A 144,179-nucleotide genomic window follows, 5' to 3' on the forward strand; every position below is an offset into this window, starting at 1 on the left:
CAAAAGCGAAGCGTCCACGCTTCCACTGCGCCCCTCTGATCCTTGATACCAACTATTCTACAGGAGGAAGTCCAAAACTAGACTATTACACATCCAATCAATTCTAAACGTTCAATACAATCCCAATATGAACGATTACACAAAAGGAATTCTAAGTTCAATCCATACGTGAGATAATCCATGAATAAACACTACAAGCCCTTCCTTCGCCTTGAGCCCTGTGGAGGGGAATAAAACATTTTGGGGTGAGCTAGAAGCTCAGCGAGTAACCAGTAAAATCAGTTATCAAATCAGTTTCACAATCGTAGAAATTACAAAGGCATATGGTAGCTAGGACATCAAGTTACATTTCATCAGAAGACCTGAACACCCAAATCCAAAACAATTCCAGTCAAAACAACCCATTTCAGACGCAGTTCTTACATCCTGATGAACCCAGAACAGCAACAGTAAATTCGGCTTATCTCATTCGACACTACTCCAATTGACCTGAAATTTTACAGGCACCCTTAAAACATCAATACCTACAACTTTCATGTTTTGAGATAAGGCCAATTCGGCCTCTATCTAGGACCAAAAATTTCGGACAGAATGAAGAACCAAGAACCCTAATTTTCCAGATTTCTTCCAAAACAGAATTTACTTGCAATTAATCACTTTTTCCACCTCCTAGCTTCCTCAACTATCATTTCCAATCATCATACATAACCACATAATAACAATCATATGAGAACAGAAAAATCCTAATTAAATATAAAACTTCACTAATTTCAACCAAAATCATGAAATCATCCATAAAATCACTTATTCAACCACCACCAATCACTAATTGAACATTATCAAGATCAAAGGAAGAATTCCCTAGTTACTCACCTTGCAAGCTCAAGAAAGTAAGCAATGTAGCACCAATTTCTTCCAAACAACTCCACAACCAACCTCAATATCACCAAACTAAGAAGTTCTATGGAAAAATTTGAAGATTAAACGGTTGAATTGAAAGATTGGGCAAGATTGGAGCTTGAAAATTGAGAGAGTTTTCTTTCCTTTGTTCCTAGCAAGAAATTCGGCCAAGAGCTTCAAAATAAGAAGAATTTTGGGTCAATTTTGGTTTAAATGGTAAAGGCATGAATAGTGGTCAAAAGGTCAAAAAGGTAAGAATAAATCCTCAAGTGACACATGTCCTCTTCATTAATTGCTTGCCTAACTTTTTGTCTCTCTTACACAAATATCTTAACACATTGTAAAATAATATCACTTAATACAAAATTCCAACAAGTTGTCAAAAATATAATGCATTTACCGCACTTGCGGGTCCCACGTCCAAAATACGCTTTTAATTTCTCAAAAACTAACCGATACTAGAAAAATCATTTTAAAACTATTTTTGCTCATAAACTTTATCTGGGGAATTTTTCTAATCAAGAAAATGTAGAAAAGGCGGGCGTTTAAAAAATAAACCCTAGAAAAGTAGAAAATTTCCGGGTTCTCACACTTATACTTTTCGGGGCGTCACAATCTCCCCTCCTTAAAAGAATGTCGTCCTCGACATTCCCTCTTGTACTAATCAAGTCAAGACATCCCGCAAGAATCACTAATACTTCAAACCAAACCCACAGTCCGGCATCCTAAACTTCAAGCCTAGGATACACTATAGAGATCTGAAGCCTAAGCTCTGATACCAATTGTCACGGCCCCACCTCCCCCTAAGGCGAACCAGAGGGTTCGGCGGGCCGCCTGCCCAGCTCTCGCCGGGACTCAGTCGTTCACTACAATCCTCAATGGAATTTCAAGATATTTATATCAAATATACATCAAAGGTTCCCAAACTTTACATATCAAAAGCGAAGCGTCCACGCTTCCACTGCGCCCCTCTGATCCTTGATACCAACTATTCTACAGGAGGAAGTCCAAAACTAGACTATTACACATCCAATCAATTCTAAACGTTCAATACAATCCCAATATGAACGATTACACAAAAGGAATTCTAAGTTCAATCCATACGTGAGATAATCCATGAATAAACACTACAAGCCCTTCCTTCGCCTTGAGCCCTGTGGAGGGGAATAAAACATTTTGGGGTGAGCTAGAAGCTCAGCGAGTAACCAGTAAAATCAGTTATCAAATCAGTTTCACAATCGTTCATTTCAATAATGTCATTTCAATATGGAGTATCAATAATTCAAGAAACATTTACAATGGAAAGCGATAGTAACATTCATGAAAAGGATACGTTCGTTCTCCTGTCATTTCATTGCATTTTGGTTTCATTCGTGCATTCATTCATCCCGTCCCTGGCTTTTGGCCAGGCTCCACCAACCTACCAGGTAATACTCGAGTATACCGAAACGTTCACCCAAGTTCCTAGTCGCCCGACCGAGTCCGCTTCTGGCTCGAGACGACCGGTAACAAGGGGCAATGGCCAGTTCAGCCCAAAAGGCTTACATTCATGCGCAAGTAGCATTTAATCATTAATCATTGAAAATTTCATATTTATTTAGGTCGAGTGCGATAAAGTACACACTCGCCTAGAAAACTCGTTTTAACAATCATTGAAAGCAAAATCGATAATAACAAGAAACTGATATGCAAGCACGCATGATATGTAAGAAAACAGTTCCAAAATAAACTTTGAAAACAGTTCAAAAGTAAATAATGCGGGAAAGCGGTTCAAAAGTAAATTCGGAAACAGTTCAAAAGTAAATAATGCAAGAAACGGTTCAAAAGTAAATTCAGAAACAGTTCAAAAGTAAATAATGCAAGAAACGGTTCATAAATAATTTTAGAAATAGTTTGAGGTCACTCACCTCCATGGCTCAGAAACCATCCATCATATTGCATTACTTCACTCAAGTCCAAGCCCTAAAGCACAAACGCAAAGCAATCAAGCCCATTCAAAATTCGGACAGCATTTACCCTGAATTTGCTAACTTTTCCAGCCATCATGGCTTCATTATTTCCTCATTCCAACCCAAGGGTACACACACAACAAAAGTTCATCCAATAGCCATTCAGCAAGCTCCAAGTAGTACAAAGACAAGTCAAGCTAGGGAAAAGTCCGGAAATGAAAGTTAAGCTCAAAACCAGAAAAACAGTTTTGACGTCATTTTGCGGTAATGGTGCCAAAAGCACTACGATGGTCGGATGAAGGTGCAAGACCCACCGTTTCGAAGCTAAGAACCAGGGCTACAACAATGTAGAAGGTCACTCAGTCCAAATCCCAGCACAACTAAGTCATATATGCCAAATACCAAACCAGAACCGTAATTGCAGGTTTACAAATTACACTATGCTGTAATCAGTACAACTCAGTCTAAACAGGTCCAAATGCAGAAATTACAAAGGCATATGGTAGCTAGGACATCAAGTTACATTTCATCAGAAGACCTGAACACCCAAATCCAAAACAATTCCAGTCAAAACAACCCATTTCAGACGCAGTTCTTACATCCTGATGAACCCAGAACAGCAACAGTAAATTCGGCTTATCTCATTCGACACTACTCCAATTGACCTGAAATTTTACAGGCACCCTTAAAACATCAATACCTACAACTTTCATGTTTTGAGATAAGGCCAATTCGGCCTCTATCTAGGACCAAAAATTTCGGACAGAATGAAGAACCAAGAACCCTAATTTTCCAGATTTCTTCCAAAACAGAATTTACTTGCAATTAATCACTTTTTCCACCTCCTAGCTTCCTCAACTATCATTTCCAATCATCATACATAACCACATAATAACAATCATATGAGAACAGAAAAATCCTAATTAAATATAAAACTTCACTAATTTCAACCAAAATCATGAAATCATCCATAAAATCACTTATTCAACCACCACCAATCACTAATTGAACATTATCAAGATCAAAGGAAGAATTCCCTAGTTACTCACCTTGCAAGCTCAAGAAAGTAAGCAATGTAGCACCAATTTCTTCCAAACAACTCCACAACCAACCTCAATATCACCAAACTAAGAAGTTCTATGGAAAAATTTGAAGATTAAACGGTTGAATTGAAAGATTGGGCAAGATTGGAGCTTGAAAATTGAGAGAGTTTTCTTTCCTTTGTTCCTAGCAAGAAATTCGGCCAAGAGCTTCAAAATAAGAAGAATTTTGGGTCAATTTTGGTTTAAATGGTAAAGGCATGAATAGTGGTCAAAAGGTCAAAAAGGTAAGAATAAATCCTCAAGTGACACATGTCCTCTTCATTAATTGCTTGCCTAACTTTTTGTCTCTCTTACACAAATATCTTAACACATTGTAAAATAATATCACTTAATACAAAATTCCAACAAGTTGTCAAAAATATAATGCATTTACCGCACTTGCGGGTCCCACGTCCAAAATACGCTTTTAATTTCTCAAAAACTAACCGATACTAGAAAAATCATTTTAAAACTATTTTTGCTCATAAACTTTATCTGGGGAATTTTTCTAATCAAGAAAATGTAGAAAAGGCGGGCGTTTAAAAAATAAACCCTAGAAAAGTAGAAAATTTCCGGGTTCTCACACTTATACTTTTCGGGGCGTCACAATCTCCCCTCCTTAAAAGAATGTCGTCCTCGACATTCCCTCTTGTACTAATCAAGTCAAGACATCCCGCAAGAATCACTAATACTTCAAACCAAACCCACAGTCCGGCATCCTAAACTTCAAGCCTAGGATACACTATAGAGATCTGAAGCCTAAGCTCTGATACCAATTGTCACGGCCCCACCTCCCCCTAAGGCGAACCAGAGGGTTCGGCGGGCCGCCTGCCCAGCTCTCGCCGGGACTCAGTCGTTCACTACAATCCTCAATGGAATTTCAAGATATTTATATCAAATATACATCAAAGGTTCCCAAACTTTACATATCAAAAGCGAAGCGTCCACGCTTCCACTGCGCCCCTCTGATCCTTGATACCAACTATTCTACAGGAGGAAGTCCAAAACTAGACTATTACACATCCAATCAATTCTAAACGTTCAATACAATCCCAATATGAACGATTACACAAAAGGAATTCTAAGTTCAATCCATACGTGAGATAATCCATGAATAAACACTACAAGCCCTTCCTTCGCCTTGAGCCCTGTGGAGGGGAATAAAACATTTTGGGGTGAGCTAGAAGCTCAGCGAGTAACCAGTAAAATCAGTTATCAAATCAGTTTCACAATCGTTCATTTCAATAATGTCATTTCAATATGGAGTATCAATAATTCAAGAAACATTTACAATGGAAAGCGATAGTAACATTCATGAAAAGGATACGTTCGTTCTCCTGTCATTTCATTGCATTTTGGTTTCATTCGTGCATTCATTCATCCCGTCCCTGGCTTTTGGCCAGGCTCCACCAACCTACCAGGTAATACTCGAGTATACCGAAACGTTCACCCAAGTTCCTAGTCGCCCGACCGAGTCCGCTTCTGGCTCGAGACGACCGGTAACAAGGGGCAATGGCCAGTTCAGCCCAAAAGGCTTACATTCATGCGCAAGTAGCATTTAATCATTAATCATTGAAAATTTCATATTTATTTAGGTCGAGTGCGATAAAGTACACACTCGCCTAGAAAACTCGTTTTAACAATCATTGAAAGCAAAATCGATAATAACAAGAAACTGATATGCAAGCACGCATGATATGTAAGAAAACAGTTCCAAAATAAACTTTGAAAACAGTTCAAAAGTAAATAATGCGGGAAAGCGGTTCAAAAGTAAATTCGGAAACAGTTCAAAAGTAAATAATGCAAGAAACGGTTCAAAAGTAAATTCAGAAACAGTTCAAAAGTAAATAATGCAAGAAACGGTTCATAAATAATTTTAGAAATAGTTTGAGGTCACTCACCTCCATGGCTCAGAAACCATCCATCATATTGCATTACTTCACTCAAGTCCAAGCCCTAAAGCACAAACGCAAAGCAATCAAGCCCATTCAAAATTCGGACAGCATTTACCCTGAATTTGCTAACTTTTCCAGCCATCATGGCTTCATTATTTCCTCATTCCAACCCAAGGGTACACACACAACAAAAGTTCATCCAATAGCCATTCAGCAAGCTCCAAGTAGTACAAAGACAAGTCAAGCTAGGGAAAAGTCCGGAAATGAAAGTTAAGCTCAAAACCAGAAAAACAGTTTTGACGTCATTTTGCGGTAATGGTGCCAAAAGCACTACGATGGTCGGATGAAGGTGCAAGACCCACCGTTTCGAAGCTAAGAACCAGGGCTACAACAATGTAGAAGGTCACTCAGTCCAAATCCCAGCACAACTAAGTCATATATGCCAAATACCAAACCAGAACCGTAATTGCAGGTTTACAAATTACACTATGCTGTAATCAGTACAACTCAGTCTAAACAGGTCCAAATGCAGAAATTACAAAGGCATATGGTAGCTAGGACATCAAGTTACATTTCATCAGAAGACCTGAACACCCAAATCCAAAACAATTCCAGTCAAAACAACCCATTTCAGACGCAGTTCTTACATCCTGATGAACCCAGAACAGCAACAGTAAATTCGGCTTATCTCATTCGACACTACTCCAATTGACCTGAAATTTTACAGGCACCCTTAAAACATCAATACCTACAACTTTCATGTTTTGAGATAAGGCCAATTCGGCCTCTATCTAGGACCAAAAATTTCGGACAGAATGAAGAACCAAGAACCCTAATTTTCCAGATTTCTTCCAAAACAGAATTTACTTGCAATTAATCACTTTTTCCACCTCCTAGCTTCCTCAACTATCATTTCCAATCATCATACATAACCACATAATAACAATCATATGAGAACAGAAAAATCCTAATTAAATATAAAACTTCACTAATTTCAACCAAAATCATGAAATCATCCATAAAATCACTTATTCAACCACCACCAATCACTAATTGAACATTATCAAGATCAAAGGAAGAATTCCCTAGTTACTCACCTTGCAAGCTCAAGAAAGTAAGCAATGTAGCACCAATTTCTTCCAAACAACTCCACAACCAACCTCAATATCACCAAACTAAGAAGTTCTATGGAAAAATTTGAAGATTAAACGGTTGAATTGAAAGATTGGGCAAGATTGGAGCTTGAAAATTGAGAGAGTTTTCTTTCCTTTGTTCCTAGCAAGAAATTCGGCCAAGAGCTTCAAAATAAGAAGAATTTTGGGTCAATTTTGGTTTAAATGGTAAAGGCATGAATAGTGGTCAAAAGGTCAAAAAGGTAAGAATAAATCCTCAAGTGACACATGTCCTCTTCATTAATTGCTTGCCTAACTTTTTGTCTCTCTTACACAAATATCTTAACACATTGTAAAATAATATCACTTAATACAAAATTCCAACAAGTTGTCAAAAATATAATGCATTTACCGCACTTGCGGGTCCCACGTCCAAAATACGCTTTTAATTTCTCAAAAACTAACCGATACTAGAAAAATCATTTTAAAACTATTTTTGCTCATAAACTTTATCTGGGGAATTTTTCTAATCAAGAAAATGTAGAAAAGGCGGGCGTTTAAAAAATAAACCCTAGAAAAGTAGAAAATTTCCGGGTTCTCACACTTATACTTTTCGGGGCGTCACAATCTCCCCTCCTTAAAAGAATGTCGTCCTCGACATTCCCTCTTGTACTAATCAAGTCAAGACATCCCGCAAGAATCACTAATACTTCAAACCAAACCCACAGTCCGGCATCCTAAACTTCAAGCCTAGGATACACTATAGAGATCTGAAGCCTAAGCTCTGATACCAATTGTCACGGCCCCACCTCCCCCTAAGGCGAACCAGAGGGTTCGGCGGGCCGCCTGCCCAGCTCTCGCCGGGACTCAGTCGTTCACTACAATCCTCAATGGAATTTCAAGATATTTATATCAAATATACATCAAAGGTTCCCAAACTTTACATATCAAAAGCGAAGCGTCCACGCTTCCACTGCGCCCCTCTGATCCTTGATACCAACTATTCTACAGGAGGAAGTCCAAAACTAGACTATTACACATCCAATCAATTCTAAACGTTCAATACAATCCCAATATGAACGATTACACAAAAGGAATTCTAAGTTCAATCCATACGTGAGATAATCCATGAATAAACACTACAAGCCCTTCCTTCGCCTTGAGCCCTGTGGAGGGGAATAAAACATTTTGGGGTGAGCTAGAAGCTCAGCGAGTAACCAGTAAAATCAGTTATCAAATCAGTTTCACAATCGTTCATTTCAATAATGTCATTTCAATATGGAGTATCAATAATTCAAGAAACATTTACAATGGAAAGCGATAGTAACATTCATGAAAAGGATACGTTCGTTCTCCTGTCATTTCATTGCATTTTGGTTTCATTCGTGCATTCATTCATCCCGTCCCTGGCTTTTGGCCAGGCTCCACCAACCTACCAGGTAATACTCGAGTATACCGAAACGTTCACCCAAGTTCCTAGTCGCCCGACCGAGTCCGCTTCTGGCTCGAGACGACCGGTAACAAGGGGCAATGGCCAGTTCAGCCCAAAAGGCTTACATTCATGCGCAAGTAGCATTTAATCATTAATCATTGAAAATTTCATATTTATTTAGGTCGAGTGCGATAAAGTACACACTCGCCTAGAAAACTCGTTTTAACAATCATTGAAAGCAAAATCGATAATAACAAGAAACTGATATGCAAGCACGCATGATATGTAAGAAAACAGTTCCAAAATAAACTTTGAAAACAGTTCAAAAGTAAATAATGCGGGAAAGCGGTTCAAAAGTAAATTCGGAAACAGTTCAAAAGTAAATAATGCAAGAAACGGTTCAAAAGTAAATTCAGAAACAGTTCAAAAGTAAATAATGCAAGAAACGGTTCATAAATAATTTTAGAAATAGTTTGAGGTCACTCACCTCCATGGCTCAGAAACCATCCATCATATTGCATTACTTCACTCAAGTCCAAGCCCTAAAGCACAAACGCAAAGCAATCAAGCCCATTCAAAATTCGGACAGCATTTACCCTGAATTTGCTAACTTTTCCAGCCATCATGGCTTCATTATTTCCTCATTCCAACCCAAGGGTACACACACAACAAAAGTTCATCCAATAGCCATTCAGCAAGCTCCAAGTAGTACAAAGACAAGTCAAGCTAGGGAAAAGTCCGGAAATGAAAGTTAAGCTCAAAACCAGAAAAACAGTTTTGACGTCATTTTGCGGTAATGGTGCCAAAAGCACTACGATGGTCGGATGAAGGTGCAAGACCCACCGTTTCGAAGCTAAGAACCAGGGCTACAACAATGTAGAAGGTCACTCAGTCCAAATCCCAGCACAACTAAGTCATATATGCCAAATACCAAACCAGAACCGTAATTGCAGGTTTACAAATTACACTATGCTGTAATCAGTACAACTCAGTCTAAACAGGTCCAAATGCAGAAATTACAAAGGCATATGGTAGCTAGGACATCAAGTTACATTTCATCAGAAGACCTGAACACCCAAATCCAAAACAATTCCAGTCAAAACAACCCATTTCAGACGCAGTTCTTACATCCTGATGAACCCAGAACAGCAACAGTAAATTCGGCTTATCTCATTCGACACTACTCCAATTGACCTGAAATTTTACAGGCACCCTTAAAACATCAATACCTACAACTTTCATGTTTTGAGATAAGGCCAATTCGGCCTCTATCTAGGACCAAAAATTTCGGACAGAATGAAGAACCAAGAACCCTAATTTTCCAGATTTCTTCCAAAACAGAATTTACTTGCAATTAATCACTTTTTCCACCTCCTAGCTTCCTCAACTATCATTTCCAATCATCATACATAACCACATAATAACAATCATATGAGAACAGAAAAATCCTAATTAAATATAAAACTTCACTAATTTCAACCAAAATCATGAAATCATCCATAAAATCACTTATTCAACCACCACCAATCACTAATTGAACATTATCAAGATCAAAGGAAGAATTCCCTAGTTACTCACCTTGCAAGCTCAAGAAAGTAAGCAATGTAGCACCAATTTCTTCCAAACAACTCCACAACCAACCTCAATATCACCAAACTAAGAAGTTCTATGGAAAAATTTGAAGATTAAACGGTTGAATTGAAAGATTGGGCAAGATTGGAGCTTGAAAATTGAGAGAGTTTTCTTTCCTTTGTTCCTAGCAAGAAATTCGGCCAAGAGCTTCAAAATAAGAAGAATTTTGGGTCAATTTTGGTTTAAATGGTAAAGGCATGAATAGTGGTCAAAAGGTCAAAAAGGTAAGAATAAATCCTCAAGTGACACATGTCCTCTTCATTAATTGCTTGCCTAACTTTTTGTCTCTCTTACACAAATATCTTAACACATTGTAAAATAATATCACTTAATACAAAATTCCAACAAGTTGTCAAAAATATAATGCATTTACCGCACTTGCGGGTCCCACGTCCAAAATACGCTTTTAATTTCTCAAAAACTAACCGATACTAGAAAAATCATTTTAAAACTATTTTTGCTCATAAACTTTATCTGGGGAATTTTTCTAATCAAGAAAATGTAGAAAAGGCGGGCGTTTAAAAAATAAACCCTAGAAAAGTAGAAAATTTCCGGGTTCTCACACTTATACTTTTCGGGGCGTCACAATCTCCCCTCCTTAAAAGAATGTCGTCCTCGACATTCCCTCTTGTACTAATCAAGTCAAGACATCCCGCAAGAATCACTAATACTTCAAACCAAACCCACAGTCCGGCATCCTAAACTTCAAGCCTAGGATACACTATAGAGATCTGAAGCCTAAGCTCTGATACCAATTGTCACGGCCCCACCTCCCCCTAAGGCGAACCAGAGGGTTCGGCGGGCCGCCTGCCCAGCTCTCGCCGGGACTCAGTCGTTCACTACAATCCTCAATGGAATTTCAAGATATTTATATCAAATATACATCAAAGGTTCCCAAACTTTACATATCAAAAGCGAAGCGTCCACGCTTCCACTGCGCCCCTCTGATCCTTGATACCAACTATTCTACAGGAGGAAGTCCAAAACTAGACTATTACACATCCAATCAATTCTAAACGTTCAATACAATCCCAATATGAACGATTACACAAAAGGAATTCTAAGTTCAATCCATACGTGAGATAATCCATGAATAAACACTACAAGCCCTTCCTTCGCCTTGAGCCCTGTGGAGGGGAATAAAACATTTTGGGGTGAGCTAGAAGCTCAGCGAGTAACCAGTAAAATCAGTTATCAAATCAGTTTCACAATCGTTCATTTCAATAATGTCATTTCAATATGGAGTATCAATAATTCAAGAAACATTTACAATGGAAAGCGATAGTAACATTCATGAAAAGGATACGTTCGTTCTCCTGTCATTTCATTGCATTTTGGTTTCATTCGTGCATTCATTCATCCCGTCCCTGGCTTTTGGCCAGGCTCCACCAACCTACCAGGTAATACTCGAGTATACCGAAACGTTCACCCAAGTTCCTAGTCGCCCGACCGAGTCCGCTTCTGGCTCGAGATGACCGGTAACAAGGGGCAATGGCCAGTTCAGCCCAAAAGGCTTACATTCATGCGCAAGTAGCATTTAATCATTAATCATTGAAAATTTCATATTTATTTAGGTCGAGTGCGATAAAGTACACACTCGCCTAGAAAACTCGTTTTAACAATCATTGAAAGCAAAATCGATAATAACAAGAAACTGATATGCAAGCACGCATGATATGTAAGAAAACAGTTCCAAAATAAACTTTGAAAACAGTTCAAAAGTAAATAATGCGGGAAAGCGGTTCAAAAGTAAATTCGGAAACAGTTCAAAAGTAAATAATGCAAGAAACGGTTCAAAAGTAAATTCAGAAACAGTTCAAAAGTAAATAATGCAAGAAACGGTTCATAAATAATTTTAGAAATAGTTTGAGGTCACTCACCTCCATGGCTCAGAAACCATCCATCATATTGCATTACTTCACTCAAGTCCAAGCCCTAAAGCACAAACGCAAAGCAATCAAGCCCATTCAAAATTCGGACAGCATTTACCCTGAATTTGCTAACTTTTCCAGCCATCATGGCTTCATTATTTCCTCATTCCAACCCAAGGGTACACACACAACAAAAGTTCATCCAATAGCCATTCAGCAAGCTCCAAGTAGTACAAAGACAAGTCAAGCTAGGGAAAAGTCCGGAAATGAAAGTTAAGCTCAAAACCAGAAAAACAGTTTTGACGTCATTTTGCGGTAATGGTGCCAAAAGCACTACGATGGTCGGATGAAGGTGCAAGACCCACCGTTTCGAAGCTAAGAACCAGGGCTACAACAATGTAGAAGGTCACTCAGTCCAAATCCCAGCACAACTAAGTCATATATGCCAAATACCAAACCAGAACCGTAATTGCAGGTTTACAAATTACACTATGCTGTAATCAGTACAACTCAGTCTAAACAGGTCCAAATGCAGAAATTACAAAGGCATATGGTAGCTAGGACATCAAGTTACATTTCATCAGAAGACCTGAACACCCAAATCCAAAACAATTCCAGTCAAAACAACCCATTTCAGACGCAGTTCTTACATCCTGATGAACCCAGAACAGCAACAGTAAATTCGGCTTATCTCATTCGACACTACTCCAATTGACCTGAAATTTTACAGGCACCCTTAAAACATCAATACCTACAACTTTCATGTTTTGAGATAAGGCCAATTCGGCCTCTATCTAGGACCAAAAATTTCGGACAGAATGAAGAACCAAGAACCCTAATTTTCCAGATTTCTTCCAAAACAGAATTTACTTGCAATTAATCACTTTTTCCACCTCCTAGCTTCCTCAACTATCATTTCCAATCATCATACATAACCACATAATAACAATCATATGAGAACAGAAAAATCCTAATTAAATATAAAACTTCACTAATTTCAACCAAAATCATGAAATCATCCATAAAATCACTTATTCAACCACCACCAATCACTAATTGAACATTATCAAGATCAAAGGAAGAATTCCCTAGTTACTCACCTTGCAAGCTCAAGAAAGTAAGCAATGTAGCACCAATTTCTTCCAAACAACTCCACAACCAACCTCAATATCACCAAACTAAGAAGTTCTATGGAAAAATTTGAAGATTAAACGGTTGAATTGAAAGATTGGGCAAGATTGGAGCTTGAAAATTGAGAGAGTTTTCTTTCCTTTGTTCCTAGCAAGAAATTCGGCCAAGAGCTTCAAAATAAGAAGAATTTTGGGTCAATTTTGGTTTAAATGGTAAAGGCATGAATAGTGGTCAAAAGGTCAAAAAGGTAAGAATAAATCCTCAAGTGACACATGTCCTCTTCATTAATTGCTTGCCTAACTTTTTGTCTCTCTTACACAAATATCTTAACACATTGTAAAATAATATCACTTAATACAAAATTCCAACAAGTTGTCAAAAATATAATGCATTTACCGCACTTGCGGGTCCCACGTCCAAAATACGCTTTTAATTTCTCAAAAACTAACCGATACTAGAAAAATCATTTTAAAACTATTTTTGCTCATAAACTTTATCTGGGGAATTTTTCTAATCAAGAAAATGTAGAAAAGGCGGGCGTTTAAAAAATAAACCCTAGAAAAGTAGAAAATTTCCGGGTTCTCACACTTATACTTTTCGGGGCGTCACAATCTCCCCTCCTTAAAAGAATGTCGTCCTCGACATTCCCTCTTGTACTAATCAAGTCAAGACATCCCGCAAGAATCACTAATACTTCAAACCAAACCCACAGTCCGGCATCCTAAACTTCAAGCCTAGGATACACTATAGAGATCTGAAGCCTAAGCTCTGATACCAATTGTCACGGCCCCACCTCCCCCTAAGGCGAACCAGAGGGTTCGGCGGGCCGCCTGCCCAGCTCTCGCCGGGACTCAGTCGTTCACTACAATCCTCAATGGAATTTCAAGATATTTATATCAAATATACATCAAAGGTTCCCAAACTTTACATATCAAAAGCGAAGCGTCCACGCTTCCACTGCGCCCCTCTGATCCTTGATACCAACTATTCTACAGGAGGAAGTCCAAAACTAGACTATTACACATCCAATCAATTCTAAACGTTCAATACAATCCCAATATGAACGATTACACAAAAGGAATTCTAAGTTCAATCCATACGTGAGATAATCCATGAATAAACACTACAAGCCCTTCCTTCGCCTTGAGCCCTGTGGAGGGGAATAAAACATTTTGGGGTGAGCTAGAAGCTCAGCGAGTAACCAGTAAAATCAGTTATCAAATCAGTTTCACAATCGTTCATTTCAATAATGTCATTTCAATATGGAGTATCAATAATTCAAGAAACATTTACAATGGAAAGCGATAGTAACATTCATGAAAAGGATACGTTCGTTCTCCTGTCATTTCATTGCATTTTGGTTTCATTCGTGCATTCATTCATCCCGTCCCTGGCTTTTGGCCAGGCTCCACCAACCTACCAGGTAATACTCGAGTATACCGAAACGTTCACCCAAGTTCCTAGTCGCCCGACCGAGTCCGCTTCTGGCTCGAGACGACCGGTAACAAGGGGCAATGGCCAGTTCAGCCCAAAAGGCTTACATTCATGCGCAAGTAGCATTTAATCATTAATCATTGAAAATTTCATATTTATTTAGGTCGAGTGCGATAAAGTACACACTCGCCTAGAAAACTCGTTTTAACAATCATTGAAAGCAAAATCGATAATAACAAGAAACTGATATGCAAGCACGCATGATATGTAAGAAAACAGTTCCAAAATAAACTTTGAAAACAGTTCAAAAGTAAATAATGCGGGAAAGCGGTTCAAAAGTAAATTCGGAAACAGTTCAAAAGTAAATAATGCAAGAAACGGTTCAAAAGTAAATTCAGAAACAGTTCAAAAGTAAATAATGCAAGAAACGGTTCATAAATAATTTTAGAAATAGTTTGAGGTCACTCACCTCCATGGCTCAGAAACCATCCATCATATTGCATTACTTCACTCAAGTCCAAGCCCTAAAGCACAAACGCAAAGCAATCAAGCCCATTCAAAATTCGGACAGCATTTACCCTGAATTTGCTAACTTTTCCAGCCATCATGGCTTCATTATTTCCTCATTCCAACCCAAGGGTACACACACAACAAAAGTTCATCCAATAGCCATTCAGCAAGCTCCAAGTAGTACAAAGACAAGTCAAGCTAGGGAAAAGTCCGGAAATGAAAGTTAAGCTCAAAACCAGAAAAACAGTTTTGACGTCATTTTGCGGTAATGGTGCCAAAAGCACTACGATGGTCGGATGAAGGTGCAAGACCCACCGTTTCGAAGCTAAGAACCAGGGCTACAACAATGTAGAAGGTCACTCAGTCCAAATCCCAGCACAACTAAGTCATATATGCCAAATACCAAACCAGAACCGTAATTGCAGGTTTACAAATTACACTATGCTGTAATCAGTACAACTCAGTCTAAACAGGTCCAAATGCAGAAATTCCAAAGGCATATGGTAGCTAGGACATCAAGTTACATTTCATCAGAAGACCTGAACACCCAAATCCAAAACAATTCCAGTCAAAACAACCCATTTCAGACGCAGTTCTTACATCCTGATGAACCCAGAACAGCAACAGTAAATTCGGCTTATCTCATTCGACACTACTCCAATTGACCTGAAATTTTACAGGCACCCTTAAAACATCAATACCTACAACTTTCATGTTTTGAGCCTAGGCCAATTCGGCCTCTATCTAGGACCAAAAATTTCGGACAGAATGAAGAACCAAGAACCCTAATTTTCCAGATTTCTTCCAAAACAGAATTTACTTGCAATTAATCACTTTTTCCACCTCCTAGCTTCCTCAACTATCATTTCCAATCATCATACATAACCACATAATAACAATCATATGAGAACAGAAAAATCCTAATTAAATATAAAACTTCACTAATTTCAACCAAAATCATGAAATCATCCATAAAATCACTTATTCAACCACCACCAATCACTAATTGAACATTATCAAGATCAAAGGAAGAATTCCCTAGTTACTCACCTTGCAAGCTCAAGAAAGTAAGCAACTTAGCACCAATTTCTTCCAAACAACTCCACAACCAACCTCAATATCACCAAACTAAGAAGTTCTATGGAAAAATTTGAAGATTAAACGGTTGAATTGAAAGATTGGGCAAGATTGGAGCTTGAAAATTGAGAGAGTTTTCTTTCCTTTGTTCCTAGCAAGAAATTCGGCCAAGAGCTTCAAAATAAGAAGAATTTTGGGTCAATTTTGGTTTAAATGGTAAAGGCATGAATAGTGGTCAAAAGGTCAAAAAGGTAAGAATAAATCCTCAAGTGACACATGTCCTCTTCATTAATTGCTTGCCTAACTTTTTGTCTCTCTTACACAAATATCTTAACACATTGTAAAATAATATCACTTAATACAAAATTCCAACAAGTTGTCAAAAATATAATGCATTTACCGCACTTGCGGGTCCCACGTCCAAAATACGCTTTTAATTTCTCAAAAACTAACCGATACTAGAAAAATCATTTTAAAACTATTTTTGCTCATAAACTTTATCTGGGGAATTTTTCTAATCAAGAAAATGTAGAAAAGGCGGGCGTTTAAAAAATAAACCCTAGAAAAGTAGAAAATTTCCGGGTTCTCACACTTATACTTTTCGGGGCGTCACAATCTCCCCTCCTTAAAAGAATGTCGTCCTCGACATTCCCTCTTGTACTAATCAAGTCAAGACATCCCGCAAGAATCACTAATACTTCAAACCAAACCCACAGTCCGGCATCCTAAACTTCAAGCCTAGGATACACTATAGAGATCTGAAGCCTAAGCTCTGATACCAATTGTCACGGCCCCACCTCCCCCTAAGGCGAACCAGAGGGTTCGGCGGGCCGCCTGCCCAGCTCTCGCCGGGACTCAGTCGTTCACTACAATCCTCAATGGAATTTCAAGATATTTATATCAAATATACATCAAAGGTTCCCAAACTTTACATATCAAAAGCGAAGCGTCCACGCTTCCACTGCGCCCCTCTGATCCTTGATACCAACTATTCTACAGGAGGAAGTCCAAAACTAGACTATTACACATCCAATCAATTCTAAACGTTCAATACAATCCCAATATGAACGATTACACAAAAGGAATTCTAAGTTCAATCCATACGTGAGATAATCCATGAATAAACACTACAAGCCCTTCCTTCGCCTTGAGCCCTGTGGAGGGGAATAAAACATTTTGGGGTGAGCTAGAAGCTCAGCGAGTAACCAGTAAAATCAGTTATCAAATCAGTTTCACAATCGTTCATTTCAATAATGTCATTTCAATATGGAGTATCAATAATTCAAGAAACATTTACAATGGAAAGCGATAGTAACATTCATGAAAAGGATACGTTCGTTCTCCTGTCATTTCATTGCATTTTGGTTTCATTCGTGCATTCATTCACCCCGTCCCTGGCTTTTGGCCAGGCTCCACCAACCTACAAGGTAATACTCGAGTATACCGAAACGTTCACCCAAGTTCCTAGTCGCCCGACCGAGTCCGCTTCTGGCTCGAGACGACCGGTAACAAGGGGCAATGGCCAGTTCAGCCCAAAAGGCTTACATTCATGCGCAAGTAGCATTTAATCATTAATCATTGAAAATTTCATATTTATTTAGGTCGAGTGCGATAAAGTACACACTCGCCTAGAAAACTCGTTTTAACAATCATTGAAAGCAAAATCGATAATAACAAGACACTGATATGCAAGCACGCATGATATGTAAGAAAACAGTTCCAAAATTAACTTTGAAAACAGTTCAAAAGTAAATAATGCGGGAAAGCGGTTCAAAAGTAAATTCGGAAACAGTTCAAAAGTAAATAATGCAAGAAACGGTTCAAAAGTAAATTCGGAAACAGTTCAAAAGTAAATAATGCAAGAAACGGTTCATAAATAATTTTAGAAATAGTTTGAGGTCACTCACCTCCATGGCTCAGAAACCATCCATCATATTGCATTACTTCACTCAAGTCCAAGCCCTAAAGCACAAACGCGAAGCAATCAAGCCCATTCAAAATTCGGACAGCATTTCCCCTGAATTTGCTAACTTTTCCAGCCATCATGGCTTCATTATTTCCTCATTCCAACCCAAGGGTACACACACAACAAAAGTTCATCCAATAGCCATTCAGCAGGCTCCAAGTAGTACAAAGACAAGTCAAGCTAGGGAAAAGTCCGGAAATGAAAGTTAAGCTCAAAACCAGAAAAATAGTTTTGACGTCATTTTGCGGTAATGGTGCCAAAAGCACTACGATGGTCGGATGAAGGTGCAAGACCCACGGTTTCGAAGCTGAGAACCAGGGCTACAACAATGTAGAAGGTCACTCAGTCCAAATCCCAGCACAACTAAGTCATATATGCCAAATACCAAACCAGAACCGTAATTGCAGGTTTACAAATTACACTATGCTGTAATCAGTACAACTCAGTCTAAACAGGTCCAAATGCAGAAATTCCAAAGGCATATGGTAGCTAGGACATCAAGTTACATTTCATCAGAAGACCTGAACACCCAAATCCAAAACAATTCCAGTTAAAACAACCCATTTCAGACGCAGTTCTTACATCCTGATGAACCCAGAACAGCAACAGTAAATTCGGCTTATCTCATTCGACACTACTCCAATTGACCTGAAATTTTACAGGCACCCTTAAAACATCAATACCTACAACTTTCATGTTTTGAGCCTAGGCCAATTCGGCCTCTATCTAGGACCAGAAATTTCGGACAGAATGAAGAACCAAGAACCCTAATTTTCCAGATTTCTTCCAAAACAGAATTTACTTGCAATTAATCACTTTTTCCACCTCCTAGCTTCCTCAACTATCATTTCCAATCATCATACATAACCACATAATAACAATCATATGAGAACAGAAAAATCCTAATTAAATATAAAACTTCACTAATTTCAACCAAAATCATGAAATCATCCATAAAATCACTTATTCAACCACCACCAATCACTAATTGAACATTATCAAGATCAAAGGAAGAATTCCCTAGTTACTCACCTTGCAAGCTCAAGAAAGTAAGCAACTTAGCACCAATTTCTTCCAAACAACTCCACAACCAACCTCAATATCACCAAACTAAGAAGTTCTATGGAAAAATTTGAAGATTAAACGGTTGAATTGAAAGATTGGGCAAGATTGGAGCTTGAAAATTGAGAGAGTTTTCTTTCCTTTGTTCCTAGCAAGAAATTCGGCCAAGAGCTTCAAAATAAGAAGAATTTTGGGTCAATTTTGGTTTAAATGGTAAAGGCATGAATAGTGGTCAAAAGGTCAAAAAGGTAAGAATAAATCCTCAAGTGACACATGTCCTCTTCATTAATTGCTTGCCTAACTTTTTGTCTCTCTTACACAAATATCTTAACACATTGTAAAATAATATCACTTAATACAAAATTCCAACAAGTTGTCAAAAATATAATGCATTTACCGCACTTGCGGGTCCCACGTCCAAAATACGCTTTTAATTTCTCAAAAACTAACCGATACTAGAAAAATCATTTTAAAACTATTTTTGCTCATAAACTTTATCTGGGGAATTTTTCTAATCAAGAAAATGTAGAAAAGGCGGGCGTTTAAAAAATAAACCCTAGAAAAGTAGAAAATTTCCGGGTTCTCACACTTATACTTTTCGGGGCGTCACAATCTCCCCTCCTTAAAAGAATGTCGTCCTCGACATTCCCTCTTGTACTAATCAAGTCAAGACATCCCGCAAGAATCACTAATACTTCAAACCAAACCCACAGTCCGGCATCCTAAACTTCAAGCCTAGGATACACTATAGAGATCTGAATCCTAAGCTCTGATACCAATTGTCACGGCCCCACCTCCCCCTAAGGCGAACCAGAGGGTTCGGCGGGCCGCCTGCCCAGCTCTCGCTGGGACTCAGTCGTTCACTACAATCCTCAATGGAATTTCAAGATATTTATATCAAATATACATCAAAGGTTCCCAAACTTTACATATCAAAAGCGAAGCGTCCACGCTTCCACTGCGCCCCTCTGATCCTTGATACCAACTATTCTACAGGAGGAAGTCCAAAACTAGACTATTACACATCCAATCAATTCTAAACGTTCAATACAATCCCAATATGAACGATTACACAAAAGGAATTCTAAGTTCAATCCATACATGAGATAATCCATGAATAAACACTACAAGCCCTTCCTTCGCCTTGAGGCATGTGGAGGGGAATAAAACATTTTGGGGTGAGCTAGAAGCTAAGCGAGTAACCAGTAAAATCAGTTATCAAATCAGTTTCACAATCGTTCATTTCAATAATGTCATTTCAATATGGAGTATCAATAATTCAAGTAACATTTACAATGGAAAGCGATAGTAACATTCATGAAAAGGATACGTTCGTTCTCCTGTCATTTCATTGCATTTTGGTTTCATTCGTGCATTCATTCACCCCGTCCCTGGCTTTTGGCCAGGCTCCACCAACCTACAAGGTAATACTCGAGTATACCGAAACGTTCACCCAAGTTCCTAGTCGCCCGACCGAGTCCGCTTCTGGCTCGAGACGACCGGTAACAAGGGGCAATGGCCAGTTCAGCCCAAAAGGCTTACATTCATGCGCAAGTAGCATTTAATCATTAATCATTGAAAATTTCATATTTATTTAGGTCGAGTGCGATAAAGTACACACTCGCCTAGAAAACTCATTTTAACAATCATTGAAAGCAAAATCGATAATAACAAGACACTGATATGCAAGCACGCATGATATGTAAGAAAACAGTTCCAAAATTAACTTTGAAAACAGTTCAAAAGTAAATAATGCGGGAAAGCGGTTCAAAAGTAAATTCGGAAACAGTTCAAAAGTAAATAATGGAAGAAACGGTTCAAAAGTAAATTCGGAAACAGTTCAAAAGTAAATAATGCAAGAAACGGTTCATAAATAATTTTAGAAATAGTTTGAGGTCACTCACCTCCTTGGCTCAGAAACCATCCATCATATTGCATTGCTTCACTCAAGTCCAAGCCCTAAAGCCCAAACGCGAAGCAATCAAGCCCATTCAAAATTCGGACAGCATTTCCCCTGAATTTGCTAACTTTTCCAGCCATCATGGCTTCATTATTTCCTCATTCCAACCCAAGGGTACACACACAAAAAAAGTTCATCCAATAGCCATTCAGCAAGCTCCAAGTAGTACAAAGACAAGTCAAGCTAGGGAAAAGTCCGGAAATGAAAGTTAAGCTCAAAACCAGAAAAACAGTTTTGACGTCATTTTGCGGTAATGGTGCCAAAAGCACTACGATGGTCGGATGAAGGTGTAAGACCCACCTTAAGTGACACATGTCCTCTTCATTAATTGCTTGCCTAACTTTTTGTCTCTCTTACACAAATATCTTAACACATTGTAAAATAATATCACTTAATACAAAATTCCAACAAGTTGTCAAAAATATAATGCATTTACCGCACTTGCGGGTCCCACGTCCAAAATACGCTTTTAATTTTTCAAAAACTAACCGATACTAGAAAAATCATTTTAAAACTATTTTTGCTCATAAACTTTATCTGGGGAATTTTTCTAATCAAGAAAATGTAGAAAAGGCGGGCGTTTAAAAAATAAACCCTAGAAAAGTAGAAAATTTCCGGGTTCTCACACTTATACTTTTCGGGGCGTCACAGTTAACCACACTGAGGCTGAGTGTTGGTTAAAGCAAAGAAAGTGTCTGGGGTGCGGTAGTACCAAGCACAAGATTTCGGATTGTCCTAGAGCATTTAAAAAGAGGAAGAACTCAGCAGCTAACTAAGTCCGCTACAGAGCGACCAAGTGCCAAATAGAAGTAATTCGTGCTAATGGCCATGAACGGGGTCCTAGTAGTGAATGTTTCGCAAATTAAGAGGGTTTGACCTCACTCGAGGAATAGAGGTTATAGTTACCCTAAACTAGAATAGTACTTTTGGAGGTAGTGATCTTTCGCTATGAATTATATGTACGCTACGAATTGTATGTACGCTACGAATATCCTTTACTTTAATTGCTTTGCTATTAGAAATACTATAACAAATAAATGGTTAAAATAGGTGCCTAATTAAAATATATATATACATATATATATACCCCGACCTATCTCTTGAGAAAGTAAGAATTTTGAGGACAAAATTCATTTTAAGGAGGGGAGGATGTGAGAACCCCAAAAATATATATAAGCCTGCACATATTTCATTTGCATTTCTTTTAATTCTTTAATAAATTTTAGCATTACTTTCACTTGTTTGCAGATGAGTACGTAAAAACAATTTTATGTGAAAATAATATAATTTTACTAAACTATGAATTTTTTTTATGTTTCGATAGACTAAATCAATACTTTTAGAGTTAGAATAAATTTTAGCACCTCAACATAAAATACTAAAGTACTTAGCCTTATTTTGCTAAATTAATGTCACCTAAGTGGATTAATTTTACTATCTTAAAATAAATCACCTGAAGTCCAATAATTAATCCTAACCGGTGAATAACGTTAAATACTACCAAAAATTCTCAAGATTGGATGAGGCCGATGAATTCTAGGTAAAAACGATATAAGTATACTAAATACGTGTAGGACGTAAAAATTTCGATAATTGAACCTTGTGAGATTAGTGTATCATTAGGAGTTTAATTTGCGTTGGAATTAATTTTTGGTGTTAAGTTAAAAATCAAGGACTCAAGTAAGGATTAGTAGGGCAATGTGAAATGTCTAAACTACCCTTCACAACCTCACAAAATCACCATGCAGCCACAAAACAAAGTTCCGGACATCATAATAGCCAACCTCTTCATTCGGCCAGTGAAAATCTTCTCCAATCCAACACTCAAACCTTACCAACACTCAACCGAGCACCACCAATTCCATCTCCTCAGCACCACTTCGTCTCAGACCACAACCACAAACACTCCTTCTCCAGACTTCACCTCGTGAGTATCGACTGAGAGAAAGTGAGAGACTGAGCTGCACCATATAGCCGAGAGCAAGGAAAGAAACCGAGAGCTGCAATTCTATTACTGCTCTGTCCGCGAGCTGAGGGAAGAAATCAGGAGACCTCCGCGTGAGAACCATCGACCTACACCCTACCCTCTTCTAGCTGTGACCATTTTCAACTTCAACCAAGCTGCATCTCATCAGTTCCAGCCGCAACCTTGCAGCTACCAAACCCAGAACCAAACCTGCGCGTGAGAGCCGAGAGGAAGAAAGAAATTTCAAATTTCTTGTGCGTAGGCTTAGCTGGTTTCTGAGGTAATTTCTGGGCTAAATTTAAGTTAAGTATTAGTAGATGAAGTTATATCAGAGCATGCTGGTGTTGTTTATGTAGTCAGATGATAAAAAAATGAATAAGAAATCTGTCTTGGAAGAAAATGGTTCTGCCGAGAAGCTGAATTGGAAATGCAGCTTTAATTTTGTTTCCCTGAGGTAACCTGAGCTTATATATGCGATTACTTAACTTAAGACATGATGTTTAAGACCATGCATGTCAATTTATGCATCCGGATGATGAATTTGAAGCATGAGGAAAACCTGTCTTGGGAAGAAAATGACCTGGCCGAGAGTTGATTAAGAAATGTTGGATTAAACCTGCTTTCGTGTGATAATCCGGAACTGTTATTATGTTTAGCTAACTAAAGCTTGGATGATTAATATGGTTAGAGCTTTGCATGATAACTTTATGCATTCGGATGATGTATTAAGAAGCACAAGAAACTCTGTTTTGAGGAATTGTTCCTGCCGAGAGCTTGTCTTGAATTATGCAGCTTCATTTGGTTTAATTTTGTTGCTTTGAGCTTATAACCATAACTAACTAGTTAATAACAAGATAATGGGGCTTTGCATGAAGTTAATTAGTTGAGTTAGTACAGAAAATAAAAACAAAAATGCAATCAGTTTCATGAAGCTGAAACCGAGGCTAGCCAGAAATTTCTGGAAATTTTGGAGGACTTTTATCGTTAATCGAACTTAATTTCTGTGCTAGGTATGTTAATTAACTAGCTAAGTGATGGCAGGATGAATTTGAGCCCTTAACACTCTGCTTTAGGCAAGGAAAAAGCTGGATTAAGAACAACTTATTGCTGGAAAATTTTGTGAACTGCCGCAAGGTTTGAACCTGGAAATTTTGAGGTTTATGACTATTGTTTGAACTCGATTCTGAACTGGAAATGTTAATTGGTTAGATAAGTTGATGCATGGAAAATTTGAGAACCTAAAAACCACGTTTTAACCGAGGAAAAGTTGGATTTATAAACACCTAAGTGCTGGAAAAATTCTTGATAGCCGAGAGGCTTGAGCAGAAATTTCAGTTTGTTTTTTTTTTGGAATTTTAATCTGTTTCTGGATTTTTCCTTAGAGTGTCATGGTTTTGAAATGCATCAGAAATATGTGTTTTAAGCTGCATAAGTTGTTTAACTATGAATCATTTGATATGATGGAACTTTGAACTAAGAATGTGGAAGTGTAGACCTGGAAAATTTCCAAGTGAATGGATAGAAGTAGTAAAGGAATATTCCAGATTTCTTGTGGCGGATTTTAGTTCTAAAAATGCTGCTTTGAGCTGTAAAATATCTTATGTCCATTGATTCCACTTGAAACTATATTAAGAGGGTCTTACTGGTGCATTTTGGAGTGACAATTTGATTTTACTATGACTGTAATATTGTGATAAAGTGATCGGTATTGGAATGGAAAATTTTGGAAAATAACTTTGGTGAAATGTTTAATCTGCATTCGATTATGTGTAATGAGATTTTGTTGAGGTCTTGGATGAAAATATTGTCACCAATCCTGCCTTACGTCCACATACCGGTTAGTGATCTTAAGCGCTTGAAAGGCTAGCTTTAATTGCTGTGAGAAATAATTGTTGGATGCTAAGGGCTAATGATTGACGAAGCCCTTGGCCATTTGAATGATTTTATACAAATGATAAAGCGTGATGAAATCAATTGCTAGAATTACTTGAAGTCTTTATATTTATTTTGCTTCAACTGTGAGGTGATATGAAATTGCCAAAACCAAGAGCTAATGATTGACGAAGCCTTGGTCATTTATTCCATCTTGATCAGAAGTGAATCTATTGAAAACCCAGGGCTAATGATTGACGAAGCCCTAGGGATTTTCTATTAAAATGTGATTTTGATTTGCTGGCAAATTTGAACCAAAATGGGATTTCGAGATGGGATCGAATTTGTGAATTCGTTTCGACCCTGCGAATTCGCGAAGGCTTAAGCAATCTATTCAAAAACTTTAGCGCTTAACATTAATCGATAAAACTTAGTATTGAACGTTTAAATTAGAAATTCTGGTGTGGGGATTTTCTAAATCTTGCCGACTCGACGCTTTCTATTTGAGCTTAAATTAACCTTACTATTTTTAGGAAATGATTTCACCTGGTTCAAAAACTCAAGTCTCGCTTTAATTCCTTTTCTTTTGTTAAAAATTTGTCCTTGACTAGTTTTCTAGAGGAAATTTCTAAAATACGAGACTTTGGTGACTTTAGCTAAAAGCGTAGAAAACTTGTTCGGCAAGAAACATTATTCCACGTAAAAATTAGTGTTAGTAACACTTTTACAAGAAAAGGAATATTACAGAAACTTTACCAAGTATTTTACTAGTTCTACTACTACATGGTTTGTGACTTATTACAAACAAATAAACTAGCTATACTGCAAATAATTTTCCTACATAATCCTAAGAACTAGTATAGCCAACTTATAGTTTTAAAATTTGGTATTTTAGGGTTTAGCGAGGACGCAGACTTTGATTCCCAGCTTGATCAGTAACTTCACTCTTGGTGAGTGTTCCTGCTTGTTCTATGCTTACTTGGTTAAAGTGCTTTCTTGACTCAATATGTGATAATTTGCAAAACTAGTTTTTGATCCATCGAAGTGAGCAGTGTGTACTTTATCGCACTAGCCGTTCGAGTGGTGACTTGCGTGAATCATTTTCTCGTGAATCCATGAATCTAAATGTAGTTGCGTCGTTGGGTGAATCCCTCGACTTCTGAATCCAACTACCATGAATCTAAATGTAGTTACGTCGTTGGGTGAATCCCTCGACGCATGAATCTAACTACAATAACGTCGTTAGGTGAATCCCTCGACCAATCATCTACGGGTATATCTCGAGTATACTGCGTCCTTAGTCGGTGTTCGGGCCCGGGACAGGGGTAAGAACGGTGACGGGTTAGGATTAAAATGAGTGGATCTACATGGACTATAAGTAGTGAGAGTTGACGGAGGGTCAACTACGATGAATGGTGATCAAGCGAGGAAAATGGCTCCTGAGAGCCCCTGTATCCTACCTTGTGCCGTTATACGCTTTCCTAACTGTTCAATTTGGTTAAGTTATTTCTCGCTGTTTGATTTACGTGACTGCATGTTTTGGGGCACCACTGAGCTTTAGCTCACCCCACGTTTATTTGTTTGCCTTGACAGGTTCTGGAAATTGAAAGCTTTGAAACTTATCCATGTTTCGTTTTGGGATGTATTTGTATACTATGACTATTTGTGTGGGCTGTAGTGTGTTAAATTTGGATAATGTACTTTTATTTTGGATTGCCACTTGAAGCTGGAAAATGTGTAAAACTTAATTAGGATGCTTGGCTTGATTGTTGTATTTTGTTGTATGAATTTTTTTTCTTAGTTGGGACGGTACGATTCTATTCCGCGGTTCGCAACGCGTGAAATGTTTAGGAGCCGTCGTTTGGCTATTTTAAATCACTGCTATCTCTGAAGTTAATGTGGTTTTAGTGACGGTCTTCTTCGGAGGAATTGTTTTATAATAGATTAGGTTATTCTTTGAAAGGTTTTGGGTTAGAATGCTTGCGTGAGTCCTGGCGAGAGCTGGGCAGACGGCCCGCCAACCCTTTGGTTCGCCTTAGGGGGAAGTGGGGTCGCCACAGAATTCACATGCAAATACGCATGAGATGCCGTCGAGTAAATAATGCAAGAAACATTTCAATAATAACTTTGGAAACAGTTTAGGGTCACTCACCTCCATGGCTCAGAAACCATCCATCAAATATCATCGCCTTACTCAAATCCAAGCCTTAGATCACAAACGCAAAGCAATCAAGCCCTTTAAAAGTTCGGACAGCACTTCCCCTAAATTTGCTTACTTTTCCAGCCGTCATGGCTTCATTATATTTCTCATTCAAACCCAAAGGTACACACACAACAACAAGTTCATTCAATAGCCATTCAGCCAGCTCCCAGAAGTACAAACACATTTCAAGCTAGGGAAAAGTCCGGAAATGAAAGTTAAGCTCAAACCCAGAAAAATAGTTTTTGACATCATTTTGCGGTAATGGCACCAAAGGCACTACGATTATCGGATGAAGGTCCAAGACCCACCGTTTCGAAGCTAAGAGATCGGGCTACAATGCTGAAGAAGACAACTCTGTCCAGTATCGAGTGTAACCAGGTCAAAAATGCAAGATACTACACCAGAACCGCAAAAACAGGTTCACCAATCGCATTCTGGTACAAACATCATAAATCAACCTACCTAATTCCAAATTCAGAAATTCCAAAGCCATCCGAAAGATAAGAAACAGGGCTACATTTCATCAGAAGACCTCAACAACCAATTCGGAAGCATTCCCAACCAAAATAACCAATTACAGACGCAATTCTCACATTCGGGTAAAACCAGGGCAGCAAGGGTAATTCCGTCTTTTCACAAGATACGCTGCTCGGATTGACCTGAAAATCAGAAAATTTCCGGGTTCTCACACTCATTCTTTCGGGGCGTCACAAACTCCCCTCCTTAAAAGAATGTCGTCCTCGACATTCCATCTTATACCAATCAAGTCGAGACATCCCGCAAGAATCACTAATATTTCAGACCAAACCCACTGTCCGGCATCCTAAACTTCAAGCCTAGGATACACTACAAGAATCTGAAGCCTAAGCTCTGATACCAACTGTGACGGCCCCACCTCCCCCTAAGGCGAACCAAAGGGTTCGGCGGGCCGCCTGCCCAGCTCTCGCCGGGACTCAGTCGTTCACTACAGTCCTCAAATGAATTACAATATAAATCTCAAATATTACAACATGTTCTTCAATAATTACATGTCATAAGCGAAGCGGAAACTAAATTTTCAACTATACATCAAATGATTCCAAATCCAAACTGTACAAGATATATGCCATCCAGCCACACGAATAAGTACTACTCGTCCTTCCTTCGCCTTGAGCCCTGTGGAGGGGAATAAAATCGTTTTGGGGTGAGCTAGAAGCTCAGCGAGTAACCAGTAAAAGCAGTCATCAAATATATTTCACAATAATGCATTTCAATGATGTCACGATTCCAAGATCAAATGTACGTTTATTGCTCTCGTGAGCCAGTGAAATCATTGCACTTGAACACCCATCGCTCAAATAGATCATTTAACATTAACAGTGAGAGGGAGCCCCTTTTTGAGCTCCAGATAACATGAACATGAACCATAAACAGGGTGGAGACGTTGGTGTCCAGCACAAGACTTTCCCAGAACTCATTGAAGCCAAAATCATATCATGAATTCACATGCAAGCACGCATGAGATGCCGTCGAGTAAATAATGCAAGAAACATTTCAATAATAACTTTGGAAACAGTTTAGGGTCACTCACCTCCATGGCACAGAAACCATCCATCAAATATCATCGCCTTACTCAAATCCAAGCCTTAGATCACAAACGCAAAGCAATCAAGCCCTTTAAAAGTTCGGACAACACTTCCCCTAAATTTGCTTACTTTTCCAGCCGTCATGGCTTCATTATATTTCTCATTGAAACCCAAAGGTACACACACAACAACAAGTTCATTCAATAGCCATTCAGCCAGCTCCCAGAAGAACAAACACATTTCAAGCTACGGAAAAGTCCGGAAATGAAAGTTAAGCTCAAACCCAGAAAAATAGTTTTTGACATCATTTTGCGGTAATGGCACCAAAGGCACTACGATTATCGGATGAAGGTCAAAGACCCACCGTTTCGAAGCTAAGAGATCGGGCTACAATGCTGAAGAAGGCAACTCTGTCCAGTATCGAGTGTAACCAGGTCAAAAATACAAGATACTACACCAGAACCGCAAAAACAGGTTCACCAATCGCATTCTGGTGCAAACATCATAAATCAACCTACCTAAGTCCAAATTCAGAAATTCCAAAGCCATCCGAAAGATAAGAAACAGGGCTACATTTCATCAGAAGACCTCAACAACCAATTCGCAAGCATTCCCAACCAAAATAACCAATTACAGACGCAATTCTCACATTCGGGTAAAACCAGGGCAGCAAGGGTAATTCCGTCTTTTCACAATATACGCTGCTCGGATTGACCTGAAAATTAGAAAATTTCCGGGTTCTCACACTCATTCTTTCGGGGCGTCACAAACTCCCCTCCTTAAAAGAATGTCGTCCTCGACATTCCATCTTATACCAATCAAGTCGAGACATCCCGCAACAATCACTAATATTTCAGACCAAACCCACTGTCCGGCATCCTAAACTTCAAGCCTAGGATACACTACAAGAATCTGAAGCCTAAGCTCTGATACCAACTGTGACGGCCCCACCTCCCCCTAAGGCGGACCAAAGGGTTCGGCGGGCCGCCTGCCCAGCTCTCGCCGGGACTCAGTCGTTCACTACAGTCCTCAAATGAATTACAATATAAATCTCAAATATTACAACATGTTCTTTAATAATTACATGTCATAAGTGAAGCGGAAACTAAATTTTCAACTATACATCAAATGATTCCAAATCCAAACTGTACAAGATATATGCCATCCAGCCACATGAATAAGTACTACTCGCCCTTCCTTCACCCTGAGCCCTGTGGAGGGGAATAAAATCGTTTTGTGGTGAGCTAGAAGCACAGCGAGTAACCAGTAAAAGCAGTCATCAAATGTATTTCACAGTAATGCATTTCAATGATGTCATGATTCCAAGATCAAATATACGTTTATTGCTCTCGTGAGCCAGTGAAATCATTGCACTTGAACACCCAACGCTCAAATAGATCATTTAACATTAACAGTAAGAGGGTGCCCCTTTTTGAGCTCCAGATAACATGAACATGAACCATAAACTGGGTAGAGACGTTGGTGTCCAGCACAAGACTTTCCCAGAACTCATTGAAGCCAAAATCATATCATGAATTCACATGCAAGAACGCATGAGATGCCGTCGAGTAAATAATGCAAGAAACATTTCAATAATAACTTTGGAAACAGTTTAGGGTCACTCACCTCCATGGCTTAGAAACCATCCATCAAATATCATCGCCTTACTCAAATCCAAGCCTTAGATCACAAACGCAAAGCGATCAAGCCCTTTAAAAGTTCGGACAGCACTTCCCCTAAATTTGCTTACTTTTCCAGCCGTCATGGCTTCATTATATTTCTCATTCAAACCCAAAGGTACACACACAACAACATGTTCATTCAATAGCCTTTCAGCCAGCTCCCAAAAGTACAAACACATTTCAAGCTAGGGAAAAGTCCGGAAATGAAAGTTAAGCTCAAACCCAGAAAAATAGTTTTTGACATCATTTTGCGGTAATGGCACCAAAGGCACTACGATTATCGGATGAAGGTCCAAGACCCACCGTTTCGAAGCTAAGAGATCGAGCTACAATGCTGAAGAAGCCAACTCTGTCCAGTATCGAGTGTAACCAGGTCAAAAATGCAAGATACTACACCAGAACCGCAAAAACAGGTTCACCAATCGCATTCTGGTGCAAACATCATAAATCAACCTACCTAAGTCCAAATTTTGAAATTCCAAAGCCATCCGAAAGATAAGAAACAGGGCTACATTTGATCAGAAGACCTCAACAACCAATTCGGAAGCATTCCCAACCAAAATAACCAATTACAGACGTAATTCTCACATTCGGGTAAAACCAGGGCAGCAAGGGTAATTCCGTCTTTTCACAAGATACGCTGCTCGGATTGACCTGAAAATTAGAAAATTTCCGGGTTCTCACACTCATTCTTTCGGGGCGTCACAAACTCCCCTCCTTAAAAGAATGTCGTACTCGACATTCTATCTTATACCAATCAAGTGGAGACATCCCGCAACAATCACTAATATTTCAGACCAAACCCACTGTCCGGCATCCTAAACTTCAAGCCTAGGATACACTACAAGAATCTGAAACCTAAGCTCTGATACCAACTGTGACGGCCCCACCTCCCCCTAAGGCGAACCAAAGGGTTCGGCGGGCCGCCTGCCCAGCTCTCGCCGGGACTCAGTCGTTCACTACAGTCCTCAAATGAATTACAATATAAATCTCAAATATTACAACATGTTCTTCAATAATTACATGTCATAAGCGAAACGGAAACTAAATTTTCAACTATACATCAAATGATTCCAAATCCAAACTGTACAAGATATATGCCATCCAGCCACATGAATAAGTAGTACTCGTCCTTCCTTCGCCTTGAGCCCTGTGGAGGGGAATAAAATCATTTTGGGGTGAGCTAGAAGCTCAGCGAGTAACCGGTAAAAGCAGTCATCAAATAAATTTCACAATAATGCATTACAATGATGTCATGATTCCAAGATCAAATGTACGTTTATTGCTCTCGTGAGCCAGTGAAATCATTGCACTTGAACACCCATCGCTCAAATAGATCATTTAACATTAACAGTGAGAGGGAGCCCCTTTTTGAGCTCCAGATAACATGAACATGAACCATAAACAGGGTGGAGACGTTGGTGTCCAGCACAAGACTTTCCCAGAACTCATTGAAGCCAAAATCATATCATGAATTCACATGCAAGAACGCATGAGATGCCGTCGAGTAAATAATGCAAGAAACATTTCAATAATAACTTTGGAAACAGTTTAGGGTCACTCACCTCCATGGCTTAGAAACCATCCATCAAATATCATCGCCTTACTCAAATCCAAGCCTTAGATCACAAACGCAAAGCGATCAAGCCCTTTAAAAGTTCGGACAGCACTTCCCCTAAATTTGCTTACTTTTCCAGCCGTCATGGCTTCATTATATTTCTCATTCAAACCCAAAGGTACACACACAACAACATGTTCATTCAATAGCCTTTCAGCCAGCTCCCAAAAGTACAAACACATTTCAAGCTAGGGAAAAGTCCGGAAATGAAAGTTAAGCTCAAACCCAGAAAAATAGTTTTTGACATCATTTTGCGGTAATGGCACCAAAGGCACTACGATTATCGGATGAAGGTCCAAGACCCACCGTTTCGAAGCTAAGAGATCGAGCTACAATGCTGAAGAAGCCAACTCTGTCCAGTATCGAGTGTAACCAGGTCAAAAATGCAAGATACTACACCAGAACCGCAAAAACAGGTTCACCAATCGCATTCTGGTGCAAACATCATAAATCAACCTACCTAAGTCCAAATTTTGAAATTCCAAAGCCATCCGAAAGATAAGAAACAGGGCTACATTTGATCAGAAGACCTCAACAACCAATTCGGAAGCATTCCCAACCAAAATAACCAATTACAGACGTAATTCTCACATTCGGGTAAAACCAGGGCAGCAAGGGTAATTCCGTCTTTTCACAAGATACGCTGCTCGGATTGACCTGAAAATTAGAAAATTTCCGGGTTCTCACACTCATTCTTTCGGGGCGTCACAAACTCCCCTCCTTAAAAGAATGTCGTACTCGACATTCTATCTTATACCAATCAAGTTGAGACATCCCGCAACAATCACTAATATTTCAGACCAAACCCACTGTCCGGCATCCTAAACTTCAAGCCTAGGATACACTACAAGAATCTGAAACCTAAGCTCTGATACCAACTGTGACGGCCCCACCTCCCCCTAAGGCGAACCAAAGGGTTCGGCGGGCCGCCTGCCCAGCTCTCGCCGGGACTCAGTCGTTCACTACAGTCCTCAAATGAATTACAATATAAATCTCAAATATTACAACATGTTCTTCAATAATTACATGTCATAAGCGAAACGGAAACTAAATTTTCAACTATACATCAAATGATTCCAAATCCAAACTGTACAAGATATATGCCATCCAGCCACATGAATAAGTAGTACTCGTCCTTCCTTCGCCTTGAGCCCTGTGGAGGGGAATAAAATCATTTTGGGGTGAGCTAGAAGCTCAGCGAGTAACCGGTAAAAGCAGTCATCAAATAAATTTCACAATAATGCATTACAATGATGTCATGATTCCAAGATCAAATGTACGTTTATTGCTCTCGTGAGCCAGTGAAATCATTGCACTTGAACACCCAACGCTCAAATAGATCATTTAACATTAACAGTGAGAGGGAGCCCCTTTTTGAGCTCCAGATAACATGAACATGAACCATAAACAGGGTGGAGACGTTGGTGTCCAGCACAAGACTTTCCCAGAACTCATTGAAGCCAAAATCATATCATGAATTCACATGCAAGCACGCATGAGATGCCGTCGAGTAAATAATGCAAGAAACATTTCAATAATAACTTTGGAAACAGTTTAGGGTCACTCACCTCCATGGCTCAGAAACCATCCATCAAATATCATCGTCTTACTCAAATCCAAGCCTTAGATCACAAACGCAAAGCGATCAAGCCCTTTAAAAGTTCGGACAGCACTTCCCCTAATTTTGCTTACTTTTCCAGCCGTCATGGCTTCATTATATTTCTAATTCAAACCCAAAGGTACACACGCAACAACAAGTTCATTCAATAGCCTTTCAGCCAGCTCCCAGAAGTACAAACACATTTCAAGCTAGGGATAAGTCCGGAAATGAAAGTTAAGCTCAAACCCAGAAAAATAGTTTTTGACATCATTTTGCGGTAATGGTACCAAAGGCAGTACGATTATCGGATGAAGGTCCAAGACCCACCGTTTCGAAGCTAAGAGATCGGGCTACAATGCTGAAGAAAGCAACTCTGTCCAGTATCGAGTGTAACCAGGTCAAAAATGCAAGATACTACACCAGAACCGCAAAAACAGGTTCACCAATCGCATTCTGGTGCAAACATCATAAATCAACCTACCTAAGTCCAAATTCATAAATTCCAAAGCTATCCGAAAGATAAGAAACAGGGCTACATTTCATCAGAAGACCTCAACAACCAATTCGGAAGCATTCCCAACCAAAATAACCAATTACAGACGTAATTCTCACATTCGGGTAAAATCAGGGCAGCAAGGGTAATTCCGTCTTTTCACAAGATACGCTGCTCGGATTGACCTGAAAATTAGAAAATTTTCAGGTTCTCACACTCATTCTTTCGGGGCGTCACAAACTCCCCTCCTTAAAAGAATGTCGTCCTCGACATTCCATCTTATACCAATCAAGTCGAGACATCCCGCAAGAATCACTAATATTTCAGACCAAACCCACTGTCCGGCATCCTAAACTTCAAGCCTAGGATACACTACAAGAATCTGAAGCCCAAACTCTGATACCAACTGTGACGGCCCCACCTCCCCCTAAGGCGAACCAAAGGGTTCGGCGGGCCGCCTGCCCAGCTCTCGCCGGGACTCAGTCGTTCACTACAGTCCTCAAATAAATTACAATATAAATCTCAAATATTACAACATGTTCTTCAATAATTACATGTCATAAGCGAAGCGGAAACTAAATTTTGAACTATACATCAAATGATTCCAAATCCAAACTGTACAAGATATATGCCATCCAGCCACATGAATAAGTACTACTCGCCCTTCCTTCACCCTGAGCCCTGTGGAGGGGAATAAAATCGTTTTGGGGTGAGCTAGAAGCTCAGCGAGTAACCAGTAAAAGCAGTCATCAAATGTATTTCACAGTAATGCATTTCAATGATGTCATGATTCCAAGATCAAATATACGTTTATTGCTCTCGTGAGCCAGTGAAATCATTGCACTTGAACACCCAACGCTCAAATAGATCATTTAACATTAACAGTAAGAGGGTGCCCCTTTTTGAGCTCCAGATAACATGAACATGAACCATAAACAGGGGTAGAGACGTTGGTGTCCAGCACAAGACTTTCCCAGAACTCATTGAAGCCAAAATCATATCATGAATTCACATGCAAGCACGCATGAGATGCCGTCGAGTAAACAATGCAAGAAACATTTCAATAATAACTTTGGAAACAGTTTAGGGTCACTCACCTCCATGGCTCAGAAATCATCCATCAAATATCATCGCCTTACTCAAATCCAAGCCTTAGATCACAAACGCAAAGCAATCAAGCCCTTTAAAAGTTCGGACAGCACTTCCCCTAAATTTGCTTACTTTTCTAGACGTCATGGCTTCATTATATTTCTCATTCAAACCCAAAGGTACACACACAACAACAAGTTCATTCAATAGCCTTTCAGCTAGCTCCCAGAAGTACAAACACATTTCAAGCTAGGGAAAAGTCCGGAAATGAAAGTTAAGCTCAAACCCAGAAAAACAAATTTTGACATCATTTTACGGTAATGGCACCAAAGGCACTACGATTATCGGATGAAGATCCAAGACCCACCGTTTCGAAGCTCAGAGATCGGGCTACAATGCTGAAGAAGGCAACTCTGTCCAGTATCGAGTGTAACCAGGTGAAAAATGCAAGATACTACACCAGAACCGCAAAAACAGGTTCACCAATCGAATTCTGGTGCAAACATCATAAATCAACCTACCTAAGTCCAAATTTTGAAATTCCAAAGCCATCCGAAAGATAAGAAACAGGGCTACATTTGATCAGAAGACCTCAACAACCAATTCGGAAGCATTCCCAACCAAAATAACCAATTACAGACGCAATTCTCACATTCGGTTAAAACCAGGGCAGCAAGGGTAATTCCGTCTTTTCACAAGATACGCTGCTCGGATTGACCTGAAAATTAGAAAATTTCCGGGTTCTCACACTCATTCTTTCGGGGCGTCACAAACTCCCCTCCTTAAAAGAATGTCGTACTCGACATTCTATCTTATACCAATCAAGTTGAGACATCCCGCAACAATCACTAATATTTCAGACCAAACCCACTGTCCGGCATCCTAAACTTCAAGCCTAGGATACACTACAAGAATCTGAAACCTAAGCTCTGATACCAACTGTGACGGCCCCACCTCCCCCTAAGGCGAACCAAAGGGTTCGGCGGGCCGCCTGCCCAGCTCTCGCCGGGACTCAGTCGTTCACTACAGTCCTCAAATGAATTACAATATAAATCTCAAATATTACAACATGTTCTTCAATAATTACATGTCATAAGCGAAACGGAAACTAAATTTTCAACTATACATCAAATTATTCCAAATCCAAACTGTACAAGATATATGCCATCCAGCCACATGAATAAGTAGTACTCGTCCTTCCTTCGCCTTGAGCCCTGTGGAGGGGAATAAAATCATTTTGGGGTGAGCTAGAAGCTCAGCGAGTAACCGGTAAAAGCAGTCATCAAATAAATTTCACAATAATGCATTACAATGATGTCATGATTCCAAGATCAAATGTACGTTTATTGCTCTCGTGAGCCAGTGAAATCATTGCACTTGAACACCCAACGCTCAAATAGATCATTTAACATTAACAGTGAGAGGGAGCCCCTTTTTGAGCTCCAGATAACATGAACATGAACCATAAACAGGGTGGAGACGTTGGTGTCCAGCACAAGACTTTCCCAGAACTCATTGAAGCCAAAATCATATCATGAATTCACATGCAAGCACGCATGAGATGCCGTCGAGTAAATAATGCAAGAAACATTTCAATAATAACTTTGGAAACAGTTTAGGGTCACTCACCTCCATGGCTCAGAAACCATCCATCAAATATCATCGTCTTACTCAAATCCAAGCCTTAGATCACAAACGCAAAGCGATCAAGCCCTTTAAAAGTTCGGACAGCACTTCCCCTAAATTTGCTTACTTTTCCAGCCGTCATGGCTTCATTATATTTCTAATTCAAACCCAAAGGTACACACGCAACAACAAGTTCATTCAATAGCCTTTCAGCCAGCTCCCAGAAGTACAAACACATTTCAAGCTAGGGAAAAGTCCGGAAATGAAAGTTAAGCTCAAACCCAGAAAAATAGTTTTTGACATCATTTTGCGGTAATGGCACCAAAGGCAGTACGATTATCGGATGAAGGTCCAAGACCCACCGTTTCGAAGCTAAGAGATCGGGCTACAATGCTGAAGAAGGCAACTCTGTCCAGTATCGAGTGTAACCAGGTCAAAAATGCAAGATACTACACCAGAACCGCAAAAACAGGTTCACCAATCGCATTCTGGTGAAAACATCATAAATCAACCTACCTAAGTCCAAATTCATAAATTCCAAAGCCATCCGAAAGATAAGAAACAGGGCTACATTTCATCAGAAGACCTCAACAACCAATTCGGAAGCATTCCCAACCAAAATAACCAATTACAGACGTAATTCTCACATTCGGGTAAAACCAGGGCAGCAAGGGTAATTCCGTCTTTTCACAAGATACGCTGCTCGGATTGACCTGAAAATTAGAAAATTTTCAGGTTCTCACACTCATTCTTTCGGGGCGTCACAAACTCCCCTCCTTAAAAGAATGTCGTCCTCGACATTCCATCTTATACCAATCAAGTCGAGACATCCCGCAAGAATCACTAATATTTCAGACCAAACCCACTGTCCGGCATCCTAAACTTCAAGCCTAGGATACACTACAAGAATCTGAAGCCCAAGCTCTGATACCAACTGTGACGGCCCCACCTTCCCCTAAGGCGAACCAACGGGTTCGGCGGGCCGCCTGCCCAGCTCTCGCCGGGACTCAGTCGTTCACTACAGTCCTCAAATAAATTACAATATAAATCTCAAATATTACAACATGTTCTTCAATAATTACATGTCATAAGCGAAGCAGAAACTAAATTTTGAACTATACATCAAATGATTCCAAATCCAAACTGTACAAGATATATGCCATCCAGCCACATGAATAAGTACTACTCGCCCTTCCTTCACCCTGAGCCCTGTGGAGGGGAATAAAATCGTTTTGGGGTGAGCTAGAAGCTCAGCGAGTAACCAGTAAAAGCAGTCATCAAATGTATTTCACAGTAATGCATTTCAATGATATCATGATTCCAAGATCAAATATACGTTTATTGCTCTCGTGAGCCAGTGAAATCATTGCACTTGAACACCCAACGCTCAAATAGATCATTTAACATTAACAGTAAGAGGGTGCCCCTTTTTGAGCTCCAGATAACATGAACATGAACCATAAACTGGGTAGAGACGTTGGTGTCCAGCACAAGACTTTCCCAGAACTCATTGAAGCCAAAATCATATCATGAATTCACATGCAAGCACGCATGAGATGCCGTCGAGTAAACAATGCAAGAAACATTTCAATAATAACTTTGGAAACAGTTTAGGGTCACTCACCTCCATGGCTCAGAAATCATCCATCAAATATCATCGCCTTACTCAAATCCAAGCCTTAGATCACAAACGCAAAGCAATCAAGCCCTTTAAAAGTTCGGACAGCACTTCCCCTAAATTTGCTTACTTTTCTAGCCGTCATGGCTTCATTATATTTCTCATTTAAACCCAAAGGTACACACACAACAACAAGTTCATTCAATAGCCTTTCAGCTAGCTCCCAGAAGTACAAACACATTTCAAGTTAGGGAAAAGTCCGGAAATGAAAGTTAAGCTCAAACCCAGAAAAACAAATTTTGACATCATTTTACGGTAATGGCACCAAAGGCACTACGATTATCGGATGAAGATCCAAGACCCACCGTTTCGAAGCTCAGAGATCGGGCTACAATGCTGAAGAAGGCAACTCTGTCCAGTATCGAGTGTAACCAGGTGAAAAATGCAAGATACTACACCAGAACCGCAAAAACAGGTTCACCAATCGAATTCTGGTGCAAACATCATAAATCAACCTACCTAAGTCCAAATTTTGAAATTCCAAAGCCATCCGAAAGATAAGAAACAGGGCTACATTTGATCAGAAGACCTCAACAACCAATTCGGAAGCATTCCCAACCAAAATAACCAATTACAGACGCAATTCTCACATTCGGTTAAAACCAGGGCAGCAAGGGTAATTCCGTCTTTTCACAAGATACGCTGCTCGGATTGACCTGAAAATTAGAAAATTTCCGGGTTCTCACACTCATTCTTTCGGGGCGTCACAAACTCCCCTCCTTAAAAGAATGTCGTACTCGACATTCTATCTTATACCAATCAAGTTGAGACATCCCGCAACAATCACTAATATTTCAGACCAAACCCACTGTCCGGCATCCTAAACTTCAAGCCTAGGATACACTACAAGAATCTGAAACCTAAGATCTGATACCAACTGTGACGGCCCCACCTCCCCCTAAGGCGAACCAAAGGGTTCGGCGGGCCGCCTGCCCAGCTCTCGCCGGGACTCAGTCGTTCACTACAGTCCTCAAATGAATTACAATATAAATCTCAAATATTACAACATGTTCTTCAATAATTACATGTCATAAGCGAAACGGAAACTAAATTTTCAACTATACATCAAAAGATTCCAAATCCAAACTGTACAAGATATATGCCATCCAGCCACATGAATAAGTAGTACTCGTCCTTCCTTCGCCTTGAGCCCTGTGGAGGGGAATAAAATCATTTTGGGGTGAGCTAGAAGCTCAGCGAGTAACCGGTAAAAGCAGTCATCAAATAAATTTCACAATAATGCATTACAATGATGTCATGATTCCAAGATCAAATGTACGTTTATTGCTCTCGTGAGCCAGTGAAATCATTGCACTTGAACACCCAACGCTCAAATAGATCATTTAACATTAACAGTGAGAGGGAGCCCCTTTTTGAGCTCCAGATAACATGAACATGAACCATAAACAGGGTGGAGACGTTGGTGTCCAGCACAAGACTTTCCCAGAACTCATTGAAGCCAAAATCATATCATGAATTCACATGCAAGCACGCATGAGATGCCGTCGAGTAAATAATGCAGGAAACATTTCAATAATAACTTTGGAAACAGTTTAGGGTCACTCACCTCCATGGCTCAGAAACCATCCATCAAATATCATCGTCTTACTCAAATCCAAGCCTTAGATCACAAACGCAAAGCGATCAAGCCCTTTAAAAGTTCGGACAGCACTTCCCCTAATTTTGCTTACTTTTCCAGCCGTCATGGCTTCATTATATTTCTCATTCAAACCCAAAGGTACACACGCAACAACAAGTTCATTCAATAGCCTTTCAGCCAGCTCCCAGAAGTACAAACACATTTCAAGCTAGGGAAAAGTCCGGAAATGAAAGTTAAGCTCAAACCCAGAAAAATAGTTTTTGACATCATTTTGCGGTAATGGTACCAAAGGCACTACGATTATCGGATGAAGGTCCAAGACCCACCGTTTCGAAGCTAAGAGATCGGGCTACAATGCTGAAGAAGGCAACTCTGTCCAGTATCGAGTGTAACCAGGTCAAAAATGCAAGATACTACACCAGAACCGCAAAAACATGTTCACCAATCGCATTCTGGTGCAAACATCATAAATCAGCCTACCTAAGTCCAAATTCAGACATTCCAAAGCCATCCGAAAGATAAGAAACAGGGCTACATTTTATCAGAAGACCTCAACAACCAATTCGGAAGCATTCCCAACCAAAATAACCAATTACAGACGCAATTCTCACATTCGGGTAAAACCAGGGCAGCAAGGGTAATTCCGTCTTTTCACAAGATACGCTGCTCGGATTGACCTGAAAATTAGAAAATTTCCGGGTTCTCACACTCATTCTTTCGGGGCGTCACAAACTCCCCTCCTTAAAAGAATGTCGTACTCGACATTCTATCTTATACCAATCAAGTTGAGACATCCCGCAACAATCACTAATATTTCAGACCAAACCCACTGTCCGGCATCCTAAACTTCAAGCCTAGGATACACTACAAGAATCTGAAACCTAAGATCTGATACCAACTGTGACGGCCCCACCTCCCCCTAAGGCGAACCAAAGGGTTCGGCGGGCCGCCTGCCCAGCTCTCGCCGGGACTCAGTCGTTCACTACAGTCCTCAAATGAATTACAATATAAATCTCAAATATTACAACATGTTCTTCAATAATTACATGTCATAAGCGAAACGGAAACTAAATTTTCAACTATACATCAAAAGATTCCAAATCCAAACTGTACAAGATATATGCCATCCAGCCACATGAATAAGTAGTACTCGTCCTTCCTTCGCCTTGAGCCCTGTGGAGGGGAATAAAATCATTTTGGGGTGAGCTAGAAGCTCAGCGAGTAACCGGTAAAAGCAGTCATCAAATAAATTTCACAATAATGCATTACAATGATGTCATGATTCCAAGATCAAATGTACGTTTATTGCTCTCGTGAGCCAGTGAAATCATTGCACTTGAACACCCAACGCTCAAATAGATCATTTAACATTAACAGTAAGAGGGTGCCCCTTTTTGAGCTCCAGATAACATGAACATGAACCATAAACAGGGTAGAGACGTTGGTGTCCAGCACAAGACTTTCCCAGAACTCATTGAAGCCAAAATCATATCATGAATTCACATGCAAGCACGCATGAGATGCCGTCAAGTAAATAATGCAAGAAACATTTCAATAATAACTTTGGAAACAGTTTAGGGTCACTCACCTCCATGGCTCAGAAACCATCCATCAAATATCATCGCCTTACTCAAATCCAAGCCTTAGATCACAAACGCAAAGCGATCAAGCCCTTTAAAAGTTCGGACAGCACTTCCCCTAAATTTGCTTACTTTTCCAGCCGTCATGGCTTCATTATATTTCTCATTCAAACCCAAAGGTACACACACAACAACAAGTTCATTCAATAGCCTTTCAGCCAGCTCCCAGAAGTACAAACACATTTCAAGCTAGGGAAAAATCCGGAAATGAAAGTTCCGATCAAAGATACTGTCTTTTAAGTATGACAATTTTGTTAGTCTTGGTTCCTTGAAATGTGTTATCTAACTTTCTTCAAATATAAGTGTTGTTGCCTATCAAAGAATCAGGTACGAATATGTCGTGAGCAAAAACAGGACACTCATGTCGGACGGCCGAAAGGAATCTGTCGGACGTCCGAAGGGATGAAGAACATCAGGAAGGAGTTTCTGTCGGACGCACATCGATCGTGTCGGACGTCCTAAAAATTCCACAAAGCTTTGATGACTCTCTGCCAAGACACTGTCGGATGCTCGCAAGGAAGCATCGGACGTCCTGAAGGATCGGACGTATGCTTCGGACGAACATCAAGATCATCGGACGTCCTAAAAATTCCTCAAAGATTTGATAACTCTCTGGACGACGTTCGGACACTGAAGCTCGGACGATAAAATTCCATCGGACGTCCGAACTTCAATTTGGCTGTTTTTCGGACGATTGGTTCGGACGATAATTTGATCGTCGGACGTCCGAAAGCCCCAACGGCTAGCTGACTCTTCATCTGCCTTCTATCCGTTGGAAGCTTTAATGAAGCCCATTTTTGTTCCCCTTTAAAAACAAACTGTTCTGAACGAAATAAGGACTTTTGCACACTTGGTCTACAAGATCTCAAGAGATATTTTAGCTAGAAAATAGTCTCCAAAGTTAGATTTGTTCTCGAAGTGGTGTGAACTTCTTGTGGGCTTTTCTCTTGTGGTTGAAAGTTTCATTAGTGTAGCTTTGGTGAGGGTTATCCGAGTGTTTGTAAAACTTCTTAGCTTGACTAAGTGAGGCTTAGGGTAAGGAGGAAGTGCTCCCTCCATTGTACATCTAGTTGATCATATTTTATCAAAGAGAAGTTGCTCAACCTTGTGATTGGTCTTCAAGTTTGAGGAAAGCTTGGTAGACAATTGGTTTGATTTCCTATTATTCTTTTTGTTTAATAAAATTCTCATTGCTTATATAAACTTGTTTTTCTGATCAATATTGCTATTGTCTTCTAATCTACTTGGTTGATCTTTACTAGAAAAGAAGGTAAATTTTTATTAAAGAAAAAGTGCATAAATTTGGTTAAGATTTTAATCAACCCAATTCACCCCTCCTCTTGGTTGTCTTTGGGACTTACAATTGGTATCAGAGCTTGGTCTCTTTGAGATTAAGCTCTAACGGCTTGGAGTAAAGATGACAACCAGTCATGCTATGTTTGTTGAGGGGCAATCTGTTACTAGGCCTCCCATGTTCAGTGGCTCCAACTATGTTAGCTGGAAAGAACGGATGATTATCTTTTTGCAATCTATTGATATTGAACTATGGTTTATTGTGAGTGAAGGACCGCATGAAGCTAACTTTCTTGATGCAGATACAGGGTTGCTTCGGCCAAAAATGAGAGCTGAAATGAATGCTCAAGATAGGACTAACCTCACATTGAATGCCAAGGCCATGAATGTTCTTTATAGTGCCCTAGATTCAAATGAATCAATTAGAGTAAAAGGCTGCAAATCGGCCAAAGAAATGTGGGATAAACTAAGAGAAATCCATGAGGGTGGTGACAACGTTAAAGAACAGAAAAAGGCTATCTTGGTCACAAAATATGAATCATTTAGAATTGAACCTCTTGAGGATATTAACAAAATGTATTGCAGGTTCACTGACTTGATCAAAGATCTCGAGGTGTTGGGCAAAGAGTACACCTTGGGAGAGAAGAACAGGAAAATTCTCAATGCGTTGGGCAAAGAATGGGAAAATAAAGTGACTGCAATAGAGGAGGCTAAGGATTTAAGTTCTGTGCCTATTGAATCTATCATTAACTCACTAACCTCTTATGAGTTGAAACTGAAATCTAAAGTGCAGGAGGAAGAGGAAGCTAGAGCAAAGAGAAACATTGCTCTAAAGACTACTCAAGGTGAAGATGATACAGCTCACTTGGATGATGAAGACTCGGATGGTGATGATAATGATCTTGCTCTCATCACCAGAGGCTTCAAGAGAATCTTGAATAAAAGAAAGTTTAGAAGGGGAGGACCTAGCAATCAATTCCAGAATCAGCCATCTATCGCAAAGTACAAAGGAAAACAGGATTTCAACAAGAAACAGTTGGACAAATGCTTCGAATGTGGACAGATTGGACACTATGCAAACGAATGCCCCATGAAGAAGATGAAAGATGGAAAAGCTGATCGGAAGCCAAGATTCAACAACTTTCAGATTACTTGGAATGAATGCAACTCCGAAGGGGAAGTAGAAGAAGAAGAAGAATCAGCTCAAATGGCCTTCATGGCTATTGGAAATAATGAGGTAACTTCCACACACTCTCAATCTGAAAGTGATGATGATGAAGATGATGATCTTGAATCCTTTGTTGAAAAACTGCATAATGCCTTGAAGGAATCTTATGATAAAAACAAGCAGTTAAAACAGAAAATGGCTTTTCTCATTCAAGAAAATGCAAGTCTTTTTCAACAAAATAAACAACTAAAGACTGACAATGAAAGTCTTGTAAGAGCCGGATGTAATGTTCAAAATGAGCTTGATAGAAAGACAAATATTTGTGAAATGCTGAAGGAAAGACATTGTGATTTGAAAAAAAGGATGGACAACTTGGATGAGACTTTGAAAGCAAGAAAGCAGGAGTTTATCAAAAGGAACATGTCATCTACACATCCTACTACTTTTCAAAGAACATTTGCACACAACAAAAATGCACATGGTTTCACAACATATAGAAGAGGTGGATTGAGATATGTCAAACTAGTACATGTTAAGGACTCTTCCATTATGTGTGGTTTTTGTTCTCAAAGAGGGCATTTGAAAGGTGATTGCTATGTGAAAAGAAATCTGAACAAAGGGATGAAATGCTTGTGGTTAGTTAGATACAATGCTAACTATTGCGGACCCAAAAATTAAAATGGGTACCAAACACTTTCTCTTTTCAGGAAAAATGCTCAAACAAGTCCAAATGGTTTATTGATAGCGGTTGCTCAAGGCATATGACCGGTGATCCCTCTTTGTTCATAAAGCTGAAATCAAAGTCAAGTGGAAAAGTGACATTTGGTGATGATGTGAAAGCTAAGACAATTGGAATAGGTGATGTTGGTAAGGATGGTGATACTTTTGTCCATAATGTGCTCTTAGTTGATAACTTAAGTTATAACTTGCTTAGTGTTAGTCAATTGTGTGATAAAGACTTGAATGTGTTGTTTAAAAAACATGAATGCATTGTGCTTGATTCCAAATATAATATTGTGTTCAAAGGTAAGAGGTTCAACGACATATATATTGTGGTTCTTGATAAAATTGATTCTTCTAGCTTAAAATGTCTTAAAGCTTCAAATGAAGATCCTTGGTTGTGGCATAGAAGACTTTGTCATTTTAACATGGATTTACTAAAGGAAATTTCGAAAAAGGAGTTGGTTAGAGGCTTGCCAAAAATCAGTTTTGATAAGGACAAAGTATGTGATGCATGTCAATTTGGGAAGCAAACAAAAAATTCTTTTAAACCTAAGATGTGTGTATCTACTTCTAAACCTTTGGAACTCTTGCATCTTGATTTATTTGGTCCCACTCAAATTACTAGCTTGGGAGGTAAAAGATATTGTTTTGTAATTGTTGATGATTATTCTAGATACACTTGGGTGATATTTCTTTCTCATAAAGATGATGCCTTCAAGAATTTTACTTCATTGTTTGCTAAAGTGCAAAATCTGCTTGGGTTAAAAATTGTTAGGATTAGAAGTGATAATGGGACGGAATTCAAGTATTGTGGTTTTCCAGAATTTTGTGATCATAATGGTATAACACATGAGTTCTCTATTGCAAGGACTCCACAGCAAAATGGTGTTGTAGAAAGGAAAAACAGGACTCTTCAAGAGGCTGCTAGAACTATGTTGAATGAATGTAGGTTGCCTAAATATCTTTGGGCTGAAGCGGTAAACACTGCATGTTATGTGATGAATAGAATACTCTTGAGACCTATTTTAAAGAAAACTCCTTATGAGCTGATTTTTGATAAGAAACCTACGGTTGGTTATTTCAAAGTATTTGGTTGTAAATGCTTTATTTTGAATCTAAAAGAACATCTTGGTAAGTTTGATAAAAAATCTGATGTAGAAATATTTTTGGGGTACTGTGAGAATAAAAGAGGATATAGAGTTTTTAATAGAAGGACTCTTGTGATTGAAGAAACTATACATATAACATTTGATGAAACCAATGATGATAATTCCAAAAGTTCGTGTGAGGATGATGATGTAGGTGTTCGAGAAAGAATGGAAAAGCTATCAATTGGAAATGAAGGAAGCTCTAAACCAGCAGCAACTGAAATGGAAAATGAAGTTCATAATGATCAAGAAGAGGAAGATGAAGACAAAAATGATGATCCACTCAAAGATCTTCCCAAGGCTTGGAAATTCAGCCAAAATCATCCAAAAGAGCTTATAATTGGTGATCCATCCGAGAAGGTAAACACTCGTTCCTCATCTAGAAAATTGATTGACAATTTTGCTTTAGTTTCTCTTTTTGAACCTAAAAATATCAATGATGCTTTAAAGGATGAAAACTGGATTTTGGCAATGCAAGAGGAACTTTATCAATTTGAGAGAAATGAAGTTTGGACACTTGTTAATAGACCTCAAAATCAACCTATCATTGGCACAAAATGGATTTTTAGAAATAAGTTGGATGATAAAGGTGTTGTTGTGAGAAATAAAGCCAGATTAGTTGCTAAAGGATATGCACAAGAAGAAGGAATTGATTTTGATGAAACATTTGCTCCCGTAGCTAGATTAGAATCTATTAGAATGCTTCTTGCTTTTGCATGCTTTAAAGGCTTCAAATTGTTTCAAATGGATGTTAAAAGTGCTTTTTTAAATGGTTTCATTGATCAAGAAGTATATGTGGATCAACCCCCCGGTTTTGAAAATACAAAATTTCCAAGTCATGTGTTTAAACTATCTAAAGCTTTATATGGTCTAAAACAGGCTCCAAGAGCTTGGTATGAAAGACTAAGTGGTTTTTTGATTGAAAATGGTTTCAAAAGGGGTGTTGTGGACACCACACTTTTTACTAAGCAAGTGTTGAATGACCTTCTTATTGTGCAAATATATGTTGATGATATTATTTTTGGTGCTACTAATGAGTATCTATGTAAGGAGTTTTCCACCACTATGCAAAGTGAATTTGAAATGAGTATGATGGGAGAATTAAATTTCTTCCTTGGACTTCAAATACATCAAGCTCTTGAGGGAATTTTTATAAATCAAGCAAAATATACCAAGGAATTGCTGAAAAGGTTTGGCATGGAGGACTCAAAGCAAGTTGGAACTCCAATGTGCACTTCTACAAAGCTTAACAAAGATGAAGAAGGTAATCATGTGGATGAAAAGCATTATAGAGGTATGATCGGAAGCCTACTCTATTTAACCGCAAGTAGACCTGATATTATGTTTGCTGTTTGCTTGTGTGCTAGATTTCAATCTTGTCCAAAAGAATCACATTTGAATGCTGTAAAAAGGATTTTTAGGTATTTGAAAGGTACATTAGACTATGGTCTTTGGTATGCTAGATCTAATGAGTTTGCACTATGTGACAACCCGTATTGCCCTAATATTTTCCTAGGATTTTTCCCCTTTATTTGCATGTTTTCTGCATTTTCTGGCTTAGAAAAATTTCTTGGTGGAATTTTATGAACAATTATAGTTTTTAGACAATTTTTCTAGCATTGGTGAATGTTTAGAAAATTAAGAATATATATTGGATGTGGGACCCACTAGTGCGAAAAGTTCGGAAAAATTCGGCCAATAAGGTTAAGTTTCGGATACTGTGAAAAATTTATCGGGTGTTAAGTGATAAGTAGGGAGTGTGATATGATTGATGTGAGAGAGAAAAGAAGAGATAGGATTGCATTTAAGAAGGTGACATGTGTCATCGTCTCATTAGTTGGACTTTAAGAAACACTATTCACTTTCTTGACTTTTTTTGACCAAAGGAATAAATATCAAAAAAATTCACAAAATTCACCATTTTCTTCCTTGTGTTGGCCGGCCCTCTCTCTCTCAAAGAAGAAGAAATTTTCCCAACTTTCAAGCTTCCATATCACTCAATCTTCCACAAACAAGAGTTTAGGTTTGATTTCATTCCATAAAATCCTTTCTTTTGGTGATCGTGAGTGCTCTAGTGAAGTTTGTTTGAAACTCTAAGGTGGCCATCATCCCTCTCTCTCTTGTTACTTGGTAAGTGATGCTTGAACCCCCCTATTACACCTAATGATGGTTATATTATGCTTAGAAGTGGCTAAAGTGTTGGATTATATGATTTATTTCTTGGTTTGGCTTGATTTGGTGGAGTTTTTAATTTTATGATGAATTTTCTGGTTTCATATGATCTTGAGGGTGTGGTTGTTTTTGATGGTTTGTAATAAGGGGCTTTGACTCTAGTGGGTGTGAATTGTTGAGAAATGCAATCAATTTTGGATTTGAATGGAATTGTGAAAAGTTAGGGTTCATGAACCCCTAATCTGCCCGAAATTTTAGGTTATAGCTAGCGGCCGAATTGGACTTTGTTCAAAACATGAAAGTTGTAGGTATTGATGATTTTAGTGTGCCTGCAAAATTTCAGGGCAATTGGACTAGTGTAGAGTGAGTTATGCCGTTTTTACTGTTGCTGTTTTTGGTGCACAGAATGTCCGAACTGCGATAGTAATTGCCTGTTTTGACTGGAATTGGTTTGGATTTTGAAGTTGGTGTCTTCTGAGGAAATGTAGCTGGATGTCTTAGCTAACTTATGCCTTTGGAATTTCGGTATTTGGACCTGTGTAGGCTGCGATTGACGTATTACAGTTTTGTGTGTTTTGCAAACCTGTTTTGGTAATTCTGGTTTGGTATTTGGCACTTTTGACCTAGTTGTGTTAGGAACTGGATTGAGTGACCTTCTACATTGTTGTATCTCTGTTTCTTGGCTTCGAAATGGTAGGTCTTACACCCCCATCCGATAATCGTAGTGAATTTGACGCCATTACCGCAAAATAAGGGCAAAACAGTTTTTCTATTTGGGGCCAAGACTAATGCTATTTCTAATTTCTGGTTTGCTATCATGCTTATTTATGCATATGAGACCCTATTGGGGTTGTGTTCAGCATTGTTTTATGACTCGTCGTCGAGTCTCTCTTAGGGCTTGCTTTCATTTTGGTTGTTTCCTAGCTAACTTTTGTACTTGTACCACTTTGAGCCCTGTACGGCTTTTGGGAAATGAGATGACCTTTGGTGTGAAATGTTGGGGCTGATTTGAGGAAATAATGAAGCCTTAATGGCTGGAAAAGTAAGAAATTTAGGGGAAATGCTGTCCGATTTTCTAGGCCGTTTGATTCTTTAAGTTGGTTTTGCCTTTTGATGGAAATGAAGGGCTTTTGGGTTGTTGACCCTAGGTCTTCATGTTATCTTTTGTTTCCAAGAAAATCATGTTTTTGCACCCTTGCATTAGTATTTTTGGGCAAGGCGTACGACGTGTAGTCGAGCCTCACTTGTGCATTCCGTTTACTCGATTTTTGATATGAAACCTTCAATTGGTTTATTTTGATTATTTTAGGGTTTCTTGGCGATTAAGGCCAATCTGAAGTGAAAACTTTTGAAGTTGAGCCGGTGAGTGTACCACTCCCCTCCATTGCTATTTAACTTGATTTCTGCTCTGCAATCTGTTTATTTGTTCGAGACGAGGGTGTACTTTATCACACTCGTTCTCTAGTCTGTTCATATGCCAATTTACTATGCAAAATTTGAATCTGTTATCTGTGTCTGCATCTGTTCGGATTTCTATGACCTATGAGCTCAATCCTGTGGCTAAGTTATTCGAGTCGGGCCGGCAAGGGCCTGGACGATTAGATAACGAACCACGGTAGTCTGTTCGGGGATTTTGGGTATTGAGACCCTTGATTCCGGTTATACTCGAGTATTACCATTTTGTTCGTTTGAGGTGAGCGGGCCCGGTAAAGGGGTGTTTGGTGGACGGAATTCGGTGATAAGAGGGGTCTACGGACGCATTGGTTCTATATACGTTGACGGAGAGTCAACCGGTTTGGATCAAGTATTGCGCTGGAAATTTGGCTCCTGAGAGCCACCCGTATCCTTCTGATTTGAATCATTGGTTCCTTTGCTTTACATCTGACATGTGTATCTGATTTGTTAAATGTGAAATGCCATGATTTTAATGCTATCTGTTTGGTACCTCATTGAGCGCAAGCTCACCCCTTTCCGTTCCTTTTATTTTCCTTACAGGAAAATAAACCCTTTTGGTCTGGATTTGACAAATGGCTGCCAAGTTGAGCTAGTTGAACATATCTTTTGTATAGCTCATGTATTAAAACCCTAAGTGTACTTTTGGGGCGTTTTCTCTTTTGATTTGGCAAACCGTGTGTATATATTAGCTTTTGAAAACTTTTGTATGTCATTTTGATTTGTAAACGCTAAAGTTCAGATGTGAATGTTGTTGGCTATTTCGGTTGGGTTCTGACGGGTCAGTCACTATTCATGGCCGACTTCGGATTTCATTTTTTTTAAATTTTGGGTTATTTTACCATTTTGACTCGTTTACGCTCGTTCGTAAGTTCCGGATCGCTATAGATAGTTCTAGTCTGCATCGTGAGTCCTGGCGAGAGCTGGGCAGGCAGTCCGCTCACCCCTTTGGTTCGCCTTAGGGGAAAGTGGGGCTGTTACAATTGGTATCAGAGCCAGGTTCGCGTGGTCTCTGCGCGGAATGAGCTTGGGCCAAGTGGTGTATGGTCCTGATTTCATGAATATGTCTAAGTGCTCGTTTGAGCGTAAGTTATGAACCAGACATGCCATAAGTGTAAAGATCTTTATCATGGGATTCGAGGAAGATAGATATGTATGTCGGGTAGGAATCTGTAATATAGATGATTTACTCTTGGGACTGGCCAGCTCGAGAGGTGAATTGTCTTATTTCGGATTCTTGTGCCTGAGTACTCCAGAGTTGAAACGGTGTTAAGTATGTGAGATTTGCATATTGGGAACATGAATAGGCTTTGTTTGGCTGGAATGAGTCCATGAGGTTATTGGATATCTAGTTTGCATGGTCAGTGACGTGAGGGATCGGACGGGGTTATTTTAATTGGGTCTGGGACTATATCGCCTTTACTCTTGATTTGCTTTGATACCGCTATGACATAACAGTGGTTTGAGTATTGTGCATAGGATTATCTGTCTAATTTGGCATGTATTGGTGTATCTGATTAACCGTTTTCTTGATACATGGTGTGTTATATGTGCATATGTCATTGGTGTAATTGGTGTGCTAGAATTTGATTACTTTTGTCACTTTACTGTGGTTATGCGTTGAATTACCTTGGGGAAAGGGGAAAAAGAAAAGAGAGAAAAAAAAATATAAATATATATATATGTAAGGAATAAGCAGTCGTGGACGTGGTCGTGGCCGTGGAACGAAGCGAGGCCAAGAATCAAGAGAAGAAAAGGGAAACAATAACTGTACGAGGATCGAGAATGCCACTTGTACTTAGGAATGTATTATGACTCATTGTTTTGCCCGACAGGCTAGTACCCGAGTTCCAGCACTTCCGTAAGATGACACATTGGATTGATCCGTATCAGGAAATTTCGGTTCTCCGATATGAAATAGAGGTTCAAAGGAGGCTGACCGAGTACTGGGAAAGGCAATGGAAGCAAGAGTATTCGGAGAAACTTGAGCTCTTACACCAAAACATGGAGTTAAAGAGGAAATACGAAGAGATTTCCAAGGAGACTGTAGCAATGGCACAAGATAATACTTCTATGGGGACGCCAGAGGAAGCTCAAAGGGCAGGAATTGTAAGGCCACAGGGGACGATCTTTCATGCCAAGAAAAGGGGCAAGAAAAGGGGTAAATTGCCAGAACAGGGTGAGCAAGGTAGGCCCTTGGCGAAGAAGGGTCGTGGAGTGAGGGGTGTGACAATTCTGGAGACACTTAAGGAGGATACGCCGGGAGGAAATTCAAGGGAAAAAGGACCACTGAGGGATATCTCACAAGGAGATCAGACCCCAATTCCTCTACCATATTGTGGCTATTGTAGAAAATCCAATCATTTTGAAGAGAATTGTTGGAAAAGAGGAGGGAGATGTCTGTGCTGTGGGAGCGCCGAGCATCGAATTGCTCATTGCCCGAGTAAAGCGCGTGAAAAGAAAGGAACCCAGCAACCAACCAAGACCGACCCTGGACCGTCAAGTGGAAAAGGGACTGGAATGAAGAATCTCGTTTCTTCTGACTCTGAAGACGAAGAAGGTACAGGCCATTGGTTACTTTAAATTTTGAAGAGAAAATTTCGAGGGCGAAATTTCTTTAAGGGGGAGAGAGTGTGAGAACCCGTATTGCCCTAATATTTTCCTAGGGTTTTTCCCCTTTATTTGCATGTTTTCTGCATTTTCTGGCTTAGAAAAATTTCTTGGTGGAATTTTATGAACAATTATAGTTTTTAGACAATTTTTCTAGCATTGGTGAATGTTTAGAAAATTAAGAATATATATTGGATGTGGGACCCACTAGTGCGAAAAGTTCGGAAAAATTCGGCCAATAAGGTTAAGTTTCGGATACTGTGAAAAATTTATCGGGTGTTAAGTGATAAGTAGGGAGTGTGATATGATTGATGTGAGAGAGAAAAGAAGAGATAGGATTGCATTTAAGAAGGTGACATGTGTCATCGTCTCATTAGTTGGACTTTAAGAAACACTATTCACTTTCTTGACTTTTTTTGACCAAAGGAATAAATATCAAAAAAATTCACAAAATTCACCATTTTCTTCCTTGTGTTGGCCAGCCCTCTCTCTCTCAAAGAAGAAGAAATTTTCCCAACTTTCAAGCTTCCATATCACTCAATCTTCCACAAACAAGAGTTTAGGTTTGATTTCATTCCATAAAATCCTTTCTTTTGGTGATAGTGAGTGCTCTAGTGAAGTTTGTTTGAAGCTCTAAGGTGGCCATCATCCCTCTCTCTCTTGTTACTTGGTAAGTGATGCTTGAACCCCCCTATTACACCTAATGATGGTTATATTATGCTTAGAAGTGGCTAAAGTGTTGGATTATATGATTTATTTCTTGGTTTGGCTTGATTTGGTGGAGTTTTTAATTTTATGATGAATTTTCTGGTTTCATATGATCTTGAGGGTGTGGTTGTTTTTGATGGTTTGTAATAAGGGGCTTTGACTCTAGTGGGTGTGAATTGTTGAGAAATGCAATCAATTTTGGATTTGAATGGAATTGTGAAAAGTTAGGGTTCATGAACCCCTAATCTGCCCGAAATTTTAGGTTATAGCTAGCGGCCGAATTGGACTTTGTTCAAAACATGAAAGTTGTAGGTATTGATGATTTTAGTGTGCCTACAAAATTTCAGGGCAATTGGACTAGTGTAGAGTGAGTTATGCCGTTTTTACTGTTGCTGTTTTTGGTGCACAGAATGTCCGAACTGCGATAGTAATTGCCTGTTTTGACTGGAATTGGTTTGGATTTTGAAGTTGGTGTCTTCTGAGGAAATGTATCTGGATGTCTTAGTTAACTTATGCCTTTGGAATTTCGGCATTTGGACCTGTGTAGGCTGCGATTGACGTATTACAGTTTTGTGTGTTTTGCAAACCTGTTTTGGTAATTCTGGTTTGGTATTTGGCACTTTTGACCTAGTTGTGTTAGGAACTGGATTGAGTGACCTTCTACATTGTTGTATCTCTGTTTCTTGGCTTCGAAATGGTGGGTCTTACACCCCCATCCGATAATCGTAGTGAATTTGACGCCATTACCGCAAAATAAGGGCAAAACAGTTTTTCTATTTGGGGCCAAGACTAATGCTATTTCTAATTTCTGGTTTGCTATCATGCTTATTTATGCATATGAGACCCTATTGGGGTTGTGTTCAGCATTTTTTTATGACTCGTCGTCGAGTCTCTCTTAGGGCTTGCTTTCATTTTGGTTGTTTCCTAGCTAACTTTTGTACTTGTACCACTTTGAGCCCTGTACGGCTTTTGGGAAATGAGATGACCTTTGGTGTGAAATGTTGGGGCTGATTTGAGGAAATAATGAAGCCTTAATGGCTGGAAAAGTAAGAAATTTAGGGGAAATGCTGTCCGATTTTCTAGGCCGTTTGATTCTTTAAGTTGGTTTTGCCTTTTGATGGAAATGAAGGGCTTTTGGGTTGTTGACCCTAGGTCTTCATGTTATCTTTTGTTTCCAAGAAAATCATGTTTTTGCACCCTTGCATTAGTATTTTTGGGCAAGGCGTACGACGTGTAGTCGAGCCTCACTTGTGCATTCCGTTTACTCGATTTTTGATATGAAACCTTCAATTGGTTTATTTTGATTATTTTAGGGTTTCTTGGCGATTAAGGCCAATCTGAAGTGAAAACTTTTCAAGTTGAGCAGGTGAGTGTACCACTCCCCTCCATTGCTATTTAACTTGATTTCTGCTCTGCAATCTGTTTATTTGTTCGAGACGAGGGTGTACTTTATCACACTCGTTCTCTAGTCTGTTCATATGCCAATTTACTATGCAAAATTTGAATCTGTTATCTGTGTCTGCATCTGTTCGGATTTCTATGACCTATGAGCTCAATCCTGTGGCTAAGTTATTCGAGTCGGGCCGGCAAGGGCCTGGACGATTAGATAACGAACCACGGTAGTCTGTTCGGGGATTTTGGGTATTGAGACCCTTGATTCCGGTTATACTCGAGTATTACCATTTTGTTCGTTTGAGGTGAGCGGGCCCGGTAAAGGGGTGTTTGGTGGACGGAATTCGGTGATAAGAGGGGTCTACGGACGCATTGGTTCTATATACGTTGACGGAGAGTCAACCGGTTTGGATCAAGTATTGCGCTGGAAATTTGGCTCCTGAGAGCCACCCGTATCTTTCTGATTTGAATCATTGGTTCCTTTGCTTTACATCTGACATGTGTATCTGATTTGTTAAATGTGAAATGCCATGATTTTAATGCTATCTGTTTGGTACCTCATTGAGCGCAAGCTCACCCCTTTCCGTTCCTTTTGTTTTCCTTACAGGAAAATAAACCCTTTTGGTCTGGATTTGACAAATGGCTGCCAAGTTGAGCTAGTTGAACATATCTTTTGTATAGCTCATGTATTAAAACCCTAAGTGTACTTTTGGGGCGTTTTCTCTTTTGATTTGGCAAACCGTGTGTATATATTAGCTTTTGAAAACTTTTGTATGTCATTTTGATTTGTAAACGCTAAAGTTCAAATGTGAATGTTGTTGGCTATTTCGGTTGGGTTCTGACGGGTCGGTCACTATTCATGGCCGACTTCGGATTTCATTTTTTTAAATTTTGGGTTATTTTACCATTTTGACTCGTTTACGCTCGTTCGTAAGTTCCGGATCGCTATAGATAGTTCTAGTCTGCATCGTGAGTCCTGGCGAGAGCTGGGCAGGCAGTCCGCTCACCCTTTTGGTTCGCCTTAGGGGAAAGTGGGGCTGTTACACACTATATGGTTATTCGGATGCTAATTTTGGAGGTTGTCGTGTGGATAGAAAGAGTACTAGTGGAACTTGTCATTTTCTTGAAAATTGTTTAGTCTCTTGGTTTAGCAAGAAACAATGTGCAATCTCTCTGTCTACAACCGAAGCGGAATATATTGCCGCTAGTACATGTTGTGCTCAACTTTTATGGATGAAGCACACCTTGAATGATTTTGGATTATTGTATGACTGCATGCCTATATTCTGTGATAATACTAGTGCTATAAATTTGACCAAAAATCCTATTCATCATTCTAGGACAAAGCACATAGATATAAAGCATCACTTTATTCGTGATCTTGTTCAAAAAGGTGAAATATGTGTAAATTATGTTTGTTCTAAAGATCAATTTGCGGATATTTTTACAAAAGCTTTGCCATTAGATCAGTTCATTCATCTAAGATCAAAATTAGGAATAATCGAAAAATCATCTTAATTTTTGGGTCTTCGGACGTCCGATAATGTTCTTCAGCCATTTTCCAGATTGCGCCTGTTCGGACGCAGCTGTCGGACGCGCAACGTCGTTCGGCCGTCCGACAGTGCAACGGATCAATTTTTTAAATAACCTTCTTTCTCATTTGCTTCAGACTCTTCCTATTCTATTTCCTCTCGGACGAAAACTCTCTCTTCCCTCACTCTCAAATTCGTACCATTTTGAAGCTCTCATTCTCAAATTGACTCAAACAAAACTTTTTCTGACTGATTGCGATTCATTTCTCCTGATCATTTCCCCGAATCGCATAACATTTCACAAATTCTCAAATTTCCTTCAAAACCCTACTTTCTCATAACCGCTCTGCCATATCTTGTTTAAGGCCTTTTTGTCCCAAAATTTCTGTGCAAATCACTTCCCTACTACTGTGTGCATCATTTGCATTCTTCATTCCACACATTTCACACAATGGTGAATCTGAGAGGAGGAAAGGTTACTGCCGGATGCAAGCATCCACTCAGGGATGAGGATGAGGATCTTCCTACGGTCAAACGTTCATCCAAACGCTTCAAGAGAGGAGCCATAAAGGGTCAAATGTCACGGCCTACTCCTCAACCCACCTCTCAGCCTGAATCTGGACAGGGAACCTCTGCTCAACCACCTCCAAAATCAGCCCCACCCCCTACATTCTTTGATGATACAGCAAGAGACAAACACTCCTTGATATCCCAGAAAGGTGTCATCCCTCAACGTACTGTAAACCTTTCTGAATTTCGTCTCATAGGTTTAGAAACCATTCTGAAGTTGTTTGCTTTTCAGAAATGGTCGCATATCATTTCTATGCCAAATGTTTACTATCCTGAAATGCTGCATCAATTTTTTGCTAATCTTAGAAAAGGGTCTGACCAAATTGAAATCTTTTCCAGGGTTAATGGGGTAGACTTAATTTTTGACTCTGAAATTGTGAATTCCATTTTAAATACTACCATTGAACGTGGGTGCAAGGATAAAATTGCAAATTTCTTTTCCTATGAAGAGCACCCTAATGCTGATAATCATTTTGATGGGGCTAAAATGATGACCTATTTTAAAAGAAGTTTTTCCTCCCCTGCTGATGCTAAACTGAATGATCTTGCCCCTGTGAATTTAATTGCTTTTTCTATCATTTCAAACCTGCTTGTGCCTACTGATGGCCATAGAACTGATGCAAATAAAATGGAGTTGTACCTCTTTTATTGTTTTCGAGAAAAAATTCGGATTGATTTTGGTTTTGTCATGTGCAAGTTTTTACTTCGCTATACCACTGACTCTCGCAGAAAACTATCCTATGGAAAGTTTTTTCAAAAGATTTTTGAGTTTTTCAAAGTTCCAATTTTAGGTGTTTGTCCCAAAGAAGCATCTTCTTATGCCTTTACCAAAGGATACTTTGAAAGGAAAAATCTTGTTTTTAAAGATAATATGTGGTCTTATAAAGAGGCATCGTCCAGTGAACATAGGTCTAAGGCTGCACATGATCCTTCATCTATTCCACTCACTCCCATTCATCCTAGGAAATCTGCCACTAAGGCATCTTCCTCCTCCAATGATGGAGTGATTGAGCTTCTTCATGAACTCAAACAGCATGTTCTTCTTCTAGAACATGGCCTAATGCTCACCATGTCCTCTGAGCAACAAACTGCCTTTCTAGACAAAAAGAACCTTCTCTTTCCCCCACCTGTGGTTGAGGAAGTGTCCCATGACAAAGAGCCACACCCCACTGATCCAAGCTCATCAATTCCAGACCCTGGTTCATCAACTCCTGTGACTCCTCATGGTCCTTGCACAGCAGATAAAGGCAAGGAACCAGTTGAAGTGGATGCTGAAGCTGATGAAGAAACTGAAGAGGAGGACCTCTCCCAATATCAGCTCTCTCGAAGAACTCCTGGATCCACATAGTTCACTACTTAGGACATTTGCATTCTGTTTGTCTATTTTATGTGTTTTGTAATGGTCAACATTTGTAACCTTCTTTTAATGTTTCTCTTGTTGGTACTGTATGTTTATGTTAAGTATTTTGAATGATGACTGTGTTTATGGATGTTTAAGTATTTTGATGCAATGAATTTGGTTTTCATTGATGAATGTGTTTGTGGATGTGTTGATGTGATTGGTTGCCCTTTTGTGATGACAAAAAGGGGGAGAGGACTGGATTGATTGATGATTGGTATTGATTGATGATTGATGATTGGTGATGTTGGATATGTTGGATTGATTGTTTAAATTGGCTGATATGCTTAATTGTCATATTTTTGGAAAATTGTTTAACTCGGATGGGCAGCCAAGTGAGGGGGAGCTTTTTCAAAATTTTCAAAATTTTATGATTCACTAAATAAGGGGGAGTTCGTGAGAAAGGGGGAGCTTATAATGCAATCATCAAATTTCATTTCAAACTTTTGTTTTGTCATCATCAAAAAGGGGGAGAATGTTATTCTTGGTTTTGATGATCACAAAAGTTTGTTGAAATGTTTATACAGTCCAAGAAAGTGAACACTTTGATCAGGCCTGATGGAACAAAGTAAGCATATGTTCGATTAACTCCAGACTACGATGCTTTGGATGTGGCAAACAAGATTGGAATAATATAAACAAATTTAGTCATTGTTTTGTTCCGATCAAAGATACTGTCTTTTAAGTATGACAATTTTGTTAGTCTTGGTTCCTTGAAATGTTTTATCTAACTTTCTTCAAATATAAGTGTTGTTGCCTATCAAAGAATCAGGTACGAATATGTCGTGAGCAAAAACAGGACACTCATGTCGGACGGCCGAAAGGAATCTGTCGGACGTCCGAAGGGATGAAGAACATCAGGAAGGAGTTTCTGTCGGACGCACATCGATCGTGTCGGACGTCCTAAAAATTCCACAAAGCTTTGATGACTCTCTGCCAAGACACTGTCGGACGCTCGCAAGGAAGCATCGGACGTCCTGAAGGATCGGACGCATGCTTCGGACGAACATCAAGATCATCGGATGTCCTAAAAATTCCTCAAAGATTTGATAACTCTCTGGACGACGTTCGGACACTGAAGCTCGGACGATAAAATTCCATCGGATGTCCGAACTTCAATTTGGCTGTTTTTCGGACGATTGGTTCGGACGATAATTTGATCGTCGGACGTCCGAAAGCCCCAACGGCTAGCTGACTCTTCATCTGCCTTCTATCCGTTGGAAGCTTTAATGAAGCCCATTTTTGTTCCCCTTTAAAAACAAACTGTTCTGAACGAAGTAAGGACTTTTGCACACTTGGTCTACAAGATCTCAAGAGATATTTTAGCTAGAAAATAGTCTCCAAAGTTAGATTTGTTCTCGAAGTGGTGTGAACTTCTTGTGGGCTTTTCTCTTGTGGTTGAAAGTTTCATTAGTGTAGCTTTGGTGAGGGTTATCCGAGTGTTTGTAAAACTTCTTAGCTTGACTAAGTGAGGCTTAGGGCAAGGAGGAAGTGCTCCCTCCAATGTACATCTAGTTGATCATATTTCATCAAAGAGAAGTTGCTCAACCTTGTGATTGGTCTTCAAGTTTGAGGAAAGCTTGGTAGACAATTGGTTTGATTTCCTATTATTCTTTTTGTTTAATAAAATTCTCATTGCCTATATAAACTTGTTTTTCTGATCAATATTGCTATTGTCTTCTAATCTACTTGGTTGATCTTTACTAGAAAAGAAGGTAAATTTTTATTAAAGAAAAAGTGCATAAATTTGGTTAAGATTTTAATCAACCCAATTCACCCCCCCTCTTGGTTGTCTTTGGGACTTACACAGCACTTCCCCTAAATTTGCTTACTTTTCCAGCCGTCATGGCTTCATTATATTTCTCATTCAAACCCAAAGGTACACACACAACAACAAGTTCATTCAATAGCCTTTCAGCCAGCTCCCAGAAATACAAACACTTTTCAAACTAGGGAAAAGTCCAGAAATGAAAGTTAAGCTCAAACCCAGAAAAACAGTTTTTGACATCATTTTACGGTAATGGCACCAAAGGCACTACGATTATCGGATGAAGGTCCAAGACCCACCGTTTCGAAGCTAAGAGATCGGGCTACAATGCTGAAGAAGGCAACTCTGTCCAGTATCGAGTGTAACCAGGTCAAAAATGCAAGATACTACACCAGAACCGCAAAAACAGGTTCACCAATCGTATTCTGGTGCAAACATCATAAATCAACCTACCTAAGTCCAAATTCAGAAATTCCAAAGCCATCCAAAAGATAAGAAACAGGGCTACATTTCATCAGAAGACCTCAACAACCAATTCGGAAGCATTCCCAACCAAAATAACCAATTACAGACACAATTCTCACATTCGGGTAAAACCAGGGCAGCAAGGGTAATTCCGTCTTTTCACAAGATACGCTGCTCGGATTGACCTGAAAATTAGAAAATTTCCGGGTTCTCACACTCATTCTTTCGGGGCGTCACAAACTCCCCTCCTTAAAAGAATGTCGTCCTCGACATTCCATCTTATACCAATCAAGTCGAGACATCCCGCAAGAATCACTAATATTTCAGACCAAACCCACTGTCCGACATCTAAACTTCTAGCCCAGAATACACTACAAGAATCTGAAGCCTAAGCTCTGATACCAACTGTGACGGCCCCACCTCCCCCTAAGGCGAACCAAAGGGTTCGACGGGCCGCCTGCCCAGCTCTCGCCGGGACTCAGTCGTTCACTACAGTCCTCAAATGAATTACAATATAAATCTCAAATATTACAACATGTTCTTCAATAATTACATGTCATAAGCGAAGCGGAAACTAAATTTTCAACTATACATCAAATGATTCCAAATCCAAACTGTACAAGATATATGCCATCCAGCCACATGAATAAGTACTACTCGCCCTTCCTTCGCCCTGAGCCCTGTGGAGGGGAATAAAATCGTTTTGGAGTGAGCTAGAAGCTCAGCGAGTAACCAGTAAAAGCAGTCATCAAATGTATTTCACAATAATGCATTTCAATGATGTCATGATTCCAAGATCAAATATACGTTTATTGCTCTCGTGAGCCAGTGAAATCATTGCACTTGAACACCCAACGCTCAAATAGATCATTTAACATTAACAGTAAGAGGGTGCCCCTTTTTGAGCTCCAGATAACATGAACATGAACCATAAACAGGGTAGAGACGTTGGTGTCCAGCACAAGACTTTCCCAGAACTCATTGAAGCCAAAATCATATCATGAATTCACATGCAAGCACGCATGAGATGCCGTCGAGTAAATAATGCAAGAAACATTTCAATAATAACTTTGGAAACAGTTTAGGGTCACTCACCTCCATGGCTCAGAAACCATCCATCAAATATCATCGCCTTACTCAAATCCAAGCCTTAGATCACAAACGCAAAGCGATCAAGCCCTTTAAAAGTTCGGACAACACTTCCCCTAAATTTGCTTACTTTTCCAGCCGTCATGGCTTCATTATATTTCTCATTCAAACCCAAAGGTACACACACAACAAAAAGTTCATTCAATAGCCTTTTAGCCAGCTCCCAGAAGTACAAACACATTTCAAGCTAGGGAAAAGTCCGGAAATGAAAGTTAAGCTCAAACCCAGAAAAATAGTTTTTGACATCATTTTGCGGTAATGGCACCAAAGGCACTACGATTATCGGATGAAGGTCCAAGACCCACCGTTTCGAAGCTAAGAGATCGGGCTACAATGCTGAAGAAGGCAACTCTGTCCAGTATCGAGTGTAACCAGGTCAAAAATGCAAGATACTACACCAGAACCGCAAAAACAGGTTCACCAATCGTATTCTGGTGCAAACATCATAAATCAACCTACCTAAGTCCAAATTCAGAAATTCCAAAGCCATCCAAAAGATAAGAAACAGGGCTACATTTCATCAGAAGACCTCAACAACCAATTCGGAAGCATTCCCAACCAAAATAACCAATTACAGACACAATTCTCACATTCGGGTAAAACCAGGGCAGCAAGGGTAATTCCGTCTTTTCACAAGATACGCTGCTCGGATTGACCTGAAAATTAGAAAATTTCCGGGTTCTCACACTCATTCTTTCGGGGCGTCACAAACTCCCCTCCTTAAAAGAATGTCGTCCTCGACATTCCATCTTATACCAATCAAGTCGAGACATCCCGCAAGAATCACTAATATTTCAGACCAAACCCACTGTCCGGCATCTAAACTTCTAGCCCACGATACACTACAAGAATCTGAAGCCTAAGCTCTGATACCAACTGTGACGGCCCCACCTCCCCCTAAGGCGAACCAAAGGGTTCGGCGGACCGCCTGCCCAGCTCTCGCCGGGACTCAGTCGTTCACTACAGTCCTCAAATGAATTACAATATAAATCTCAAATATTACAACATGTTCTTCAATAATTACATGTCATAAGCGAAACGGAAACTAAATTTTCAACTATACATCAAATGATTCCAAATCCAAACTGTACAAGATATATGCCATCCAGCCACATGAATAAGTACTACTCGTCCTTCCTTCGCCTTGAGCCCTGTGGAGGGGAATAAAATTATTTTGGGGTGAGCTAGAAGCTCAGCGAGTAATCAGTAAAAGCAGTCATCAAATATATTTCACAATAATGCATTTCAATGATGTCATGATTCCAAGATCAAATGTATGTTTATTGCTCTCGTGAGCCAGTGAAATCATTGCACTTGAACACCCAACGCTCAAATAGATCATTTAACATTAACAGTGAGAGGGAGCCCCTTTTTGAGCTCCAGATAACATGAACATGAACCATAAACAGGGTGGAGACGTTGGTGTCCAGCACAAGACGTTCCCAGAACTCATTGAAGCCAAAATCATATCATGAATTCACATGCAAGCACGCATGAGATGCCGTCGAGTAAATAATGCAAGAAACATTTCAATAATAACTTTGGAAACAGTTTAGGGTCACTCACCTCCATGGCTCAGAAACCATCCATCAAATATCATCGCCTTACTCAAATCCAAGTCTTAGATCACAAACGCAAAGCGATCAAGCCCTTTAAAAGTTCGGACAGCACTTCCCCTAAATTTGCTTACTTTTCCAGCCGTCATGGCTTCATTATATTTCTCATTCAAACCCAAAGGTACACACACAACAACAAGTTCATTCAATAGCCTTTCAGCCAGCTCCCAGAAGTACAAACACATTTCAAGCTAGGGAAAAGTCCGGCAATGAAAGTTAAGCTCAAACCCAGAAAAATAGTTTTTGACATCATTTTGCGGTAATGGCACCAAAGGCACTACGATTATCGGATGAAGGTCCAAGACCCACCGTTTCGAAGCTAAGAGATCGGGCTACAATACTGAAGAAGGCAACTCTGTCCAGTATCGAGTGTAACCAGGTCAAAAATGCAAGATACTACACCAGAACCGCAAAAACAGGTTCACCAATCGTATTCTGGTGCAAACATCATAAATCAACCTACCTAAGTCCAAATTCAGAAATTCCAAAGCCATCCAAAAGATAAGAAACAGGGCTACATTTCATCAGAAGACCTCAACAACCAATTCGGAAGCATTCCCAACCAAAATAACCAATTACAGACACAATTCTCACATTCGGGTAAAACCAGGGCAGCAAGGGTAATTCCGTCTTTTCACAAGATACGCTGCTCGGATTGACCTGAAAATTAGAAAATTTCCGGGTTCTCACACTCATTCTTTCGGGGCGTCACAAACTCCCCTCCTTAAAAGAATGTCGTCCTCGACATTCCATCTTATACCAATCAAGTCGAGACATCCCGCAAGAATCACTAATATTTCAGACCAAACCCACTGTCCGACATCTAAACTTCTAGCCCAGAATACACTACAAGAATCTGAAGCCTAAGCTCTGATACCAACTGTGACGGCCCCACCTCCCCCTAAGGCGAACCAAAGGGTTCGACGGGCCGCCTGCCCAGCTCTCGCCGGGACTCAGTCGTTCACTACAGTCCTCAAATGAATTACAATATAAATCTCAAATATTACAACATGTTCTTCAATAATTACATGTCATAAGCGAAACGGAAACTAAATTTTCAACTATACATCAAATGATTCCAAATCCAAACTGTACAAGATATATGCCATCCAGCCACATGAATAAGTACTACTCGTCCTTCCTTCGCCTTGAGCCCTGTGGAGGGGAATAAAATCATTTTGGGGTGAGCTAGAAGCTCAGCGAGTAATCAGTAAAAGCAGTCATCAAATATATTTCACAATAATGCATTTCAATGATGTCATGATTCCAAGATCAAATGTACGTTTATTGCTCTCGTGAGCCAGTGAAATCATTGCACTTGAACACCCAACGCTCAAATAGATCATTTAACATTAACAGTGAGAGGGAGCCCCTTTTTGAGCTCCAGATAACATGAACATGAACCATAAACAGGGTGGAGACGTTGGTGTCCAGCACAAGACGTTCCCAGAACTCATTGAAGCCAAAATCATATCATGAATTCACATGCAAGCACGCATGAGATGCCGTCGAGTAAATAATGCAAGAAACATTTCAATAATAACTTTGGAAACAGTTTAGGGTCACTTACCTCCATGGCTCAGAAACCATCCATCAAATATCATCGCCTTACTCAAATCCAAGTCTTAGATCACAAACGCAAAGCGATCAAGCCCTTTAAAAGTTCGGACAGCACTTCCCCTAAATTTGCTTACTTTTCCAGCCGTCATGGCTTCATTATATTTCTCATTCAAACCCAAAGGTACACACACAACAACAAGTTCATTCAATAGCCTTTCAGCCAGCTCCCAGAAGTACAAACACATTTCAAGCTAGGGAAAAGTCCGGCAATGAAAGTTAAGCTCAAACCCAGAAAAATAGTTTTTGACATCATTTTGCGGTAATGGCACCAAAGGCACTACGATTATCGGATGAAGGTCCAAGACCCACCGTTTCGAAGCTAAGAGATCGGGCTACAATGCTGAAGAAGGCAACTCTGTCCAGTATCGAGTGTAACCAGGTCAAAAATGCAAGATACTACACCAGAACCGCAAAAACAGGTTCACCAATCGCATTCTGGTGCAAACATCATAAATCAACCTACCTAAGTCCAAATTCAGAAATTCCAAAGCCATCCAAAAGATAAGAAACAGGGCTACATTTCATCAGAAGACCTCAACAACCAATTCGGAAGCATTCCCAACCAAAATAACCAATTACAGACGCAATTCTCACATTCGGGTAAAACCAGGGCAGCAAGGGTAATTCCGTCTTTTCACAAGATACGCTGCTCGGATTGACCTGAAAATTAGAAAATTTTCGGGTTCTCACACTCATTCTTTCAGCCACATGAATAAGTACTACTCGCCCTTCCTTCACCCTGAGCCCTGTGGAGGGGAATAAAATCGTTTTGGAGTGAGCTAGAAGCTCAGCGAGTAACCAGTAAAAGCAGTCATCAAATGTATTTCACAATAATGCATTTCAATGATGTCATGATTCCAAGATCAAATATACGTTTATTGCTCTCGTGAGCCAGCGAAATCATTGCACTTGAACACCCAACGCTCAAATAGATCATTTAACATTAACAGTAAGAGGGTGCCCCTTTTTGAGCTCCAGATAACATGAACATGAACCATAAACAGGGTAGAGACGTTGGTGTCCAGCACAAGACTTTCCCAGAACTCATTGAAGCCAAAATCATATCATGAATTCACATGCAAGCACGCATGAGATGCCGTCGAGTAAATAATGCAAGAAACATTTCAATAATAACTTTGGAAACAGTTTAGGGTCACTCACCTCCATGGCTCAGAAACCATCCATCAAATATCATCGCCTTACTCAAATCCAAGCCTTAGATCACAAACGCAAAGCGATCAAGCCCTTTAAAAGTTCGGACAACACTTCCCCTAAATTTGCTTACTTTTCCAGCCGTCATGGCTTCATTATATTTCTCATTCAAACCCAAAGGTACACACACAACAACAAGTTCATTCAATAGCCTTTCAGCCAGCTCCCAGAAGTACAAACACATTTCAAGCTAGGGAAAAGTCCGGCAATGAAAGTTAAGCTCAAACCCAGAAAAATAGTTTTTGACATCATTTTGCGGTAATGGCACCAAAGGCACTACGATTATCGGATGAAGGTCCAAGACCCACCGTTTCGAAGCTAAGAGATCGGGCTACAATGCTGAAGAAGGCAACTCTGTCCAGTATCGAGTGTAACCAGGTCAAAAATGCAAGATACTACACCAGAACCGCAAAAACAGGTTCACCAATCGCATTCTGGTGCAAACATCATAAATCAACCTACCTAAGTCCAAATTCAGAAATTCCAAAGCCATCCAAAAGATAAGAAACAGGGCTACATTTCATCAGAAGACCTCAACAACCAATTCGGAAGCATTCCCAACCAAAATAACCAATTACAGACGCAATTCTCACATTCGGGTAAAACCAGGGCAGCAAGGGTAATTCCGTCTTTTCACAAGATACGCTGCTCGGATTGACCTGAAAATTAGAAAATTTTCGGGTTCTCACACTCATTCTTTCGGGGCGTCACAAACTCCCCTCCTTAAAAGAATGTCGTCCTCGACATTCCATCTTATACCAATCAAGTCGAGGTATCCCGCAACAATCACTAATATTTCAGACTAAACCCACTGTCCGGCATCCTAAATTTCAAGCCTAGGATACACTACAAGAATCTGAAGCCTAAGCTCTGATACCAACTGTGACGGCCCCACCTCCCCCTGAGGCGAACCAAAGGGTTCGGCGGGCCGCCTGCCCAACTCTCGCCGGGACTCAGTCGTTCACTACAGTCCTCAAATGAATTACAATATAAATCTCAAATATTACAACATGTTGTTCAATAATTACATGTCAAAAGCGAAGCGGAAACTAAATTTTCAACTATACATCAAATGATTCCAAATCCAAACTGTACAAGATATATGCCATCCAGCCACATGAATAAGTACTACTCGCCCTTCCTTCACCCTGAGCCCTGTGGAGGGGAATAAAATCGTTTTGGAGTGAGCTAGAAGCTCAGCGAGTAACCAGTAAAAGCAGTCATCAAATGTATTTCACAATAATGCATTTCAATGATGTCATGATTCCAAGATCAAATATACGTTTATTGCTCTCGTGAGCCAGCGAAATCATTGCACTTGAACACCCAACGCTCAAATAGATCATTTAACATTAACAGTAAGAGGGTGCCCCTTTTTGAGCTCCAGATAACATGAACATGAACCATAAACAGGGTAGAGACGTTGGTGTCCAGCACAAGACTTTCCCAGAACTCATTGAAGCCAAAATCATATCATGAATTCACATGCAAGCACGCATGAGATGCCGTCGAGTAAATAATGCAAGAAACATTTCAATAATAACTTTGGAAACAGTTTAGGGTCACTCACCTCCATGGCTCAGAAACCATCCATCAAATATCATCGCCTTACTCAAATCCAAGCCTTAGATCACAAACGCAAAGCGATCAAGCCCTTTAAAAGTTCGGACAACACTTCCCCTAAATTTGCTTACTTTTCCAGCCGTCATGGCTTCATTATATTTCTCATTCAAACCCAAAGGTACACACACAACAACAAGTTCATTCAATAGCCTTTCAGCCAGCTCCCAGAAGTACAAACACATTTCAAGCTAGGGAAAAGTCCGGCAATGAAAGTTAAGCTCAAACCCAGAAAAATAGTTTTTGACATCATTTTGCGGTAATGGCACCAAAGGCACTACGATTATCGGATGAAGGTCCAAGACCCACCGTTTCGAAGCTAAGAGATCGGGCTACAATGCTGAAGAAGGCAACTCTGTCCAGTATCGAGTGTAACCAGGTCAAAAATGCAAGATACTACACCAGAACCGCAAAAACAGGTTCACCAATCGCATTCTGGTGCAAACATCATAAATCAACCTACCTAAGTCCAAATTCAGAAATTCCAAAGCCATCCGAAAGATAAGAAACAGGGCTACATTTCATCAGAAGACCTCAACAACCAATTCGGAAGCATTCCCAACCAAAATAACCAATTACAGACACAATTCTCACATTCGGGTAAAACCAGGGCAGCAAGGGTAATTCTGTCTTTTCACAAGATACGCTGCTCGGATTGACCTGAAAATTAGAAAATTTCCGGGTTCTCACACTCATTCTTTCGGGGCGTCACAAACTCCCCTCCTTAAAAGAATGTCGTCCTCGACATTCCATCTTATACCAATAAAGTCGAGACATCCCGCAAGAATCACTAATATTTCAGACCAAACCCACTGTCCGGCATCTAAACTTCTAGCCCAGAATACACTACAAGAATCTGAAGCCTAAGCTCTGATACCAACTGTGACGGCCCCACCTCTCCCTAAGGCGAACCAAAGGGTTCGACGGGCCGCCTGCCCAGCTCTCGCCGGGACTCAGTCGTTCACTACAGTCCTCAAATGAATTACAATATAAATCTCAAATATTACAACATGTTCTTCAATAATTACATGTCATAAGCGAAACGGAAACTAAATTTTCAACTATACATCAAATGATTCCAAATCCAAACTGTACAAGATATATGCCATCCAGCCACATGAATAAGTACTACTCGTCCTTCCTTCGCCTTGAGCCCTGTGGAGGGGAATAAAATCATTTTGGGGTGAGCTAGAAGCTCAGCGAGTAATCAGTAAAAGCAGTCATCAAATATATTTCACAATAATGCATTTCAATGATGTCATGATTCCAAGATCAAATGTACGTTTATTGCTCTCGTGAGCCAGTGAAATCATTGCACTTGAACACCCAACGCTCAAATAGATCATTTAACATTAACAGTGAGAGGGAGCCCCTTTTTGAGCTCCAGATAACATGAACATGAACCATAAACAGGGTGGAGACGTTGGTGTCCAGCACAAGACGTTCCCAGAACTCATTGAAGCCAAAATCATATCATGAATTCACATGCAAGCACGCATGAGATGCCGTCGAGTAAATAATGCAAGAAACATTTCAATAATAACTTTGGAAACAGTTTAGGGTCACTTACCTCCATGGCTCAGAAACCATCCATCAAATATCATCGCCTTACTCAAATCCAAGTCTTAGATCACAAACGCAAAGCGATCAAGCCCTTTAAAAGTTCGGACAGCACTTCCCCTAAATTTGCTTACTTTTCCAGCCGTCATGGCTTCATTATATTTCTCATTCAAACCCAAAGGTACACACACAACAACAAGTTCATTCAATAGCCTTTCAGCCAGCTCCCAGAAGTACAAACACATTTCAAGCTAGGGAAAAGTCCGGCAATGAAAGTTAAGCTCAAACCCAGAAAAATAGTTTTTGACATCATTTTGCGGTAATGGTACCAAAGGCACTACGATTATCGGATGAAGGTCCAAGACCCACCGTTTCGAAGCTAAGAGATCGGGCTACAATGCTGAAGAAGGCAACTCTGTCCAGTATCGAGTGTAACCAGGTCAAAAATGCAAGATACTACACCAGAACCGCAAAAACAGGTTCACCAATCGCATTCTGGTGCAAACATCATAAATCAACCTACCTAAGTCCAAATTCAGAAATTCCAAAGCCATCCAAAAGATAAGAAACAGGGCTACATTTCATCAGAAGACCTCAACAACCAATTCGGAAGCATTCCCAACCAAAATAACCAATTACAGACGCAATTCTCACATTCGGGTAAAACCAGGGCAGCAAGGGTAATTCCGTCTTTTCACAAGATACGCTGCTCGGATTGACCTGAAAATTAGAAAATTTTCGGGTTCTCACACTCATTCTTTCGGGGCGTCACAAACTCCCCTCCTTAAAAGAATGTCGTCCTCGACATTCCATCTTATACCAATCAAGTCGAGGCATCCCGCAACAATCACTAATATTTCAGACCAAACCCACTGTCCGGCATCCTAAATTTCAAGCCTAGGATACACTACAAGAATCTGAAGCCTAAGCTCTGATACCAACTGTGACGGCCCCACCTCCCCCTGAGGCGAACCAAAGGGTTCGGCGGGCCGCCTGCCCAACTCTCGCCGGGACTCAGTCGTTCACTACAGTCCTCAAATGAATTACAATATAAATCTCAAATATTACAACATGTTGTTCAATAATTACATGTCAAAAGCGAAGCGGAAACTAAATTTTCAACTATACATCAAATGATTCCAAATCCAAACTGTACAAGATATATGCCATCCAGCCACATGAATAAGTACTACTCGCCCTTCCTTCACCCTGAGCCCTGTGGAGGGGAATAAAATCGTTTTGGAGTGAGCTAGAAGCTCAGCGAGTAACCAGTAAAAGCAGTCATCAAATGTATTTCACAATAATGCATTTCAATGATGTCATGATTCCAAGATCAAATATACGTTTATTGCTCTCGTGAGCCAGCGAAATCATTGCACTTGAACACCCAACGCTCAAATAGATCATTTAACATTAACAGTAAGAGGGTGCCCCTTTTTGAGCTCCAGATAACATGAACATGAACCATAAACAGGGTAGAGACGTTGGTGTCCAGCACAAGACTTTCCCAGAACTCATTGAAGCCAAAATCATATCATGAATTCACATGCAAGCACGCATGAGATGCCGTCGAGTAAATAATGCAAGAAACATTTCAATAATAACTTTGGAAACAGTTTAGGGTCACTCACCTCCATGGCTCAGAAACCATCCATCAAATATCATCGCCTTACTCAAATCCAAGCCTTAGATCACAAACGCAAAGCGATCAAGCCCTTTAAAAGTTCGGACAACACTTCCCCTAAATTTGCTTACTTTTCCAGCCGTCATGGCTTCATTATATTTCTCATTCAAACCCAAAGGTACACACACAACAACAAGTTCATTCAATAGCCTTTCAGCCAGCTCCCAGAAGTACAAACACATTTCAAGCTAGGGAAAAGTCCGGCAATGAAAGTTAAGCTCAAACCCAGAAAAATAGTTTTTGACATCATTTTGCGGTAATGGCACCAAAGGCACTACGATTATCGGATGAAGGTCCAAGACCCACCGTTTCGAAGCTAAGAGATCGGGCTACAATGCTGAAGAAGGCAACTCTGTCCAGTATCGAGTGTAACCAGGTCAAAAATGCAAGATACTACACCAGAACCGCAAAAACAGGTTCACCAATCGCATTCTGGTGCAAACATCATAAATCAACCTACCTAAGTCCAAATTCAGAAATTCCAAAGCCATCCGAAAGATAAGAAACAGGGCTACATTTCATCAGAAGACCTCAACAACCAATTCGGAAGCATTCCCAACCAAAATAACCAATTACAGACACAATTCTCACATTCGGGTAAAACCAGGGCAGCAAGGGTAATTCTGTCTTTTCACAAGATACGCTGCTCGGATTGACCTGAAAATTAGAAAATTTCCGGGTTCTCACACTCATTCTTTCGGGGCGTCACAAACTCCCCTCCTTAAAAGAATGTCGTCCTCGACATTCCATCTTATACCAATAAAGTCGAGACATCCCGCAAGAATCACTAATATTTCAGACCAAACCCACTGTCCGGCATCTAAACTTCTAGCCCAGAATACACTACAAGAATCTGAAGCCTAAGCTCTGATACCAACTGTGACGGCCCCACCTCTCCCTAAGGCGAACCAAAGGGTTCGACGGGCCGCCTGCCCAGCTCTCGCCGGGACTCAGTCGTTCACTACAGTCCTCAAATGAATTACAATATAAATCTCAAATATTACAACATGTTCTTCAATAATTACATGTCATAAGCGAAACGGAAACTAAATTTTCAACTATACATCAAATGATTCCAAATCCAAACTGTACAAGATATATGCCATCCAGCCACATGAATAAGTACTACTCGTCCTTCCTTCGCCTTGAGCCCTGTGGAGGGGAATAAAATCATTTTGGGGTGAGCTAGAAGCTCAGCGAGTAATCAGTAAAAGCAGTCATCAAATATATTTCACAATAATGCATTTCAATGATGTCATGATTCCAAGATCAAATGTACGTTTATTGCTCTCGTGAGCCAGTGAAATCATTGCACTTGAACACCCAACGCTCAAATAGATCATTTAACATTAACAGTGAGAGGGAGCCCCTTTTTGAGCTCCAGATAACATGAACATGAACCATAAACAGGGTGGAGACGTTGGTGTCCAGCACAAGACGTTCCCAGAACTCATTGAAGCCAAAATCATATCATGAATTCACATGCAAGCACGCATGAGATGCCGTCGAGTAAATAATGCAAGAAACATTTCAATAATAACTTTGGAAACAGTTTAGGGTCACTTACCTCCATGGCTCAGAAACCATCCATCAAATATCATCGCCTTACTCAAATCCAAGTCTTAGATCACAAACGCAAAGCGATCAAGCCCTTTAAAAGTTCGGACAGCACTTCCCCTAAATTTGCTTACTTTTCCAGCCGTCATGGCTTCATTATATTTCTCATTCAAACCCAAAGGTACACACACAACAACAAGTTCATTCAATAGCCTTTCAGCCAGCTCCCAGAAGTACAAACACATTTCAAGCTAGGGAAAAGTCCGGCAATGAAAGTTAAGCTCAAACCCAGAAAAATAGTTTTTGACATCATTTTGCGGTAATGGCACCAAAGGCACTACGATTATCGGATGAAGGTCCAAGACCCACCGTTTCGAAGCTAAGAGATCGGGCTACAATGCTGAAGAAGGCAACTCTGTCCAGTATCGAGTGTAACCAGGTCAAAAATGCAAGATACTACACCAGAACTGCAAAAACAGGTTCACCAATCGCATTCTGGTGCAAACATCATAAATCAACCTACCTAAGTCCAAATTCAGAAATTCCAAAGCCATCCGAAAGATAAGAAACAGGGCTACATTTCATCAGAAGACCTCAACAACCAATTCGGAAGCATTCCCAACCAAAATAACCAATTACAGACGCAATTCTCACATTCGGGTAAAACCAGGGCAGCAAGGGTAATTCCGTCTTTTCACAAGATACGCTGCTCGGATTGACCTGAAAATTAGAAAATTTTCGGGTTCTCACACTCATTCTTTCGGGGCGTCACAAACTCCCCTCCTTAAAAGAATGTCGTCCTCGACATTCCATCTTATACCAATCAAGTCGAGGCATCCCGCAACAATCACTAATATTTCAGACCAAACCCACTGTCCGGCATCCTAAATTTCAAGCCTAGGATACACTACAAGAATCTGAAGCCTAAGCTCTGATACCAACTGTGACGGCCCCACCTCCCCCTGAGGCGAACCAAAGGGTTCGGCGGGCCGCCTGCCCAACTCTCGCCGGGACTCAGTCGTTCACTACAGTCCTCAAATGAATTACAATATAAATCTCAAATATTACAACATGTTGTTCAATAATTACATGTCAAAAGCGAAGCGGAAACTAAATTTTCAACTATACATCAAATGATTCCAAATCCAAACTGTACAAGATATATGCCATCCAGCCACATGAATAAGTACTACTCGCCCTTCCTTCACCCTGAGCCCTGTGGAGGGGAATAAAATCGTTTTGGAGTGAGCTAGAAGCTCAGCGAGTAACCAGTAAAAGCAGTCATCAAATGTATTTCACAATAATGCATTTCAATGATGTCATGATTCCAAGATCAAATATACGTTTATTGCTCTCGTGAGCCAGCGAAATCATTGCACTTGAACACCCAACGCTCAAATAGATCATTTAACATTAACAGTAAGAGGGTGCCCCTTTTTGAGCTCCAGATAACATGAACATGAACCATAAACAGGGTAGAGACGTTGGTGTCCAGCACAAGACTTTCCCAGAACTCATTGAAGCCAAAATCATATCATGAATTCACATGCAAGCACGCATGAGATGCCGTCGAGTAAATAATGCAAGAAACATTTCAATAATAACTTTGGAAACAGTTTAGGGTCACTCACCTCCATGGCTCAGAAACCATCCATCAAATATCATCGCCTTACTCAAATCCAAGCCTTAGATCACAAACGCAAAGCGATCAAGCCCTTTAAAAGTTCGGACAACACTTCCCCTAAATTTGCTTACTTTTCCAGCCGTCATGGCTTCATTATATTTCTCATTCAAACCCAAAGGTACACACACAACAACAAGTTCATTCAATAGCCTTTCAGCCAGCTCCCAGAAGTACAAACACATTTCAAGCTAGGGAAAAGTCCGGCAATGAAAGTTAAGCTCAAACCCAGAAAAATAGTTTTTGACATCATTTTGCGGTAATGGCACCAAAGGCACTACGATTATCGGATGAAGGTCCAAGACCCACCGTTTCGAAGCTAAGAGATCGGGCTACAATGCTGAAGAAGGCAACTCTGTCCAGTATCGAGTGTAACCAGGTCAAAAATGCAAGATACTACACCAGAACCGCAAAAACAGGTTCACCAATCGCATTCTGGTGCAAACATCATAAATCAACCTACCTAAGTCCAAATTCAGAAATTCCAAAGCCATCCGAAAGATAAGAAACAGGGCTACATTTCATCAGAAGACCTCAACAACCAATTCGGAAGCATTCCCAACCAAAATAACCAATTACAGACACAATTCTCACATTCGGGTAAAACCAGGGCAGCAAGGGTAATTCTGTCTTTTCACAAGATACGCTGCTCGGATTGACCTGAAAATTAGAAAATTTCCGGGTTCTCACACTCATTCTTTCGGGGCGTCACAAACTCCCCTCCTTAAAAGAATGTCGTCCTCGACATTCCATCTTATACCAATAAAGTCGAGACATCCCGCAAGAATCACTAATATTTCAGACCAAACCCACTGTCCGGCATCTAAACTTCTAGCCCAGAATACACTACAAGAATCTGAAGCCTAAGCTCTGATACCAACTGTGACGGCCCCACCTCTCCCTAAGGCGAACCAAAGGGTTCGACGGGCCGCCTGCCCAGCTCTCGCCGGGACTCAGTCGTTCACTACAGTCCTCAAATGAATTACAATATAAATCTCAAATATTACAACATGTTCTTCAATAATTACATGTCATAAGCGAAACGGAAACTAAATTTTCAACTATACATCAAATGATTCCAAATCCAAACTGTACAAGATATATGCCATCCAGCCACATGAATAAGTACTACTCGTCCTTCCTTCGCCTTGAGCCCTGTGGAGGGGAATAAAATCATTTTGGGGTGAGCTAGAAGCTCAGCGAGTAATCAGTAAAAGCAGTCATCAAATATATTTCACAATAATGCATTTCAATGATGTCATGATTCCAAGATCAAATGTACGTTTATTGCTCTCGTGAGCCAGTGAAATCATTGCACTTGAACACCCAACGCTCAAATAGATCATTTAACATTAACAGTGAGAGGGAGCCCCTTTTTGAGCTCCAGATAACATGAACATGAACCATAAACAGGGTGGAGACGTTGGTGTCCAGCACAAGACGTTCCCAGAACTCATTGAAGCCAAAATCATATCATGAATTCACATGCAAGCACGCATGAGATGCCGTCGAGTAAATAATGCAAGAAACATTTCAATAATAACTTTGGAAACAGTTTAGGGTCACTTACCTCCATGGCTCAGAAACCATCCATCAAATATCATCGCCTTACTCAAATCCAAGTCTTAGATCACAAACGCAAAGCGATCAAGCCCTTTAAAAGTTCGGACAGCACTTCCCCTAAATTTGCTTACTTTTCCAGCCGTCATGGCTTCATTATATTTCTCATTCAAACCCAAAGGTACACACACAACAACAAGTTCATTCAATAGCCTTTCAGCCAGCTCCCAGAAGTACAAACACATTTCAAGCTAGGGAAAAGTCCGGCAATGAAAGTTAAGCTCAAACCCAGAAAAATAGTTTTTGACATCATTTTGCGGTAATGGCACCAAAGGCACTACGATTATCGGATGAAGGTCCAAGACCCACCGTTTCGAAGCTAAGAGATCGGGCTACAATGCTGAAGAAGGCAACTCTGTCCAGTATCGAGTGTAACCAGGTCAAAAATGCAAGATACTACACCAGAACCGCAAAAACAGGTTCACCAATCGCATTCTGGTGCAAACATCATAAATCAACCTACCTAAGTCCAAATTCAGAAATTCCAAAGCCATCCAAAAGATAAGAAACAGGGCTACATTTCATCAGAAGACCTCAACAACCAATTCGGAAGCATTCCCAACCAAAATAACCAATTACAGACGCAATTCTCACATTCGGGTAAAACCAGGGCAGCAAGGGTAATTCCGTCTTTTCACAAGATACGCTGCTCGGATTGACCTGAAAATTAGAAAATTTTCGGGTTCTCACACTCATTCTTTCGGGGCGTCACAAACTCCCCTCCTTAAAAGAATGTCGTCCTCGACATTCCATCTTATACCAATCAAGTCGAGGCATCCCGCAACAATCACTAATATTTCAGACCAAACCCACTGTCCGGCATCCTAAATTTCAAGCCTAGGATACACTACAAGAATCTGAAGCCTAAGCTCTGATACCAACTGTGACGGCCCCACCTCCCCCTGAGGCGAACCAAAGGGTTCGGCGGGCCGCCTGCCCAACTCTCGCCGGGACTCAGTCGTTCACTACAGTCCTCAAATGAATTACAATATAAATCTCAAATATTACAACATGTTGTTCAATAATTACATGTCAAAAGCGAAGCGGAAACTAAATTTTCAACTATACATCAAATGATTCCAAATCCAAACTGTACAAGATATATGCCATCCAGCCACATGAATAAGTACTACTCGCCCTTCCTTCACCCTGAGCCCTGTGGAGGGGAATAAAATCGTTTTGGAGTGAGCTAGAAGCTCAGCGAGTAACCAGTAAAAGCAGTCATCAAATGTATTTCACAATAATGCATTTCAATGATGTCATGATTCCAAGATCAAATATACGTTTATTGCTCTCGTGAGCCAGCGAAATCATTGCACTTGAACACCCAACGCTCAAATAGATCATTTAACATTAACAGTAAGAGGGTGCCCCTTTTTGAGCTCCAGATAACATGAACATGAACCATAAACAGGGTAGAGACGTTGGTGTCCAGCACAAGACTTTCCCAGAACTCATTGAAGCCAAAATCATATCATGAATTCACATGCAAGCACGCATGAGATGCCGTCGAGTAAATAATGCAAGAAACATTTCAATAATAACTTTGGAAACAGTTTAGGGTCACTCACCTCCATGGCTCAGAAACCATCCATCAAATATCATCGCCTTACTCAAATCCAAGCCTTAGATCACAAACGCAAAGCGATCAAGCCCTTTAAAAGTTCGGACAACACTTCCCCTAAATTTGCTTACTTTTCCAGCCGTCATGGCTTCATTATATTTCTCATTCAAACCCAAAGGTACACACACAACAACAAGTTCATTCAATAGCCTTTCAGCCAGCTCCCAGAAGTACAAACACATTTCAAGCTAGGGAAAAGTCCGGCAATGAAAGTTAAGCTCAAACCCAGAAAAATAGTTTTTGACATCATTTTGCGGTAATGGCACCAAAGGCACTACGATTATCGGATGAAGGTCCAAGACCCACCGTTTCGAAGCTAAGAGATCGGGCTACAATGCTGAAGAAGGCAACTCTGTCCAGTATCGAGTGTAACCAGGTCAAAAATGCAAGATACTACACCAGAACCGCAAAAACAGGTTCACCAATCGCATTCTGGTGCAAACATCATAAATCAACCTACCTAAGTCCAAATTCAGAAATTCCAAAGCCATCCGAAAGATAAGAAACAGGGCTACATTTCATCAGAAGACCTCAACAACCAATTCGGAAGCATTCCCAACCAAAATAACCAATTACAGACACAATTCTCACATTCGGGTAAAACCAGGGCAGCAAGGGTAATTCTGTCTTTTCACAAGATACGCTGCTCGGATTGACCTGAAAATTAGAAAATTTCCGGGTTCTCACACTCATTCTTTCGGGGCGTCACAAACTCCCCTCCTTAAAAGAATGTCGTCCTCGACATTCCATCTTATACCAATAAAGTCGAGACATCCCGCAAGAATCACTAATATTTCAGACCAAACCCACTGTCCGGCATCTAAACTTCTAGCCCAGAATACACTACAAGAATCTGAAGCCTAAGCTCTGATACCAACTGTGACGGCCCCACCTCTCCCTAAGGCGAACCAAAGGGTTCGACGGGCCGCCTGCCCAGCTCTCGCCGGGACTCAGTCGTTCACTACAGTCCTCAAATGAATTACAATATAAATCTCAAATATTACAACATGTTCTTCAATAATTACATGTCATAAGCGAAACGGAAACTAAATTTTCAACTATACATCAAATGATTCCAAATCCAAACTGTACAAGATATATGCCATCCAGCCACATGAATAAGTACTACTCGTCCTTCCTTCGCCTTGAGCCCTGTGGAGGGGAATAAAATCATTTTGGGGTGAGCTAGAAGCTCAGCGAGTAATCAGTAAAAGCAGTCATCAAATATATTTCACAATAATGCATTTCAATGATGTCATGATTCCAAGATCAAATGTACGTTTATTGCTCTCGTGAGCCAGTGAAATCATTGCACTTGAACACCCAACGCTCAAATAGATCATTTAACATTAACAGTGAGAGGGAGCCCCTTTTTGAGCTCCAGATAACATGAACATGAACCATAAACAGGGTGGAGACGTTGGTGTCCAGCACAAGACGTTCCCAGAACTCATTGAAGCCAAAATCATATCATGAATTCACATGCAAGCACGCATGAGATGCCGTCGAGTAAATAATGCAAGAAACATTTCAATAATAACTTTGGAAACAGTTTAGGGTCACTTACCTCCATGGCTCAGAAACCATCCATCAAATATCATCGCCTTACTCAAATCCAAGTCTTAGATCACAAACGCAAAGCGATCAAGCCCTTTAAAAGTTCGGACAGCACTTCCCCTAAATTTGCTTACTTTTCCAGCCGTCATGGCTTCATTATATTTCTCATTCAAACCCAAAGGTACACACACAACAACAAGTTCATTCAATAGCCTTTCAGCCAGCTCCCAGAAGTACAAACACATTTCAAGCTAGGGAAAAGTCCGGCAATGAAAGTTAAGCTCAAACCCAGAAAAATAGTTTTTGACATCATTTTGCGGTAATGGCACCAAAGGCACTACGATTATCGGATGAAGGTCCAAGACCCACCGTTTCGAAGCTAAGAGATCGGGCTACAATGCTGAAGAAGGCAACTCTGTCCAGTATCGAGTGTAACCAGGTCAAAAATGCAAGATACTACACCAGAACTGCAAAAACAGGTTCACCAATCGCATTCTGGTGCAAACATCATAAATCAACCTACCTAAGTCCAAATTCAGAAATTCCAAAGCCATCCGAAAGATAAGAAACAGGGCTACATTTCATCAGAAGACCTCAACAACCAATTCGGAAGCATTCCCAACCAAAATAACCAATTACAGACGCAATTCTCACATTCGGGTAAAACCAGGGCAGCAAGGGTAATTCCGTCTTTTCACAAGATACGCTGCTCGGATTGACCTGAAAATTAGAAAATTTTCGGGTTCTCACACTCATTCTTTCGGGGCGTCACAAACTCCCCTCCTTAAAAGAATGTCGTCCTCGACATTCCATCTTATACCAATCAAGTCGAGGCATCCCGCAACAATCACTAATATTTCAGACCAAACCCACTGTCCGGCATCCTAAATTTCAAGCCTAGGATACACTACAAGAATCTGAAGCCTAAGCTCTGATACCAACTGTGACGGCCCCACCTCCCCCTGAGGCGAACCAAAGGGTTCGGCGGGCCGCCTGCCCAACTCTCGCCGGGACTCAGTCGTTCACTACAGTCCTCAAATGAATTACAATATAAATCTCAAATATTACAACATGTTGTTCAATAATTACATGTCAAAAGCGAAGCGGAAACTAAATTTTCAACTATACATCAAATGATTCCAAATCCAAACTGTACAAGATATATGCCATCCAGCCACATGAATAAGTACTACTCGCCCTTCCTTCACCCTGAGCCCTGTGGAGGGGAATAAAATCGTTTTGGAGTGAGCTAGAAGCTCAGCGAGTAACCAGTAAAAGCAGTCATCAAATGTATTTCACAATAATGCATTTCAATGATGTCATGATTCCAAGATCAAATATACGTTTATTGCTCTCGTGAGCCAGCGAAATCATTGCACTTGAACACCCAACGCTCAAATAGATCATTTAACATTAACAGTAAGAGGGTGCCCCTTTTTGAGCTCCAGATAACATGAACATGAACCATAAACAGGGTAGAGACGTTGGTGTCCAGCACAAGACTTTCCCAGAACTCATTGAAGCCAAAATCATATCATGAATTCACATGCAAGCACGCATGAGATGCCGTCGAGTAAATAATGCAAGAAACATTTCAATAATAACTTTGGAAACAGTTTAGGGTCACTCACCTCCATGGCTCAGAAACCATCCATCAAATATCATCGCCTTACTCAAATCCAAGCCTTAGATCACAAACGCAAAGCGATCAAGCCCTTTAAAAGTTCGGACAACACTTCCCCTAAATTTGCTTACTTTTCCAGCCGTCATGGCTTCATTATATTTCTCATTCAAACCCAAAGGTACACACACAACAACAAGTTCATTCAATAGCCTTTCAGCCAGCTCCCAGAAGTACAAACACATTTCAAGCTAGGGAAAAGTCCGGCAATGAAAGTTAAGCTCAAACCCAGAAAAATAGTTTTTGACATCATTTTGCGGTAATGGCACCAAAGGCACTACGATTATCGGATGAAGGTCCAAGACCCACCGTTTCGAAGCTAAGAGATCGGGCTACAATGCTGAAGAAGGCAACTCTGTCCAGTATCGAGTGTAACCAGGTCAAAAATGCAAGATACTACACCAGAACCGCAAAAACAGGTTCACCAATCGCATTCTGGTGCAAACATCATAAATCAACCTACCTAAGTCCAAATTCAGAAATTCCAAAGCCATCCGAAAGATAAGAAACAGGGCTACATTTCATCAGAAGACCTCAACAACCAATTCGGAAGCATTCCCAACCAAAATAACCAATTACAGACACAATTCTCACATTCGGGTAAAACCAGGGCAGCAAGGGTAATTCTGTCTTTTCACAAGATACGCTGCTCGGATTGACCTGAAAATTAGAAAATTTCCGGGTTCTCACACTCATTCTTTCGGGGCGTCACAAACTCCCCTCCTTAAAAGAATGTCGTCCTCGACATTCCATCTTATACCAATAAAGTCGAGACATCCCGCAAGAATCACTAATATTTCAGACCAAACCCACTGTCCGGCATCTAAACTTCTAGCCCAGAATACACTACAAGAATCTGAAGCCTAAGCTCTGATACCAACTGTGACGGCCCCACCTCTCCCTAAGGCGAACCAAAGGGTTCGACGGGCCGCCTGCCCAGCTCTCGCCGGGACTCAGTCGTTCACTACAGTCCTCAAATGAATTACAATATAAATCTCAAATATTACAACATGTTCTTCAATAATTACATGTCATAAGCGAAACGGAAACTAAATTTTCAACTATACATCAAATGATTCCAAATCCAAACTGTACAAGATATATGCCATCCAGCCACATGAATAAGTACTACTCGTCCTTCCTTCGCCTTGAGCCCTGTGGAGGGGAATAAAATCATTTTGGGGTGAGCTAGAAGCTCAGCGAGTAATCAGTAAAAGCAGTCATCAAATATATTTCACAATAATGCATTTCAATGATGTCATGATTCCAAGATCAAATGTACGTTTATTGCTCTCGTGAGCCAGTGAAATCATTGCACTTGAACACCCAACGCTCAAATAGATCATTTAACATTAACAGTGAGAGGGAGCCCCTTTTTGAGCTCCAGATAACATGAACATGAACCATAAACAGGGTGGAGACGTTGGTGTCCAGCACAAGACGTTCCCAGAACTCATTGAAGCCAAAATCATATCATGAATTCACATGCAAGCACGCATGAGATGCCGTCGAGTAAATAATGCAAGAAACATTTCAATAATAACTTTGGAAACAGTTTAGGGTCACTTACCTCCATGGCTCAGAAACCATCCATCAAATATCATCGCCTTACTCAAATCCAAGTCTTAGATCACAAACGCAAAGCGATCAAGCCCTTTAAAAGTTCGGACAGCACTTCCCCTAAATTTGCTTACTTTTCCAGCCGTCATGGCTTCATTATATTTCTCATTCAAACCCAAAGGTACACACACAACAACAAGTTCATTCAATAGCCTTTCAGCCAGCTCCCAGAAGTACAAACACATTTCAAGCTAGGGAAAAGTCCGGCAATGAAAGTTAAGCTCAAACCCAGAAAAATAGTTTTTGACATCATTTTGCGGTAATGGCACCAAAGGCACTACGATTATCGGATGAAGGTCCAAGACCCACCGTTTCGAAGCTAAGAGATCGGGCTACAATGCTGAAGAAGGCAACTCTGTCCAGTATCGAGTGTAACCAGGTCAAAAATGCAAGATACTACACCAGAACTGCAAAAACAGGTTCACCAATCGCATTCTGGTGCAAACATCATAAATCAACCTACCTAAGTCCAAATTCAGAAATTCCAAAGCCATCCGAAAGATAAGAAACAGGGCTACATTTCATCAGAAGACCTCAACAACCAATTCGGAAGCATTCCCAACCAAAATAACCAATTACAGACGCAATTCTCACATTCGGGTAAAACCAGGGCAGCAAGGGTAATTCCGTCTTTTCACAAGATACGCTGCTCGGATTGACCTGAAAATTAGAAAATTTTCGGGTTCTCACACTCATTCTTTCGGGGCGTCACAAACTCCCCTCCTTAAAAGAATGTCGTCCTCGACATTCCATCTTATACCAATCAAGTCGAGGCATCCCGCAACAATCACTAATATTTCAGACCAAACCCACTGTCCGGCATCCTAAATTTCAAGCCTAGGATACACTACAAGAATCTGAAGCCTAAGCTCTGATACCAACTGTGACGGCCCCACCTCCCCCTGAGGCGAACCAAAGGGTTCGGCGGGCCGCCTGCCCAACTCTCGCCGGGACTCAGTCGTTCACTACAGTCCTCAAATGAATTACAATATAAATCTCAAATATTACAACATGTTGTTCAATAATTACATGTCAAAAGCGAAGCGGAAACTAAATTTTCAACTATACATCAAATGATTCCAAATCCAAACTGTACAAGATATATGCCATCCAGCCACATGAATAAGTACTACTCGCCCTTCCTTCACCCTGAGCCCTGTGGAGGGGAATAAAATCGTTTTGGAGTGAGCTAGAAGCTCAGCGAGTAACCAGTAAAAGCAGTCATCAAATGTATTTCACAATAATGCATTTCAATGATGTCATGATTCCAAGATCAAATATACGTTTATTGCTCTCGTGAGCCAGCGAAATCATTGCACTTGAACACCCAACGCTCAAATAGATCATTTAACATTAACAGTAAGAGGGTGCCCCTTTTTGAGCTCCAGATAACATGAACATGAACCATAAACAGGGTAGAGACGTTGGTGTCCAGCACAAGACTTTCCCAGAACTCATTGAAGCCAAAATCATATCATGAATTCACATGCAAGCACGCATGAGATGCCGTCGAGTAAATAATGCAAGAAACATTTCAATAATAACTTTGGAAACAGTTTAGGGTCACTCACCTCCATGGCTCAGAAACCATCCATCAAATATCATCGCCTTACTCAAATCCAAGCCTTAGATCACAAACGCAAAGCGATCAAGCCCTTTAAAAGTTCGGACAACACTTCCCCTAAATTTGCTTACTTTTCCAGCCGTCATGGCTTCATTATATTTCTCATTCAAACCCAAAGGTACACACACAACAACAAGTTCATTCAATAGCCTTTCAGCCAGCTCCCAGAAGTACAAACACATTTCAAGCTAGGGAAAAGTCCGGCAATGAAAGTTAAGCTCAAACCCAGAAAAATAGTTTTTGACATCATTTTGCGGTAATGGCACCAAAGGCACTACGATTATCGGATGAAGGTCCAAGACCCACCGTTTCGAAGCTAAGAGATCGGGCTACAATGCTGAAGAAGGCAACTCTGTCCAGTATCGAGTGTAACCAGGTCAAAAATGCAAGATACTACACCAGAACCGCAAAAACAGGTTCACCAATCGCATTCTGGTGCAAACATCATAAATCAACCTACCTAAGTCCAAATTCAGAAATTCCAAAGCCATCCGAAAGATAAGAAACAGGGCTACATTTCATCAGAAGACCTCAACAACCAATTCGGAAGCATTCCCAACCAAAATAACCAATTACAGACACAATTCTCACATTCGGGTAAAACCAGGGCAGCAAGGGTAATTCTGTCTTTTCACAAGATACGCTGCTCGGATTGACCTGAAAATTAGAAAATTTCCGGGTTCTCACACTCATTCTTTCGGGGCGTCACAAACTCCCCTCCTTAAAAGAATGTCGTCCTCGACATTCCATCTTATACCAATAAAGTCGAGACATCCCGCAAGAATCACTAATATTTCAGACCAAACCCACTGTCCGGCATCTAAACTTCTAGCCCAGAATACACTACAAGAATCTGAAGCCTAAGCTCTGATACCAACTGTGACGGCCCCACCTCTCCCTAAGGCGAACCAAAGGGTTCGACGGGCCGCCTGCCCAGCTCTCGCCGGGACTCAGTCGTTCACTACAGTCCTCAAATGAATTACAATATAAATCTCAAATATTACAACATGTTCTTCAATAATTACATGTCATAAGCGAAACGGAAACTAAATTTTCAACTATACATCAAATGATTCCAAATCCAAACTGTACAAGATATATGCCATCCAGCCACATGAATAAGTACTACTCGTCCTTCCTTCGCCTTGAGCCCTGTGGAGGGGAATAAAATCATTTTGGGGTGAGCTAGAAGCTCAGCGAGTAATCAGTAAAAGCAGTCATCAAATATATTTCACAATAATGCATTTCAATGATGTCATGATTCCAAGATCAAATGTACGTTTATTGCTCTCGTGAGCCAGTGAAATCATTGCACTTGAACACCCAACGCTCAAATAGATCATTTAACATTAACAGTGAGAGGGAGCCCCTTTTTGAGCTCCAGATAACATGAACATGAACCATAAACAGGGTGGAGACGTTGGTGTCCAGCACAAGACGTTCCCAGAACTCATTGAAGCCAAAATCATATCATGAATTCACATGCAAGCACGCATGAGATGCCGTCGAGTAAATAATGCAAGAAACATTTCAATAATAACTTTGGAAACAGTTTAGGGTCACTTACCTCCATGGCTCAGAAACCATCCATCAAATATCATCGCCTTACTCAAATCCAAGTCTTAGATCACAAACGCAAAGCGATCAAGCCCTTTAAAAGTTCGGACAGCACTTCCCCTAAATTTGCTTACTTTTCCAGCCGTCATGGCTTCATTATATTTCTCATTCAAACCCAAAGGTACACACACAACAACAAGTTCATTCAATAGCCTTTCAGCCAGCTCCCAGAAGTACAAACACATTTCAAGCTAGGGAAAAGTCCGGCAATGAAAGTTAAGCTCAAACCCAGAAAAATAGTTTTTGACATCATTTTGCGGTAATGGCACCAAAGGCACTACGATTATCGGATGAAGGTCCAAGACCCACCGTTTCGAAGCTAAGAGATCGGGCTACAATGCTGAAGAAGGCAACTCTGTCCAGTATCGAGTGTAACCAGGTCAAAAATGCAAGATACTACACCAGAACCGCAAAAACAGGTTCACCAATCGCATTCTGGTGCAAACATCATAAATCAACCTACCTAAGTCCAAATTCAGAAATTCCAAAGCCATCCAAAAGATAAGAAACAGGGCTACATTTCATCAGAAGACCTCAACAACCAATTCGGAAGCATTCCCAACCAAAATAACCAATTACAGACGCAATTCTCACATTCGGGTAAAACCAGGGCAGCAAGGGTAATTCCGTCTTTTCACAAGATACGCTGCTCGGATTGACCTGAAAATTAGAAAATTTTCGGGTTCTCACACTCATTCTTTCGGGGCGTCACAAACTCCCCTCCTTAAAAGAATGTCGTCCTCGACATTCCATCTTATACCAATCAAGTCGAGGCATCCCGCAACAATCACTAATATTTCAGACCAAACCCACTGTCCGGCATCCTAAATTTCAAGCCTAGGATACACTACAAGAATCTGAAGCCTAAGCTCTGATACCAACTGTGACGGCCCCACCTCCCCCTGAGGCGAACCAAAGGGTTCGGCGGGCCGCCTGCCCAACTCTCGCCGGGACTCAGTCGTTCACTACAGTCCTCAAATGAATTACAATATAAATCTCAAATATTACAACATGTTGTTCAATAATTACATGTCAAAAGCGAAGCGGAAACTAAATTTTCAACTATACATCAAATGATTCCAAATCCAAACTGTACAAGATATATGCCATCCAGCCACATGAATAAGTACTACTCGCCCTTCCTTCACCCTGAGCCCTGTGGAGGGGAATAAAATCGTTTTGGAGTGAGCTAGAAGCTCAGCGAGTAACCAGTAAAAGCAGTCATCAAATGTATTTCACAATAATGCATTTCAATGATGTCATGATTCCAAGATCAAATATACGTTTATTGCTCTCGTGAGCCAGCGAAATCATTGCACTTGAACACCCAACGCTCAAATAGATCATTTAACATTAACAGTAAGAGGGTGCCCCTTTTTGAGCTCCAGATAACATGAACATGAACCATAAACAGGGTAGAGACGTTGGTGTCCAGCACAAGACTTTCCCAGAACTCATTGAAGCCAAAATCATATCATGAATTCACATGCAAGCACGCATGAGATGCCGTCGAGTAAATAATGCAAGAAACATTTCAATAATAACTTTGGAAACAGTTTAGGGTCACTCACCTCCATGGCTCAGAAACCATCCATCAAATATCATCGCCTTACTCAAATCCAAGCCTTAGATCACAAACGCAAAGCGATCAAGCCCTTTAAAAGTTCGGACAACACTTCCCCTAAATTTGCTTACTTTTCCAGCCGTCATGGCTTCATTATATTTCTCATTCAAACCCAAAGGTACACACACAACAACAAGTTCATTCAATAGCCTTTCAGCCAGCTCCCAGAAGTACAAACACATTTCAAGCTAGGGAAAAGTCCGGCAATGAAAGTTAAGCTCAAACCCAGAAAAATAGTTTTTGACATCATTTTGCGGTAATGGCACCAAAGGCACTACGATTATCGGATGAAGGTCCAAGACCCACCGTTTCGAAGCTAAGAGATCGGGCTACAATGCTGAAGAAGGCAACTCTGTCCAGTATCGAGTGTAACCAGGTCAAAAATGCAAGATACTACACCAGAACCGCAAAAACAGGTTCACCAATCGCATTCTGGTGCAAACATCATAAATCAACCTACCTAAGTCCAAATTCAGAAATTCCAAAGCCATCCGAAAGATAAGAAACAGGGCTACATTTCATCAGAAGACCTCAACAACCAATTCGGAAGCATTCCCAACCAAAATAACCAATTACAGACACAATTCTCACATTCGGGTAAAACCAGGGCAGCAAGGGTAATTCTGTCTTTTCACAAGATACGCTGCTCGGATTGACCTGAAAATTAGAAAATTTCCGGGTTCTCACACTCATTCTTTCGGGGCGTCACAAACTCCCCTCCTTAAAAGAATGTCGTCCTCGACATTCCATCTTATACCAATAAAGTCGAGACATCCCGCAAGAATCACTAATATTTCAGACCAAACCCACTGTCCGGCATCTAAACTTCTAGCCCAGAATACACTACAAGAATCTGAAGCCTAAGCTCTGATACCAACTGTGACGGCCCCACCTCTCCCTAAGGCGAACCAAAGGGTTCGACGGGCCGCCTGCCCAGCTCTCGCCGGGACTCAGTCGTTCACTACAGTCCTCAAATGAATTACAATATAAATCTCAAATATTACAACATGTTCTTCAATAATTACATGTCATAAGCGAAACGGAAACTAAATTTTCAACTATACATCAAATGATTCCAAATCCAAACTGTACAAGATATATGCCATCCAGCCACATGAATAAGTACTACTCGTCCTTCCTTCGCCTTGAGCCCTGTGGAGGGGAATAAAATCATTTTGGGGTGAGCTAGAAGCTCAGCGAGTAATCAGTAAAAGCAGTCATCAAATATATTTCACAATAATGCATTTCAATGATGTCATGATTCCAAGATCAAATGTACGTTTATTGCTCTCGTGAGCCAGTGAAATCATTGCACTTGAACACCCAACGCTCAAATAGATCATTTAACATTAACAGTGAGAGGGAGCCCCTTTTTGAGCTCCAGATAACATGAACATGAACCATAAACAGGGTGGAGACGTTGGTGTCCAGCACAAGACGTTCCCAGAACTCATTGAAGCCAAAATCATATCATGAATTCACATGCAAGCACGCATGAGATGCCGTCGAGTAAATAATGCAAGAAACATTTCAATAATAACTTTGGAAACAGTTTAGGGTCACTTACCTCCATGGCTCAGAAACCATCCATCAAATATCATCGCCTTACTCAAATCCAAGTCTTAGATCACAAACGCAAAGCGATCAAGCCCTTTAAAAGTTCGGACAGCACTTCCCCTAAATTTGCTTACTTTTCCAGCCGTCATGGCTTCATTATATTTCTCATTCAAACCCAAAGGTACACACACAACAACAAGTTCATTCAATAGCCTTTCAGCCAGCTCCCAGAAGTACAAACACATTTCAAGCTAGGGAAAAGTCCGGCAATGAAAGTTAAGCTCAAACCCAGAAAAATAGTTTTTGACATCATTTTGCGGTAATGGCACCAAAGGCACTACGATTATCGGATGAAGGTCCAAGACCCACCGTTTCGAAGCTAAGAGATCGGGCTACAATGCTGAAGAAGGCAACTCTGTCCAGTATCGAGTGTAACCAGGTCAAAAATGCAAGATACTACACCAGAACTGCAAAAACAGGTTCACCAATCGCATTCTGGTGCAAACATCATAAATCAACCTACCTAAGTCCAAATTCAGAAATTCCAAAGCCATCCGAAAGATAAGAAACAGGGCTACATTTCATCAGAAGACCTCAACAACCAATTCGGAAGCATTCCCAACCAAAATAACCAATTACAGACGCAATTCTCACATTCGGGTAAAACCAGGGCAGCAAGGGTAATTCCGTCTTTTCACAAGATACGCTGCTCGGATTGACCTGAAAATTAGAAAATTTTCGGGTTCTCACACTCATTCTTTCGGGGCGTCACAAACTCCCCTCCTTAAAAGAATGTCGTCCTCGACATTCCATCTTATACCAATCAAGTCGAGGCATCCCGCAACAATCACTAATATTTCAGACCAAACCCACTGTCCGGCATCCTAAATTTCAAGCCTAGGATACACTACAAGAATCTGAAGCCTAAGCTCTGATACCAACTGTGACGGCCCCACCTCCCCCTGAGGCGAACCAAAGGGTTCGGCGGGCCGCCTGCCCAACTCTCGCCGGGACTCAGTCGTTCACTACAGTCCTCAAATGAATTACAATATAAATCTCAAATATTACAACATGTTGTTCAATAATTACATGTCAAAAGCGAAGCGGAAACTAAATTTTCAACTATACATCAAATGATTCCAAATCCAAACTGTACAAGATATATGCCATCCAGCCACATGAATAAGTACTACTCGCCCTTCCTTCACCCTGAGCCCTGTGGAGGGGAATAAAATCGTTTTGGAGTGAGCTAGAAGCTCAGCGAGTAACCAGTAAAAGCAATCATCAAATGTATTTCACAATAATGCATTTCAATGATGTCATGATTCCAAGATCAAATATACGTTTATTGCTCTCGTGAGCCAGCGAAATCATTGCACTTGAACACCCAACGCTCAAATAGATCATTTAACATTAACAGTAAGAGGGTGCCCCTTTTTGAGCTCCAGATAACATGAACATGAACCATAAACAGGGTAGAGACGTTGGTGTCCAGCACAAGACTTTCCCAGAACTCATTGAAGCCAAAATCATATCATGAATTCACATGCAAGCACGCATGAGATGCCGTCGAGTAAATAATGCAAGAAACATTTCAATAATAACTTTGGAAACAGTTTAGGGTCACTCACCTCCATGGCTCAGAAACCATCCATCAAATATCATCGCCTTACTCAAATCCAAGCCTTAGATCACAAACGCAAAGCGATCAAGCCCTTTAAAAGTTCGGACAACACTTCCCCTAAATTTGCTTACTTTTCCAGCCGTCATGGCTTCATTATATTTCTCATTCAAACCCAAAGGTACACACACAACAACAAGTTCATTCAATAGCCTTTCAGCCAGCTCCCAGAAGTACAAACACATTTCAAGCTAGGGAAAAGTCCGGCAATGAAAGTTAAGCTCAAACCCAGAAAAATAGTTTTTGACATCATTTTGCGGTAATGGCACCAAAGGCACTACGATTATCGGATGAAGGTCCAAGACCCACCGTTTCGAAGCTAAGAGATCGGGCTACAATGCTGAAGAAGGCAACTCTGTCCAGTATCGAGTGTAACCAGGTCAAAAATGCAAGATACTACACCAGAACCGCAAAAACAGGTTCACCAATCGCATTCTGGTGCAAACATCATAAATCAACCTACCTAAGTCCAAATTCAGAAATTCCAAAGCCATCCGAAAGATAAGAAACAGGGCTACATTTCATTAGAAGACCTCAACAACCAATTCGGAAGCATTCCCAACCAAAATAACCAATTACAGACGCAATTCTCACATTCGGGTAAAACCAGGGCAGCAAGGGTAATTCCGTCTTTTCACAAGATACGCTGCTCGGATTGACCTGAAAATTAGAAAATTTTCGGGTTCTCACACTCATTCTTTCGGGGCGTCACAAACTCCCCTCCTTAAAAGAATGTCGTCCTCGACATTCCATCTTATACCAATCAAGTCGAGACATCCCGCAAGAATCACTAATATTTCAGACCAAACCCACTGTCCGGCATCTAAACTTCTAGCCCAGGATACACTACAAGAATCTGAAGCCTAAGCTCTGATACCAACTGTGACGGCCCCACCTCCCCCTAAGGCGAACCAAAGGGTTCGGCGGGCCGCCTGCCTTTCAGCCAGCTCCCAGAAGTACAAACACATTTCAAGCTAGGGAAAAGTTCGGAAATGAAAGTTAAGCTCAAACCCAGAAAAATAGTTTTTGACATCATTTTGCGGTAATGGCACCAAAGGAACTACGATTATCGGATGAAGGTCCAACACCCACCGTTTCGAAGCTAAGAGATCGGGCTACAATGCTGAAGAAGGCAACTCTGTCCAGTATCGAGTGTAACCAGGTAAAAAATGCAAGATACTACACCAGAACCGCAAAAACAGGTTCACCAATCGCATTCTGGTGCAAACATCATAAATCAACCTACCTAAGTCCAAATTCAGAAATTCCAAAGCCATCCGAAAGATAAGAAACAGGGCTACATTTCATCAGAAGACCTCAACAACCAATTCGGAAGCATTCCCAACCAAAATAACCAATTACAGACGCAATTCTCACATTCGGGTAAAACCAGGGCAGCAAGGGTAATTCCGTCTTTTCACAAGATACGCTGCTCGGATTGACCTGAAAATTAGAAAATTTCCGGGTTCTCACACTCATTCTTTCGGGGCGTCACAAACTCCCCTCCTTAAAAGAATGTCGTCCTCGACATTCCATCTTATACCAATAAAGTCGAGACATCCCGCAAGAATCACTAATATTTCAGACCAAACCCACTGTCCGGCATCTAAACTTCTAGCCCAGAATACACTACAAGAATCTGAAGCCTAAGCTCTGATACCAACTGTGACGGCCCCACCTCCCCCTAAGGCGAACCAAAGGGTTCGACGGGCCGCCTGCCCAGCTCTCGCCGGGACTCAGTCGTTCACTACAGTCCTCAAATGAATTACAATATAAATCTCAAATATTACAACATGTTCTTCAATAATTACATGTCATAAGCGAAACGGAAACTAAATTTTCAACTATACATCAAATGATTCCAAATCCAAACTGTACAAGATATATGCCATCCAGCCACATGAATAAGTACTACTCGTCCTTCCTTCGCCTTGAGCCCTGTGGAGGGGAATAAAATCATTTTGGGGTGAGCTAGAAGCTCAGCGAGTAATCAGTAAAAGCAGTCATCAAATATATTTCACAATAATGCATTTCAATGATGTCATGATTCCAAGATCAAATGTACGTTTATTGCTCTCGTGAGCCAGTGAAATCATTGCACTTGAACACCCAACGCTCAAATAGATCATTTAACATTAACAGTGAGAGGGAGCCCCTTTTTGAGCTCCAGATAACATGAACATGAACCATAAACAGGGTGGAGACGTTGGTGTCCAGCACAAGACGTTCCCAGAACTCATTGAAGCCAAAATCATATCATGAATTCACATGCAAGCACGCATGAGATGCCGTCGAGTAAATAATGCAAGAAACATTTCAATAATAACTTTGGAAACAGTTTAGGGTCACTTACCTCCATGGCTCAGAAACCATCCATCAAATATCATCGCCTTACTCAAATCCAAGTCTTAGATCACAAACGCAAAGCGATCAAGCCCTTTAAAAGTTCGGACAGCACTTCCCCTAAATTTGCTTACTTTTCCAGCCGTCATGGCTTCATTATATTTCTCATTCAAACCCAAAGGTACACACACAACAACAAGTTCATTCAATAGCCTTTCAGCCAGCTCCCAGAAGTACAAACACATTTCAAGCTAGGGAAAAGTCCGGCAATGAAAGTTAAGCTCAAACCCAGAAAAATAGTTTTTGACATCATTTTGCGGTAATGGCACCAAAGGCACTACGATTATCGGATGAAGGTCCAAGACCCACCGTTTCGAAGCTAAGAGATCGGGCTACAATACTGAAGAAGGCAACTCTGTCCAGTATCGAGTGTAACCAGGTCAAAAATGCAAGATACTACACCAGAACCGCAAAAACAGGTTCACCAATCGCATTCTGGTGCAAACATCATAAATCAACCTACCTAAGTCCAAATTCAGAAATTCCAAAGCCATCCGAAAGATAAGAAACAGGGCTACATTTCATCAGAAGACCTCAACAACCAATTCGGAAGCATTCCCAACCAAAATAACCAATTACAGACACAATTCTCACATTCGGGTAAAACCAGGGCAGCAAGGGTAATTCCGTCTTTTCACAAGATACGCTGCTCGGATTGACCTGAAAATTAGAAAATTTCCGGGTTCTCACACTCATTCTTTCGGGGCATCACAAACTCCCCTCCTTAAAAGAATGTCGTCCTCGACATTCCATCTTATACCAATAAAGTCGAGACATCCCGCAAGAATCACTAATATTTCAGACCAAACCCACTGTCCGGCATCTAAACTTCTAGCCCAGAATACACTACAAGAATCTGAAGCCTAAGCTCTGATACCAACTGTGACGGCCCCACCTCCCCCTAAGGCGAACCAAAGGGTTCGACGGGCCGCCTGCCCAGCTCTCGCCGGGACTCAGTCGTTCACTACAGTCCTCAAATGAATTACAATATAAATCTCAAATATTACAACATGTTCTTCAATAATTACATGTCATAAGCGAAACGGAAACTAAATTTTCAACTATACATCAAATAATTCCAAATCCAAACTGTACAAGATATATGCCATCCAGCCACATGAATAAGTACTACTCGTCCTTCCTTCGCCTTGAGCCCTGTGGAGGGGAATAAAATCATTTTGGGGTGAGCTAGAAGCTCAGCGAGTAATCAGTAAAAGCAGTCATCAAATATATTTCACAATAATGCATTTCAATGATGTCATGATTCCAAGATCAAATGTACGTTTATTGCTCTCGTGAGCCAGTGAAATCATTGCACTTGAACACCCAACGCTCAAATAGATCATTTAACATTAACAGTGAGAGGGAGCCCCTTTTTGAGCTCCAGATAACATGAACATGAACCATAAACAGGGTGGAGACGTTGGTGTCCTGCACAAGACGTTCCCAGAACTCATTGAAGCCAAAATCATATCATGAATTCACATGCAAGCACGCATGAGATGCCGTCGAGTAAATAATGCAAGAAACATTTCAATAATAACTTTGGAAACAGTTTAGGGTCACTTACCTCCATGGCTCAGAAACCATCCATCAAATATCATCGCCTTACTCAAATCCAAGTCTTAGATCACAAACGCAAAGCGATCAAGCCCTTTAAAAGTTCGGACAGCACTTCCCCTAAATTTGCTTACTTTTCCAGCCGTCATGGCTTCATTATATTTCTCATTCAAACCCAAAGGTACACACACAACAACAAGTTCATTCAATAGCCTTTCAGCCAGCTCCCAGAAGTACAAACACATTTCAAGCTTGGGAAAAGTCCGGAAATGAAAGTTAAGCTCAAACCCAGAAAAACAGTTTTTGACATCATTTTACGGTAATGGCACCAAAGGCACTACGATTATCGGATGAAGGTCCAAGACCCACCGTTTCGAAGCTAAGAGATCGGGCTACAATGCTGAAGAAGGCAACTCTGTCCAGTATCGAGTGTAACCAGGTAAAAAATGCAAGATACTACACCAGAACCGCAAAAACAGGTTCACCAATCGCATTCTGGTGCAAACATCATAAATCAACCTACCTAAGTCCAAATTCAGAAATTCCAAAGCCATCCGAAAGATAAGAAACAGGGCTACATTTCATCAGAAGACCTCAACAACCAATTCGGAAGCATTCCCAACCAAAATAACCAATTACAGACGCAATTCACACATTCGGGTAAAACCAGGGCAGCAAGGGTAATTCCGTCTTTTCACAAGATACGCTGCTCGGATTGACCTGAAAATTAGAAAATTTCCGGGTTCTCACACTCATTCTTTCGGGGCGTCACAAACTCCCCTCCTTAAAAGAATGTCGTCCTCGACATTCCATCTTATACCAATAAAGTCGAGACATCCCGCAAGAATCACTAATATTTCAGACCAAACCCACTGTCCGGCATCTAAACTTCTAGCCCAGAATACACTACAAGAATCTGAAGCCTAAGCTCTGATACCAACTGTGACGGCCCCACCTCCCCCTAAGGCGAACCAAAGGGTTCGACGGGCCGCCTGCCCAGCTCTCGCCGGGACTCAGTCGTTCACTACAGTCCTCAAATGAATTACAATATAAATCTCAAATATTACAACATGTTCTTCAATAATTACATGTCATAAGCGAAACGGAAACTAAATTTTCAACTATACATCAAATGATTCCAAATCCAAACTGTACAAGATATATGCCATCCAGCCACATGAATAAGTACTACTCGTCCTTCCTTCGCCTTGAGCCCTGTGGAGGGGAATAAAATCATTTTGGGGTGAGCTAGAAGCTCAGCGAGTAATCAGTAAAAGCAGTCATCAAATATATTTCACAATAATGCATTTCAATGATGTCATGATTCCAAGATCAAATGTACGTTTATTGCTCTCGTGAGCCAGTGAAATCATTGCACTTGAACACCCAACGCTCAAATAGATCATTTAACATTAACAGTGAGAGGGAGCCCCTTTTTGAGCTCCAGATAACATGAACATGAACCATAAACAGGGTGGAGACGTTGGTGTCCAGCACAAGACGTTCCCAGAACTCATTGAAGCCAAAATCATATCATGAATTCACATGCAAGCACGCATGAGATGCCGTCGAGTAAATAATGCAAGAAACATTTCAATAATAACTTTGGAAACAGTTTAGGGTCACTTACCTCCATGGCTCAGAAACCATCCATCAAATATCATCGCCTTACTCAAATCCAAGTCTTAGATCACAAACGCAAAGCGATCAAGCCCTTTAAAAGTTCGGACAGCACTTCCCCTAAATTTGCTTACTTTTCCAGCCGTCATGGCTTCATTATATTTCTCATTCAAACCCAAAGGTACACACACAACAACAAGTTCATTCAATAGCCTTTCAGCCAGCTCCCAGAAGTACAAACACATTTCAAGCTTGGGAAAAGTCCGGAAATGAAAGTTAAGCTCAAACCCAGAAAAACAGTTTTTGACATCATTTTACGGTAATGGCACCAAAGGCACTACGATTATCGGATGAAGGTCCAAGACCCACCGTTTCGAAGCTAAGAGATCGGGCTACAATGCTGAAGAAGGCAACTCTGTCCAGTATCGAGTGTAACCAGGTAAAAAATGCAAGATACTACACCAGAACCGCAAAAACAGGTTCACCAATCGCATTCTGGTGCAAACATCATAAATCAACCTACCTAAGTCCAAATTCAGAAATTCCAAAGCCATCCGAAAGATAAGAAACAGGGCTACATTTCATCAGAAGACCTCAACAACCAATTCGGAAGCATTCCCAACCAAAATAACCAATTACAGACGCAATTCTCACATTCGGGTAAAACCAGGGCAGCAAGGGTAATTCCGTCTTTTCACAAGATACGCTGCTCGGATTGACCTGAAAATTAGAAAATTTTCGGGTTCTCACACTCATTCTTTCGGGGCGTCACAAACTCCCCTCCTTAAAAGAATGTCGTCCTCGACATTCCATCTTATACCAATCAAGTCGAGGCATCCCGCAACAATCACTAATATTTCAGACCAAACCCACTGTCCGGCATCCTAAATTTCAAGCCTAGGATACACTACAAGAATCTGAAGCCTAAGCTCTGATACCAACTGTGACGGCCCCACCTCCCCCTGAGGCGAACCAAAGGGTTCGGCGAGCCGCCTGCCCAGCTCTCGCCGGGACTCAGTCGTTCACTACAGTCCTCAAATGAATTACAATATAAATCTCAAATATTACAACATGTTGTTCAATAATTACATGTCAAAAGCGAAGCGGAAACTAAATTTTCAACTATACATCAAATGATTCCAAATCCAAACTGTACAAGATATATGCCATCCAGCCACATGAATAAGTACTACTCGCCCTTTCTTCACCCTGAGCCCTGTGGAGGGGAATAAAATCGTTTTGGAGTGAGCTAGAAGCTCAGCGAGTAACCAGTAAAAGCAGTCATCAAATGTATTTCACAATAATGCATTTCAATGATGTCATGATTCCAAGATCAAATATACGTTTATTGCTCTCGTGAGCCAGCGAAATCATTGCACTTGAACACCCAACGCTCAAATAGATCATTTAACATTAACAGTAAGAGGGTGCCCCTTTTTGAGCTCCAGATAACATGAACATGAACCATAAACAGGGTAGAGACGTTGGTGTCCAGCACAAGACTTTCCCAGAACTCATTGATGCCAAAATCATATCATGAATTCACATGCAAGCACGCATGAGATGCCGTCGAGTAAATAATGCAAGAAACATTTCAATAATAACTTTGGAAACAGTTTAGGGTCACTCACCTCCATGGCTCAGAAACCATCCATCAAATATCATCGCCTTACTCAAATCCAAGCCTTAGATCACAAACGCAAAGCGATCAAGCCCTTTAAAAGTTCGGACAACACTTCCCCTAAATTTGCTTACTTTTCCAGCCGTCATGGCTTCATTATATTTCTCATTCAAACCCAAAGGTACACACACAACAACAAGTTCATTCAATAGCCTTTCAGCCAGCTCCCAGAAGTACAAACACATTTCAAGCTAGGGAAAAGTCCGGAAATGAAAGTTAAGCTCAAACCCAGAAAAATAGTTTTTGACATCATTTTGCGGTAATGGCACCAAAGGAACTACGATTATCGGATGAAGGTCCAAGACCCACCGTTTCGAAGCTAAGAGATCGGGCTACAATGCTGAAGAAGGCAACTCTGTCCAGTATCGAGTGTAACCAGGTCAAAAATGCAAGATACTACACCAGAACCGCAAAAACAGGTTCACCAATCGCATTCTGGTGCAAACATCATAAATCAACCTACCTAAGTCCAAATTCAGAAATTCCAAAGCCATCCGAAAGATAAGAAACAGGGCTACATTTCATCAGAAGACCTCAACAACCAATTCGGAAGCATTCCCAACCAAAATAACCAATTACAGACACAATTCTCACATTCGGGTAAAACCAGGGCAGCAAGGGTAATTCCGTCTTTTCACAAGATACGCTGCTCGGATTGACCTGAAAATTAGAAAATTTTCGGGTTCTCACACTCATTCTTTCGGGGCGTCACAAACTCCCCTCCGTAAAAGAATGTCGTCCTCGACATTCCATCTTATACCAATCAAGTCGAGACATCCCGCAAGAATCACTAATATTTCAGACCAAACCCACTGTCCGGCATCTAAACTTCTAGCCCAGGATACACTACAAGAATCTGAAGCCTAAGCTCTGATACCAAATGTGACGGCCCCACCTCCCCCTAAGGCGAACCAAAGGGTTCGGCGGGCCGCCTGCCCATCTCTCGCCGGGACTCAGTCGTTCACTACAGTCCTCAAATGAATTACAATATAAATCTCAAATATTACAACATGTTCTTCAATAATTACATGTCATAAGCGAAACGGAAACTAAATTTTCAACTATACATCAAATGATTCCAAATCCAAACTGTACAAGATATATGCCATCCAGCCACATGAATAAGTACTACTCGTCCTTCCTTCGCCTTGAGCCCTGTGGAGGGGAATAAAATCATTTTGGGGTGAGCTAGAAGCTCAGCGAGTAATCAGTAAAAGCAGTCATCAAATATATTTCACAATAATGCATTTCAATGATGTCATGATTCCAAGATCAAATGTACGTTTATTGCTCTCGTGAGCCAGTGAAATCATTGCACTTGAACACCCAACGCTCAAATAGATCATTTAACATTAACAGTGAGAGGGAGCCCCTTTTTGAGCTCCAGATAACATGAACATGAACCATAAACAGGGTGGAGACGTTGGTGTCCAGCACAAGACGTTCCCAGAACTCATTGAAGCCAAAATCATATCATGAATTCACATGCAAGCACGCATGAGATGCCGTCGAGTAAATAATGCAAGAAACATTTCAATAATAACTTTGGAAACAGTTTAGGGTCACTTACCTCCATGGCTCAGAAACCATCCATCAAATATCATCGCCTTACTCAAATCCAAGTCTTAGATCACAAACGCAAAGCGATCAAGCCCTTTAAAAGTTCGGACAGCACTTCCCCTAAATTTGCTTACTTTTCCAGCCGTCATGGCTTCATTATATTTCTCATTCAAACCCAAAGGTACACACACAACAACAAGTTCATTCAATAGCCTTTCAGCCAGCTCCCAGAAGTACAAACACATTTCAAGCTTGGGAAAAGTCCGGAAATGAAAGTTAAGCTCAAACCCAGAAAAACAGTTTTTGACATCATTTTACGGTAATGGCACCAAAGGCACTACGATTATCGGATGAAGGTCCAAGACCCACCGTTTCGAAGCTAAGAGATCGGGCTACAATGCTGAAGAAGGCAACTCTGTCCAGTATCGAGTGTAACCAGGTAAAAAATGCAAGATACTACACCAGAACCGCAAAAACAGGTTCACCAATCGCATTCTGGTGCAAACATCATAAATCAACCTACCTAAGTCCAAATTCAGAAATTCCAAAGCCATCCGAAAGATAAGAAACAGGGCTACATTTCATCAGAAGACCTCAACAACCAATTCGGAAGCATTCCCAACCAAAATAACCAATTACAGACGCAATTCTCACATTCGGGTAAAACCAGGGCAGCAAGGGTAATTCCGTCTTTTCACAAGATACGCTGCTCGGATTGACCTGAAAATTAGAAAATTTTCGGGTTCTCACACTCATTCTTTCGGGGCGTCACAAACTCCCCTCCTTAAAAGAATGTCGTCCTCGACATTCCATCTTATACCAATCAAGTCGAGGCATCCCGCAACAATCACTAATATTTCAGACCAAACCCACTGTCCGGCATCCTAAATTTCAAGCCTAGGATACACTACAAGAATCTGAAGCCTAAGCTCTGATACCAACTGTGACGGCCCCACCTCCCCCTGAGGCGAACCAAAGGGTTCGGCGAGCCGCCTGCCCAGCTCTCGCCGGGACTCAGTCGTTCACTACAGTCCTCAAATGAATTACAATATAAATCTCAAATATTACAACATGTTGTTCAATAATTACATGTCAAAAGCGAAGCGGAAACTAAATTTTCAACTATACATCAAATGATTCCAAATCCAAACTGTACAAGATATATGCCATCCAGCCACATGAATAAGTACTACTCGCCCTTTCTTCACCCTGAGCCCTGTGGAGGGGAATAAAATCGTTTTGGAGTGAGCTAGAAGCTCAGCGAGTAACCAGTAAAAGCAGTCATCAAATGTATTTCACAATAATGCATTTCAATGATGTCATGATTCCAAGATCAAATATACGTTTATTGCTCTCGTGAGCCAGCGAAATCATTGCACTTGAACACCCAACGCTCAAATAGATCATTTAACATTAACAGTAAGAGGGTGCCCCTTTTTGAGCTCCAGATAACATGAACATGAACCATAAACAGGGTAGAGACGTTGGTGTCCAGCACAAGACTTTCCCAGAACTCATTGATGCCAAAATCATATCATGAATTCACATGCAAGCACGCATGAGATGCCGTCGAGTAAATAATGCAAGAAACATTTCAATAATAACTTTGGAAACAGTTTAGGGTCACTCACCTCCATGGCTCAGAAACCATCCATCAAATATCATCGCCTTACTCAAATCCAAGCCTTAGATCACAAACGCAAAGCGATCAAGCCCTTTAAAAGTTCGGACAACACTTCCCCTAAATTTGCTTACTTTTCCAGCCGTCATGGCTTCATTATATTTCTCATTCAAACCCAAAGGTACACACACAACAACAAGTTCATTCAATAGCCTTTCAGCCAGCTCCCAGAAGTACAAACACATTTCAAGCTAGGGAAAAGTCCGGAAATGAAAGTTAAGCTCAAACCCAGAAAAATAGTTTTTGACATCATTTTGCGGTAATGGCACCAAAGGAACTACGATTATCGGATGAAGGTCCAAGACCCACCGTTTCGAAGCTAAGAGATCGGGCTACAATGCTGAAGAAGGCAACTCTGTCCAGTATCGAGTGTAACCAGGTCAAAAATGCAAGATACTACACCAGAACCGCAAAAACAGGTTCACCAATCGCATTCTGGTGCAAACATCATAAATCAACCTACCTAAGTCCAAATTCAGAAATTCCAAAGCCATCCGAAAGATAAGAAACAGGGCTACATTTCATCAGAAGACCTCAACAACCAATTCGGAAGCATTCCCAACCAAAATAACCAATTACAGACACAATTCTCACATTCGGGTAAAACCAGGGCAGCAAGGGTAATTCCGTCTTTTCACAAGATACGCTGCTCGGATTGACCTGAAAATTAGAAAATTTTCGGGTTCTCACACTCATTCTTTCGGGGCGTCACAAACTCCCCTCCGTAAAAGAATGTCGTCCTCGACATTCCATCTTATACCAATCAAGTCGAGACATCCCGCAAGAATCACTAATATTTCAGACCAAACCCACTGTCCGGCATCTAAACTTCTAGCCCAGGATACACTACAAGAATCTGAAGCCTAAGCTCTGATACCAAATGTGACGGCCCCACCTCCCCCTAAGGCGAACCAAAGGGTTCGGCGGGCCGCCTGCCCATCTCTCGCCGGGACTCAGTCGTTCACTACAGTCCTCAAATGAATTACAATATAAATATCAAATATTACAACATGTTCTTCAATAATTACATGTCATAAGCGAAACGGAAACTAAATTTTCAACTATACATCAAATGATTCCAAATCCAAACTGTACAAGATATATGCCATCCAGCCACATGAATAAGTACTACTCGTCCTTCCTTCGCCTTGAGCCCTGTGGAGGGGAATAAAATCATTTTGGGGTGAGCTAGAAGCTCAGCGAGTAATCAGTAAAAGCAGTCATCAAATATATTTCACAATAATGCATTTCAATGATGTCATGATTCCAAGATCAAATGTACGTTTATTGCTCTCGTGAGCCAGTGAAATCATTGCACCTGAACACCCAACGCTCAAATAGATCATTTAACATTAACAGTGAGAGGGAGCCCCTTTTTGAGCTCCAGATAACATGAACATGAACCATAAACAGGGTGGAGACGTTGGTGTCCAGCACAAGACGTTCCCAGAACTCATTGAAGCCAAAATCATATCATGAATTCCCATGCAAGCACGCATGAGATGCCGTCGAGTAAATAATGCAAGAAGCATTTCAATAATAACTTTGGAAACAGTTTAGGGTCACTCACCTCCATGGCTCAGAAACCATCCATCAAATATCATCGCCTTACTCAAATCCAAGTCTTAGATCACAAACGCAAAGCGATCAAGCCCTTTAAAAGTTCGGACAGCACTTCCCCTAAATTTGCTTACTTTTCCAGCCGTCATGGCTTCATTATATTTCTCATTCAAACCCAAAGGTACACACACAACAACAAGTTCATTCAATAGCCTTTCAGCCAGCTCCCAGAAGTACAAACACATTTCAAGCTTGGGAAAAGTCCGGAAATGAAAGTTAAGCTCAAACCCAGAAAAACAGTTTTTGACATCATTTTACGGTAATGGCACCAAAGGCACTACGATTATCGGATGAAGGTCTAAGACCCACCGTTTCGAAGCTAAGAGATCGGGCTACAATGCTGAAGAAGGCAACTCTGTCCAGTATCTAGTGTAACCAGGTCAAAAATGCAAGATACTACACCAGAACCGCAAAAATAGGTTCACCAATCGCATTCTGGTGCAAACATCATAAATCAACCTACCTAAGTCCAAATTCAAAAATTCTAAAGCCATCCGAAAGATAAGAAACAGGGCTACATTTCATCAGAAGAGCTCAACAACCAATTCGGAAGCATTCCCAACCAAAATAGCCAATTACAGACACAATTCTCACATTCGGGTAAAACCAGGGCAGCAAGGGTAATTCCGTCTTTTCACAAGATACGCTGCTCGGATTGACCTGAAAATTAGAAAATTTCCGGGTTCTCACACTCATTCTTTCGGGGCGTCACAAACTCCCCTCCTTAAAAGAATGTCGTCCTCGACATTCCATCTTATACCAATCAAGTCGAGACATCCCGCAAGAATCACTAATATTTCAGACCAAACCCACTGTCCGGCATCTAAACTTCTAACCCAGGATACACTACAAGAATCTGAAGCCTAAGCTCTGATACCAACTGTGACGGCCCCACCTCCCCCTAAGGCGAACCAAAGGGTTCGGCGGGCCGCCTGCCCAGCTCTCGCCGGGACTCAGTCGTTGACTACAGTCCTCAAATGAATTACAATATAAATCTCAAATATTACAACATGTTCTTCAATAATTACATGTCATAAGTGAAACGGAAAGTAAATTTTCAACTATACATCAAATGATTCCAAATCCAAACTGTACAAGATATATGCCATCCGGCCACATGAATAAGTACTACTCGTCCTTCCTTCGCCTTGAGCCCTGTGGAGGGGAATAAAATCATTTTGGGGTGAGCTAGAAGCTCAGCGAGTAATCAGTAAAAGCAGTCATCAAATATATTTCACAATAATGCATTTCAATGATGTCATGATTCCAAGATCAAATGTACGTTTATTGCTCTCGTGAGCCAGTGAAATCATTGCACTTGAACACCCAACGCTCAAATAGATCATTTAACATTAACAGTGAGAGGGAGCCCCTTTTTGAGCTCCAGATAACATGAACATGAACCATAAACAGGGTGGAGACGTTGGTGTCCAGCACAAGACGTTCCCAGAACTCATTGAAGCCAAAATCATATCATGAATTCACATGCAAGCACGCATGACATGCCGTCGAGTAAATAATGCAAGAAACATTTCAATAATAACTTTGGAAACAGTTTAGGGTCACTCACCTCCATGGCTCAGAAACCATCCATCAAATATCATCGCCTTACTCAAATCCAAGTCTTAGATCACAAACGCAAAGCGATCAAGCCCTTTAAAAGTTCGGACAGCACTTCCCCTAAATTTGCTTACTTTTCCAGCCGTCATGGCTTCATTATATTTCTCATTCAAACCCAAAGGTACACACACAACAACAAGTTCATTCAATAGCCTTTCAGCCAGCTCCCAGAAGTACAAACACATTTCAAGCTTGGGAAAAGTCCGGAAATGAAAGTTAAGCTCAAACCCAGAAAAACAGTTTTTGACATCATTTTACGGTAATGGCACCAAAGGCACTACGATTATCGGATGAAGGTCTAAGACCCACCGTTTCGAAGCTAAGAGATCGGGCTACAATGCTGAAGAAGGCAACTCTGTCCAGTATCTAGTGTAACCAGGTCAAAAATGCAAGATACTACACCAGAACCGCAAAAACAGGTTCACCAATCGCATTCTGGTGCAAACATCATAAATCAACATACCTAAGTCCAAATTCAGAAATTCCAAAGCCATCCGAAAGATAAGAAACAGGGCTACATTTCATCAGAAGACCTCAACAACCAATTCGGAAGCATTCCCAACCAAAATAACCAATTACAGACGCAATTCTCACATTCGGGTAAAACCAGGGCAGCAAGGGTAATTCCGTCTTTTCACAAGATACGCTGCTCGGATTGACCTGAAAATTAGAAAATTTTCGGGTTCTCACACTCATTCTTTCGGGGCGTCACAAACTCCCCTCCTTAAAAGAATGTCGTCCTCGACATTCCATCTTATACCAATCAAGTCGAGGCATCCCGCAACAATCACTAATATTTCAGACCAAACCCACTGTCCGGCATCCTAAACTTCAAGCCTAGGATACACTACAAGAATCTGAAGCCTAAGCTCTGATACCAACTGTGACGGCCCCACCTCCCCCTGAGGCGAACCAAAGGGTTCGGCGGGCCGCCTGCCCAGCTCTCGCCGGGAATCAGTCGTTCACTACAGTCCTCAAATGAATTACAATATAAATCTCAAATATTACAACATGTTGTTCAATAATTACATGTCATAAGCGAAGCGGAAACTAAATTTTCAACTATACATCAAATGATTCCAAATCCAAACTGTACAAGATATATGCCATCCAGCCACATGAATAAGTACAACTCGCCCTTCCTTCACCCTGAGCCCTGTGGAGGGGAATAAAATCGTTTTGGAGTGAGCCAGAAGCTCAGCGAGTAACCAGTAAAAGCAGTCATCAAATGTATTTCACAATAATGCATTTCAATGATGTCATGATTCCAAGATCAAATATACGTTTATTGCTCTCGTGAGCCAGCGAAATCATTGCACTTGAACACCCAACGCTCAAATAGATCATTTAACATTAACAGTAAGAGGGTGCCCCTTTTTGAGCTCCAGATAACATGAACATGAACCATAAACAGGGTAGAGACGTTGGTGTCCAGCACAAGACTTTCCCAGAACTCATTGAAGCCAAAATCATATCATGAATTCACATGCAAGCACGCATGAGATGCCGTCGAGTAAATAATGCAAGAAACATTTCAATAATAACTTTGGAAACAGTTTAGGGTCACTCACCTCCATGGCTCAGAAACCATCCATCAAATATCATCGCCTTACTCAAATCCAAGCCTTAGATCACAAACGCAAAGCGATCAAGCCCTTTAAAAGTTCGGACAACACTTCCCCTAAATTTGCTTACTTTTCCAGCCGTCATGGCTTCATTATATTTCTCATTCAAACCCAAAGGTACACACACAACAACAAGTTCATTCAATAGCCTTTCAGCCAGCTCCCAGAAGTACAAACACATTTCAAGCTAGGGAAAAGTCCGGCAATGAAAGTTAAGCTCAAACCCAGAAAAATAGTTTTTGACATCATTTTGCGGTAATGGCACCAAAGGCACTACGATTATCGGATGAAGGTCCAAGACCCACCGTTTCGAAGCTAAGAGATCGGGCTACAATGCTGAAGAAGGCAACTCTGTCCAGTATCGAGTGTAACCAGGTCAAAAATGCAAGATACTACACCAGAACCGCAAAAACAGGTTCACGAATCGCATTCTGGTGCAAACATCATAAATCAACCTACCTAAGTCCAAATTCAGAAATTCCAAAGCCATCCGAAAGATAAGAAACAGGGCTACATTTCATCAGAAGACCTCAACAACCAATTCGGAAGCATTCCCAACCAAAATAACCAATTACAGACACAATTCTCACATTCGGGTAAAACCAGGGCAGCAAGGGTAATTCCGTCTTTTCACAAGATACGCTGCTCGGATTGACCTGAAAATTAGAAAATTTCCGGGTTCTCAAACTCATTCTTTCGGGGCGTCACAAACTCCCCTCCTTAAAAGAATGTCGTCCTCGACATTCCATCTTATACCAATCAAGTCGAGACATCCCGCAAGAATCACTAATATTTCAGACCAAACCCACTGTCCGGCATCTAAACTTCTAGCCCAGAATACACTACAAGAATCTGAAGCCTAAGCTCTGATACCAACTGTGACGGCCCCACCTCCCCCTAAGGCGAACCAAAGGGTTCGACGGGCCGCCTGCCCAGCTCTCCCCGGGACTCAGTCGTTCACTACAGTCCTCAAATGAATTACAATATAAATCTCAAATATTACAACATGTTCTTCAATAATTACATGTCATAAGCGAAACGGAAACTAAATTTTCAACTATACATCAAATGATTCCAAATCCAAACTGTACAAGATATATGACATCCAGCCACATGAATAAGTACTACTCGTCCTTCCTTCGCCTTGAGCCCTGTGGAGTGGAATAAAATCATTTTGGGGTGAGCTAGAAGCTCAGCGAGTAATCAGTAAAAGCAGTCATCAAATATATTTCACAATAATGCATTTCAATGATGTCATGATTCCAAGATCAAATGTACGTTTATTGCTCTCGTGAGCCAGTGAAATCATTGCACTTGAACACCCAACGCTCAAATAGATCATTTAACATTAACAGTGAGAGGGAGCCCCTTTTTGAGCTCCAGATAACATGAACATGAACCATAAACAGGGTGGAGACGTTGGTGTCCAGCACAAGACGTTCCCAGAACTCATTGAAGCCAAAATCATATCATGAATTCACATGCAAGCACGCATGAGATGCCGTCGAGTAAATAATGCAAGAAACATTTCAATAATAACTTTGGAAACAGTTTAGGGTCACTTACCTCCATGGCTCAGAAACCTTCCATCAAATATCATCGCCTTACTCAAATCCAAGTCTTAGATCACAAACGCAAAGCGATCAAGCCCTTTAAAAGTTCGGACAGCACTTCCCCTAAATTTGCTTACTTTTCCAGCCGTCATGGCTTCATTATATTTCTCATTCAAACCCAAAGGTACACACACAACAACAAGTTCATTCAATAGCCTTTCAGCCAGCTCCCAGAAGTACAAACACATTTCAAGCTTGGGAAAAGTCCGGAAATGAAAGTTAAGCTCAAACCCAGAAAAACAGTTTTTGACATCATTTTACGGTAATGGCACCAAAGGCACTACGATTATCGGATGAAGGTCCAAGACCCACCGTTTCGAAGCTAAGAGATCGGGCTACAATACTGAAGAAGGCAACTCTGTCCAGTATCGAGTGTAACCAGGTCAAAAATGCAAGATACTACACCAGAACCGCAAAAACAGGTTCACCAATCGCATTCTGGTGCAAACATCATAAATCAACCTACCTAAGTCCAAATTCAGAAATTCCAAAGCCATCCGAAAGATAAGAAACAGGGCTACATTTCATCAGAAGACCTCAACAACCAATTCGGAAGCATTCCCAACCAAAATAACCAATTACAGACGCAATTCTCACATTCGGGTAAAACCAGGGCAGCAAGGGTAATTCCGTCTTTTCACAAGATACGCTGCTCGGATTGACCTGAAAATTAGAAAATTTTCGGGTTCTCACACTCATTCTTTCGGGGCGTCACAAACTCCCCTCCTTAAAAGAATGTCGTCCTCGACATTCCATCTTATACCAATCAAGTCGAGACATCCCGCAAGAATCACTAATATTTCAGACCAAACCCACTGTCCGGCATCTAAACTTCTAGCCCAGGATACACTACAAGAATCTGAAGCCTAAGCTCTGATACCAACTGTGACGGCCCCACCTCCCCCTAAGGCGAACCAAAGGGTTCGGCGGGCCGCCTGCCCAGCTCTCGCCGGGACTCAGTCGTTCACTACAGTCCTCAAATGAATTACAATATAAATCTCAAATATTACAACATGTTCTTCAATAATTACATGTCATAAGCGAAACGGAAACTAAATTTTCAACTATACATCAAATGATTCCAAATCCAAACTGTACAAGATATATGCCATCCGGCCACATGAATAAGTACTACTCGTCCTTCCTTCGCCTTGAGCCCTGTGGAGGGGAATAAAATCATTTTGGGGTGAGCTAGAAGCTCAGCGAGTAATCAGTAAAAGCAGTCATCAAATATATTTCACAATAATGCATTTCAATGATGTCATGATTCCAAGATCAAATGTACGTTTATTGCTCTCGTGAGCCAGTGAAATCATTGCACCTGAACACCCAACGCTCAAATAGATCATTTAACATTAACAGTGAGAGGGAGCCCCTTTTTGAGCTCCAGATAACATGAACATGAACCATAAACAGGGTGGAGACGTTGGTGTCCAGCACAAGACGTTCCCAGAACTCATTGAAGCCAAAATCATATCATGAATTCACATGCAAGCACGCATGACATGCCGTCGAGTAAATAATGCAAGAAACATTTCAATAATAACTTTGGAAACAGTTTAGGGTCACTCACCTCCATGGCTCAGAAACCATCCATCAAATATCATCGCCTTACTCAAATCCAAGCCTTAGATCACAAACGCAAAGCGATCAAGCCCTTTAAAAGTTCGGACAACACTTCCCCTAAATTTGCTTACTTTTCCAGCCGTCATGGCTTCATTATATTTCTCATTCAAACCCAAAGGTACACACACAACAACAAGTTCATTCAATAGCCTTTCAGCCAGCTCCCAGAAGTACAAACACATTTCAAGCTAGGGAAAAGTTCGGAAATGAAAGTTAAGCTCAAACCCAGAAAAATAGTTTTTGACATCATTTTGCGGTAATGACACCAAAGGAACTACGATTATCGGATGAAGGTCCAACACCCACCGTTTCGAAGCTAAGAGATCGGGCTACAATGCTGAAGAAGGCAACTCTGTCCAGTATCGAGTGTAACCAGGTCAAAAATGCAAGATACTACACCAGAACCGCAAAAACAGGTTCACCAATCGCATTCTGGTGCAAACATCATAAATCAACCTACCTAAGTCCAAATTCAGAAATTCCAAAGCCATCCGAAAGATAAGAAACAGGGCTACATTTCATCAGAAGACCTCAACAACCAATTCGGAAGCATTCCCAACCAAAATAACCAATTACAGACGCAATTCTCACATTCGGGTAAAACCAGGGCAGCAAGGGTAATTCCGTCTTTTCACAAGATACGCTGCTCGGATTGACCTGAAAATTAGAAAATTTTCGGGTTCTCACACTCATTCTTTCGGGGCGTCACAAACTCCCCTCCTTAAAAGAATGTCGTCCTCGACATTCCATCTTATACCAATCAAGTCGAGACATCCCGCAAGAATCACTAATATTTCAGACCAAACCCACTGTCCGGCATCTAAACTTCTAGCCCAGGATACACTACAAGAATCTGAAGCCTAAGCTCTGATACCAACTGTGACGGCCCCACCTCCCCCTAAGGCGAACCAAAGGGTTCGGCGGGCCGCCTGCCCAGCTCTCGCCGGGACTCAGTCGTTCACTACAGTCCTCAAATGAATTACAATATAAATCTCAAATATTACAACATGTTCTTCAATAATTACATGTCATAAGCGAAACGGAAACTAAATTTTCAACTATACATCAAATGATTCCAAATCCAAACTGTACAAGATATATGCCATCCGGCCACATGAATAAGTACTACTCGTCCTTCCTTCGCCTTGAGCCCTGTGGAGGGGAATAAAATCATTTTGGGGTGAGCTAGAAGCTCAGCGAGTAATCAGTAAAAGCAGTCATCAAATATATTTCACAATAATGCATTTCAATGATGTCATGATTCCAAGATCAAATGTACGTTTATTGCTCTCGTGAGCCAGTGAAATCATTGCACCTGAACACCCAACGCTCAAATAGATCATTTAACATTAACAGTGAGAGGGAGCCCCTTTTTGAGCTCCAGATAACATGAACATGAACCATAAACAGGGTGGAGACGTTGGTGTCCAGCACAAGACGTTCCCAGAACTCATTGAAGCCAAAATCATATCATGAATTCACATGCAAGCACGCATGACATGCCGTCGAGTAAATAATGCAAGAAACATTTCAATAATAACTTTGGAAACAGTTTAGGGTCACTCACCTCCATGGCTCAGAAACCATCCATCAAATATCATCGCCTTACTCAAATCCAAGCCTTAGATCACAAACGCAAAGCGATCAAGCCCTTTAAAAGTTCGGACAACACTTCCCCTAAATTTGCTTACTTTTCCAGCCGTCATGGCTTCATTATATTTCTCATTCAAACCCAAAGGTACACACACAACAACAAGTTCATTCAATAGCCTTTCAGCCAGCTCCCAGAAGTACAAACACATTTCAAGCTAGGGAAAAGTTCGGAAATGAAAGTTAAGCTCAAACCCAGAAAAATAGTTTTTGACATCATTTTGCGGTAATGGCACCAAAGGAACTACGATTATCGGATGAAGGTCCAACACCCACCGTTTCGAAGCTAAGAGATCGGGCTACAATGCTGAAGAAGGCAACTCTGTCCAGTATCGAGTGTAACCAGGTCAAAAATGCAAGATACTACACCAGAACCGCAAAAATAGGTTCACCAATCGCATTCTGGTGCAAACATCATAAATCAACCTACCTAAGTCCAAATTCAGAAATTCCAAAGCCATCCGAAAGATAAGAAACAGGGCTACATTTCATCAGAAGACCTCAACAACCAATTCGGAAGCATTCCCAACCAAAATAACCAATTACAGACGCAATTCTCACATTCGGGTAAAACCAGGGCAGCAAGGGTAATTCCGTCTTTTCACAAGATACGCTGCTCGGATTGACCTGAAAATTAGAAAATTTTCGGGTTCTCACACTCATTCTTTCGGGGCGTCACAAACTCCCCTCCTTAAAAGAATGTCGTCCTCGACATTCCATCTTATACCAATCAAGTCGAGACATCCCGCAAGAATCACTAATATTTCAGACCAAACCCACTGTCCGGCATCTAAACTTCTAGCCCAGGATACACTACAAGAATCTGAAGCCTAAGCTCTGATACCAACTGTGACGGCCCCACCTCCCCCTAAGGCGAACCAAAGGGTTCGGCGGGCCGCCTGCCCAGCTCTCGCCGGGACTCAGTCGTTCACTACAGTCCTCAAATGAATTACAATATAAATCTCAAATATTACAACATGTTCTTCAATAATTACATGTCATAAGCGAAACGGAAACTAAATTTTCAACTATACATCAAATGATTCCAAATCCAAACTGTACAAGATATATGCCATCCGGCCACATGAATAAGTACTACTCGTCCTTCCTTCGCCTTGAGCCCTGTGGAGGGGAATAAAATCTTTTTGGGGTGAGCTAGAAGCTCAGCGAGTAATCAGTAAAAGCAGTCATCAAATATATTTCACAATAATGCATTTCAATGATGTCATGATTCCAAGATCAAATGTACGTTTATTGCTCTCGTGAGCCAGTGAAATCATTGCACCTGAACACCCAACGCTCAAATAGATCATTTAACATTAACAGTGAGAGGGAGCCCCTTTTTGAGCTCCAGATAACATGAACATGAACCATAAACAGGGTGGAGACGTTGGTGTCCAGCACAAGACGTTCCCAGAACTCATTGAAGCCAAAATCATATCATGAATTCACATGCAAGCACGCATGAGATGCCGTCGAGTAAATAATGCAAGAAACATTTCAATAATAACTTTGGAAACAGTTTAGGGTCACTCACCTCCATGGCTCAGAAACCATCCATCAAATATCATCGCCTTACTCAAATCCAAGCCTTAGATCACAAACGCAAAGCGATCAAGCCCTTTAAAAGTTCGGACAACACTTCCCCTAAATTTGCTAACTTTTCCAGCCGTCATGGCTTCATTATATTTCTCATTCAAACCCAAAGGTACACACACAACAACAAGTTCATTCAATAGCCTTTCAGCCAGCTCCCAGAAGTACAAACACATTTCAAGCTAGGGAAAAGTCCGGAAATGAAAGTTAAGCTCAAACCCAGAAAAATAGTTTTTGACATCATTTTGCGGTAATGGCACCAAAGGCACTACGATTATCGGATGAAGGTCCAAGACCCACCGTTTCGAAGCTAAGAGATCGGGCTACAATGCTGAAGAAGGCAACTCTGTCCAGTATCGAGTGTAACCAGGTCAAAAATGCAAGATACTACACCAGAACCGCAAAAATAGGTTCACCAATCGCATTCTGGTGCAAACATCATAAATCAACCTACCTAAGTCCAAATTCAGAAATTCTAAAGCCATCCGAAAGATAAGAAACAGGGCTACATTTCATCAGAAGACCTCAACAACCAATTCGGAAGCATTCCCAACCAAAATAACCAATTACAGACACAATTCTCACAATCGGGTAAAACCAGGGCAGCAAGGGTAATTCCGTCTTTTCACAAGATACGCTGCTCGGATTGACCTGAAAATTAGAAAATTTCCGGGTTCTCACACTCATTCTTTCGGGGCGTCACAAACTCCCCTCCTTAAAAGAATGTCGTCCTCGACATTCCATCTTATACCAATCAAGTCGAGACATCCCGCAAGAATCACTAATATTTCAGACCAAACCCACTGTCCGGCATCTAAACTTCTAGCCCAGGATACACTACAAGAATCTGAAGCCTAAGCTCTGATACCAACTGTGACGGCCCCACCTCCCCCTAAGGCGAACCAAAGGGTTCGGCGGGCCGCCTGCCCAGCTCTCGCCGGGACTCAGTCGTTCACTACAGTCCTCAAATGAATTACAATATAAATCTCAAATATTACAACATGTTCTTCAATAATTACATGTCATAAGTGAAACGGAAAGTAAATTTTCAACTATACATCAAATGATTCCAAATCCAAACTGTACAAGATATATGCCATCCGGCCACATGAATAAGTACTACTCGTCCTTCCTTCGCCTTGAGCCCTGTGGAGGGGAATAAAATCATTTTGGGGTGAGCTAGAAGCTCAGCGAGTAATCAGTAAAAGCAGTCATCAAATATATTTCACAATAATGCATTTCAATGATGTCATGATTCCAAGATCAAATGTACGTTTATTGCTCTCGTGAGCCAGTGAAATCATTGCACTTGAACACCCAACGCTCAAATAGATCATTTAACATTAACAGTGAGAGGGAGCCCCTTTTTGAGCTCCAGATAACATGAACATGAACCATAAACAGGGTGGAGACGTTGGTGTCCAGCACAAGACGTTCCCAGAACTCATTGAAGCCAAAATCATATCATGAATTCACATGCAAGCACGCATGAGATGCCGTCGAGTAAATAATGCAAGAAACATTTCAATAATAACTTTGGAAACAGTTTAGGGTCACTCACCTCCATGGCTCAGAAACCATCCATCAAATATCATCGCCTTACTCAAATTCAAGTCTTAGATCACAAACGCAAAGCGATCAAGCCCTTTAAAAGTTCGGACAGCACTTCCCCTAAATTTGCTTACTTTTCCAGCCGTCATGGCTTCATTATATTTCTCATTCAAACCCAAAGGTACACACACAACAACAAGTTCATTCAATAGCCTTTCAGCCAGCTCCCAGAAGTACAAACACATTTCAAGCTTGGGAAAAGTCCGGAAATGAAACTTAAGCTCAAACCCAGAAAAACAGTTTTTGACATCATTTTACGGTAATGGCACCAAAGGCACTACGATTATCGGATGAAGGTCTAAGACCCACTGTTTCGAAGCTAAGAGATCGGGCTACAATGCTGAAGAAGGCAACTCTGTCCAGTATCTAGTGTAACCAGGTCAAAAATGCAAGATACTACACCAGAACCGCAAAAACAGGTTCACCAATCGCATTCTGGTGCAAACATCATAAATCAACCTACCTAAGTCCAAATTCAGAAATTCCAAAGCCATCCGAAAGATAAGAAACAGGGATACATTTCATCAGAAGACCTCAACAACCAATTCGGAAGCATTCCCAACCAAAATAACCAATTACAGACGCAATTCTCACATTCGGGTAAAACCAGGGCAGCAAGGGTAATTCCGTCTTTTCACAAGATACGCTGCTCGGATTGACCTGAAAATTAGAAAATTTTCGGGTTCTCACACTCATTCTTTCGGGGCGTCACAAACTCCCCTCCTTAAAAGAATGTCGTCCTCGACATTCCATCTTATACCAATCAAGTCGAGGCATCCCGCAACAATCACTAATATTTCAGACCAAACCCACTGTCCGGCATCCTAAACTTCAAGCCTAGGATACACTACAAGAATCTGAAGCCTAAGCTCTGATACCAACTGTGACGGCCCCACCTCCCCCTGAGGTGAACCAAAGGGTTCGGCGGGCCGCCTGCCCAGCTCTCGCCGGGACTCAGTCGTTCACTACAGTCCTCAAATGAATTACAATATAAATCTCAAATATTACAACATGTTCTTCAATAATTACATGTCATAAGTGAAACGGAAAGTAAATTTTCAACTATACATCAAATGATTCCAAATCCAAACAGTACAAGATATATGCCATCCGGCCACATGAATAAGTACTACTCGTCCTTCCTTCGCCTTGAGCCCTGTGGAGGGGAATAAAATCATTTTGGGGTGAGCTAGAAGCTCAGCGAGTAATCAGTAAAAGCAGTCATCAAATATATTTCACAATAATGCATTTCAATGATGTCATGATTCCAAGATCAAATGTACGTTTATTGCTCTCGTGAGCCAGTGAAATCATTGCACTTGAACACCCAACGCTCAAATAGATCATTTAACATTAACAGTGAGAGGGAGCCCCTTTTTGAGCTCCAGATAACATGAACATCAACCATAAACAGGGTGGAGACGTTGGTGTCCAGCACAAGACGTTCCCAGAACTCATTGAAGCCAAAATCATATCATGAATTCACATGCAAGCACGCATGAGATGCCGTCGAGTAAATAATGCAAGAAACATTTCAATAATAACTTTGGAAACAGTTTATGGTCACTCACCTCCATGGCTCAGAAACCATCCATCAAATATCATCGCCTTACTCAAATTCAAGTCTTAGATCACAAACGCAAAGCGATCAAGCCCTTTAAAAGTTCGGACAGCACTTCCCCTAAATTTGCTTACTTTTCCAGCCGTCATGGCTTCATTATATTTCTCATTCAAACCCAAAGGTACACACACAACAACAAGTTCATTCAATAGCCTTTCAGCCAGCTCCCAGAAGTACAAACACATTTCAAGCTTGGGAAAAGTCCGGAAATGAAAGTTAAGCTCAAACCCAGAAAAACAGTTTTTGACATCATTTTACGGTAATGGCACCAAAGGCACTACGATTATCGGATGAAGGTCTAAGACCCACCGTTTCGAAGCTAAGAGATCGGGCTACAATGCTGAAGAAGGCAACTCTGTCCAGTATCTAGTGTAACCAGGTCAAAAATGCAAGATACTACACCAGAACCGCAAAAACAGGTTCACCAATCGCATTCTGGTGCAAACATCATAAATCAACCTACCTAAGTCCAAATTCAGAAATTCCAAAGCCATCCGAAAGATAAGAAACAGGGATACATTTCATCAGAAGACCTCAACAACCAATTCGGAAGCATTCCCAACCAAAATAACCAATTACAGACGCAATTCTCACATTCGGGTAAAACCAGGGCAGCAAGGGTAATTCCGTCTTTTCACAAGATACGCTGCTCGGATTGACCTGAAAATTAGAAAATTTTCGGGTTCTCACACTCATTCTTTCGGGGCGTCACAAACTCCCCTCCTTAAAAGAATGTCGTCCTCGACATTCCATCTTATACCAATCAAGTCGAGGCATCCCGCAACAATCACTAATATTTCAGACCAAACCCACTGTCCGGCATCCTAAACTTCAAGCCTAGGATACACTACAAGAATCTGAAGCCTAAGCTCTGATACCAACTGTGACGGCCCCACCTCCCCCTGAGGTGAACCAAAGGGTTCGGCGGGCCGCCTGCCCAGCTCTCGCCGGGACTCAGTCGTTCACTACAGTCCTCAAATGAATTACAATATAAATCTCAAATATTACAACATGTTCTTCAATAATTACATGTCATAAGTGAAACGGAAAGTAAATTTTCAACTATACATCAAATGATTCCAAATCCAAACTGTACAAGATATATGCCATCCGGCCACATGAATAAGTACTACTCGTCCTTCCTTCGCCTTGAGCCCTGTGGAGGGGAATAAAATCATTTTGGGGTGAGCTAGAAGCTCAGCGAGTAATCAGTAAAAGCAGTCATCAAATATATTTCACAATAATGCATTTCAATGATGTCATGATTCCAAGATCAAATGTACGTTTATTGCTCTCGTGAGCCAGTGAAATCATTGCACTTGAACACCCAACGCTCAAATAGATCATTTAACATTAACAGTGAGAGGGAGCCCCTTTTTGAGCTCCAGATAACATGAACATGAACCATAAACAGGGTGGAGACGTTGGTGTCCAGCACAAGACGTTCCCAGAACTCATTGAAGCCAAAATCATATCATGAATTCACATGCAAGCACGCATGAGATGCCGTCGAGTAAATAATGCAAGAAACATTTCAATAATAACTTTGGAAACAGTTTAGGGTCACTCACCTCCATGGCTCAGAAACCATCCATCAAATATCATCGCCTTACTCAAATTCAAGTCTTAGATCACAAACGCAAAGCGATCAAGCCCTTTAAAAGTTCGGACAGCACTTCCCCTAAATTTGCTTACTTTTCCAGCCGTCATGGCTTCATTATATTTCTCATTCAAACCCAAAGGTACACACACAACAACAAGTTCATTCAATAGCCTTTCAGCCAGCTCCCAGAAGTACAAACACATTTCAAGCTTGGGAAAAGTCCGGAAATGAAAGTTAAGCTCAAACCCAGAAAAACAGTTTTTGACATCATTTTACGGTAATGGCACCAAAGGCACTACGATTATCGGATGAAGGTCTAAGACCCACCGTTTCGAAGCTAAGAGATCGGGCTACAATGCTGAAGAAGGCAACTCTGTCCAGTATCTAGTGTAACCAGGTCAAAAATGCAAGATACTACACCAGAACCGCAAAAACAGGTTCACCAATCGCATTCTGGTGCAAACATCATAAATCAACCTACCTAAGTCCAAATTCAGAAATTCCAAAGCCATCCGAAAGATAAGAAACAGGGATACATTTCATCAGAAGACCTCAACAACCAATTCGGAAGCATTCCCAACCAAAATAACCAATTACAGACGCAATTCTCACATTCGGGTAAAACCAGGGCAGCAAGGGTAATTCCGTCTTTTCACAAGATACGCTGCTCGGATTGACCTGAAAATTAGAAAATTTTCGGGTTCTCACACTCATTCTTTCGGGGCGTCACAAACTCCCCTCCTTAAAAGAATGTCGTCCTCGACATTCCATCTTATACCAATCAAGTCGAGGCATCCCGCAACAATCACTAATATTTCAGACCAAACCCACTGTCCGGCATCCTAAACTTCAAGCCTAGGATACACTACAAGAATCTGAAGCCTAAGCTCTGATACCAACTGTGACGGCCCCACCTCCCCCTGAGGCGAACCAAAGGGTTCGGCGGGCCGCCTGCCCAGCTCTCGCCGGGACTCAGTCGTTCACTACAGTCCTCAAATGAATTACAATATAAATCTCAAATATTACAACATGTTCTTCAATAATTACATGTCATAAGCGAAACGGAAACTAAATTTTCAACTATACATCAAATGATTCCAAATCCAAACTGTACAAGATATATGCCATCCAGCCACATGAATAAGTACTACTCGTCCTTCCTTCGCCTTGAGCCCTGTGGAGGGGAATAAAATCATTTTGGGGTGAGCTAGAAGCTCAGCGAGTAATCAGTAAAAGCAGTCATCAAATATATTTCACAATAATGCATTTCAATGATGTCATGATTCCAAGATCAAATGTACGTTTATTGCTCTCGTGAGCCAGTGAAATCATTGCACCTGAACACCCAACGCTCAAATAGATCATTTAACATTAACAGTGAGAGGGAGCCCCTTTTTGAGCTCCAGATAACATGAACATGAACCATAAACAGGGTGGAGACGTTGGTGTCCAGCACAAGACGTTCCCAGAACTCATTGAAGCCAAAATCATATCATGAATTCACATGCAAGCACGCATGAGATGCCGTCGAGTAAATAATGCAAGAAACATTTCAATAATAACTTTGGAAACAGTTTAGGGTCACTCACCTCCATGGCTCAGAAACCATCCATCAAATATCATCGCCTTACTCAAATCCAAGCCTTAGATCACAAACGCAAAGCGATCAAGCCCTTTAAAAGTTCGGACAACACTTCCCCTAAATTTGCTTACTTTTCCAGCCGTCATGGCTTCATTATATTTCTCATTCAAACCCAAAGGTACACACACAACAACAAGTTCATTCAATAGCCTTTCAGCCAGCTCCCAGAAGTACAAACACATTTCAAGCTAGGGAAAAGTCCGGAAATGAAAGTTAAGCTCAAACCCAGAAAAATAGTTTTTGACATCATTTTGCGGTAATGGCACCAAAGGCACTACGATTATCGGATGAAGGTCCAAGACCCACCGTTTTGAAGCTAAGAGATCGGGCTACAATGCTGAAGAAGGCAACTCTGTCCAGTATCGAGTGTAACTAGGTCAAAAATGCAAGATACTACACCAGAACCGCAAAAATAGGTTCACCAATCGCATTCTGGTGCAAACATCATAAATCAACCTACCTAAGTCCAAATTCAGAAATTCTAAAGCCATCCGAAAGATAAGAAACAGGGCTACATTTCATCAGAAGACCTCAACAACCAATTCGGAAGCATTCCCAACCAAAATAGCCAATTACAGACACAATTCTCACATTCGGGTAAAACCAGGGCAGCAAGGGTAATTCCGTCTTTTCACAAGATACGCTGCTCGGATTGACCTGAAAATTAGAAAATTTCCGGGTTCTCACACTCATTCTTTCGGGGCGTCACAAACTCCCCTCCTTAAAAGAATGTCGTCCTCGACATTCCATCTTATACCAATCAAGTCGAGACATCCCGCAAGAATCACTAATATTTCAGACCAAACCCACTGTCCGGCATCTAAACTTCTAGCCCAGGATACACTACAAGAATCTGAAGCCTAAGCTCTGATACCAACTGTGACGGCCCCACCTCCCCCTAAGGCGAACCAAAGGGTTCGGCGGGCCGCCTGCCCATCTCTCGCCGGGACTCAGTCGTTCACTACAGTCCTCAAATGAATTACAATATAAATCTCAAATATTACAACATGTTCTTCAATAATTACATGTCATAAGTGAAACGGAAAGTAAATTTTCAACTATACATCAAATGATTCCAAATCCAAACTGTACAAGATATATGCCATCCGGCCACATGAATAAGTACTACTCGTCCTTCCTTCGCCTTGAGCCCTGTGGAGGGGAATAAAATCATTTTGGGGTGAGCTAGAAGCTCAGCGAGTAATCAGTAAAAGCAGTCATCAAATATATTTCACAATAATGCATTTCAATGATGTCATGATTCCAAGATCAAATGTACGTTTATTGCTCTCGTGAGCCAGTGAAATCATTGCACTTGAACACCCAACGCTCAAATAGATCATTTAACATTAACAGTGAGAGGGAGCCCCTTTTTGAGCTCCAGATAACATGAACATGAACCATAAACAGGGTGGAGACGTTGGTGTCCAGCACAAGACGTTCCCAGAACTCATTGAAGCCAAAATCATATCATGAATTCACATGCAAGCACGCATGAGATGCCGTCGAGTAAATAATGCAAGAAACATTTCAATAATAACTTTGGAAACAGTTTAGGGTCACTCACCTCCATGGCTCAGAAACCATCCATCAAATATCATCGCCTTACTCAAATCCAAGTCTTAGATCACAAACGCAAAGCGATCAAGCCCTTTAAAAGTTCGGACAACACTTCCCCTAAATTTGCTTACTTTTCCAGCCGTCATGGCTTCATTATATTTCTCATTCAAACCCAAAGGTACACACACAACAACAAGTTCATTCAATAGCCTTTCAGCCAGCTCCCAGAAGTACAAACACATTTCAAGCTTGGGAAAAGTCCGGAAATGAAAGTTAAGCTCAAACCCAGAAAAATAGTTTTTGACATCATTTTGCGGTAATGGCACCAAAGGCACTACGATTATCGGATGAAGGTCCAAGACCCACCGTTTCGAAGCTAAGAGATCGGGCTACAATGCTGAAGAAGGCAACTCTGTCCAGTATCGAGTGTAACCAGGTCAAAAATGCAAGATACTACACCAGAACCGCAAAAACAGGTTCACCAATCGCATTCTGGTGCAAACATCATAAATCAACCTACCTAAGTCCAAATTCAGAAATTCCAAAGCCATCCGAAAGATAAGAAACAGGGCTACATTTCATCAGAAGACCTCAACAACCAATTCGGAAGCATTCCCAACCAAAATAACCAATTACAGACGCAATTCTCACATTCGGGTAAAACCAGGGCAGCAAGGGTAATTCCGTCTTTTCACAAGATACGCTGCTCGGATTGACCTGAAAATTAGAAAATTTTCGGGTTCTCACACTCATTCTTTCGGGGCGTCACAAACTCCCCTCCTTAAAAGAATGTCGTCCTCGACATTCCATCTTATACCAATCAAGTCGAGGCATCCCGCAACAATCACTAATATTTCAGACCAAACCCACTGTCCGGTATCCTAAACTTCAAGCCCAGGATACACTACAAGAATCTGAAGCCTAAGCTCTGATACCAACTGTGACGGCCCCACCTCCCCCTGAGGCGAACCAAAGGGTTCGGCGGGCCGCCTGCCCAGCTCTCGCCGGGACTCAGTCGTTCACTACAGTCCTCAAATGAATTACAATATAAATCTCAAATATTACAACATGTTGTTCAATAATTACATGTCATAAGCGAAGCGGAAACTAAATTTTCAACTATACATCAAATGATTCCAAATCCAAACTGTACAAGATATATGCCATCCAGCCACATGAATAAGTACTACTCGCCCTTCCTTCACCCTGAGCCCTGTGGAGGGGAATAAAATCGTTTTGGAGTGAGCTAGAAGCTCAGCGAGTAACCAGTAAAAGCAGTCATCAAATGTATTTCACAATAATGCATTTCAATGATGTCATGATTCCAAGATCAAATATACGTTTATTGCTCTCGTGAGCCAGCGAAATCATTGCACTTGAACACCCAACGCTCAAATAGATCATTTAACATTAACAGTAAGAGGGTGCCCCTTTTTGAGCTCCAGATAACATGAACATGAACCATAAACAGGGTAGAGACGTTGGTGTCCAGCACAAGACTTTCCCAGAACTCATTGAAGCCAAAATCATATCATGAATTCACATGCAAGCACGCATGAGATGCCGTCGAGTAAATAATGCAAGAAACATTTCAATAATAACTTTGGAAACAGTTTAGGGTCACTCACCTCCATGGCTCAGAAACCATCCATCAAATATCATCGCCTTACTCAAATCCAAGCCTTAGATCACAAACGCAAAGCGATCAAGCCCTTTAAAAGTTCGGACAACACTTCCCCTAAATTTGCTTACTTTTCCAGCCGTCATGGCTTCATTATATTTCTCATTCAAACCCAAAGGTACACACACAACAACAAGTTCATTCAATAGCCTTTCAGCCAGCTCCCAGAAGTACAAACACATTTCAAGCTAGGGAAAAGTCCGGCAATGAAAGTTAAGCTCAAACCCAGAAAAATAGTTTTTGACATCATTTTGCGGTAATGGCACCAAACGCACTACGATTATCGGATGAAGGTCCAAGACCCACCGTTTCGAAGCTAAGAGATCGGGCTACAATGCTGAAGAAGGCAACTCTGTCCAGTATCGAGTGTAACCAGGTCAAAAATGCAAGATACTACACCAGAACCGCAAAAACAGGTTCACCAATCGCATTCTGGTGCAAACATCATAAATCAACCTACCTAAGTCCAAATTCAGAAATTCCAAAGCCATCCGAAAGATAAGAAACAGGGCTACATTTCATCAGAAGACCTCAACAACCAATTCGGAAGCATTCCCAACCAAAATAACCAATTACAGACACAATTCTCACATTCGGGTAAAACCAGGGCAGCAAGGGTAATTCCGTCTTTTCACAAGATACGCTGCTCGGATTGACCTGAAAATTAGAAAATTTCCGGGTTCTCACACTCATTCTTTCGGGGCGTCACAAACTCCCCTCCTTAAAAGAATGTCGTCCTCGACATTCCATCTTATACCAATCAAGTCGAGACATCCCGCAAGAATCACTAATATTTCAGACCAAACCCACTGTCCGGCATCTAAACTTCTAGCCCAGAATACACTACAAGAATCTGAAGCCTAAGCTCTGATACCAACTGTGACGGCCCCACCTCCCCCTAAGGCGAACCAAAGGGTTCGACGGGCCACCTGCCCAGCTCTCGCCGGGACTCAGTCGTTCACTACAGTCCTCAAATGAATTACAATATAAATCTCAAATATTACAACATGTTCTTCAATAATTACATGTCATAAGCGAAACGGAAACTAAATTTTCAACTATACATCAAATGATTCCAAATCCAAACTGTACAAGATATATGCCATCCAGCCACATGAATAAGTACTACTCGTCCTTCCTTCGCCTTGAGCCCTGTGGAGTGGAATAAAATCATTTTGGGGTGAGCTAGAAGCTCAGCGAGTAATCAGTAAAAGCAGTCATCAAATATATTTCACAATAATGCATTTCAATGATGTCATGATTCCAAGATCAAATGTACGTTTATTGCTCTCGTGAGCCAGTGAAATCATTGCACTTGAACACCCAACGCTCAAATAGATCATTTAACATTAACAGTGAGAGGGAGCCCCTTTTTGAGCTCCAGATAACATGAACATGAACCATAAACAGGGTGGAGACGTTGGTGTCCAGCACAAGACGTTCCCAGAACTCATTGAAGCCAAAATCATATCATGAATTCACCTGCAAGCACGCATGAGATGCCGTCGAGTAAATAATGCAAGAAACATTTCAATAATAACTTTGGAAACAGTTTAGGGTCACTTACCTCCATGGCTCAGAAACCTTCCATCAAATATCATCGCCTTACTCAAATCCAAGTCTTAGATCACAAACGCAAAGCGATCAAGCCCTTTAAAAGTTCGGACAGCACTTCCCCTAAATTTGCTTACTTTTCCAGCCGTCATGGCTTCATTATATTTCTCATTCAAACCCAAAGGTACACACACAACAACAAGTTCATTCAATAGCCTTTCAGCCAGCTCCCAGAAGTACAAACACATTTCAAGCTTGGGAAAAGTCCGGAAATGAAACTTCAGCTCAAACCCAGAAAAACAGTTTTTGACATCATTTTACGGTAATGGCACCAAAGGCACTACGATTATCAGATGAAGGTCCAAGACCCACCGTTTCGAAGCTAAGAGATCGGGCTACAATGCTGAAGAAGGCAACTCTGTCCAGTATCGAGTGTAACCAGGTCAAAAATGCAAGATACTACACCAGAACCGCAAAAACAGGTTCACCAATCGCATTCTGGTGCAAACATCATAAATCAACCTACCTAAGTCCAAATTCAGAAATTCCAAAGCCATCCGAAAGATAAGAAACAGGGCTACATTTCATCAGAAGACCTCAACAACCAATTCGGAAGCATTCCCAACCAAAATAACCAATTACAGACGCAATTCTCACATTCGGGTAAAACCAGGGCAGCAAGGGTAATTCCGTCTTTTCACAAGATACGCTGCTCGGATTGACCTGAAAATTAGAAAATTTTCGGGTTCTCACACTCATTCTTTCGGGGCGTCACAAACTCCCCTCCTTAAAAGAATGTCGTCCTTGACATTCCATCTTATACCAATCAAGTCGAGGCATCCCGCAACAATCACTAATATTTCAGACCAAACCCACTGTCCGGCATCCTAAATTTCAAGCCTAGGATACACTACAAGAATCTGAAGCCTAAGCTCTGATACCAACTGTGACGGCCCCACCTCCCCCTGAGGCGAACCAAAGGGTTCGGCGAGCCGCCTGCCCAGCTCTCGCCGGGACTCAGTCGTTCACTACAGTCCTCAAATGAATTACAATATAAATCTCAAATATTACAACATGTTGTTCAATAATTACATGTCAAAAGCGAAGCGGAAACTAAATTTTCAACTATACATCAAATGATTCCAAATCCAAACTGTACAAGATATATGCCATCCAGCCACATGAATAAGTACTACTCGCCCTTCCTTCACCCTGAGCCCTGTGGAGGGGAATAAAATCGTTTTGGAGTGAGCTAGAAGCTCAGCGAGTAACCAGTAAAAGCAGTCATCAAATGTATTTCACAATAATGCATTTCAATGATGTCATGATTCCAAGATCAAATATACGTTTATTGCTCTCGTGAGCCAGCGAAATCATTGCACTTGAACACCCAACGCTCAAATAGATCATTTAACATTAACAGTAAGAGGGTGCCCCTTTTTGAGCTCCAGATAACATGAACATGAACCATAAACAGGGTAGAGACGTTGGTGTCCAGCACAAGACTTTCCCAGAACTCATTGAAGCCAAAATCATGTCATGAATTCACATGCAAGCACGCATGAGATGCCGTCGAGTAAATAATGCAAGAAACATTTCAATAATAACTTTGGAAACAGTTTAGGGTCACTCACCTCCATGGTTCAGAAACCATCCATCAAATATCATCGCCTTACTCAAATCCAAGCCTTAGATCACAAACGCAAAGCGATCAAGCCCTTTAAAAGTTCGGACAACACTTCCCCTAAATTTGCTTACTTTTCCAGCCGTCATGGCTTCATTATATTTCTCATTCAAACCCAAAGGTACACACACAACAACAAGTTCATTCAATAGCCTTTCAGCCAGCTCCCAGAAGTACAAACACATTTCAAGCTAGGGAAAAGTCCGGAAATGAAAGTTAAGCTCAAACCCAGAAAAATAGTTTTTGACATCATTTTTCGGTAATGGCACCAAAGGAACTACGATTATCGGATGAAGGTCCAAGACCCGCCGTTTCGAAGCTAAGAGATCGGGCTACAATGCTGAAGAAGGCAACTCTGTCCAGTATCGAGTGTAACCAGGTCAAAAATGCAAGATACTACACCAGAACCGCAAAAACAGGTTCACCAATCGCATTCTGGTGCAAACATCATAAATCAACCTACCTAAGTCCAAATTCAGAAATTCCAAAGCCATCCGAAAGATAAGAAACAGGGCTACATTTCATCAGAAGACCTCAACAACCAATTCGGAAGCATTCCCAACCAAAATAACCAATTACAGACGCAATTCTCACATTCGGGTAAAACCAGGGCAGCAAGGGTAATTCCGTCTTTTCACAAGATACGCTGCTCGGATTGACCTGAAAATTAGAAAATTTTCGGGTTCTCACACTCATTCTTTCGGGGCGTCACAAACTCCCCTCCTTAAAAGAATGTCGTCCTCGACATTCCATCTTATACCAATCAAGTCGAGACATCCCGCAAGAATCACTAATATTTCAGACCAAACCCACGGTCCGGCATCTAAACTTCTAGCCCAGGATACACTACAAGAATCTGAAGCCTAAGCTCTGATACCAACTGTGACGGCCCCACCTCCCCCTAAGGCGAACCAAAGGGTTCGGCGGGCCGCCAGCCCAGCTCTCGCCGGGACTCAGTCGTTCACTACAGTCCTCAAATGAATTACAATATAAATCTCAAATATTACAACATGTTCTTCAATAATTACATGTCATAAGCGAAACGGAAACTAAATTTTCAACTATACATCAAATGATTCCAAATCCAAACTGTACAAGATATATGCCATCCAGCCACATGAATAAGTACTACTCGTCCTTCCTTCGCCTTGAGCCCTGTGGAGTGGAATAAAATCATTTTGGGGTGAGCTAGAAGCTCAGCGAGTAATCAGTAAAAGCAGTCATCAAATATATTTCACAATAATGCATTTCAATGATGTCATGATTCCAAGATCAAATGTACGTTTATTGCTCTCGTGAGCCAGTGAAATCATTGCACTTGAACACCCAACGCTCAAATAGATCATTTAACATTAACAGTGAGAGGGAGCCCCTTTTTGAGCTCCAGATAACATGAACATGAACCATAAACAGGGTGGAGACGTTGGTGTCCAGCACAAGACGTTCCCAGAACTCATTGAAGCCAAAATCATATCATGAATTCACATGCAAGCACGCATGAGATGCCGTCGAGTAAATAATGCAAGAAACATTTCAATAATAACTTTGGAAACAGTTTAGGGTCACTTACCTCCATGGCTCAGAAACCTTCCATCAACTATCATCGCCTTACTCAAATCCAAGTCTTAGATCACAAACGCAAAGCGATCAAGCCCTTTAAAAGTTCGGACAGCACTTCCCCTAAATTTGCTTACTTTTCCAGCCGTCATGGCTTCATTATATTTCTCATTCAAACCCAAAGGTACACACACAACAACAAGTTCATTCAATAGCCTTTCAGCCAGCTCCCAGAAGTACAAACACATTTCAAGCTTGGGAAAAGTCCGGAAATGAAAGTTAAGCTCAAACCCAGAAAAACAGTTTTTGACATCATTTTACGGTAATGGCACCAAAGGCACTACGATTTTCGGATGAAGGTCCAAGACCCACCGTTTCGAAGCTAAGAGATCGGGCTACAATGCTGAAGAAGGCAACTCTGTCCAGTATCGAGTGTAACCAGGTCAAAAATGCAAGATACTACACCAGAACCGCAAAAACAGGTTCACCAATCGCATTCTGGTGCAAACATCATAAATCAACCTACCTAAGTCCAAATTCAGAAATTCCAAAGCCATCCGAAAGATAAGAAACAGGGCTACATTTCATCAGAAGACCTCAACAACCAATTCGGAAGCATTCCCAACGAAAATAACCAATTACAGACGCAATTCTCACATTCGGGTAAAACCAGGGCAGCAAGGGTAATTCCGTCTTTTCACAAGATACGCTGCTCGGATTGACCTGAAAATTAGAAAATTTTTGGGTTCTCACACTCATTCTTTCGGGGCGTCATAAACTCCCCTCCTTAAAAGAATGTCGTCCTCGACATTCCATCTTATACCAATCAAGTTGAGGCATCCCGCAACAATCACTAATATTTCAGACCAAACCCACTGTCCGGCATCCTAAATTTCAAGCCTAGGATACACTACAAGAATCTGAAGCCTAAGCTCTGATACCAACTGTGACGGCCCCACCTCCCCATGAGGCGAACCAAAGGGTTCGGCGGGCCGCCTGCCCAGCTCTCGCCGGGACTCAGTCGTTCACTACAGTCCTCAAATGAATTACAATATAAATCTCAAATATTACAACATGTTCTTCAATAATTACATGTCATAAGCGAAGCGGAAACTAAATTTTCAACTATACATCAAATGATTCCAAATCCAAACTGTACAAGATATATGCCATCCAGCCACATGAATAAGTACTACTCGCCCTTCCTTCACCCTGAGCCCTGTGGAGGGGAATAAAATCGTTTTGGAGTGAGCTAGAAGCTCAGCGAGTAACCAGTAAAAGCAGTCATCAAATGTATTTCACAATAATGCATTTCAATGATGTCATGATTCCAAGATCAAATATACGTTTATTGCTCTCGTGAGCCAGCGAAATCATTGCACTTGAACACCCAACGCTCAAATAGATCATTTAACATTAACAGTAAGAGGGTGCCCCTTTCTGAGCTCCAGATAACATGAACATGAACCATAAACAGGGTAGAGACGTTGGTGTCCAGCACAAGACTTTCCCAGAACTCATTGAAGCCAAAATCATATCATGAATTCACATGCAAGCACGCATGAGATGCCGTCGAGTAAATAATGCAAGAAACATTTCAATAATAACTTTGGAAACAGTTTAGGGTCACTCACCTCCATGGTTCAGAAACCATCCATCAAATATCATCGCCTTACTCAAATCCAAGCCTTAGATCACAAACGCAAAGCGATCAAGCCCTTTAAAAGTTCGGACAACACTTCCCCTAAATTTGCTTACTTTTCCAGCCGTCATGGCTTCATTATATTTCTCATTCAAACCCAAAGGTACACACACAACAACAAGTTCATTCAATAGCCTTTCAGCCTGCTCCCAGAAGTACAAACACATTTCAAGCTAGGGAAAAGTCCGGAAATGAAAGTTAAGCTCAAACCCAGAAAAATAGTTTTTGACATCATTTTGCGGTAATGGCACCAAAGGAACTACGATTATCGGATGAAGGTCCAAGACCCACCGTTTCGAAGCTAAGAGATCGGGCTACAATGCTGAAGAAGGCAACTCTGTCCAGTATCGAGTGTAACCAGGTCAAAAATGCAAGAAACTACACCAGAACCGCAAAAACAGGTTCACCAATCGCATTCTGGTGCAAACATCATAAATCAACCTACCTAAGTCCAAATTCAGAAATTCCAAAGCCATCCGAAAGATAAGAAACAGGGCTACATTTCATCAGAAGACCTCAACAACCAATTCGGAAGCATTCCCAACCAAAATAACCAATTACAGACGCAATTCTCACATTCGCGTAAAACCAGGGCAGCAAGGGTAATTCCGTCTTTTCACAAGATACGCTGCTCGGATTGACATGAAAATTAGAAAATTTTCGGGTTCTCACACTCATTCTTTCGGGGCGTCACAAACTCCCCTCCTTAAAAGAATGTCGTCCTCGACATTCCATCTTATACCAATCAAGTCGAGACATCCCGCAAGAATCACTAATATTTCAGACCAAACCCACGGTCCGGCATCTAAACTTCTAGCCCAGGATACACTACAAGAATCTGAAGCCTAAGCTCTGATACCAACTGTGACGGCCCCACCTCCCCCTAAGGCGAACCAAAGGGTTCGGCGGGCCGCCTGCCCAGCTCTCGCCGGGACTCAGTCGTTCACTACAGTCCTCAAATGAATTACAATATAAATCTCAAATATTACAACATGTTCTTCAATAATTACATGTCATAAGTGAAACGGAAAGTAAATTTTCAACTATACATCAAATGATTCCAAATCCAAACTGTACAAGATATATGCCATCCGGCCACATGAATAAGTACTACTCGTCCTTCCTTCGCCTTGAGCCCTGTGGAGGGGAATAAAATCATTTTGGGGTGAGCTAGAAGCTCAGCGAGTAATCAGTAAAAGCAGTCATCAAATATATTTCACAATAATGCATTTCAATGATGTCATGATTCCAAGATCAAATGTACGTTTATTGCTCTCGTGAGCCAGTGAAATCATTGCACTTGAACACCCAACGCTCAAATAGATCATTTAACATTAACAGTGAGAGGGAGCCCCTTTTTGAGCTCCAGATAACATGAACATGAACCATAAACAGGGTGGAGACGTTGGTGTCCAGCACAAGACGTTCCCAGAACTCATTGAAGCCAAAATCATATCATGAATTCACATGCAAGCACGCATGAGATGCCGTCGAGTAAATAATGCAAGAAACATTTCAATAATAACTTTGGAAACAGTTTAGGGTCACTCACCTCCATGGCTCAGAAACCATCCATCAAATATCATCGCCTTACTCAAATTCAAGTCTTAGATCACAAACGTAAAGCGATCAAGCCCTTTAAAAGTTCGGACAGCACTTCCCCTAAATTTGCTTACTTTTCCAGCCGTCATGGCTTCATTATATTTCTCATTCAAACCCAAAGGTACACACACAACAACAAGTTCATTCAATAGCCTTTCAGCCAGCTCCCAGAAGTACAAACACATTTCAAGCTTGGGAAAAGTCCGGAAATGAAAGTTAAGCTCAAACCCAGAAAAACAGTTTTTGACATCATTTTACGGTAATGGCACCAAAGGCACTACGATTATCGGATGAAGGTCTAAGACCCACCGTTTCGAAGCTAAGAGATCGGGCTACAATGCTGAAGAAGGCAACTCTGTCCAGTATCTAGTGTAACCAGGTCAAAAATGCAAGATACTACACCAGAACCGCAAAAACAGGTTCACCAATCGCATTCTGGTGCAAACATCATAAATCAACCTACCTAAGTCCAAATTCAGAAATTCCAAAGCCATCCGAAAGATAAGAAACAGGGATACATTTCATCAGAAGACCTCAACAACCAATTCGGAAGCATTCCCAACCAAAATAACCAATTACAGACGCAATTCTCACATTCGGGTAAAACCAGGGCAGCAAGGGTAATTCCGTCTTTTCACAAGATACGCTGCTCGGATTGACCTGAAAATTAGAAAATTTTCGGGTTCTCTCACTCATTCTTTCGGGGCGTCACAAACTCCCCTCCTTAAAAGAATGTCGTCCTCGACATTCCATCTTATACCAATCAAGTCGAGGCATCCCGCAACAATCACTAATATTTCAGACCAAACCCACTGTCCGGCATCCTAAACTTCAAGCCTAGGATACACTACAAGAATCTGAAGCCTAAGCTCTGATACCAACTGTGACGGCCCCACCTCCCCCTGAGGCGAACCAAAGGGTTCGGCGGGCCGCCTGCCCAGCTCTCGCCGGGACTCAGTCGTTCACTACAGTCCTCAAATGAATTACAATATAAATCTCAAATATTACAACATGTTCTTCAATAATTACATGTCATAAGTGAAACGGAAAGTAAATTTTCAACTATACATCAAATGATTCCAAATCCAAACTGTACAAGATATATGCCATCCGGCCACATGAATAAGTACTACTCGTCCTTCCTTCGCCTTGAGCCCTGTGGAGGGGAATAAAATCATTTTGGGGTGAGCTAGAAGCTCAGCGAGTAATCAGTAAAAGCAGTCATCAAATATATTTCACAATAATGCATTTCAATGATGTCATGATTCCAAGATCAAATGTACGTTTATTGCTCTCGTGAGCCAGTGAAATCATTGCACTTGAACACCCAACGCTCAAATAGATCATTTAACATTAACAGTGAGAGGGAGCCCCTTTTTGAGCTCCAGATAACATGAACATGAACCATAAACAGGGTGGAGACGTTGGTGTCCAGCACAAGACGTTCCCAGAACTCATTGAAGCCAAAATCATATCATGAATTCACATGCAAGCACGCATGAGATGCCGTCGAGTAAATAATGCAAGAAACATTTCAATAATAACTTTGGAAACAGTTTAGGGTCACTCACCTCCATGGCTCAGAAACCATCCATCAAATATCATCGCCTTACTCAAATTCAAGTCTTAGATCACAAACGTAAAGCGATCAAGCCCTTTAAAAGTTCGGACAGCACTTCCCCTAAATTTGCTTACTTTTCCAGCCGTCATGGCTTCATTATATTTCTCATTCAAACCCAAAGGTACACACACAACAACAAGTTCATTCAATAGCCTTTCAGCCAGCTCCCAGAAGTACAAACACATTTCAAGCTAGGGAAAAGTCCGGAAATGAAAGTTAAGCTCAAACCCAAAAAAATAGTTTTTGACATCATTTTGCGGTAATGGCACCAAAGGCACTACGATTATCGGATGAAGGTCCAAGACCCACCGTTTCGAAGCTAAGAGATCGGGCTACAATGCTGAAGAAGGCAACTCTGTCCAGTATCGAGTGTAACCAGGTCAAAAATGCAAGATACTACACCAGAACCGCAAAAATAGGTTCACCAATCGCATTCTGGTGCAAACATCATAAATCAACCTACCTAAGTCCAAATTCAGAAATTCTAAAGCCATCCGAAAGATAAGAAACAGGGCTACATTTCATCAGAAGACCTCAACAACCAATTCGGAAGCATTCCCAACCAAAATAACCAATTACAGACACAATTCTCACATTCGGGTAAAACCAGGGCAGCAAGGGTAATTCCGTCTTTTCACAAGATACGCTGCTCGGATTGACCTGAAAATTAGAAAATTTCCGGGTTCTCACACTCATTCTTTCGGGGCGTCACAAACTCCCCTCCTTAAAAGAATGTCGTCCTCGACATTCCATCTTATACCAATCAAGTCGAGACATCCCGCAAGAATCACTAATATTTCAGACCAAACCCACTGTCCAGCATCTAAACTTCTAGCCCAGGATACACTACAAGAATCTGAAGCCTAAGCTCTGATACCAACTGTGACGGCCCCACCTCCCCCTAAGGCGAACCAAAGGGTTCGGCGGGCCGCCTGCCCAGCTCTCGCCGGGACTCAGTCGTTCACTACAGTCCTCAAATGAATTACAATATAAATCTCAAATATTACAACATGTTCTTCAATAATTACATGTCATAAGTGAAACGGAAAGTAAATTTTCAACTATACATCAAATGATTCCAAATCCAAACTGTACAAGATATATGCCATCCGGCCACATGAATAAGTACTACTCGTCCTTCCTTCGCCTTGAGCCCTGTGGAGGGGAATAAAATCATTTTGGGGTGAGCTAGAAGCTCAGCGAGTAATCAGTAAAAGCAGTCATCAAATATATTTCACAATAATGCATTTCAATGATGTCATGATTCCAAGATCAAATGTACGTTTATTGCTCTCGTGAGCCAGTGAAATCATTGCACTTGAACACCCAACGCTCAAATAGATCATTTAACATTAACAGTGAGAGGGAGCCCCTTTTTGAGCTCCAGATAACATGAACATGAACCATAAACAGGGTGGAGACGTTGTTGTCCAGCACAAGACGTTCCCAGAACTCATTGAAGCCAAAATCATATCATGAATTCACATGCAAGCACGCATGAGATGCCGTCGAGTAAATAATGCAAGAAACATTTCAATAATAACTTTGGAAACAGTTTAGGGTCACTCACCTCCATGGCTCAGAAACCATCCATCAAATATCACCGCCTTACTCAAATCCAAGTCTTAGATCACAAACGCAAAGCGATCAAGCCCTTTAAAAGTTCGGACAGCACTTCCCCTAAATTTGCTTACTTTTCCAGCCGTCATGGCTTCATTATATTTCTCATTCAAACCCAAAGGTACACACACAACAACAAGTTCATTCAATAGCCTTTCAGCCAGCTCCCAGAAGTACAAACACATTTCAAGCTTGGGAAAAGTCCGGAAATGAAAGTTAAGCTCAAACCCAGAAAAACAGTTTTTGACATCATTTTACGGTAATGGCACCAAAGGCACTACGATTATCGGATGAAGGTCTAAGACCCACCGTTTCGAAGCTAAGAGATCGGGCTACAATGCTGAAGAAGGCAACTCTGTCCAGTATCTAGTGTAACCAGGTCAAAAATGCAAGATACTACACCAGAACCGCAAAAACAGGTTCACCAATCGCATTCTGGTGCAAACATCATAAATCAACCTACCTAAGTCCAAATTCAGAAATTCCAAAGCCATCCGAAAGATAAGAAACAGGGCTACATTTCATCAGAAGACCTCAACAACCAATTCGGAAGCATTCCCAACCAAAATAACCAATTACAGACGCAATTCTCACATTCGGGTAAAACCAGGGCAGCAAGGGTAATTCCGTCTTTTCACAAGATACACTGCTCGGATTGACCTGAAAATTAGAAAATTTTCGGGTTCTCACACTCATTCTTTCGGGGCGTCACAAACTCCCCTCCTTAAAAGAATGTCGTCCTCGACATTCCATCTTATACCAATCAAGTCGAGGCATCCCGCAAGAATCACTAATATTTCAGACCAAACCCACTGTCCGGCATCTAAACTTTTAGCCCAGGAAACACTACAAGAATCTGAAGCCTAAGCTCTGATACCAACTGTGACGGCCCCACCTCCCCCTAAGGCGAACCAAAGGGTTCGGCGGGCCGCCTGCCCAGCTCTCGCCGGGACTCAGTCGTTCACTACAGTCCTCAAATGAATTACAATATAAATCTCAAATATTACAACATGTTCTTCAATAATTACATGTCATAAGCGAAACGGAAAGTAAATTTTCAACTATACATCAAATGATTCCAAATCCAAACTGTACAAGATATATGCCATCCAGCCACATGAATAAGTACTACTCGTCCTTCCTTCGCCTTGAGCCCTGTGGAGGGGAATAAAATCATTTTGGGGTGAGCTAGAAGCTCAGCGAGTAATCAGTAAAAGCAGTCATCAAATATATTTCACAATAATGCATTTCAATGATGTCATGATTCCAAGATCAAATGTACGTTTATTGCTCTCGTGAGCCAGTGAAATCATTGCACCTGAACACCCAACGCTCAAATAGATCATTTAACATTAACAGTGAGAGGGAGCCCCTTTTTGAGCTCCAGATAACATGAACATGAACCATAAACAGGGTGGAGACGTTGGTGTCCAGCACAAGACGTTCCCAGAACTCATTGAAGCCAAAATCATATCATGAATTCACATGCAAGCACGCATGAGATGCCGTCGAGTAAATAATGCAAGAAACATTTCAATAATAACTTTGGAAACAGTTTAGGGTCACTCACCTCCATGGCTCAGAAACCATCCATCAAATATCATCGCCTTACCCAAATCCAAGTCTTAGATCACAAACGCAAAGCGATCAAGCCCTTTAAAAGTTCGGACAGCACTTCCCCTAAATTTGCTTACTTTTCCAGCCGTCATGGCTTCATTATATTTCTCATTCAAATCCAAAGGTACACACACAACAACAAGTTCATTCAATAGCCTTTCAGCCAGCTCCCAGAAGTACAAACCCATTTCAAGCTAGGGAAAAGTCCGGAAATGAAAGTTAAGCTCAAACCCAGAAAAATAGTTTCTGACATCATTTTACGGTAATGGCACCAAAGTTACTACGATTATCGGATGAAGGTCCAAGACCCACCGTTTCGAATCTAAGAGATCGGGCTACAATGCTGAAGAAGGCAACTCTGTCCAGTATCTAGTGTAACCAGGTCAAAAATGCAAGATACTACACCAGAACCGCAAAAATAGGTTCACCAATCGCATTCTGGTGCAAACATCATAAATCAACCTACCTAAGTCCAAATTCAGAAATTCTAAAGCCATCCGAAAGATAAGAAACAGGGCTACATTTCATCAGAAGACCTCAACAACCAATTCGGAAGCATTCCCAACCAAAATAACCAATTACAGACACAATTCTCACATTCGGGTAAAACCAGGGCAGCAAGGGTAATTCCGTCTTTTCACAAGATACGCTGCTCGGATTGACCTGAAAATTAGAAAATTTCCGGGTTCTCACACTCATTCTTTCGGGGCGTCACAAACTCCCCTCCTTAAAAGAATGTCGTCCTCGACATTCCATCTTATACCAATCAAGTCGAGACATCCCGCAAGAATCACTAATATTTCAGACCAAACCCACTGTCCGGCATCTAAACTTCTAGCCCAGGATACACTACAAGAATCTGAAGCCTAAGCTCTGATACCAACTGTGACGGCCCCACCTCCCCCTAAGGCGAACCAAAGGGTTCGGCGGGCCGCCTGCCCAGCTCTCGCCGGGACTCAGTCGTTCACTACAGTCCTCAAATGAATTACAATATAAATCTCAAATATTACAACATGTTCTTCAATAATTACATGTCATAAGTGAAACGGAAAGTAAATTTTCAACTATACATCAAATGATTCCAAATCCAAACTGTACAAGATATATGCCATCCGGCCACATGAATAAGTACTACTCGTCCTTCCTTCGCCTTGAGCCCTGTGGAGGGGAATAAAATCATTTTGGGGTGAGCTAGAAGCTCAGCGAGTAATCAGTAAAAGCAGTCATCAAATATATTTCACAATAATGCATTTCAATGATGTCATGATTCCAAGATCAAATGTACGTTTATTGCTCTCGTGAGCCAGTGAAATCATTGCACTTGAACACCCAACGCTCAAATAGATCATTTAACATTAACAGTGAGAGGGAGCCCCTTTTTGAGCTCCAGATAACATGAACATGAACCATAAACAGGGTGGAGACGTTGGTGTCCAGCACAAGACGTTCCCAGAACTCATTGAAGCCAAAATCATATCATGAATTCACATGCAAGCACGCATGAGATGCCGTCGAGTAAATAATGCAAGAAACATTTCAATAATAACTTTGGAAACAGTTTAGGGTCACTCACCTCCATGGCTCAGAAACCATCCATCAAATATCACCGCCTTACTCAAATCCAAGTCTTAGATCACAAACGCAAAGCGATCAAGCCCTTTAAAAGTTCGGACAGCACTTCCCCTAAATTTGCTTACTTTTCCAGCCGTCATGGCTTCATTATATTTCTCATTCAAACCCAAAGGTACACACACAACAACAAGTTCATTCAATAGCCTTTCAGCCAGCTCCCAGAAGTACAAACACATTTCAAGCTTGGGAAAAGTCCGGAAATGAAAGTTAAGCTCAAACCCAGAAAAACAGTTTTTGACATCATTTTACGGTAATGGCACCAAAGGCACTACGATTATCGGATGAAGGTCTAAGACCCACCGTTTCGAAGCTAAGAGATCGGGCTACAATGCTGAAGAAGGCAACTCTGTCCAGTATCTAGTGTAACCAGGTCAAAAATGCAAGATACTACACCAGAACCGCAAAAACAGGTTCACCAATCGCATTCTGGTGCAAACATCATAAATCAACCTACCTAAGTCCAAATTCAGAAATTCCAAAGCCATCCGAAAGATAAGAAACAGGGCTACATTTCATCAGAAGACCTCAACAACCAATTCGGAAGCATTCCCAACCAAAATAACCAATTACAGACGCAATTCTCACATTCGGGTAAAACCAGGGCAGCAAGGGTAATTCCGTCTTTTCACAAGATACGCTGCTCGGATTGACCTGAAAATTAGAAAATTTTCGGGTTCTCACACTCATTCTTTCGGGGCGTCACAAACTCCCCTCCTTAAAAGAATGTCGTCCTCGACATTCCATCTTATACCAATCAAGTCGAGGCATCCCGCAAGAATCACTAATATTTCAGACCAAACCCACTGTCCGGCATCTAAACTTTTAGCCCAGGAAACACTACAAGAATCTGAAGCCTAAGCTCTGATACCAACTGTGACGGCCCCACCTCCCCCTAAGGCGAACGAAAGGGTTCGGCGGGCCGCCTGCCCAGCTCTCGCCGGGACTCAGTCGTTCACTACAGTCCTCAAATGAATTACAATATAAATCTCAAATATTACAACATGTTCTTCAATAATTACATGTCATAAGCGAAACGGAAAGTAAATTTTCAACTATACATCAAATGATTCCAAATCCAAACTGTACAAGATATATGCCATCCAGCCACATGAATAAGTACTACTCGTCCTTCCTTCGCCTTGAGCCCTGTGGAGGGGAATAAAATCATTTTGGGGTGAGCTAGAAGCTCAGCGAGTAATCAGTAAAAGCAGTCATCAAATATATTTCACAATAATGCATTTCAATGATGTCATGATTCCAAGATCAAATGTACGTTTATTGCTCTCGTGAGCCAGTGAAATCATTGCACCTGAACACCCAACGCTCAAATAGATCATTTAACATTAACAGTGAGAGGGAGCCCCTTTTTGAGCTCCAGATAACATGAACATGAACCATAAACAGGGTGGAGACGTTGGTGTCCAGCACAAGACGTTCCCAGAACTCATTGAAGCCAAAATCATATCATGAATTCACATGCAAGCACGCATGAGATGCCGTCGAGTAAATAATGCAAGAAACATTTCAATAATAACTTTGGAAACAGTTTAGGGTCACTCACCTCCATGGCTCAGAAACCATCCATCAAATATCATCGCCTTACTCAAATCCAAGCCTTAGATCACAAACGCAAAGCGATCAAGCCCTTTAAAAGTTCGGACAACACTTCCCCTAAATTTGCTTACTTTTCCAGCCGTCGTGGCTTCATTATATTTCTCATTCAAACCCAAAGGTACACACACAACAACAAGTTCATTCAATAGCCTTTCAGCCAGCTCCCCGAAGTACAAACACATTTCAAGCTAGGGAAAAGTCCAGAAATGAAAGTTAAGCTCAAACCCAGAAAAATAGTTTTTGACATCATTTTGCGGTAATGGCACCAAAGGCACTACGATTATCGGATGAAGGTCCAAGACCCACCGTTTCGAAGCTAAGAGATCGGGCTACAATGCTGAAGAAGGCAACTCTGTCCAGTATCGAGTGTAACCAGGTCAAAAATGCAAGATACTACACCAGAACCGCAAAAATAGGTTCACCAATCGCATTCTGGTGCAAACATCATAAATCAACCTACCTAAGTCCAAATTCAGAAATTCTAAAGCCATCCGAAAGATAAGAAACAGGGCTACATTTCATCAGAAGACCTCAACAACCAATTCGGAAGCATTCCCAACCAAAATAACCAATTACAGACACAATTCTCACATTCGGGTAAAACCAGGGCAGCAAGGGTAATTCGGTCTTTTCACAAGATACGCTGCTCGGATTGACCTGAAAATTAGAAAATTTCCGGGTTCTCACACTCATTCTTTCGGGGCGTCACAAACTCCCCTCCTTAAAAGAATGTCGTCCTCGACATTCCATCTTATACCAATCAAGTCGAGACATCCCGCAAGAATCACTAATATTTCAGACCAAACCCACTGTCCGGCATCTAAACTTCTAGCCCAGGATACACTACAAGAATCTGAAGCCTAAGCTCTGATACCAACTGTGACGGCCCCACCTCCCCCTAAGGCGAACCAAAGGGTTCGGCGGGCCGCCTGCCCAGCTCTCGCCGGGACTCAGTCGTTCACTACAGTCCTCAAATGAATTACAATATAAATCTCAAATATTACAACATGTTCTTCAATAATTACATGTCATAAGTGAAACGGAAAGTAAATTTTCAACTATACATCAAATGATTCCAAATCCAAACTGTACAAGATATATGCCATCCGGCCACATGAATAAGTACTACTCGTCTTTCCTTCGCCTTGAGCCCTGTGGAGGGGAATAAAATCATTTTGGGGTGAGCTAGAAGCTCAGCGAGTAATCAGTAAAAGCAGTCATCAAATATATTTCACAATAATGCATTTCAATGATGTCATGATTCCAAGATCAAATGTACGTTTATTGCTCTCGTGAGCCAGTGAAATCATTGCACTTGAACACCCAACACTCAAATAGATCATTTAACATTAACAGTGAGAGGGAGCCCCTTTTTGAGCTCCAGATAACATGAACATGAACCATAAACAGGGTGGAGACGTTGGTGTCCAGCACAAGACGTTCCCAGAACTCATTGAAGCCAAAATCATATCATGAATTCACATGCAAGCACGCATGAGATGCCGTCGAGTAAATAATGCAAGAAACATTTCAATAATAACTTTGGAAACAGTTTAGGGTCACTTACCTCCATGGCTCAGAAACCTTCCATCAAATATCATCGCCTTACTCAAATCCAAGTCTTAGATCACAAACGCAAAGCGATCAAGCCCTTTAAAAGTTCGGACAGCACTTCCCCTAAATTTGCTTACTTTTCCAGCCGTCATGGCTTCATTATATTTCTCATTCAAACCCAAAGGTACACACACAACAACAAGTTCATTCAATAGCCTTTCAGCCAGCTCCCAGAAGTACAAACACATTTCAAGCTTGGGAAAAGTCCGGAAATGAAAGTTAAGCTCAAACCCAGAAAAACAGTTTTTGACATCATTTTACGGTAATGGCACCAAAGGCACTACGATTATCGGATGAAGGTCTAAGACCCACCGTTTCGAAGCTAAGAGATCGGGTTACAATGCTGAAGAAGGCAACTCTGTCCAGTATCTAGTGTAACCAGGTCAAAAATGCAAGATACTACACCAGAACCGCAAAAATAGGTTCACCAATCGCATTCTGGTGCAAACATCATAAATAAACCTACCTAAGTCCAAATTCAGAAATTCCAAAGCCATCCGAAAGATAAGAAACAGGGCTACATTTCATCAGAAGACCTCAACAACCAATTCGGAAGCATTCCCAACCAAAATAACCAATTACAGACGCAATTCTCACATTCGGGTAAAACCAGGGCAGCAAGGGTAATTCCGTCTTTTCACAAGATACGCTGCTCGGATTGACCTGAAAATTAGAAAATTTCCGGGTTCTCACACTCATTCTTTCGGGGCGTCACAAACTCCCCTCCTTAAAAGAATGTCGTCCTCGACATTCCATCTTATACCAATCAAGTCGAGACATCCCGCAACAATCACTAATATTTCAGACCAAACCCACTGTCCGGCATCCTAAACTTCAAGCCTAGGATACACTACAAGAATCTGAAGCCTAAGCTCTGATACCAACTGTGACGGCCCCACCTCCCCCTGAGGCGAACCAAAGGGTTCGGCGGGCCGCCTGCCCAGCTCTCGCCGGGACTCAGTCGTTCACTACAGTCCTCAAATGAATTACAATATAAATCTCAAATATTACAACATGGTCTTCAATAATTACATGTCATAAGTGAAACGGAAAGTAAATTTTCAACTATACATCAAATGATTCCAAATCCAAACTGTACAAGATATATGCCATCCGGCCACATGAATAAGTACTACTCGTCCTTCCTTCGCCTTGAGCCCTGTGGAGGGGAATAAAATCATTTTGGGGTGAGCTAGAAGCTCAGCGAGTAATCAGTAAAAGCAGTCATCAAATATATTTCACAATAATGCATTTCAATGATGTCATGATTCCAAGATCAAATGTACGTTTATTGCTCTCGTGAGCCAGTGAAATCATTGCACTTGAACACCCAACGCTCAAATAGATCATTTAACATTAACAGTGAGAGGGAGCCCCTTTTTGAGCTCCAGATAACATGAACATGAACCATAAACAGGGTGGAGACGTTGGTGTCCAGCACAAGACGTTCCCAGAACTCATTGAAGCCAAAATCATATCATGAATTCACATGCAAGCACGCATGAGATGCCGTCGAGTAAATAATGCAAGAAACATTTCAATAATAACTTTGGAAACAGTTTAGGGTCACTTACCTCCATGGCTCAGAAACCTTCCATCAAATATCATCGCCTTACTCAAATCCAAGTCTTAGATCACAAACGCAAAGCGATCAAGCCCTTTAAAAGTTCGGACAGCACTTCCCCTAAATTTGCTTACTTTTCCAGCCGTCATGGCTTCATTATATTTCTCATTCAAACCCAAAGGTACACACACAACAACAAGTTCATTCAATAGCCTTTCAGCCAGCTCCCAGAAGTACAAACACATTTCAAGCTTGGGAAAAGTCCGGAAATGAAAGTTAAGCTCAAACCCAGAAAAACAGTTTTTGACATCATTTTACGGTAATGGCACCAAAGGCACTACGATTATCGGATGAAGGTCTAAGACCCACCGTTTCGAAGCTAAGAGATCGGGTTACAATGCTGAAGAAGGCAACTCTGTCCAGTATCTAGTGTAACCAGGTCAAAAATGCAAGATACTACACCAGAACCGCAAAAATAGGTTCACCAATCGCATTCTGGTGCAAACATCATAAATAAACCTACCTAAGTCCAAATTCAGAAATTCCAAAGCCATCCGAAAGATAAGAAACAGGGCTACATTTCATCAGAAGACCTCAACAACCAATTCGGAAGCATTCCCAACCAAAATAACCAATTACAGACGCAATTCTCACATTCGGGTAAAACCAGGGCAGCAAGGGTAATTCCGTCTTTTCACAAGATACGCTGCTCGGATTGACCTGAAAATTAGAAAATTTTCGGGTTCTCACACTCATTCTTTCGGGGCGTCACAAACTCCCCTCCTTAAAAGAATGTCGTCCTCGACATTCCATCTTATACCAATCAAGTCGAGGCATCCCGCAACAATCACTAATATTTCAGACCAAACCCACTGTCCGGCATCCTAAACTTCAAGCCTAGTATACACTACAAGAATCTGAAGCCTAAGCTCTGATACCAACTGTGACGGCCCCACCTCCCCCTGAGGCGAACCAAAGGGTTCGGCAGGCCGCCTGCCCAGCTCTCGCCGGGACTCAGTCGTTCACTACAGTCCTCAAATGAATTACAATATAAATCTCAAATATTACAACATGGTCTTCAATAATTACATGTCATAAGTGAAACGGAAAGTAAATTTTCAACTATACATCAAATGATTCCAAATCCAAACTGTACAAGATATATGCCATCCGGCCACATGAATAAGTACTACTCGTCCCTCCTTCGCCTTGAGCCCTGTGGAGGGGAATAAAATCATTTTGGGGTGAGCTAGAAGCTCAGCGAGTAATCAGTAAAAGCAGTCATCAAATATATTTCACAATAATGCATTTCAATGATGTCATGATTCCAAGATCAAATGTACGTTTATTGCTCTCGTGAGCCAGTGAAATCATTGCACTTGAACACCCAACGCTCAAATAGATCATTTAACATTAACAGTGAGAGGGAGCCCCTTTTTGAGCTCCAGATAACATGAACATGAACCATAAACAGGGTGGAGACGTTGGTGTCCAGCACAAGACGTTCCCAGAACTCATTGAAGCCAAAATCATATCATGAATTCACATGCAAGCACGCATGAGATGCCGTCGAGTAAATAATGCAAGAAACATTTCAATAATAACTTTGGAAACAGTTTAGGGTCACTCACCTCCATGGCTCAGAAACCATCCATCAAATATCATCGCCTTACTCAAATCCAAGCCTTAGATCACAAACGCAAAGCGATCAAGCCCTTTAAAAGTTCGGACAACACTTCCCCTAAATTTGCTTACTTTTCCAGCCGTCATGGCTTCATTATATTTCTCATTCAAACCCAAAGGTACACACACAACAACAAGTTCATTCAATAGCCTTTCAGCCAGCTCCCAGAAGTACAAACACATTTCAAGCTAGGGAAAAGTCCGGAAATGAAAGTTAAGCTCAAACCCAGAAAAATAGTTTTTGACATCATTTTGCTGTAATGGCACCAAAGGCACTACGATTATCGGATGAAGGTCCAAGACCCACCGTTTAGAAGCTAAGAGATCGGGCTACAATGCTGAAGAAGGCAACTCTGTCCAGTATCGAGTGTAACCAGGTCAAAAATGCAAGATACTACACCAGAACCGCAAAAATAGGTTCACCAATCGCATTCTGGTGCAAACATCATAAATCAACCTACCTAAGTCCAAATTCAGAAATTCTAAAGCCATCCGAAAGATAAGAAACAGGGCTACATTTCATCAGAAGACCTCAACAACCAATTCGGAAGCATTCCCAACCAAAATAACCAATTACAGACACAATTCTCACATTCGGGTAAAACAAGGGCAGCAAGGGTAATTCCGTCTTTTCACAAGATACGCTGCTCGGATTGACCTGAAAATTAGAAAATTTCCGGGTTCTCACACTCATTCTTTCGGGGCGTCACAAACTCCCCTCCTTAAAAGAATGTCGTCCTCGACATTCCATCTTATACCAATCAAGTCGAGACATCCCGCGAGAATCACTAATATTTCAGACCAAACCCACTGTCCGGCATCTAAACTTCAAGCCTAGGATACACTACAAGAATCTGAAGCCTAAGCTCTGATACCAACTGTGACGGCCCCACCTCCCCCTAAGGCGAACCAAAGGGTTCGGCGGGCCGCCTGCCCAGCTCTCGCCGGGACTCAGTCGTTCACTACAGTCCTCAAATGAATTACAATATAAATCTCAAATATTACAACATGTTCTTCAACAATTACATGTCATAAGCGAAACGGAAAGTAAATTTTCAACTATACATCAAATGATTCCAAATCCAAACTGTACAAGATATATGCCATCCAGCCACATGAATAAGTACTACTCGTCCTTCCTTCGCCTTGAGCCCTGTGGAGGGGAATAAAATCATTTTGGGGTGAGCTAGAAGCTCAGCGAGTAATCAGTAAAAGCAGTCATCAAATATATTTCACAATAATGCATTTCAATGATGTCATGATTCCAAGATCAAATGTACGTTTATTGCTCTCGTGAGCCAGTGAAATCATTGCACTTGAACACCCAACGCTCAAATAGATCATTTAACATTAACAGTGAGAGGGAGCCCCTTTTTGAGCTCCAGATAACATGAACATGAACCATAAACAGGGTGGAGACGTTGGTGTCCAGCACAAGACGTTCCCAGAACTCATTGAAGCCAAAATCATATCATGAATTCACATGCAAGCACGCATGAGATGCCGTCGAGAAAAATAATGCAAGAAACATTTCAATAATAACTTTGGAAACAGTTTAGGGTCACTCACCTCCATGGCTCAGAAACCATCCAT

This window comes from Coffea arabica, chromosome 5e (assembly GCF_036785885.1).
Source record: "Coffea arabica cultivar ET-39 chromosome 5e, Coffea Arabica ET-39 HiFi, whole genome shotgun sequence".
Taxonomy (NCBI): Eukaryota; Viridiplantae; Streptophyta; class Magnoliopsida; order Gentianales; family Rubiaceae; genus Coffea; species Coffea arabica.